At 46.9% G+C, this 144,179-nt stretch overlaps 1 protein-coding gene across 1 annotated transcript; it reads right to left on the minus strand.

The window, feature by feature from the left end:
- Nucleotides 1–117,318: 117,318 nt before the first annotated feature.
- On the minus strand, nucleotides 117,319–121,033 carry LOC110534526 (POU domain, class 4, transcription factor 2). Its single transcript, XM_021619412.3, has 2 exons — nucleotides 120,152–121,033; nucleotides 117,319–119,853 (listed from the first exon to the last, which is right to left on the minus strand). Exons 1-2 carry the CDS (start codon nucleotides 120,362–120,364, stop codon nucleotides 118,924–118,926), a joined length of 1,143 nt encoding a protein of 380 aa, XP_021475087.1. The 5' UTR covers nucleotides 120,365–121,033; the 3' UTR covers nucleotides 117,319–118,923.
- Between the last annotated feature and the right edge of the window lie 23,146 nt (nucleotides 121,034–144,179).

The raw sequence follows: 144,179 nt of genomic DNA on the forward strand, positions 1-144,179 counted from the left end.
TAATGACCCTGGTTCTTCCACATAATTAAAGCTCTGGTGCCCCTCTCCTCTCCTGCGTGAAGGCAAAGGGGGATTCATTCCCCACGTCTGTCTCTGGATCCCATCATAGCTAGAGGAGGTTTGGTTGGAAGAAACTTCTTCTGAACGTCTCCAGTCCATTATATATCATTTCAAAACACATCCCAAGTCGAAAGGAGAAAAAACGTTTCATTTTTAATGACACTTCATGAATTATTCCATTTATTGTATACATGTTCTTTCAAAGGTAGCTGGGAAGCCATGAAAGGTGAGGCTTGAACCGTAAGGAGAGTCTTTTTGCTGCTAAGGAGAACTTAATGGTTGGCAAACCACACCTGTTGAGCACCATGGAAATGAACAGAAAAATGAGTTGAAAACATTAAAGGGTTATTTATGCCTTCAGTGTGAGAGACTACTTTTTTCCCCTTCCCTCTCTTATGTTTTTCTAGTCCTTCTCCCACTTCTCCCACTCCTCCCACTTCTCCCACTCCTACCCAGTGTTGGTCCCAATTTCACTGGTTAACAAGAGGAGACATGAACTCTATACTCATTTACATAGCTACTACCAAAAGCACATAAGCTGACTTTCTTTCAGTTACTTTTTGAACTACGCAATTGGAACGAGTCATAAATAAGAAAGAACACTGCATTGTGGGACATAATTCCTCTTCACCTGTCTGGCTAATTGCCAGAGGAAATCCCACTTCAACCATAAAACAGAATTGGAATATTTCCCCAAAATGTCACACATGGACCAAATGTTGAAATGGTCCATTCACAGGTGCACATTCACTTTAGTCTTGAAATGTAATGCCAAATGTCTTCATCTGTGAATTCAATGCTGCTGTTGGATTTTTTCTGTCATGAATTTGTATAAATATGTCAGAGAACAGACGTTGTTTTAGCAGTATCCACAGAGTTGTTAAACTATGGTTCAACGCACCAATAAATCCGCACAATCTACTTTCTCTGTTTGTTTTTTTTAAATTGCCGACGTCTTGGAGCTAGAATTGAGATATACTGTGCTAATGGCCACACCAGAAAAAGAGCAACACAGAGAAATCTATAACACAGCAAAGTTAACAAAAGAGGCATTTGTGGTAAGCTCATGGAGGCAGCCATCTTTTGGCAAGTCCGCCATTGCAATATTACTCATTGTTGCATATCCTGGGACTTTAATAGTACGCTGGTGGCTTCTTGAAATGCTGCTGTTTATAAACCAATAATGATTATCTTTAATGCATGATTAATTAGTATGTCCTAAGGTACTAATTCCGTATTTTAATGTATTCTTTACACCCTGACTTGATTGCTTGGTTTGTGACCATTTTTTTTTTTGCGTTAAAAGTTTAAGAACTCTAGACCTCATTAAGGGGTTGAATATGAAACACATTTTAATTGCAATTCATTATGTATGACAAAGGTTTTTTTTATTCAACACTAACAAACGCAGCTCATGACATTATAAGGAATGAAGTTGATTGTGGGTCATTCTTACAGTACTATACACTCTGTACAAAAACACTGAGTGAACACCTACTTTTTCCATGGAGTAGACTGACCAGGTGAATCCAGGTGAAAGCTATTGATCCCTTATTGATGTCACTTGTTAAATCCAATTCAATCAGTGTAGATGTTAAAGAAGGATTTAAGTGCCTTTGAACGGGGTATGGTAGTTGGTGCCAGAAGCACCGGTTTGTGTCAAGAACTGCAACGCTGCTGGGTTTTTCAAGCTCAACAGTTTCCCGTCTGTATCAAGAATTCAACGCCACCCACAGTTGTGTTAAGTTGTCTGGAGATCCTTTGGCGGATGGACCATTCTTGGTACACACATATGTTGTCTTGCCCATTCACCCTCTGAATGGCACACATACACAATTAATGTCTCAATTGCCTCAAGGCTTAAAAATCCTTCTTTAACCTGTCTCCTCCCCTTCATCTACACTGATTGAAGTGGATTTAACAAGTGACATCAATAAGGGATCATAGCTTTCACCTGGATTTAACAGGTCAGTATATATCATGAAAAGAGCAGGTGTCCTTAATGTTTTATACACGGTATATATCATGTCTAAACTTTAACTGGAGAGATTGCAGTTTGCATGTCTGACCAATAGGTGTCCCTGCAAACCACATAAATGTTATAAGACAACGTCAGCGGCCAGATTCAATACTGCTGCTGATGCTGCTGTTGCTAACACAACTATCACTGTCACTACTACTACTACCAGTACCACCTCTAGAGATATTAGAAACTACTATGTGTCTCACTAATTAGATGATTACTTTGATAAGATATGCATCTTTATTTCCTGTCTGTTTACGGTCTGTGACGACATTGCAGACATACAAAATGTATACACTAGTAAATTGTTCAGTACAAGCACACATGACCAAAATAGTAAATCATCTCCTTGTTCAATTTGATTTCTTTGTTTGATATTGTTTGATAATGGACAGCGTATACATTACTATAGTTGATTTTATTTTGTTCTTCTCTTTTATGGAAGACTATTTGTTGACATGTTCTCAGACATGTTAAACACTATGCATTCTATGGGCACCCCTTGTGTACTCCAAAATGCAAATGGTGGCGGTGCCTCAAGTCCCACAGGCAAGGGATGCATACATATGTGTTTAATAAACACACACAAATGAGATAACAAGGTAGTACTGAGTAGAAGGCCTTTGCAGGTCTTTGATAGCTAACCAGTAATGCTACAGAGGATTCTAATAGGTTGGCCTTTTTCAGTCTGTTGTTGGTACACCATCTGGCCCGTGTTGCGACCACATCCCTTAGGCTGGCAAATAATGACTCTCTCTCTCTCTCTCTCTCTCTCTCTCTCTCTCTCTCTCTCTCTCTCTTTCTCTCTCTCTCTCTCTCTCTCATATCCTTACTCACCCCAACCTGCTATGGCCTCATGGTGCTTGGGGGGTGGATGTGTGTTATTGTCAACTCCCTTCTCTTCCTTTCTCTTTCACTCAGTCTACCTCTGCAGTTCATCTCTGAGAGAGAGAGAGAGAGACAGAGAGAGTGAGAGGGAGCGAGACAGAGAGAGCGAGACAGAGAGAGAGAGAGAGAGAGAGAGAGGGAGAGAGAGAGAGGGGGGGGACAGAGACAGAGAGAGAGGGCGGGGGAGAGAGAGAGGGGGAGAGAGGGAGGAAGAGAGAGAGAAAGAGAGATCGGGGGGGCGGGAGAGGGAGGGAGGGAGAGAAAGAGAGAGGGACGTAGGGAGGGAGAGAGAGAGACAAAGAGAGTGAGAGAGAGGGGGAGAGAGAGAGAGAGAGAGAGAGAGAGAGAGAGAGAGAGAGGGCGGGGGAGAGAGAGAGGGGGAGAGAGGGAGGAAGAGAGAGAAATAGAGAGAGGGGGGCGGGAGAGAGAGGGAGGGAGGGAGAGAAAGAGAGAGGGACGTAGGGAGGGAGAGAGAGAGACAAAGAGAGAGAGAGGGAGGGGGCAGAGAGAGAGAGCTAGGCTTGTGGGATAAAAGGCAACAGGGGTAGAACCCCCTCCATCATCCTGCCCTCCAGGAGGCCCAGAGAATGAAGGATGAACAGAGGGATGAATGGAGGGATGAACGGAGGGATGCATGGAGGGATGAGAGGCCTGGCAGGGTGATGGAGATGTGAAGCACATTTAGATGTATCTTTTGCTGGTTAAAAAGCTGTTGACATTTTTCCTCCCTGTCTCTCTCTTTCTCTCCCCTTTTGTTGCCTTTGGAGAGAAAATCCATGCAAATATTGGCACACCATGCATTCAAAACAGGGGGAAAGGCATATTCACAATGTCAGGCTGGTTATTATTTTACACTGGGGCTCTTTTGAAACCAAAACAGCTGGAAAGAGCATGTGTCTCCCACAAGGTAATGTATGTTGTGTTGCACACTGTCACCGGTAGGGATTCCAGTAGAGCATCCATCTATGCACCACTGCCAAACTGTGGCATTACCAGGGAGTTCTGTTCTACACCTGGCACAGGAATACAAACCAGGTTTACCACATGACGTCTCCTGTGATATGCTGTGATCGACTGGGAAACGAAGCGTGTTAAAGGGTTGATGCATCCAAATTAACCTCTTCCCATGGTTCCATTTCCCCCTCTCTCCCCCCTTCCTCTCTTCTCTCTTTCTATCCACTATTTCCCCACTTTACGGAATTTGCTGAAACACAACATCTGTGTTGTCACGCTGGGGTAGAGGAGGGGGGATATGGAGAGTCTTAGACTCTTTTTCCTGGAGCGCCAGTTCACGCTCTGATCCAGGCAGAGCTGAGGCACGGCTCGCCCCAGGGAAGGCTCCAGGGCCTGGGTCAGCCATATGGCGGCAGAAGCACCCGGTCCCGGAGGGTCCAGCCCAGCACAGATAAGCTGGTTCAGCATCAGCTGCTTCCTGCATGACCAGGGCCCAGGCCTGGGCTGTAGCAACGAGCAGGTACAGGGGGGCAGCAAGCAGGTGCTCTGAGGGGGAGAAAGAATTGTAAATGGTTTCATCCATGGAATCTTGCAACACTAAGGGAAACAACACATATAGAATCTGCTGAATCCCAGTGATGTACAGTAACACCAACACTGTATGATCGATTGTCGTTCCACTGTAGCTGTTTTTGTGTATTCTTTCTGTGATACTCCTGCACTGCCTGGTGAATTCTCAGGTATCTCCTGGGTTGTGTTCATTAGGGTACAATGTAGCACATTTTTAAAAACAAGTGTTTTTTTTATTCAACAAGTCCCGCTATTACCTTGTTGTTTCACTGCATTTTCTTCCATTTTGTGCCTATTGAACACAACCCTGATTTGCTTTCCATTAATAGCAGAAATGTGGAGAGCACTGAGGTCACATCTGAGGGATGTATTTTGGGAATCATCCTCTTTGTGTCTTATAAGCCTATCTGGGCTGTGGTTAATGTCTACATTACATGGGAAATATGGCAATAGTAGCCTGAACTCTAGCGACATTGGCGAATTGGAAATATATTAAAACGGGCACCAGAGAAGCGTTATTGCAATGTTTCCATGTCAGTTAGTTTCTCTGCTGTGTGACAAATCTAATAAGGCAAGAGACGGTATAGGATCACTATCATAACTGGGCCTTTGACTTATTCTGGTATGGAATGTGCAGTTTTTCAGAAGGAGAACAGTACTCTGTCCTCCATAGTCGTGGGAAGAAAGGGTGCTAAGGGTGCTGCAGCAGCCCCTGAAAAAACGTTTGACATCCCCATTGTTGCACCTGAATATAGTTTTTAAAACAGGCTTGGATTCTGCCACCGGTTTAGGTGTTTAATGCAACAAAAGCCAAGGCCCGCAGGACCTCACCACTGCTGGGCTTCTATTACACAGAAACAGACAGACCATTTATCTGCTCCAAGCCAGGTACACTGGTACACAATTCTCCTCTGACAGAACGGACTGTACCATTCTCCTCTGACAGAACGGACTGTACCATTCTCCTCTGACAGAACGGACTGTACCATTCTCCTCTGACTGAACGGACTGTACCATTCTCCTCTGACAGAACGGACTGTACCATTCTCCCTTATTTATTTCACCTTTATTTGACCAGGTAGGCAAGTTGAGAACAAGTTCTCATTTACAATTGCGACCTGGCCAAGATAAAGCAAAGCAGTTCGACACATACAACAACACAGAGTTACACATGGAGTAAAACAAACATACAGTCAATAATACAGTAGAAACAAGTCTATATACGATGTAAGCAAATTAGGTGAGATAAGAGAGGCAAAAAAAGGCCATGGTGGCAAATTAAATACAATATAGCTAGTAAAACACTGTAATGGTAGATTTGCAGTGGAAGATTGTGCAAAGTAGAAATAAAAATAATGGGGTGCAAAAGGAGCAAAATGAATAAATAAATAAAATAAAATAAATACAGTAGGGAAAGAGGTAGTTGTTTGGGCTAAATTATAGATGGGCTATGTACAGGTGCAGTAATCTGTGAGCTGCTCTGACAGTTGGTGCTTAAAGCTAGTGAGGGGGAGATGTGTTTCCAGTTTCAGAGATTTTTGTAGTTCGTTCCAGTCATTGGCAGCAGAGAACTGGAAGGAGGTGGCCAAAGAAATAATTGGTTTTGGGGGTGACCAGAGAGATATACCTGCTGGAGCACGTGCTACAGGTGGGTGATGCTATGGTGACCAGTGAGCTGAGATAAGGGGGGACTTTACCTAGCAGGGTCTTGTAGATGACATGGAGCCAGTGGGTTTGGCGACGAGTATGAAGCGAGGGCCAGCCAATGAGAGCGTACAGGTCGTAATGGTGGGTAGTATAGGGGGCTTTGGTGACAAAACGGATGGCACTGTGATAGACTGCATCCAATTTGTTGAGTAGGGAAATTGGAGGCTATTTTGTAAATGACATTGCCAAAGTCGAGGATTGGTAGGATGGTCAGTTTTACAAGGGTATGTTTGGCAGCATGAGTGAAGGATGCTTTGTTGCGAAATAGGAAGCCAATTCTAGATTTAACTTTGGATTGGAAATGTTTGATGTGGGTCTGGAAGGAGAGTTTACAGTCTAACCAGACACCTAGGTATTTGTAGTTGTCCACGTATTCAGAGCCGTCCAGAGTAGTAATGTTGGACAGGCGGGCAGGTGCGGGCAGCGATCGGTTGAAGAGCATGCATTTAGTTTTACTTGTATTTAAGAGCAATGGGAGGAGAGTTGTATGGCATTGAAGCTTGTCTGGAGGGCTGTTAACACAGTGTCCAAAGAAGGGCCAGAAGTATACAGAATGGTGTCGTCTGCGTAGAGGTGGATCAGAGACTCACCAGCAGCAAGAGCGACATCATTGATGTATACAGAGAAGAGGTCCAAGAATTGAACCCTGTGGCACCCCCATAGAGACTGCCAGAGACTACCAAGGCTGTCGAGTCTGCCGATGTGGTGATTGACAGAGTCAAAAGCCTTGGCCATCAACGAATACGGCTGCACAGTAATGTTTCTTATCAATGGCTGTTAAGATATCGTTTAGGACCTTGAGCGTGGCTGAGGTGCACCCATGACCAGCTCTGAAACCAGATTGCATAGCAGAGAAGGTATGGTGAGATTCGAAATGGTCGGTAATCTGTTTGTTGACTTGGCTTGACTTGGCAGGGTAGGGGCCTCCCGGGTGGCGCAGTGGTTAAGGGCACTGTACTGCAGCGCCAGCTGCGCCACCAGAGACCCCGGGTTCGCGCCCACGCACCAGCCACTCCTGTGGTGGGCCGGGCTCAGCATTCAAGAAATGTAGAACCAGACACAAAAACACAAAAACATCCTATGGCGTTCTGCATTAGCATCAAACAGCCACTGTGATATGCAACTTTTCAGGGAAGCTAGAAACCAATATCCACAGGCAGTTAGAAAAGCCAAGGCTAGCTTTTTCAAGCAGAAATTTGCTTCCTGCAACACTAACTCAAAAAAGTTCTGGGACACTGTAAAGTCCATGGAGAATAAGAACACCTCCTCCCAGCTGCCCACTGCACTGAAGATAGGAAACACTGTCACCACTGATAAATCCACTATAATTGAGAATTTTTCTACGGTTGGCCACCTGGCTATCCCTATCCCAGTCAACAGCACAGCACAGCAACTCCCCCAAGCCTTCCCCATTTCTCCTTCTCCCAAATCCAGTCAGCTGATGTTCTGAAAGAGCTGCAAAATCTGGACCCCTACAAATCAGCCGGGCTAGACAATCTGGACCCTTTCTTTCTAAAATTATCTGCCAAAATTGGATACCACGAAATTGGGGAGAAAAAGGGGTTAAAGAAAAAAAGAAAAAAATAAGAAAAAAAAAGAAAAGAAAGGCAGATGTTTCTGTAGCAGTTTCTTTTCTTTTTTTCTTTTCCCCCTTTTCTCCCCAATTTCATGGTATCCAATTGTTTTAGTAGCTACTATCTTGTCTCATCGCTACAACTCCCATACGGGCTCGGGAGAGACGAAGGTTGAAAGTCATGCGTCCTCCACACTGCTTCTTAATTAACACAGCGCCATCCAACCCGGAAGCCCAATGTGTCGGAGGAAACACTGTGCACCTATGGTGTCCAGAGCACAGCTGGGGGCAGAGGGTGGTCTATAGCAGGCGGCAACGGTGAGAGACTTGTTTTTAGAGAGGTGGATTTTTAAAAGTAGAAGTTCAAATAGTTTGGGTACAAGATCTGGATAGTAGGACATAACTCTGCAGGCTATCTTTGCAGTAGATTGCAACACCGCCCCCTTTGGCAGTTCTATCTTGTCTGAAAATGTTGTAGTTAGGGATGAACATTTCAGAATTTTTGGTGGTCTTCCTAAGCCAGGATTCAGACACAGCTAGAACATCCGGGTTGGCAGAGTGTGCTAAAGCAGTGAATAAAACAAACTTAGGGAGGAGGCTTCTAAAGTTAACATGCATGAAACCAAGGCTATTACGGTTACAGAAGTCATCAAAAGAGAGCGCCTGTGGAATAGGAGTGGAGCTAGGCACTGCAGGGCCTGGATTCACCTCTTCATCACCAGAGGTACACAATTCTCCTCTGACAGAACGGACCGTACCATTCTCTTCTGACTGAACGGACTGTACCATTCTTCTCTGACAGAATGGACTGTACCATTCTCCTCTGACTGAACAGACCTTACCATTCTCCACTAACTGAACGGACTGTACCATTCTCCTCTGACTGAACATACCTTACCATTCTCCACTAACTGAACGCACTGTAGCATTCTCCTCTGACAGAACAGATTGTACCATTCTCCTCTGACTGACGGACTGTACCATTCTCCTTTGACAGAATGGACCGTACCATTCTCCACTGAGAGAACGGACCGTACCATTCTTATCTGACAGACCGGACCGGACAAATTTTCCTCTGGCTGAACAGACCATACCATTCTCCTCTGACTGAACAGACTGTACCATTCTCCTCTGACTAAACAGGCCATACCATTCTCCTCTGACAGAACAGATTGTACCATTCTCCACTAACTGAACGGACTGTACCATTCTCTTCTGACAGATCGGACTGTACTATTCTCCCTTCACAGAACGTAGCGTAACATTCTCCTCTGACTGAACGCACTGAACCTTTATCCTCTGAGAGAACGGACTGTACCATTCTCATCTGACAGACAGGACCGTACCATTCTCCTCTGACTGAACAGACTGTACCATTCTCCTCTGACTGAACAGACTGTACCATTCTCCTCTGAAAGAATGGACTGTACCATTCTCCTCTGACAGAACGGACTGTACCAGTCTCCCTTGACAGAACATATTGTACCATTCTCCTCTGACAGAACGGACTGTACCATTCTCTTCTGACTGAATGTACTGTACCATTCTCCTCTGACAGAACGGACTGTACTATTCTCCCTTCACAGAACGTATCGTAACATTCTCATCTGACTGAACGGACTGAACCTTTATCCTCTGGCAGAATGGACCGTACCATTCTCCCCTGCTAGAATGGACCGTATCATTCCCCTCTGGCAAAACGGACTGTACCATTCTCCTCTGACAGAACGGACCATACCATTATCTGTGTGTACCAGACACATTGGTGGACTCTCCATAGAGGAGGTGGACACAAATGAGATATGCTCCATTTTGGCTGTGAGTCACACATATACAGTATGGATGAAGGCAATTCTTGGTTTCTGTGTTCACTCAGTAGAGTAGTATTGAGACCGTACACAGTCATACAGACCCTCCTTGACTACATGTAGTAGGGATCAAACAATGATTCATGTACATGTTTCATAGTGAATAAAGTGCTCAATAGACTTAGATTACATTGGTGGTTTAACACCATGGAGGGGGGGGGGGGGGGGGGGGGCTATATTCAAAGCTAAGTGGCCCACATCCCTCCCTCTACAAAATCTGCTTTCTACATATTCAACATTCCCGTGTACAAGGCATTCCTCCTTTTGTTGTTCACGTTGTGTGTGTGTGTGTGTTTGTGTGTGTGTGTGTGTGTGTGTGTGTGTGTGTGTGTGTGTGTGTGTGTGTGTGTGTGTGTGTGTGTGTGTGTGTGTGTGTGTGTGTGTGTGTGTGTGTGTGTGTGTGTGTGTGTGTGTGAGAGAGAGAGAGAGAGTTGCTCCCAGGTTGAATGATTTTGCATTAGAAGCACTAAGTGTACCTTTTCAACACCTCTCATGTCGAACCAGACTGGACAAGGTGAGGTTAAATGCATCAAAGCCCTGTCAACATTACTTCCAGGTAGCCACAGCAGTGCAACATTATGGTCTATTTTTTGTATTAATTTAGTAGGCTATGACTAATATTCAATAGGCCAACTTTTTATTATTTTATACTGAAGGTTATTAACGTTATTAACGTTAAAACGCAATTTGTTCGATTACCTTCGTAACATGATTTTCTTTTAAACAATTCCAGAGCATCCCTACTGTGGTTAAAGTTGTTGGAATCCTTGCAAGTTAGGACAGTTTGACAGTTTAGCTGTGAGCAACAGTTCACAGTTCAGCGTGTGAGCTACAGTTCAGCGCGTGAACAGGACTGTCATCCTTTTACATGTTCATAACTTTATCATGAACATCTCGGTATCAATTTACCCACACAACATTGTTATTTTCTCCACAATTGAAATGGCCAACTACAAATCTGTTTTTGTCTTGGGGACATATTTCCACTTCTGGGGTTTATGCAAACAAACTAATAATTCAACAACTCACTACCAGTCTGACTAGGCTACGGTATTTACCAACAAATGTCTCCCATTTATTGTCAATATTAAACCAAAGGTTGAATAAATAAATATCATACCAAATTTATTGTAAAACTAAAAGGAGGTATATCGATTTATAGACCTAAAATCGAAATGAGCTTGTTACTGTCAATTGTCAAAAAGTCTTCAGCCAGGTGTGTTTCAGCACGAAATTAGTCACACATGACCTGGTTTCTAAATGATTGGGCCTAATGGAACATATTAATAGGCCACTAACAACAATGTCAACATATCCACGAGTACTCATTACTATGCACTCTTAGAAAAAGGGGATCCAAAAGGGTTATTCGGCTGTCGCCATAGGAGAACCCTTTTTGGTTCTTGGTACAACCCTTTTTTGGTTCCAGGTAGAACCCCTTTTGGGTTCCATGTAGAGCCCTCTGTGGAAAGGATTCTACATGGAACCCGAAAGTGTTCTACCTGGAACCAAACAAAGAGTGTGGTGATCTGGGATCAGTTAATCAGTTACCCAACCTCCAATATAAGTTAAATAGAAAAACAGTGTCACTCAGCTTGGAAGGCCTATATCCCTTGCCTCCTATTCAATGCTGTCCCTGACAAAGTAACACAGTTGTCAACTACAGGTCTCTACCACACACTCACCAATGACATTATAAAGTATTCCTGTCTGATGTGTTCCACCTCTCACCAGTTAATTTGCTTCACCACCATGAAACAGTAAGGAAATGCAACCAAATGCAAAACCACTCCGATCTGTGATCTCAATTTATGTACACTAATTATGGTCGGATGTGAATGAAATTATAAAACTGATGTATTAGGAACATATTAAATACCCTCTCCCCAGCGAAGCTTGACTAGAGAGAGAGAGAGAGAGAGAGAGACAGACAGACAGAGAGAGAGAGAGAGAGAGAGAGAACCTCAGTACCTAGAGAGAAAGAGTGAATCAGAGAGTGATTGAAATGTGGAGACAAAAAAAGAATCAGTATATTTCTGCATATCCTGTGTTTCCAGATCATCAGCTTGTCATTTCGGTTTTGTTTGGAGTCTCAGACTTGATTGAGGGATTTGATGGAGATGCTCATATTAACAAACTGACATGTTATTGTGTGTCTCTCTGAGTGACACCATTTTGGTCTTCATCTCTAATAGAAAATGTCTTTCCTTTTGTATTGATAATGTTCTCTTAGAGACCTGCTGCAGGGGCCACTGGGAGACTCCTCCTTTCTTATATCAGTCTCTTTGTTGATAGACTCACACACACACACACACACACACACACACACACACACACACACACACACACACACACACACACACACATGGTTTCTTTCTAGTTGACAATATATGATGATAAATTGAATATATTTCACATTCGCCAATTATGAATTCGATAGAGGCCCATCGAGGCCTTACCCTCTCTCACCTAGTTTGCTAATTCATCTGCTATGTTTATGCTGAACCATTATCACCTTGACAGTTATTTGTCCTTCATCTCTGGAAGGGTCTCTTTCATGCCACATAGCTAGGCTGGATGTGACACCTCTCTCTGAATCCACTGATCAGGCGTGTCGTGCTGGGGACAAAAGCCCAAACGACACTGAGATGACTCTAACTGAGACGTGTCATGATTCTTGAAGATAGATATGAGATATTTTTAAATTAGGGGTTAATGAAGAAGGACTTTGTGATTCTGGAATGTCTAATGTTAATGTTCTCCTTTGGATATAAAAATAATATTTTACTATTTTTTTTCCTGGATCAAAAGTGATGGAGTAGTGTTTCTGTGTGCCTGTGTGAATCAGGTACTCTTTCTGGTGTGACTGACAAGACAATAGGAACGTTAACCCTCATCAGGGGCCATATGTATCAAATGCATCAGAGTAGGCGTGCAGATCTGGGATCAGGTCCCCCATGTCTATGTGATCTTATTTATTATGATTTAAAAGGCTAAACTGATCCTCGATCAGCAATCCTACTCTGAGACACTTGGTACATACAGCCTTTGTTTGTCATACTGATGCCATACTCCTGTGAAAGCACTCAAATGGAATGCAATGGGAGATAAATACAGGACAATTATGTAGATGGGAAGAAAATCTGCTCTAGTTTTAAAGTTTAGAACATATGAATCTAAGCTATAGCCAGCTAGCACATAACGTTCTGAGAACCACATGTTTCTTAGATCTTGGTGAGAGCATGGTTATCATCCTGTGGTTATTTTGCATACAACCTTCCAACAATGTTCTGAGAATGGTACAGGACACCCAGCTAGCACACAATGTTCTGAGAACCATATGGTTCTCAGGGGGAATTTCAGTACTTCAGCATAATGTTTCCTACAGGTTTCCACATGATTCTATTTAAAGTAATATTCTCAAATTGTTCAGAGAACGTTAAGAAACAATGTTCTTCTGTGGGAATTTCAGTACTTCAGCATTACGCTTTTTGCAGGTTTCCTGATGGGTCTATATAAAGCTATGTTCTCAGAACATTTCGAAAACTTTCCATAAAAATCACAAGAAAACATTAGTAACTCTCAAAGAACATTCTAAGAATGTTATTTAAAAAGCATACATTCCGTTCTCAGCATCAACAAAACTCTCTCCATCCTCTATCTTGTTACCTGTCTGGGAACGGGTTCCGCCAACAGCCAATGAAATTGCAGGGTGCCAAATACAAATCAACAGAAATCTCATACATCAAATTTCTAGTATTAGACACCATTTTAAAGATAAAATTCTCGTTAATCCATCCGTCTGATTTCGAAAGCTCCACAGGTGATTATGTTAGGTCACCACCAAGTCACTAAAAATCCAAGCCAGGAGTCACAAGAAGCACAAATAGAGATAAAATTAATCACTAACCTTTGATGATCTTCATCAGATGACACTCATAGGACTTCATGTTACACTATACATGTATGTTTTGTTCGGTAAAGTTCATATTTATATCCAAAAATCTAATTTTACATTGGTGTGTTATGTTCAGTAGTTCCAAAACATACAGTGATTTTGCAGAGAGTCACATCAATTTACAGAAATAGTCATTATAAATGTTGATGAAAATACATGTGTTATACATGGAAATTTAGATAAACTTCTCCTTAATGCAACCGCTGTGTCAGATTTCCAAAAAACTTTAAGGAAAAACATAATCTGAGTACTGAGCTCAGAGCCCAAAACAGCCAAAAGAAATATCCACCATGTTGCGCAGTCAACATTAGTCAGAAATAGCATTATAAATATTAACTTACCTTTGATGATCTTCATCAGAATGCACTCCAAGGAATCCCAGTTAGACAAAATTATTTGATTTGTTCCATAAAGTCCATCATTTATGTCCAAATAGCTTCATTTGTTAGGGCGTTAGGTAAACAAATCCAAACGCGCGTTCAGGTCCAGCCGAACATCGGATGAAAATGTCCAAAAGTTATATTACAGGTCATAGAAACTTGTCAAACTAAGTATAGAATCAATCTTTAGGATGTTTTTATCATAAATGCTCAATAATGTTCCAACCGGAGAATTCCATTGTCTGTAGAAAAGCAATGGAACGAGAGCTACCTCTCATGTGAAATGCTCGTGACTGAGATCGAGGCTGCTGCCAGACCTCTGACTCAATCCCCTCTCATCCGGCCCCCCTTCACAGTAGAAGCCTGAAACAACGTTCTAAAGATGGTTGACATCTCGTGGAAGCCATATGAAGTGCAAAATGACCCATATCCCACTGTGTATTCGATAGGGGCTGAGTTTCAAAAACTACAAACTTCAGATTTCCCACTTCCTGTTTGGATTTTTTCTCAGGTTTTTGCCTGCCATATGAGTTCTGTTATACTCACAGGCATCATTCAAACAGTTTTAGAAACTTCAGAGTGTTTTCTATCCAATACTAATATGAATATGCATATATTAGCATCTGGGACTGAGTAAGAGGCAGTTTACTCGGGGCACGCTATTCATCCAAAAGTGAAAATGCTGCCCCCTATCCCAAAGAAGTTGTAAGGGTGTTCAGGTGTGTTGGTCATGCCCACTAATTGTTTCCTTTAAAATGGGGTCTGTTTCACCTATCTTTGTGCTTGTCTCCAACCTCTCCAGGTTTCCCCCTTTATCCCCAGTGTATTTATACCTGTGTTCTCTGTTTGTCTGTTGCCAGTTTGTCTTGTCATGTCAAGTCAACCAGCGTGACCTTGAGCCTGCCTGCTGCCCTATAACCTTTAGACTCTGACCTGGTTAATGAACTTCTGCATGTCGTCGACCTGCCTCTTGCCTGTCCCTTGCTTTTTAATAAATATCAGAGACTTGAGCCATCGGCCTCCTGTGTCTGCATCTGGGTCTCGCCCTGTGTCATTATAGAATAGACTAAAATGAACAGCTTTGTATGAGTTAAAAAACATATTTGCTCCATTCTGGTGACACGGTGGACTAATTCAATGGATAGAGAACAGAAGATCAATGGTTCAACTCTCACTGATGCCATGCCATAATAAAAAAGACGTGTTTGCATGATTAATGCTGAAGTAAATACTTTTCCTTGTGTCTTATCTGTGCTTGGAGTTTAAGGATAAAACAAACAAAAAAACATTAACATACATTTCTGTTCTCAGAATGTTAATAAAACCTCCCAGGAAAACATTCAGAGAACCATAGTAAAACATTCTCAGAACCTCCCTGCAACTTATGAACATTCCCAGAACAGGTGAAATTTTCACTTCCATTCTCAGAACATTTAAAAAACTCTAGGTATTACCGGTCAGGAAACGTATGGTTTCATTCCCAGATCCAATGGGACACCAACATACGTTCATACAACTTCCAAGAAACCAACTGTGCTAGCTGGGTATGTATTCAGATATTTAATTCACCCTCAGTAATCTGCACAGTTTCATTTGAAGTGACATGTTGGACATTTGAAATCAGATTGATGATAGATGTCTCAGCCATTAGGCTATTAGGCTACCAAGAACCCACGTTCCACTCCACCTTGTACAAATGTAATAATTGTCAGTGGCCCCTCATGTAGGCTAAAACATTACAACCACTATTGCTCTAGCCACTAGCCCTCTCTGACAGACACTAGACTGGAATGTAAGTTATACACAGTTCATTTTGATTTTATCCAGCAGTTAAAAACGTTCTTCACATGTCCAGCGTGAGAACGCAATTACAGCTTAGTCAGGCACATATTCAAGTCTTTCTTTAGTGGCCCCACTCAGACTGAAGCAGAAACAGAATGTCCTTCAATCAAAGGCTGATAATAATCATTCATGCTCTGGGGTGCTCCAGGTATGCCATAAGGTCTCGTCTTCTAGGTCACGTCCAACATCATTGCTCAATATACAGATAAAGGATGTATAATTTAATAAGCAGGCAGAAGCGTTAAATAATTCATATATTCAAGTTCATTATGGCAAGAAACAGCGATATTGTGATATAATGATTTTTACTTTTGACCTTGGTCTCTGTGGATGAGCTTCCTTTTCGAGTTTTAGTTATAGCTTAACACTTCAAAATGATCCGAAAGACGCCTCATTCGGTATTCAAGAAATTGATGCCTTTTATTTTAAATAAAATATGTTGTAAGAAAGGTGGGAGTACCTGGACTCTTTGGTTTGAATTAAATATGGCATAAGAAACGAAAGGTATCGCTAATGACTGGATGAGTTTTCCCCTCATTTATTAATATTTGTCTGATTTCTCTATTCATAAAGACGACTAGCAGTCCTCTGAGATTGAACTAGGAAAGATGGAGGGGATTGTCTGATATGAAAGGTTGACAGGAGAACTAATGCTTCCTGAAAAGTCTCTAATGATGGTATTGTCGTGTCTTTACTATCATTAAATTGAAGACTTATAGTTTTTATCAAAGATTCTCTGTAATTAGTATTACGCGATCAACTGATTAATCATGTAACTGTAATTAACTAGGAAGTCGGGGCACCAAGGAAACATATTCAGATTACAAGGTTATAATTTCCTAATATAACCTTTCAGATATTTTCATATCTGATCCATAGTCTTCTGATTAATGAATTATTTACTTTACCTCACTTTAGTCTCATTCCAAACGTCGTAAATTGTTGGTTATCTACACGAACCCAGTCTTCACTATGAGTCATCCATACATCAATTGTCAGAAAAATCATTTATTTATTACTAACTAAGTAATTCACAGAAATGCATAAACCAACAAACATTAATGACATTAATGACATTAATTTGTTTCGTTATAGAATGGATGTTTCGGCGGTTGTCGTTCTTTGCGTTCAATGATACCGAATTCCTAGCTGCAGGCTAGTAATTAATATCAAAGACTTGTTCTTATTCTGTCGGTATCAATAGAATAAGAGTTGAACCGCGTGGTATGGTTAAAAGATTCAGCAATGGTCTACAACCTTTGTCCTCTCCTAATGGAGAAAAACATGGTCTGGTGATAATTTCTCAAAGTTGGGTTTTATTCGAAATTGCAGAAAAGGAGCTGTCCTAAGATGCCTGACCCTAACTGGGCTCAGGGGAGGTCGTCTGATTTAGTTCAAATCAAAAGGGAATTGTATTTTCTTTCATTAAACAGTCCAAAATCATATTACACAATTTGACAAACAGTATCATACTCACTCATTTATCTTATACAACAATTAGATGCAAACCTCATATCTGAGGATATTATATAAACAGCGTTATGGTAATGTGGCCACACCGTCTCCCATGAGCTTCCCCAAGTTGTGACAAACGGACCAGTTCGTAGCTGGATTCTTCACCGATCTTTTATACTTTCTCCGGAACATGAAATTTGTTCGTACCTCAAGTTCTGTGAGGTGGAAGAAATTCCTTTGTGCTCTATGAAAATGTACTCCCTCTATACTGTGTGTCCATGAGGAGATCCTCAGGAATTTACGACGTCTCTCTGACCACAGCAGCCTAGTTGAAGGAGGAAATGGGGGGGGGGGGGGCAGGGAGAGGGGGATGGGGCTTGCTATACCCAAAGAGGGCAACGTCATGACAGTATACAGCTTTTCATAGAACCTCACAGTGCTTACTTCCTATACCTTAACTCAGTAGTTAGGTCTGATAATGAATGGCCTGCTGCTTACTGGATGTCTCCTCCATAGACATGTCTTTACATTACAGTCATTTAGCAGACACTCTTATCCAGAGCAACTTACAGGAGCAATTAGGGTTAAGTGCATTGTTCATGCTTCACCTAGTCGGCTCAGGGATTTGAACCAGTGACCGTTCGGTGACTGGCCCAATGCTCTTAACCACTAGGCTATCTGCCGCCCAGCGGGGAGTTTTAGATTTAATTTGATTGATTTGACCATATGGCCCACCAGACTGACACAGATTGTCCTTGACACCAAGGGAAGTTTGAAAAGTGTAAATGTCATATCTAATAACTGAATAGCCCTTATTTCAGTAGCAGTTTGTGGTGTACTAGTCACTGTTGTTGTTCTGGACGTGGTACTTTAGCAGTGTAGTAGTTGTACAGTAGTACTGCAGTCATCGTTGAAGGACTAGCCTTGATCCTGTTGCAAATAGTGTTGTCTTTGTATCATGTATAACATGCTGTAACAGTCCATTTGTGTCTAGCAAATCTCATCTCATTAATTTTTCCAATTATTATTCCTTTTCGTTTTCTTTCAACTGGCAGCAAAACTCCACAGACCCGGACAGCCACTGTAAAATAATTAGCTACTCACCCAATATTGCCCCGTGTAGTGCAGGAGCAGGTCATCCTGCGGATTCTGACATTTTGAATTACTTGAACAATACCTGAAGCAATCTTTGGACCTAATTAACTTCCCTGTAAGACTGAATGTACACATCATTTAAGAAGATAGATAGGGAGGAGGGGATATCCCCACGCTAACCAAGGTACAGCCATCTCCTAGCCTCTCCCTTTATGTGGAAACAATACTGATTCTGATTCTACTGGTATGCGGGATATTATGTGTGTGTGTGTGTATGTGTGTGTGTGTGTGTGTGTGTGTGTGTGTGCACGTGAGGGGGGACCTCTCTTCTCTTTTCTTCCATCAAGTAATCAATATGCTGTTTGAATGAGTTCATTTGAATGCACTCAATCATCACCTCCTAATGTTCATGGCTCACGGGTGGAGAGCATCAGTTATGCAGGAGTGTTATATGGCGTCAGTTTGGGCCCATTCTATTAAAAATTCATGGGATCAAAAACATGCATCAAAATAGGAGCGCAGAGAATTACGTTTCTGTTTCTGTTCTGTTCTGAGGAAGCCCATAGCCCTCTTACTGAGCATCGAGCTCAGACCTATCTATAGGAGGATGAGATTAGTTTATTTTTATAACTCATCTGAGGATTTTGTTTTGATTTCACGAGTGGTAAATTATTATCTATCGAGCATGCCACTCCTACTCACTCCAATTCTATTGAGCCTGCCGCTCCTACTCACTCCAACTCTATTGAGCCCGCCGCTCCTCCTCGTTCCAACTCTATTGAGCCTGCAGCTCCTAATCACTCCAACTCTATTGAGCCTGCCGCTCCTCCTCCTCACTACCTCTTTTGAGCCTGCCGCTCCTCCTCACTCAAACTCTATTGAGCCCGACGCACTTCCTCGTTCCAACTCCATTGAGCCCGCCGCTCCTAATCACTCCAACTCTATTGAGCCTGCCGCTCTTCCTCCTCACCAACTACATTGAGCCTGCCAGTCCTCCGCCTCACCAACTCCATTGAGCCTGCCGCTCCTCCTCCTCACCAACTCTATTGAGCCTGCCGGTCCTTCTCACTCCAACTCTATTGAGCCTGCATATCCTCCTCACCAACTCTATTAAGCCTGCCACTCCTCCTTACAACTCAATTGAGCCTGTCGCTCCTCCTCACTCCAACTCTATTGAGCCTGCCAATCCTCCTAACCAACTCTATTGAGCCTACCTCTCCTCCTCACTCCAACTCTATTGAGCCTGCCGCTCCTCTACCTCACCAACACTATTGAGCCTGCCGCTCCTCCTCACCAACTCTATTGAGTCTGACGCTCCTCCTCACTCCAACTCTATTGAGCCTACCGCTCCTCCTCACTCCAACTCTATTGAGCCTGCCGCTCCTCCTCCTCACTACCTCTTTTGAGCCTGCCGCTCCTCCTCACTCAAACTCTATTGAGCCCGACGCACTTCCTCGTTCCAACTCCATTGAGCCCGCCGCTCCTAATCACTCCAACTCTATTGAGCCAGCCGCTCTTCCTCCTCACCAACTACATTGAGCCTGCCAGTCCTCCGCCTCACCAACTCCATTGAGCCTGCCGCTCCTCCTCCTCACCAACTCTATTGAGCCTGCCGCTCCTCCTCACTCCAACTCTATTGAGCCTGCCGGTCCTTCTCACTCCAACTCTATTGAGCCTGCATATCCTCCTCACCAACTCTATTAAGCCTGCCACTCCTCCTTACAACTCAATTGAGCCTGTCGCTCCTCCTCACTCCAACTCTATTGAGCCTGCCAATCCTCCTAACCAACTCTATTGAGCCTACCTCTCCTCCTCACTCCAACTCTATTGAGCCTGCCGCTCCTCTACCTCACCAACACTATTGAGCCTGCCGCTCCTCCTCACCAACTCTATTGAGTCTGACGCTCCTCCTCACTCCAACTCTATTGAGCCTACCGCTCCTCCTCACTCCAACTCTATTGAGCCAGTCGCTCCTCCTTACTCCAACTCTATTGAGCCTGCCAATCCTCCTCACCAACTCTATTGAGCCTGCCACTCCTCCTCACAACTCTATTGAGCCTGCTGCTCCTCCTCCTCACCAACTATATTGAGCCTGCCACTCCTCCTCCTCACCAACTCTATTGAGCCCGCCGCTCCTAATCACTCCAACTCTATTGAGCCTGCCGCTCCTCCTCCTCACCAACTATATTGAGCCTGCCACTCCTCCTCCTCACTCCAACTTTATTGAGCCTGCAGGTCCTCCTCACTCCAACTCTATTGAGTGTGCATATCCTCCTCATTCCAACTCTATTAAGCCTGCCACTCCTCAACCCAACTCAATTGAGCCTGTCGCTCCTCCTCACTCCAACTCTATTGAGCCTGCCAATCCTCCTAACCAACTCTATTGAGCCTGCAACTCCTCCTCACAACTCAATTGAGCCTGTTGCTCCTCCTCAACCCAACTCTATTGAGTCTTCCGCTCCTCCCCACTCAAACTCTACTGAGCCTGCCGCTCCTCCTCACCAACTCAATTTAGCCTTCCGCTCCTCCTCACTCCAACTTTATTGAGCCTGCCACTCCTCCTCCTCACCTACTCTATTGAGCCTGCCACTCCTCCTCACCAACTCTATTGAGCCTAACACTAGTCTTCACAACTCAATTGAGTCTGCCTCTCCTCCTCACTCCAACTCTATGGAGCCTGCCGTTCCTCCTCATTCCAACTCTATTGAGCCTGCCACTCCTCCTCACTCCAACTCTATTGAGCCTGCCGCTCCTCCTCGCTCCAACTCTATTGAGTCTTCTGCTCCTCCTCACTCCAACTCTATTGAGCCTGCCACTCCTCCTCACCAACTCTATTGAGCCTGCCGCTCCTCCTCACCAACACTATTGAGCCCGCAGCTCCTCCTCGCTCCAAATCTATTGAGCCTGCCTCTCCTCCTTGCTCCAACTCTATTGAGTCTTCCGCTCCTCCTCACTCAAACTCTACTGAGCCTGCCGCTCCTCCTCACCAACTCTATTTAGCCTTCCGCTCCTCCTCACTCCAATTTTATTGAGCCTGCCAATCCTCCTCCTCACCAACTCTATTGAGTCTGCCGATCCTCCTCACTCCAACTCTATTGAGCCTGCCACTCCTCCACACCAACTCTATTGAGCCTTCCGCTCCTCCTCACTCAAACTTTATTGAGTCTGCCACTCCTCCTCCTCACAACTCAATTGAGTCTGCCTCTACTCCTCACTCCAACTCTGTTGAGCCTGCCGTTCCTCCTCATTCCAACTCTATTGAGCCTGCCGCTCCTCCTCACACCAACTCTATTGAGCATGCCGCTCCTCCTCACCAACGCTATTGAGCCCGCCGCTCCTCCTCGCTCCAACTTTATTGAGCCTGCCTCTCCTCCTCGCTCCAACTCTATTGAGTCTGCCGCTCCTCCTTGCTCCAACTCTATTGAGCCTGCGGGTCCTCCTCACTCAAACTCTATTGAGCCTTCCGCTCCTCCTCACTCAAACTTTATTGAGTCTGCCACTCCTCCTCCTCACCAACTCTATTGAGCCTTCCGCTCCTCCTCCTCACCAACGCTATTGAGCCTGCCGCTCCTCCTCGCTCCAACTTTATTGAGCCTGCCTCTCCTCCTCGCTTCAACTCTATTGAGTCTGCCGCTCCTCCTTGCTCCAACTCTATTGAGTCTTCCGCTCCTCCCCACTCAAACTCTACTGAGCCTGCCGCTCCTCCTCACCAACTCTATTTTGCCTTCCGCTCCTCCTCACTCCAACTTTATTGAGGCTGCCACTCCTCCTCCTCACCAACTCTATTGAGCCTGCCGCTCCTCCTCACCAACTCTATTTAGCCTTCCGCTCCTCCTCACTCCAACTATATTGAGCCTGCCACTCCTCCTCCTCACCAACTCTATTGAGTCTGCCGATCCTCCTCACTCCAACTCTATTGAGCCTGCCACTCCTCCACACCAACTCTATTGAGCCTTCCGCTCCTCCTCACTCAAACTTTATTGAGTCTGCCACTCCTCCTCCTCACAACTCAATTGAGTCTGCCTCTCCTCCTCACTCCAACTCTGTTGAGCCTGCCGTTCCTCCTCATTCCAACTATATTGAGCCTGCCGCTCCTCCTCACACCAACTCTATTGAGCATGCCGCTCCTCCTCACCAACGCTATTGAGCCCGCCGCTCCTCCTCGCTCCAACTTTATTGAGCCTGCCTCTCCTCCTCGCTCCAACTCTATTGAGTCTGCCGCTCCTCCTTGCTCCAACTCTATTGAGCCTGCCGCTCCTCCTCACTCAAACTCTATTGAGCCTTCCGCTCCTCCTCACTCAAACTTTATTGAGTCTGCCACTCCTCCTCCTCACCAACTCTATTGAGCCTTCCGCTCCTCCTCCTCACCAACGCTATTGAGCCTGCCGCTCCTCCTCACCAACTCTATTGAGCCTGCCGCTCCTCCTCACCAACTCTATTTAGCCTTCCGCTCCTCCTCACTCCAACTTTATTGAGGCTGCCACTCCTCCTCCTCACCAACTCTATTGAGTCTGCCGATCCTCCTCACTCCAACTCTATTGAGCCTGCCACTCCTCCACACCAACTCTATTGAGCCTTCCGCTCCTCCTCACTCAAACTTTATTGAGTCTGCCACTCCTCCTCCTCACAACTCAATTGAGTCTGCCTCTCCTCCTCACTCCAACTCTGTTGAGCCTGCCGTTCCTCCTCATTCCAACTCTATTGAGCCTGCCGCTCCTCCTCACACCAACTCTATTGAGCATGCCGCTCCTCCTCACCAACGCTATATAGCCCGCCGCTCCTCCTCGCTCCAACTTTATTGAGCCTGCCTCTCCTCCTCGCTCCAACTCTATTGAGTCTGCCGCTCCTCCTTGCTCCAACTCTATTGAGCCTGCCGCTCCTCCTCACTCAAACTCTATTGAGCCTTCCGCTCCTCCTCACTCAAACTTTATTGAGTCTGCCACTCCTCCTCCTCACCAACTCTATTGAGCCTTCCGCTCCTCCTCCTCACCAACGCTATTGAGCCTGCCGCTCCTCCTCGCTCCAACTTTATTGAGCCTGCCTCTCCTCCTCGCTTCAACTCTATTGAGTCTGCCGCTCCTCCATGCTCCAACTCTATTGAGTCTTCCGCTCCTCCCCACTCAAACTCTACTGAGCCTGCCGCTCCTCCTCACCAACTCTATTTAGCCTTCCGCTCCTCCTCACTCCAACTTTATTGAGGCTGCCACTCCTCCTCCTCACCAACTCTATTGAGCCTGCCGCTCCTCCTCACCAACTCTATTTAGCCTTCCGCTCCTCCTCACTCCAACTTTATTGAGCCTGCCACTCCTCCTCCTCACCAACTCTATTGAGTCTGCCGATCCTCCTCACTCCAACTCTATTGAGCCTGCCACTCCTCCACACCAACTCTATTGAGCCTTCCGCTCCTCCTCACTCAAACTTTATTGAGTCTGCCACTCCTCCTCCTCACAACTCAATTGAGTCTGCCTCTCCTCCTCACTCCAACTCTGTTGAGCCTGCCGTTCCTCCTCATTCCAACTCTATTGAGCCTGCCGCTCCTCCTCACACCAACTCTATTGAGCATGCCGCTCCTCCTCACCAACGCTATTGAGCCCGCCGCTCCTCCTCGCTCCAACTTTATTGAGCCTGCCTCTCCTCCTCGCTCCAACTCTATTGAGTCTGCCGCTCCTCCTTGCTCCAACTCTATTGAGTCTGCCGCTCCTCCTCACTCAAACTCTATTGAGCCTTCCGCTCCTCCTCACTCAAACTTTATTGAGTCTGCCACTCCTCCTCCTCACCAACTCTATTGAGCCTTCCGCTCCTCCTCACCAACTCTATTGAGTCTGCCGCTCCTCCTCACCAACTCTATTGAACCTGCCACTCCTCCTCACAACTCAATTGAGTCTGCCTCTCCTCCCCACTCCAACTCTATTGAGCCTGCCGTTCCTCCTCATTCCAACTCTATTGAGCCTGCAGCTCCTCCTCACACCAACTCTATTGAGCCTGCTGCTCCTCCTCACCAACGCTGTTGAGCCCGCCGCTCCTCCTCGCTCCAACTTTATTGAGCCTGCCTCTCCTCCTCTCTCCAACTCTATTGAGTCTGCCGCTCCTCCTTGCTCCAACTCTATTGAGTCTTCCGCTCCTCCCCACTCAAACTCTACTGAGCCTGCCGCTCCTCCTCACCAACTCTATTTAGCCTTCCGCTCCTCCTCACTCCAACTTTATTGAGCCTGCCACTCCTCCTCCTCACCAACTCTATTGAGTCTGCCTCTCCTCCTCACTCCAACTCTATGGAGCCTGCCGTTCCTCCTCGCTCTAACTCTATTGAGTCTTCTGCTCCTCCTCACTCCAACTCTATTGAGCCTGCCGCTCCTCCTCACCAACTCTATTTAGCCTTCCGCTCCTCCTCACTCCAACTTTATTGAGCCTGCCACTCCTCCTCCTCACCAACTCTATTGAGTCTGCTGCTCCTCCTCACTCCAACTCTATTGAGCCTGCCACTCCTCCTCACCAACTCTATTGAGCCTGCCGCTCCTCCTCACCAACTCTATTGAGCCTGCTGCTCCTCCTCACCAACACTATTGAGCCCGCCACTCCTCCTCGCTCCAACTCTATTGAGCCTGCCCCTCCTCCTTGCTCCAACTCTATTGAGTCTTCCGTTTCTCCTCACTCAAACTCTACTGAGCCTGCTGCTCCTCCTCACCAACTCTATTTAGCCTTCCGCTCCTCCTCACTCCAACTCTATTGAGCCTGCCACTCCTCCTCACCAACTCTATTGAGCCTGCCACTAGTCTTCACAACTCAATTGAGTCTGCCTCTCCTCCTCACTCCAACTCTATTGAGCCTTCCGCTCCTCCTCACTCAAACTTTATTGAGTTTGCCACTCCTCCTCCTCACCAACTCTATTGAGCCTTCCGCTCCTCCTCCTCACCAACGCTATTGAGCCTGCCGCTCCTCCTCACCAACTCTATTGAGCCTGCCGCTCCTCCTCACCAACTCTATTTAGCCTTCTGCTCCTCCTCACTCCAACTTTATTGAGCCTGCCACTCCTCCTCCTCACCAACTCTATTGAGTCTGCCGATCCTCCTCACTCCAACTCTATTGAGCCTGCCACTCCTCCACACCAACTCTATTGAGCCTTCCGCTCCTCCTCACTCAAACTTTATTGAGTCTGCCACTCCTCCTCCTCACAACTCAATTGAGTCTGCCTCTCCTCCTCGCTCCAACTTTATTGAGCCTGCCTCTCCTCCTCGCTCCAACTCTATTGAGTCTGCCGCTCCTCCTTGCTCCAACTCTATTGAGCCTGCCGCTCCTCCTCACTCAAACTCTATTGAGCCTTCCGCTCCTCCTCACTCAAACTTTATTGAGTCTGCCACTCCTCCTCCTCACCAACTCTATTGAGCCTTCCGCTCCTCCTCCTCACCAACGCTATTGAGCCTGCCGCTCCTCCTCGCTCCAACTTTATTGAGCCTGCCTCTCCTCCTCGCTTCAACTCTATTGAGTCTGCCGCTCCTCCATGCTCCAACTCTATTGAGTCTTCCGCTCCTCCCCACTCAAACTCTACTGAGCCTGCCGCTCCTCCTCACCAACTCTATTTAGCCTTCCGCTCCTCCTCACTCCAACTTTATTGAGGCTGCCACTCCTCCTCCTCACCAACTCTATTGAGCCTGCCGCTCCTCCTCACCAACTCTATTTAGCCTTCCGCTCCTCCTCACTCCAACTTTATTGAGCCTGCCACTCCTCCTCCTCACCAACTCTATTGAGTCTGCCGATCCTCCTCACTCCAACTCTATTGAGCCTGCCACTCCTCCACACCAACTCTATTGAGCCTTCCGCTCCTCCTCACTCAAACTTTATTGAGTCTGCCACTCCTCCTCCTCACAACTCAATTGAGTCTGCCTCTCCTCCTCACTCCAACTCTGTTGAGCCTGCCGTTCCTCCTCATTCCAACTCTATTGAGCCTGCCGCTCCTCCTCACACCAACTCTATTGAGCATGCCGCTCCTCCTCACCAACGCTATTGAGCCCGCCGCTCCTCCTCGCTCCAACTTTATTGAGCCTGCCTCTCCTCCTCGCTCCAACTCTATTGAGTCTGCCGCTCCTCCTTGCTCCAACTCTATTGAGTCTGCCGCTCCTCCTCACTCAAACTCTATTGAGCCTTCCGCTCCTCCTCACTCAAACTTTATTGAGTCTGCCACTCCTCCTCCTCACCAACTCTATTGAGCCTTCCGCTCCTCCTCACCAACTCTATTGAACCTGCCACTCCTCCTCACAACTCAATTGAGTCTGCCTCTCCTCCCCACTCCAACTCTATTGAGCCTGCCGTTCCTCCTCATTCCAACTCTATTGAGCCTGCAGCTCCTCCTCACACCAACTCTATTGAGCCTGCTGCTCCTCCTCACCAACGCTGTTGAGCCCGCCGCTCCTCCTCGCTCCAACTTTATTGAGCCTGCCTCTCCTCCTCTCTCCAACTCTATTGAGTCTGCCGCTCCTCCTTGCTCCAACTCTATTGAGTCTTCCGCTCCTCCCCACTCAAACTCTACTGAGCCTGCCGCTCCTCCTCACCAACTCTATTTAGCCTTCCGCTCCTCCTCACTCCAACTTTATTGAGCCTGCCACTCCTCCTCCTCACCAACTCTATTGAGTCTGCCTCTCCTCCTCACTCCAACTCTATGGAGCCTGCCGTTCCTCCTCGCTCTAACTCTATTGAGTCTTCTGCTCCTCCTCACTCCAACTCTATTGAGCCTGCCGCTCCTCCTCACCAACTCTATTTAGCCTTCCGCTCCTCCTCACTCCAACTTTATTGAGCCTGCCACTCCTCCTCCTCACCAACTCTATTGAGTCTGCTGCTCCTCCTCACTCCAACTCTATTGAGCCTGCCACTCCTCCTCACCAACTCTATTGAGCCTGCCGCTCCTCCTCACCAACTCTATTGAGCCTGCTGCTCCTCCTCACCAACACTATTGAGCCCGCCACTCCTCCTCGCTCCAACTCTATTGAGCCTGCCCCTCCTCCTTGCTCCAACTCTATTGAGTCTTCCGTTTCTCCTCACTCAAACTCTACTGAGCCTGCTGCTCCTCCTCACCAACTCTATTTAGCCTTCCGCTCCTCCTCACTCCAACTCTATTGAGCCTGCCACTCCTCCTCACCAACTCTATTGAGCCTGCCACTAGTCTTCACAACTCAATTGAGTCTGCCTCTCCTCCTCACTCCAACTCTATTGAGCCTTCCGCTCCTCCTCACTCAAACTTTATTGAGTTTGCCACTCCTCCTCCTCACCAACTCTATTGAGCCTTCCGCTCCTCCTCCTCACCAACGCTATTGAGCCTGCCGCTCCTCCTCACCAACTCTATTGAGCCTGCCGCTCCTCCTCACCAACTCTATTTAGCCTTCCGCTCCTCCTCACTCCAACTTTATTGAGCCTGCCACTCCTCCTCCTCACCAACTCTATTGAGTCTGCCGATCCTCCTCACTCCAACTCTATTGAGCCTGCCACTCCTCCACACCAACTCTATTGAGCCTTCCGCTCCTCCTCACTCAAACTTTATTGAGTCTGCCACTCCTCCTCCTCACAACTCAATTGAGTCTGCCTCTCCTCCTCACTCCAACTCTGTTGAGCCTGCCGTTCCTCCTCATTCCAACTCTATTGAGCCTGCCGCTCCTCCTCACACCAACTCTATTGAGCATGCCGCTCCTCCTCACCAACGCTATTGAGCCCGCCGCTCCTCCTCGCTCCAACTTTATTGAGCCTGCCTCTCCTCCTCGCTCCAACTCTATTGAGTCTGCCGCTCCTCCTTGCTCCAACTCTATTGAGCCTGCCGCTCCTCCTCACTCAAACTCTATTGAGCCTTCCGCTCCTCCTCACTCAAACTTTATTGAGTCTGCCACTCCTCCTCCTCACCAACTCTATTGAGCCTTCCGCTCCCCCTCCTCACCAACGCTATTGAGCCTGCCGCTCCTCCTCGCTCCAACTTTATTGAGCCTGCCTCTCCTCCTTGCTCCAACTCTATTGAGTCTTCCGCTCCTCCCCACTCAAACTCTACTGAGCCTGCCGCTCCTCCTCACCAACTCTATTTAGCCTTCCGCTCCTCCTCACTCCAACTTTATTGAGTCTGTCACTCCTCCTCCTCACCAACTCTATTGAGTCTGCCTCTCCCACTCACTCCAACTCTATTGAGCCTGCCGTTCCTCCTCATTCCAACTCTATTGAGCCTGCCACTCCTCCTCACTCCAACGCTATTGAGCCTGCCGCTACTCCTCACCAACGCTATTGAGCCCGCCGCTCCTCCCCACTCAAACTCTACTGAGCCTGCCGCTCCTCCTCACCAACTCAATTTAGCCTTCCGCTCCTCCTCACTCCAACTTTATTGAGCCTGCCACTCCTCCTCCTCACCTACTCTATTGAGTCTGCCGCTCCTCCTCACTCCAACTCTATTGAGCCTGCCACTCCTCCTCACCAACTCTATTGAGCCTAACACTAGTCTTCACAACTCAATTGAGTCTGCCTCTCCTCCTCACTCCAACTCTATGGAGCCTGCCGTTCCTCCTCATTCCAACTCTATTGAGCCTGCCACTCCTCCTCACTCCTTCTCTATTGAGCCTGCCGCTCCTCCTCGCTCCAACTCTATTGAGTCTTCCGCTCCTCCTCACTCAAACTCTACTGAGCCTGCCGCTCCTCCTCACCAACTCAATTTAGCCTTCCGCTCCTCCTCACTCCAATTTTATTGAGCCTGCCACTCCTCCTCCTCACCAACTCTATTGAGTCTGCCGATCCTCCTCACTCCAACTCTATTGAGCCTGCCACTCCTCCACACCAACTCTATTGAGCCTTCCGCTCCTCCTCACTCAAACTTTATTGAGTCTGCCACTCCTCCTCCTCACAACTCAATTGAGTCTGCCTCTCCTCCTCACTCCAACTCTGTTGAGCCTGCCGTTCCTCCTCATTCCAACTCTATTGAGCCTGCCGCTCCTCCTCACACCAACTCTATTGAGCATGCCGCTCCTCCTCACCAACGCTATTGAGCCCGCCGCTCCTCCTCGCTCCAACTTTATTGAGCCTGCCTCTCCTCCTCGCTCCAACTCTATTGAGTCTGCCGCTCCTCCTTGCTCCAACTCTATTGAGTCTTCCGCTCCTCCTCACTCAAACTCTATTGAGCCTTCCGCTCCTCCTCACTCAAACTTTATTGAGTCTGCCACTCCTCCTCCTCACCAACTCTATTGAGCCTTCCGCTCTTCCTCACCAACTCTATTTAGTCTGCCGCTCCTCCTCACCAACTCTATTGAACCTGCCACTCCTCCTCACAACTCAATTGAGTCTGCCTCTCCTCCCCACTCCAACTCTATTGAGCCTGCCGTTCCTCCTCATTCCAACTCTATTGAGCCTGCAGCTCCTCCTCACACCAACTCTATTGAGCCTGCTGCTCCTCCTCACCAACGCTGTTGAGCCCGCCGCTCCTCCTCGCTCCAACTTTATTGAGCCTGCCTCTCCTCCTCTCTCCAACTCTATTGAGTCTGCCGCTCCTCCTTGCTCCAACTCTATTGAGTCTTCCGCTCCTCCCCACTCAAACTCTACTGAGCCTGCCGCTCCTCCTCACCAACTCTATTTAGCCTTCCGCTCCTCCTCACTCCAACTTTATTGAGCCTGCCACTCCTCCTCCTCACCAACTCTATTGAGTCTGCCTCTCCTCCTCACTCCAACTCTATGGAGCCTGCCGTTCCTCCTCGCTCTAACTCTATTGAGTCTTCTGCTCCTCCTCACTCCAACTCTATTGAGCCTGCCGCTCCTCCTCACCAACTCTATTTAGCCTTCCGCTCCTCCTCACTCCAACTTTATTGAGCCTGCCACTCCTCCTCCTCACCAACTCTATTGAGTCTGCTGCTCCTCCTCACTCCAACTCTATTGAGCCTGCCACTCCTCCTCACCAACTCTATTGAGCCTGCCGCTCCTCCTCACCAACTCTATTGAGCCTGCTGCTCCTCCTCACCAACACTATTGAGCCCGCCACTCCTCCTCGCTCCAACTCTATTGAGCCTGCCCCTCCTCCTTGCTCCAACTCTATTGAGTCTTCCGTTTCTCCTCACTCAAACTCTACTGAGCCTGCTGCTCCTCCTCACCAACTCTATTTAGCCTTCCGCTCCTCCTCACTCCAACTCTATTGAGCCTGCCACTCCTCCTCACCAACTCTATTGAGCCTGCCACTAGTCTTCACAACTCAATTGAGTCTGCCTCTCCTCCTCACTCCAACTCTATTGAGCCTGCCGTTCCTCCTCATTCCAACTCTATTGAGCCCGCCGCTCCTCCTCGCTCCAACTCTATTGAGCCTGCCGCTCCTCCTTGCTCCAACTCTATTGAGCCTGCCGCTCCTCCTTGCTCCAACTCTATTGAGTCTTCAGTTTCTCCTCACTCAAACTCTACTGAGCCTGCCGCTCCTCCTCACCAACTCTATTTAGCCTTCCGCTCCTCCTCACTCCAACTCTATTGAGCCTGCCAGTAGTCCTCACAACTCAATTGAGTCTGCCTCTCCTCATCACTCCAACTCTATTGAGCCTGCCACTCCTCCTCCTCACCAACGCTATTGAGCCTGCCGCTCCTCCTCGCTCCAACTTTATTGAGCCTGCCTCTCCTCCTCGCTTCAACTCTATTGAGTCTGCCGCTCCTCCTTGCTCCAACTCCATTGAGTCTTCCGCTCCTCCCCACTCAAACTCTACTGAGCCTGCCGCTCCTCCTCACCAACTCTATTTAGCCTTCCGCTCCTCCTCACTCCAACTTTATTGAGTCTGTCACTCCTCCTCCTCACCAACTCTATTGAGTCTGCCGCTCCTCCTCACTCCAACTATATTGAGCCTGCCACTCCTCCTCCTCACCAACTCTATTGAGTCTGCCGATCCTCCTCACTCCAACTCTATTGAGCCTGCCACTCCTCCACACCAACTCTATTGAGCCTTCCGCTCCTCCTCACTCAAACTTTATTGAGTCTGCCACTCCTCCTCCTCACAACTCAATTGAGTCTGCCTCTCCTCCTCACTCCAACTCTGTTGAGCCTGCCGTTCCTCCTCATTCCAACTATATTGAGCCTGCCGCTCCTCCTCACACCAACTCTATTGAGCATGCCGCTCCTCCTCACCAACGCTATTGAGCCCGCCGCTCCTCCTCGCTCCAACTTTATTGAGCCTGCCTCTCCTCCTCGCTCCAACTCTATTGAGTCTGCCGCTCCTCCTTGCTCCAACTCTATTGAGCCTGCCGCTCCTCCTCACTCAAACTCTATTGAGCCTTCCGCTCCTCCTCACTCAAACTTTATTGAGTCTGCCACTCCTCCTCCTCACCAACTCTATTGAGCCTTCCGCTCCTCCTCCTCACCAACGCTATTGAGCCTGCCGCTCCTCCTCACCAACTCTATTGAGCCTGCCGCTCCTCCTCACCAACTCTATTTAGCCTTCCGCTCCTCCTCACTCCAACTTTATTGAGGCTGCCACTCCTCCTCCTCACCAACTCTATTGAGTCTGCCGATCCTCCTCACTCCAACTCTATTGAGCCTGCCACTCCTCCACACCAACTCTATTGAGCCTTCCGCTCCTCCTCACTCAAACTTTATTGAGTCTGCCACTCCTCCTCCTCACAACTCAATTGAGTCTGCCTCTCCTCCTCACTCCAACTCTGTTGAGCCTGCCGTTCCTCCTCATTCCAACTCTATTGAGCCTGCCGCTCCTCCTCACACCAACTCTATTGAGCATGCCGCTCCTCCTCACCAACGCTATTGAGCCCGCCGCTCCTCCTCGCTCCAACTTTATTGAGCCTGCCTCTCCTCCTCGCTCCAACTCTATTGAGTCTGCCGCTCCTCCTTGCTCCAACTCTATTGAGCCTGCCGCTCCTCCTCACTCAAACTCTATTGAGCCTTCCGCTCCTCCTCACTCAAACTTTATTGAGTCTGCCACTCCTCCTCCTCACCAACTCTATTGAGCCTTCCGCTCCTCCTCCTCACCAACGCTATTGAGCCTGCCGCTCCTCCTCGCTCCAACTTTATTGAGCCTGCCTCTCCTCCTCGCTTCAACTCTATTGAGTCTGCCGCTCCTCCATGCTCCAACTCTATTGAGTCTTCCGCTCCTCCCCACTCAAACTCTACTGAGCCTGCCGCTCCTCCTCACCAACTCTATTTAGCCTTCCGCTCCTCCTCACTCCAACTTTATTGAGGCTGCCACTCCTCCTCCTCACCAACTCTATTGAGCCTGCCGCTCCTCCTCACCAACTCTATTTAGCCTTCCGCTCCTCCTCACTCCAACTTTATTGAGCCTGCCACTCCTCCTCCTCACCAACTCTATTGAGTCTGCCGATCCTCCTCACTCCAACTCTATTGAGCCTGCCACTCCTCCACACCAACTCTATTGAGCCTTCCGCTCCTCCTCACTCAAACTTTATTGAGTCTGCCACTCCTCCTCCTCACAACTCAATTGAGTCTGCCTCTCCTCCTCACTCCAACTCTGTTGAGCCTGCCGTTCCTCCTCATTCCAACTCTATTGAGCCTGCCGCTCCTCCTCACACCAACTCTATTGAGCATGCCGCTCCTCCTCACCAACGCTATTGAGCCCGCCGCTCCTCCTCGCTCCAACTTTATTGAGCCTGCCTCTCCTCCTCGCTCCAACTCTATTGAGTCTGCCGCTCCTCCTTGCTCCAACTCTATTGAGTCTGCCGCTCCTCCTCACTCAAACTCTATTGAGCCTTCCGCTCCTCCTCACTCAAACTTTATTGAGTCTGCCACTCCTCCTCCTCACCAACTCTATTGAGCCTTCCGCTCCTCCTCACCAACTCTATTGAGTCTGCCGCTCCTCCTCACCAACTCTATTGAACCTGCCACTCCTCCTCACAACTCAATTGAGTCTGCCTCTCCTCCCCACTCCAACTCTATTGAGCCTGCCGTTCCTCCTCATTCCAACTCTATTGAGCCTGCAGCTCCTCCTCACACCAACTCTATTGAGCCTGCTGCTCCTCCTCACCAACGCTGTTGAGCCCGCCGCTCCTCCTCGCTCCAACTTTATTGAGCCTGCCTCTCCTCCTCTCTCCAACTCTATTGAGTCTGCCGCTCCTCCTTGCTCCAACTCTATTGAGTCTTCCGCTCCTCCCCACTCAAACTCTACTGAGCCTGCCGCTCCTCCTCACCAACTCTATTTAGCCTTCCGCTCCTCCTCACTCCAACTTTATTGAGCCTGCCACTCCTCCTCCTCACCAACTCTATTGAGTCTGCCTCTCCTCCTCACTCCAACTCTATGGAGCCTGCCGTTCCTCCTCGCTCTAACTCTATTGAGTCTTCTGCTCCTCCTCACTCCAACTCTATTGAGCCTGCCGCTCCTCCTCACCAACTCTATTTAGCCTTCCGCTCCTCCTCACTCCAACTTTATTGAGCCTGCCACTCCTCCTCCTCACCAACTCTATTGAGTCTGCTGCTCCTCCTCACTCCAACTCTATTGAGCCTGCCACTCCTCCTCACCAACTCTATTGAGCCTGCCGCTCCTCCTCACCAACTCTATTGAGCCTGCTGCTCCTCCTCACCAACACTATTGAGCCCGCCACTCCTCCTCGCTCCAACTCTATTGAGCCTGCCCCTCCTCCTTGCTCCAACTCTATTGAGTCTTCCGTTTCTCCTCACTCAAACTCTACTGAGCCTGCTGCTCCTCCTCACCAACTCTATTTAGCCTTCCGCTCCTCCTCACTCCAACTCTATTGAGCCTGCCACTCCTCCTCACCAACTCTATTGAGCCTGCCACTAGTCTTCACAACTCAATTGAGTCTGCCTCTCCTCCTCACTCCAACTCTATTGAGCCTTCCGCTCCTCCTCACTCAAACTTTATTGAGTTTGCCACTCCTCCTCCTCACCAACTCTATTGAGCCTTCCGCTCCTCCTCCTCACCAACGCTATTGAGCCTGCCGCTCCTCCTCACCAACTCTATTGAGCCTGCCGCTCCTCCTCACCAACTCTATTTAGCCTTCCGCTCCTCCTCACTCCAACTTTATTGAGCCTGCCACTCCTCCTCCTCACCAACTCTATTGAGTCTGCCGATCCTCCTCACTCCAACTCTATTGAGCCTGCCACTCCTCCACACCAACTCTATTGAGCCTTCCGCTCCTCCTCACTCAAACTTTATTGAGTCTGCCACTCCTCCTCCTCACAACTCAATTGAGTCTGCCTCTCCTCCTCACTCCAACTCTGTTGAGCCTGCCGTTCCTCCTCATTCCAACTCTATTGAGCCTGCCGCTCCTCCTCACACCAACTCTATTGAGCATGCCGCTCCTCCTCACCAACGCTATTGAGCCCGCCGCTCCTCCTCGCTCCAACTTTATTGAGTCTGTCACTCCTCCTCCTCACCAACTCTATTGAGTCTGCCGCTCCTCCTCACTCCAACTCTATTGAGCCTGCCACTAATCCTCCCCAACTCTACTGAGCCTGCCACTAGTCCTCACAACTCAATTGAGTCTGCCTCTCCCACTCACTCCAACTCTATTGAGCCTGCCGTTCCTCCTCATTCCAACTCTATTGAGCCTGCCACTCCTCCTCACTCCAACGCTATTGAGCCTGCCGCTACTCCTCACCAACGCTATTGAGCCCGCCGCTCCTCCCCACTCAAACTCTACTGAGCCTGCCGCTCCTCCTCACCAACTCAATTTAGCCTTCCGCTCCTCCTCACTCCAACTTTATTGAGCCTGCCACTCCTCCTCCTCACCTACTCTATTGAGTCTGCCGCTCCTCCTCACTCCAACTCTATTGAGCCTGCCACTCCTCCTCACCAACTCTATTGAGCCTAACACTAGTCTTCACAACTCAATTGAGTCTGCCTCTCCTCCTCACTCCAACTCTATGGAGCCTGCCGTTCCTCCTCATTCCAACTCTATTGAGCCTGCCACTCCTCCTCACTCCTTCTCTATTGAGCCTGCCGCTCCTCCTCGCTCCAACTCTATTGAGTCTTCTGCTCCTCCTCACTCCAACTCTATTGAGCCTGCCACTCCTCCTCACCAACTCTATTGAGCCTGCCGCTCCTCCTCACCAACACTATTGAGCCCGCAGCTCCTCCTCGCTCCAAATCTATTGAGCCTGCCGCTCCTCCTTGCTCCAACTCTATTGAGTCTTCCGCTCCTCCTCACTCAAACTCTACTGAGCCTGCCGCTCCTCCTCACCAACTCAATTTAGCCTTCCGCTCCTCCTCACTCCAATTTTATTGAGCCTGCCACTCCTCCTCCTCACCAACTCTATTGAGTCTGCCGATCCTCCTCACTCCAACTCTATTGAGCCTGCCACTCCTCCACACCAACTCTATTGAGCCTTCCGCTCCTCCTCACTCAAACTTTATTGAGTCTGCCACTCCTCCTCCTCACAACTCAATTGAGTCTGCCTCTCCTCCTCACTCCAACTCTGTTGAGCCTGCCGTTCCTCCTCATTCCAACTCTATTGAGCCTGCCGCTCCTCCTCACACCAACTCTATTGAGCATGCCGCTCCTCCTCACCAACGCTATTGAGCCCGCCGCTCCTCCTCGCTCCAACTTTATTGAGCCTGCCTCTCCTCCTCGCTCCAACTCTATTGAGTCTGCCGCTCCTCCTTGCTCCAACTCTATTGAGTCTTCCGCTCCTCCTCACTCAAACTCTATTGAGCCTTCCGCTCCTCCTCACTCAAACTTTATTGAGTCTGCCACTCCTCCTCCTCACCAACTCTATTGAGCCTTCCGCTCTTCCTCACCAACTCTATTTAGTCTGCCGCTCCTCCTCACCAACTCTATTGAACCTGCCACTCCTCCTCACAACTCAATTGAGTCTGCCTCTCCTCCCCACTCCAACTCTATTGAGCCTGCCGTTCCTCCTCATTCCAACTCTATTGAGCCTGCAGCTCCTCCTCACACCAACTCTATTGAGCCTGCTGCTCCTCCTCACCAACGCTGTTGAGCCCGCCGCTCCTCCTCGCTCCAACTTTATTGAGCCTGCCTCTCCTCCTCTCTCCAACTCTATTGAGTCTGCCGCTCCTCCTTGCTCCAACTCTATTGAGTCTTCCGCTCCTCCCCACTCAAACTCTACTGAGCCTGCCGCTCCTCCTCACCAACTCTATTTAGCCTTCCGCTCCTCCTCACTCCAACTTTATTGAGCCTGCCACTCCTCCTCCTCACCAACTCTATTGAGTCTGCCTCTCCTCCTCACTCCAACTCTATGGAGCCTGCCGTTCCTCCTCGCTCTAACTCTATTGAGTCTTCTGCTCCTCCTCACTCCAACTCTATTGAGCCTGCCGCTCCTCCTCACCAACTCTATTTAGCCTTCCGCTCCTCCTCACTCCAACTTTATTGAGCCTGCCACTCCTCCTCCTCACCAACTCTATTGAGTCTGCTGCTCCTCCTCACTCCAACTCTATTGAGCCTGCCACTCCTCCTCACCAACTCTATTGAGCCTGCCGCTCCTCCTCACCAACTCTATTGAGCCTGCTGCTCCTCCTCACCAACACTATTGAGCCCGCCACTCCTCCTCGCTCCAACTCTATTGAGCCTGCCCCTCCTCCTTGCTCCAACTCTATTGAGTCTTCCGTTTCTCCTCACTCAAACTCTACTGAGCCTGCTGCTCCTCCTCACCAACTCTATTTAGCCTTCCGCTCCTCCTCACTCCAACTCTATTGAGCCTGCCACTCCTCCTCACTCCAACTCTATTGAGCCTTCCGCTCCTCCTCACTCCAATTTTATTGAGCCTGCCACTCCTCCTCTTCACCAACTCTATTGAGTCTGCCTCTCCTCCTCACTCCAACTCTATGGAGCCTGCCGTTCCTCCTCGCTCCAACTCTATTGAGTCTTCTGCTCCTCTTCACTCCAACTCTATTGAGCCTGCCACTCCTCCTCACCAACTCTATTGAGCCTGCCGCTCCTCCTCACCAACGCTATTGAGCCCGCCGCTCCTCCTCGCTCCAATTTTATTGATCCTGCCTCTCCTCCTCGCTCCAACTCTATTGAGTCTGCCGCCCCCCCTTGCTCCAACTCTATTGAGTCTTCCGCTCCTCCTCACTCCAACTCTATTGAGCCTGCCACTCCTCCTCACCAACTCTATTGAGCCTGCCACTAGTCTTCACAACTCAATTGAGTCTGCCTCTCCTCCTCACTCCAACTCTATGGAGCCTGCCGTTCCTCCTCATTCCAACTCTATTGAGCCTGCCACTCCTCCTCGCTCCAACTTTATTGAGCCTGCCTCTCCTCCTTGCTCCAACTCTATTGAGTCTTCCGCTCCTCCCCACTCAAACTCTACTGAGCCTGCCGCTCCTCCTCACCAACTCTATTTAGCCTTCCGCTCCTCCTCACTCCAACTTTATTGAGGCTGCCACTCCTCCTCCTCACCAACTCTATTGAGTCTGCCTCTCCTCCTCACTCCAACTCTATTGAGCCTGCCACTAATCCTCCCCAACTCTACTGAGCCTGCCACTAGTCCTCACAACTCAATTGAGTCTGCCTCTCCCACTCACTCCAACTCTATTGAGCCTGCCGTTCCTCCTCATTCCAACTCTATTGAGCCTGCCACTCCTCCTCACTCCAACGCTATTGAGCCTGCCGCTACTCCTCACCAACGCTATTGAGCCCGCCGCTCCTCCCCACTCAAACTCTACTGAGCCTGCCGCTCCTCCTCACCAACTCAATTTAGCCTTCCGCTCCTCCTCACTCCAACTTTATTGAGCCTGCCACTCCTCCTCCTCACCTACTCTATTGAGTCTGCCGCTCCTCCTCACTCCAACTCTATTGAGCCTGCCACTCCTCCTCACCAACTCTATTGAGCCTAACACTAGTCTTCACAACTCAATTGAGTCTGCCTCTCCTCCTCGCTCCAACTCTATTGAGTCTGCCGCCCCCCCTTGCTCCAACTCTATTGAGTCTTCCGCTCCTCCTCACTCCAACTCTATTGAGCCTGCCACTCCTCCTCACCAACTCTATTGAGCCTGCCACTAGTCTTCACAACTCAATTGAGTCTGCCTCTCCTCCTCACTCCAACTCTATGGAGCCTGCCGTTCCTCCTCATTCCAACTCTATTGAGCCTGCCACTCCTCCTCGCTCCAACTTTATTGAGCCTGCCTCTCCTCCTTGCTCCAACTCTATTGAGTCTTCCGCTCCTCCCCACTCAAACTCTACTGAGCCTGCCGCTCCTCCTCACCAACTCTATTTAGCCTTCCGCTCCTCCTCACTCCAACTTTATTGAGGCTGCCACTCCTCCTCCTCACCAACTCTATTGAGTCTGCCTCTCCTCCTCACTCCAACTCTATTGAGCCTGCCACTAATCCTCCCCAACTCTACTGAGCCTGCCACTAGTCCTCACAACTCAATTGAGTCTGCCTCTCCCCCTCACTCCAACTCTATTGAGCCTGCCGTTCCTCCTCATTCCAACTCTATTGAGCCTGCCACTCCTCCTCACTCCAACTCTATTGAGCCTGCCACTCCTCCTCACCAACGCTATTGAGCCCGCCGCTCCTCCCCACTCAAACTCTACTGAGCCTGCCGCTCCTCCTCACCAACTCAATTTAGCCTTCCGCTCCTCCTCACTCCAACTTTATTGAGCCTGCCACTCCTCCTCCTCACCTACTCTATTGAGTCTGCCGCTCCTCCTCACTCCAACTCTATTGAGCCTGCCACTCCTCCTCACCAACTCTATTGAGCCTAACACTAGTCTTCACAACTCAATTGAGTCTGCCTCTCCTCCTCACTCCAACTCTATGGAGCCTGCCGTTCCTCCTCATTCCAACTCTATTGAGCCTGCCACTCCTCCTCACTCCTTCTCTATTGAGCCTGCCGCTCCTCCTCGCTCCAACTCTATTGAGTCTTCTGCTCCTCCTCACTCCAACTCTATTGAGCCTGCCACTCCTCCTCACCAACTCTATTGAGCCTGCCGCTCCTCCTCACCAACACTATTGAGCCCGCAGCTCCTCCTCGCTCCAAATCTATTGAGCCTGCCGCTCCTCCTTGCTCCAACTCTATTGAGTCTTCCGCTCCTCCTCACTCAAACTCTACTGAGCCTGCCGCTCCTCCTCACCAACTCAATTTAGCCTTCCGCTCCTCCTCACTCCAATTTTATTGAGCCTGCCACTCCTCCTCCTCACCAACTCTATTGAGTCTGCCGATCCTCCTCACTCCAACTCTATTGAGCCTGCCACTCCTCCACACCAACTCTATTGAGCCTTCCGCTCCTCCTCACTCAAACTTTATTGAGTCTGCCACTCCTCCTCCTCACAACTCAATTGAGTCTGCCTCTCCTCCTCACTCCAACTCTGTTGAGCCTGCCGTTCCTCCTCATTCCAACTCTATTGAGCCTGCCGCTCCTCCTCACACCAACTCTATTGAGCATGCCGCTCCTCCTCACCAACGCTATTGAGCCCGCCGCTCCTCCTCGCTCCAACTTTATTGAGCCTGCCTCTCCTCCTCGCTCCAACTCTATTGAGTCTGCCGCTCCTCCTTGCTCCAACTCTATTGAGTCTGCCGCTCCTCCTCACTCAAACTCTATTGAGCCTTCCGCTCCTCCTCACTCAAACTTTATTGAGTCTGCCACTCCTCCTCCTCACCAACTCTATTGAGCCTTCCGCTCCTCCTCACCAACTCTATTGAGTCTGCCGCTCCTCCTCACCAACTCTATTGAACCTGCCACTCCTCCTCACAACTCAATTGAGTCTGCCTCTCCTCCCCACTCCAACTCTATTGAGCCTGCCGTTCCTCCTCATTCCAACTCTATTGAGCCTGCAGCTCCTCCTCACACCAACTCTATTGAGCCTGCTGCTCCTCCCCACCAACGCTGTTGAGCCCGCCGCTCCTCCTCGCTCCAACTTTATTGAGCCTGCCTCTCCTCCTCTCTCCAACTCTATTGAGTCTGCCGCTCCTCCTTGCTCCAACTCTATTGAGTCTTCCGCTCCTCCCCACTCAAACTCTACTGAGCCTGCCGCTCCTCCTCACCAACTCTATTTAGCCTTCCGCTCCTCCTCACTCCAACTTTATTGAGCCTGCCACTCCTCCTCCTCACCAACTCTATTGAGTCTGCCTCTCCTCCTCACTCCAACTCTATGGAGCCTGCCGCTCCTCCTCGCTCTAACTCTATTGAGTCTTCTGCTCCTCCTCACTCCAACTCTATTGAGCCTGCCGCTCCTCCTCACCAACTCTATTTAGCCTTCCGCTCCTCCTCACTCCAACTTTATTGAGCCTGCCACTCCTCCTCCTCACCAACTCTATTGAGTCTGCTGCTCCTCCTCACTCCAACTCTATTGAGCCTGCCACTCCTCCTCACCAACTCTATTGAGCCTGCCGCTCCTCCTCACCAACTCTATTGAGCCTGCTGCTCCTCCTCACCAACACTATTGAGCCCGCCACTCCTCCTCGCTCCAACTCTATTGAGCCTGCCCCTCCTCCTTGCTCCAACTCTATTGAGTCTTCCGTTTCTCCTCACTCAAACTCTACTGAGCCTGCTGCTCCTCCTCACCAACTCTATTTAGCCTTCCGCTCCTCCTCACTACAACTCTATTGAGCCTGCCACTCCTCCTCACCAACTCTATTGAGCCTGCCACTAGTCTTCACAACTCAATTGAGTCTGCCTCTCCTCCTCACTCCAACTCTATTGAGCCTGCCTCTCCTCCTCGCTCCAACTCTATTGAGCCTGCCGCTCCTCCTTGCTCCAACTCTATTGAGCCTGCCGCTCCTCCTTGCTCCAACTCTATTGAGTCTTCAGTTTCTCCTCACTCAAACTCTACTGAGCCTGCCGCTCCTCCTCACCAACTCTATTTAGCCTTCCGCTCCTCCTCACTCCAACTCTATTGAGCCTGCCAGTAGTCCTCACAACTCAATTGAGTCTGCCTCTCCTCATCACTCCAACTCTATTGAGCCTGCCACTCCTCCTCCTCACCAACACTATTGAGCCTGCCGCTCCTCCTCGCTCCAACTTTATTGAGCCTGCCTCTCCTCCTCGCTTCAACTCTATTGAGTCTGCCGCTCCTCCTTGCTCCAACTCTATTGAGTCTTCCGCTCCTCCCCACTCAAACTCTACTGAGCCTGCCGCTCCTCCTCACCAACTCTATTTAGCCTTACGCTCCTCCTCACTCCAACTTTATTGAGTCTGTCACTCCTCCTCCTCACCAACTCTATTGAGTCTGCCGCTCCTCCTCACTCCAACTCTATTGAGCCTGCCACTCCTCCTCACCAACTCTATTGAGCCTGCCACTAGTCTTCACAACTCAATTGAGTCTTCCTCTCCTCCTCACTCCAACTCTATGGAGCCTGCTGTTCCTCCTCATTCCAACTCTATTGAGCCTGCCACTCCTCCTCACTCCAACTCTATTGAGCCTTCCGCTCCTCCTCACTCCAATTTTATTGAGCCTGCCACTCCTCCTCTTCACCAACTCTATTGAGTCTGCCTCTCCTCCTCACTCCAACTCTATGGAGCCTGCCATTCCTCCTCGCTCCAACTCTATTGAGTCTTCTGCTCCTCTTCACTCCAACTCTATTGAGCCTGCCACTCCTCCTCACCAACTCTATTGAGCCTGCCGCTCCTCCTCACCAACGCTATTGAGCCCGCCGCTCCTCCTCGCTCCAATTTTATTGATCCTGCCTCTCCTCCTCGCTCCAACTCTATTGAGTCTGCCGCCCCCCCTTGCTCCAACTCTATTGAGTCTTCCGCTCCTCCTCACTCCAACTCTATTGAGCCTGCCACTCCTCCTCACCAACTCTATTGAGCCTGCCACTAGTCTTCACAACTCATTTGAGTCTGCCTCTCCTCCTCACTCCAACTCTATGGAGCCTGCCGTTCCTCCTCATTCCAACTCTATTGAGCCTGCCACTCCTCCTCACTCCAACTCTATTGAGCCTGCCGCTCCTCCTCGCTCCAACTCTATTGAGTCTTCTGCTCCTCCTCACTCCAACTCTATTGAGCCTGCCACTCCTCCTCACCAACTCTATTGAGCCTGCCGCTCCTCCTCACCAACACTATTGAGCCCGCCGCTCCTCCTCGCTCCAACTCTATTGAGCCTGCCTCTCCTCCTTGCTCCAACTCTATTGAGTCTTCCGCTCCTCCTCACTCAAACTCTACTGAGGCTGCCGCTCCTCCTCACCAACTCTATTTAGCCTTCCGCTCCTCCTCACTCCAATTTTATTGAGCCTGCCACTCCTCCTCCTCACCAACTCTATTTAGCCATCCGCTCCTCCTCACTCCAATTTTATTGAGCATGCCGCTCCTCCTCACCAACGCTATTGAGCCCGCCGCTCCTCCTCGCTCCAACTTTATTGAGCCTGCCTCTCCTCCTCGCTCCAACTCTATTGAGTCTGCCGCTCCTCCTTGCTCCAACTCTATTGAGCCTTCCGCTCCTCCTCACTCAAACTTTATTGAGTCTGCCACTCCTCCTCCTCACAACTCAATTGAGCCTGCCTCTCCTCCTCGCTCCAACTCTATTGAGTCTGCCGCTCCTCCTTGCTCCAACTCTATTGAGCCTGCCTCTCCTCCTCACTAAAACTCTATTGAGCCTTCCGCTCCTCCTCACTCAAACTTTATTGAGTCTGCCACTCCTCCTCCTCACCAACTCTATTGAGCCTTCCGCTCCTCCTCCTCACCAACGCTATTGAGCCTGCCGCTCCTCCTCGCTCCAACTTTATTGAGCCTGCCTCTCCTCCTCGCTTCAACTCTATTGAGTCTGCCGCTCCTCCTTGCTCCAACTCTATTGAGTCTTCCGCTCCTCCCCACTCAAACTCTACTGAGCCTGCCGCTCCTCCTCACCAACTCTATTTAGCCTTCCGCTCCTCCTCACTCCAACTTTATTGAGGCTGCCACTCCTCCTCCTCACCAACTCTATTGAGCCTGCCGCTCCTCCTCACCAACTCTATTTAGCCTTCCGCTCCTCCTCACTCCAACTTTATTGAGCCTGCCACTCCTCCTCCTCACCAACTCTATTGAGTCTGCCGATCCTCCTCACTCCAACTCTATTGAGCCTGCCACTCCTCCACACCAACTCTATTGAGCCTTCCGCTCCTCCTCACTCAAACTTTATTGAGTCTGCCACTCCTCCTCCTCACAACTCAATTGAGTCTGCCTCTCGTCCTCACTCCAACTCTATTGAGCCTGCCACTCCTCCTCACTCCAACTCTATTGAGCCTTCCGCTCCTCCTCACTCCAATTTTATTGTGCCTGCCACTCCTCCTCTTCACCAACTCTATTGAGTCTGCCTCTCCTCCTCACTCCTCCTCACTCCAACTCTATGGAGCCTGCCATTCCTCCTCGCTCCAACTCTATTGAGTCTTCTGCTCCTCTTCACTCCAACTCTATTGAGCCTGCCACTCCTCCTCACCAACTCTATTGAGCCTGCCGCTCCTCCTCACCAACGCTATTGAGCCCGCCGCTCCTCCTCGCTCCAATTTTATTGATCCTGCCTCTCCTCCTCGCTCCAACTCTATTGAGTCTGCCGCCCGCCCTTGCTCCAACTCTATTGAGTCTTCCGCTCCTCCTCACTCCAACTCTATTGAGCCTGCCACTCCTCCTCACCAACTCTATTGAGCCTGCCACTAGTCTTCACAACTCAATTGAGTCTGCCTCTCCTCCTCACTCCAACTCTATGGAGCCTGCCGTTCCTCCTCATTCCAACTCTATTGAGCCTGCCACTCCTCCTCACTCCAACTCTATTGAGCCTGCCGCTCCTCCTCGCTCCAACTCTATTGAGTCTTCTGCTCCTCCTCACTCCAACTCTATTGAGCCTGCCACTCCTCCTCACCAACTCTATTGAGCCTGCCGCTCCTCCTCACCAACTCTATTGAGCCTGCCTCTCCTCCTTGCTCCAACTCTATTGAGTCTTCCGCTCCTCCTCACTCAAACTCTACTGAGGCTGCCGCTCCTCCTCACCAACTCTATTTAGCCTTCCGCTCCTCCTCACTCCAATTTTATTGAGCCTGCCACTCCTCCTCCTCACCAACTCTATTTAGCCATCCGCTCCTCCTCACTCCAATTTTATTGAGCATGCCGCTCCTCCTCACCAACGCTATTGAGCCCGCCGCTCCTCCTCGCTCCAACTTTGTTGAGCCTGCCTCTCCTCCTCGCTCCAACTCTATTGAGTCTGCCGCTCCTCCTTGCTCCAACTCTATTGAGCCTTCCGCTCCTCCTCACTCAAACTTTATTGAGTCTGCCACTCCTCCTCCTCACAACTCAATTGAGCCTGCCTCTCCTCCTCGCTCCAACTCTATTGAGTCTGCCGCTCCTCCTTGCTCCAACTCTATTGAGCCTGCCGCTCCTCCTCACTAAAACTCTATTGAGCCTTCCGCTCCTCCTCACTCAAACTTTATTGAGTCTGCCACTCCTCCTCCTCACCAACTCTATTGAGCCTTCCGCTCCTCCTCCTCACCAACGCTATTGAGCCTGCCGCTCCTCCTCGCTCCAACTTTATTGAGCCTGCCTCTCCTCCTCGCTTCAACTCTATTGAGTCTGCCGCTCCTCCTTGCTCCAACTCTATTGAGTCTTCCGCTCCTCCCCACTCAAACTCTACTGAGCCTGCCGCTCCTCCTCACCAACTCTATTTAGCCTTCCGCTCCTCCTCACTCCAACTTTATTGAGGCTGCCACTCCTCCTCCTCACCAACTCTATTGAGCCTGCCGCTCCTCCTCACCAACTCTATTTAGCCTTCCGCTCCTCCTCACTCCAACTTTATTGAGCCTGCCACTCCTCCTCCTCACCAACTCTATTGAGTCTGCCGATCCTCCTCACTCCAACTCTATTGAGCCTGCCACTCCTCCACACCAACTCTATTGAGCCTTCCGCTCCTCCTCACTCAAACTTTATTGAGTCTGCCACTCCTCCTCCTCACAACTCAATTGAGTCTGCCTCTCCTCCTCACTCCAACTCTGTTGAGCCTGCCGTTCCTCCTCATTCCAACTCTATTGAGCCTGCTGCTCCTCCTCACACCAACTCTATTGAGCATGCCGCTCCTCCTCACCAACGCTATTGAGCCCGCCGCTCCTCTTCGCTCCAACTTTATTGAGCCTGCCTCTCCTCCTCGCTCCAACTCTATTGAGTCTGCCGCTCCTCCTTGCTCCAACTCTATTGAGCCTGCCGCTCCTCCTCACTCAAACTCTATTGAGCCTTCCGCTCCTCTTCACTCAAACTTTATTGAGTCTGCCACTCCTCCTCCTCACCAACTCTATTGAGCCTTCCGCTCCTCCTCCTCACCAACTCTATTGAGCCTGCCGCTCCTCCTCACCAACTCTATTTAGCCTTCCGCTCCTCCTCACTCCAACTTTATTGAGCCTGCCACTCCTCCTCCTCACCAACTCTACTGAGTCTGCCGATCCTCCTCACTCCAACTCTATTGAGCCTGCCACTCCTCCACACCAACTCTATTGAGCCTTCCGCTCCTCCTCACTCAAACTTTATTGAGTCTGCCACTCCTCCTCCTCACAACTCAATTGAGTCTGCCTCTCCTCCTCACTCCAACTCTGTTGAGCCTGCCGTTCCTCCTCATTCCAACTCTATTGAGCCTGCTGCTCCTCCTCACACCAACTCTATTGAGCATGCCGCTCCTCCTCACCAACGCTATTGAGCCCGCCGCTCCTCTTCGCTCCAACTTTATTGAGCCTGCCTCTCCTCCTCGCTCCAACTCTATTGAGTCTGCCGCTCCTCCTTGCTCCAACTCTATTGAGCCTGCCGCTCCTCCTCACTCAAACTCTATTGAGCCTTCCGCTCCTCCTCACTCAAACTTTATTGAGTCTGCCACTCCTCCTCCTCACCAACTCTATTGAGCCTTCCGCTCCTCCTCCTCACCAACTCTATTGAGCCTGCCGCTCCTCCTCACCAACTCTATTTAGCCTTCCGCTCCTCCTCACTCCAACTTTATTGAGCCTGCCACTCCTCCTCCTCACCAACTCTACTGAGTCTGCCGATCCTCCTCACTCCAACTCTATTGAGCCTGCCACTCCTCCACACCAACTCTATTGAGCCTTCCGCTCCTCCTCACTCAAACTTTATTGAGTCTGCCACTCCTCCTCCTCACAACTCAATTGAGTCTGCCTCTCCTCCTCACTCCAACTCTGTTGAGCCTGCCGTTCCTCCTCATTCCAACTCTATTGAGCCTGCCGCTCCTCCTCACACCAACTCTATTGAGCATGCCGCTCCTCCTCACCAACGCTATTGAGCCCGCCGCTCCTCCTCGCTCCAACTTTATTGAGCCTGCCTCTCCTCCTCGCTCCAACTCTATTGAGTCTGCCGCTCCTCCTTGCTCCAACTCTATTGAGCCTGCCGCTCCTCCTCACTCAAACTCTATTGAGCCTTCCGCTCCTCCTCACTCAAACTTTATTGAGTCTGCCACTCCTCCTCCTCACCAACTCTATTGAGCCTTCCGCTCCCCCTCCTCACCAACGCTATTGAGCCTGCCGCTCCTCCTCGCTCCAACGTTATTGAGCCTGCCTCTCCTCCTTGCTCCAACTCTATTGAGTCTTCCGCTCCTCCCCACTCAAACTCTACTGAGCCTGCCGCTCCTCCTCACCAACTCTATTTAGCCTTCCGCTCCTCCTCACTCCAACTTTATTGAGGCTGCCACTCCTCCTCCTCACCAACTCTATTGAGTCTGCCGCTCCTCCTCACTCCAACTCTATTGAGCCTGCCACTAATCCTCCCCAACTCTACTGAGCCTGCCACTAGTCCTCACAACTCAATTGAGTCTGCCTCTCCCACTCACTCCAACTCTATTGAGCCTGCCGTTCCTCCTCATTCCAACTCTATTGACTCTGCCACTCCTCCTCACTCCAACGCTATTGAGCCTGCCGCTACTCCTCACCAACGCTATTGAGCCCGCCGCTCCTCCCCACTCAAACTCTACTGAGCCTGCCGCTCCTCCTCACCAACTCAATTTAGCCTTCCGCTCCTCCTCACTCCAACTTTATTGAGCCTGCCACTCCTCCTCCTCACCTACTCTATTGAGTCTGCCGCTCCTCCTCACTCCAACTCTATTGAGCCTGCCACTCCTCCTCACCAACTCTATTGAGCCTAACACTAGTCTTCACAACTCAATTGAGTCTGCCTCTCCTCCTCACTCCAACTCTATGGAGCCTGCCGTTCCTCCTCATTCCAACTCTATTGAGCCTGCCACTCCTCCTCACTCCTTCTCTATTGAGCCTGCCGCTCCTCCTCGCTCCAACTCTATTGAGTCTTCTGCTCCTACTCACTCCAACTCTATTGAGCCTGCCACTCCTCCTCACCAACTCTATTGAGCCTGCCGCTCCTCCTCACCAACACTATTGAGCCCGCAGCTCCTCCTCGCTCCAAATCTATTGAGCCTGCCGCTCCTCCTTGCTCCAACTCTATTGAGTCTTCCGCTCCTCCTCACTCAAACTCTACTGAGCCTGCCGCTCCTCCTCACCAACTCTATTTAGCCTTCCGCTCCTCCTCACTCCAATTTTATTGAGCCTGCCACTCATCCTCCTCACCAACTCTATTGAGTCTGCCGATCCTCCTCACTCCAACTCTATTGAGCCTGCCACTCCTCCACACCAACTCTATTGAGCCTTCCGCTCCTCCTCACTCAAACTTTATTGAGTCTGCCACTCCTCCTCCTCACAACTCAATTGAGTCTGCCTCTCCTCCTCCCTCCAACTCTGTTGAGCCTGCCGTTCCTCCTCATTCCAACTCTATTGAGCCTGCCGCTCCTCCTCACACCAACTCTATTGAGTATGCCGCTACTCCTCACCAACGCTATTGAGCCCGCCGCTCCTCCCCACTCAAACTCTACTGAGCCTGCCGCTCCTCCTCACCAACTCAATTTAGCCTTCCGCTCCTCCTCACTCCAATTTTATTGAGCCTGCCACTCCTCCTCCTCACCAACTCTATTGAGTCTGCCGATCCTCCTCACTCCAACTCTATTGAGCCTGCCACTCCTCCACACCAACTCTATTGAGCCTTCCGCTCCTCCTCACTCAAACTTTATTGAGTCTGCCACTCCTCCTCCTCACAACTCAATTGAGTCTGCCTCTCCTCCTCACTCCAACTCTGTTGAGCCTGCCGTTCCTCCTCATTCCAACTCTATTGTGCCTGCCGCTCCTCCTCACACCAACTCTATTGAGCATGCCGCTCCTCCTCACCAACGCTATTGAGCCCGCCGCTCCTCCTCGCTCCAACTTTATTGAGCCTGCCTCTCCTCCTCGCTCCAACTCTATTGAGTCTGCCGCTCCTCCTTGCTCCAACTCTATTGAGTCTGCCGCTCCTCCCCACTCCAACTCTATTGAGCCTGCCGTTCCTCCTCATTCCAACTCTATTGAGCCTGCAGCTCCTCCTCACACCAACTCTATTGAGCCTGCTGCTCCTCCTCACCAACGCTGTTGAGCCCGCCGCTCCTCCTCGCTCCAACTTTATTGAGCCTGCCTCTCCTCCTCTCTCCAACTCTATTGAGTCTGCCGCTCCTCCTTGCTCCAACTCTATTGAGTCTTCCGCTCCTCCCCACTCAAACTCTACTGAGCCTGCCGCTCCTCCTCACCAACTCTATTTAGCCTTCCGCTCCTCCTCACTCCAACTTTATTGAGCCTGCCACTCCTCCTCCTCACCAACTCTATTGAGTCTGCCTCTCCTCCTCACTCCAACTCTATGGAGCCTGCCGTTCCTCCTCGCTCTAACTCTATTGAGTCTTCTGCTCCTCCTCACTCCAACTCTATTGAGCCTGCCGCTCCTCCTCACCAACTCTATTTAGCCTTCCGCTCCTCCTCACTCCAACTTTATTGAGCCTGCCACTCCTCCTCCTCACCAACTCTATTGAGTCTGCTGCTCCTCCTCACTCCAACTCTATTGAGCCTGCCACTCCTCCTCACCAACTCTATTGAGCCTGCCGCTCCTCCTCACCAACTCTATTGAGCCTGCTGCTCCTCCTCACCAACACTATTGAGCCCGCCACTCCTCCTCGCTCCAACTCTATTGAGCCTGCCCCTCCTCCTTGCTCCAACTCTATTGAGTCTTCCGTTTCTCCTCACTCAAACTCTACTGAGCCTGCTGCTCCTCCTCACCAACTCTATTTAGCCTTCCGCTCCTCCTCACTCCAACTCTATTGAGCCTGCCACTCCTCCTCACCAACTCTATTGAGCCTGCCACTAGTCTTCACAACTCAATTGAGTCTGCCTCTCCTCCTCACTCCAACTCTATTGAGCCTGCCGTTCCTCCTCATTCCAACTCTATTGAGCCCGCCGCTCCTCCTCGCTCCAACTCTATTGAGCCTGCCGCTCCTCCTTGCTCCAACTCTATTGAGCCTGCCGCTCCTCCTTGCTCCAACTCTATTGAGTCTTCAGTTTCTCCTCACTCAAACTCTACTGAGCCTGCCGCTCCTCCTCACCAACTCTATTTAGCCTTCCGCTCCCCCTCACTCCAACTCTATTGAGCCTGCCAGTAGTCCTCACAACTCAATTGAGTCTGCCTCTCCTCATCACTCCAACTCTATTGAGCCTGCCACTCCTCCTCCTCACCAACGCTATTGAGCCTGCCACTCCTCCTCCTCACCAACGCTATTGAGCCTGCCGCTCCTCCTCGCTCCAACTTTATTGAGCCTGCCTCTCCTCCTCGCTTCAACTCTATTGAGTCTTCTGCTCCTCCCCACTCAAACTCTACTGAGCCTGCCGCTCCTCCTCACCAACTCTATTTAGCCTTCCGCTCCTCCTCACTCCAACTTTATTGAGTCTGTCACTCCTCCTCCTCACCAACTCTATTGAGTCTGCCGCTCCTCCTCACTCCAACTCTATTGAGCCTGCCACTCCTCCTCACCAACTCTATTGAGCCTGCCACTAGTCTTCACAACTCAATTGAGTCTTCCTCTCCTCCTCACTCCAACTCTATGGAGCCTGCTGTTCCTCCTCATTCCAACTCTATTGAGTCTGCCACTCCTCCTCACTCCAACTCTATTGAGCCTTCCGCTCCTCCTCACTCCAATTTTATTGAGCCTGCCACTCCTCCTCTTCACCAACTCTATTGAGTCTGCCTCTCCTCCTCACTCCAACTCTATGGAGCCTGCCGTTCCTCCTCGCTCCAACTCTATTGAGTCTTCTGCTCCTCTTCACTCCAACTCTATTGAGCCTGCCACTCCTCCTCACCAACTCTATTGAGCCTGCCGCTCCTCCTCACCAACGCTATTGAGCCCGCCGCTCCTCCTCTTTCCAATTTTATTGATCCTGCCTCTCCTCCTCGCTCCAACTCTATTGAGTCTGCCGCCCCCCCTTGCTCCAACTCTATTGAGTCTTCCGCTCCTCCTCACTCCAACTCTATTGAGCCTGCCACTCCTCCTCATCAACTCTATTGAGCCTGCCACTAGTCTTCACAACTCAATTGAGTCTGCCTCTCCTCCTCACTCCAACTCTATGGAGCCTGCCGTTCCTCCTCATTCCAACTCTATTGAGCCTGCCACTCCTCCTCACTCCAACTCTATTGAGCCTGCCGCTCCTCCTCGCTCCAACTCTATTGAGTCTTCTGCTCCTCCTCACTCCAACTCTATTGAGCCTGCCACTCCTCCTCACCAACTCTATTGAGCCTGCCGCTCCTCCTCACCAACACTATTGAGACCGCCGCTCCTCTTCGCTCCAACTCTATTGAGCCTGCCTCTCCTCCTTGCTCCAACTCTATTGAGTCTTCCGCTCCTCCTCACTCAAACTCTACTGAGCCTGCCGCTCCTCCTCACCAACTCTATTTAGCCTTCCGCTCCTCCTCACTCCAATTTTATTGAGCCTGCCACTCCTCCTCCTCACCAACTCTATTGAGTCTGCCGATCCTCCTCACTCCAACTCTATTGAGCCTGCCACTCCTCCTCACCAACTCTACTTAGCCTTCCGCTCCTCCTCACTCAAACTTTATTGAGCCTGCCACTCCTCCTCACCAACTCTATTGAAGCTGCCACTCCTCCTCACAACTCAATTGAGTCTGCCTCTCCTCCTCACTCTAACTCTGTTGAGCCTGCCGTTCCTCTTCATTCCAGCTCTATTGAGCCTGCCTCTCCTCCTCGCTCCAACTCTATTGAGTCTGCCGCTCCTCCTTGCTCCAACTCTATTGAGTCTTCCGCTCCTCCTCACTCCAACTCTATTGAGCCTGCCACTCCTCCTCACCAACTCTATTGAGCCTGCCACTAGTCTTCACAACTCAATTGAGTCTCCCTCTCCTCCTCACTCCAACTCTATGGAGCCTGCCGTTCCTCCTCATTCCAACTCTATTGAGCCTGCCACTCCTCCTCCTCACCAACTCTATTGAGTCTGCCGATCCTCCTCACTCCAACTCTATTGAGCCTGCCACTCCTCCTCACCAACTCTATTGAGCCTTCCGCTCCTCCTCACTCAAACTTTATTGAGTCTGCCACTCCTCCTCCTCACCAACTCTATTGAGCCTTCCGCTCCTCCTCACCAACTCTATTGAACCTGCCACTCCTCCTCACAACTCAATTGAGTCTGCCTCTCCTCCTCACTCCAACTCTATTGAGCCTGCCGTTCCTCCTCATTCCAACTCTATTGAGCCTGCCGTTCCTCCTCATTCCAACTCTATTGAGCCTGCCGCTCCTCCTCACACCAACTCTATTGAGCCTGCCGCTCCTCCTCACCAACGCTGTTGAGCCCGCCGCTCCTCCTCGCTCCAACTTTATTGAGCCTGCCTCTCCTCCTCGCTCCAACTCTGTTGAGTCTGCCGCTCCTCCTTGCTCCAACTCTATTGAGTCTTCCGCTCCTCCCCACTCAAACTCTACTGAGCCTGCCGCTCCTCCTCACCAACTCTATTTAGATTTCCGCTCCTCCTCACTCCAACTTTATTGAGCCTGCCACTCCTCCTCTTCACCAACTCTATTGAGTCTGCCTCTCCTCCTCACTCCAACTCTATGGAGCCTGCCGTTCCTCCTCGCTCCAACTCTATTGAGTCTTCTGCTCCTCTTCACTCCAACTCTATTGAGCCTGCCACTCCTCCTCACCAACTCTATTGAGCCTGCCGCTCCTCCTCACCAACGCTATTGAGCCCGCCGCTCCTCCTCGCTCCAATTTTATTGATCCTGCCTCTCCACCTCGCTCCAACTCTATTGAGTCTGCCGCCCCCCCTTGCTCCAACTCTATTGAGTCTTCCGCTCCTCCTCACTCCAACTCTATTGAGCCTGCCACTCCTCCTCACCAACTCTATTGAGCCTGCCACTAGTCTTCACAACTCAATTGAGTCTGCCTCTCCTCCTCACTCCAACTCTATGGAGCCTGCCGTTCCTCCTCATTCCAACTCTATTGAGCCTGCCACTCCTCTTCACTCCAACTCTATTGAGCCTGCCGCTCCTCCTCGCTCCAACTCTATTGAGTCTTCTGCTCCTCCTCACTCCAACTCTATTGAGCCTGCCACTCCTCCTCACCAACTCTATTGAGCCTGCCGCTCCTCCTCACCAACACTATTGAGCCCGCCGCTCCTCCTCGCTCCAACTCTATTGAGCCTGCCTCTCCTCCTTGCTCCAACTCTATTGAGTCTTCCGCTCCTCCTCACTCAAACTCTACTGAGCCTGCCGCTCCTCCTCACCAACTCTATTTAGCCTTCCGCTCCTCCTCACTCCAATTTTATTGAGCCTGCCACTCCTCCTCCTCACCATCTCTATTGAGTCTGCCGCTCCTCCTCACTCCAACTCTATTGAGCCTGCCACTCCTTCCTCACCAACTCTATTGAAGCTGCCACTCCTCCTCACAACTCAATTGAGTCTGCCTCTCCTCCTAACTCCAACTCTGTTGAGCCTGCCGTTCCTCTTCATTCCAGCTCTATTGAGCCTGCCTCTCCTCCTCGCTCCAACTCTATTGAGTCTGCCGCTCCTCCTTGCTCCAACTCTATTGAGTCTTCCGCTCCTCCTCACTCCAACTCTATTGAGCCTGCCACTCCTCCTCACCAACTCTATTGAGCCTGCCACTAGTCTTCACAACTCAATTGAGTCTCCCTCTCCTCCTCACTCCAACTCTATGGAGCCTGCCGTTCCTCCTCATTCCAACTCTATTGAGCCTGCCACTCCTCCTCCTCACCAACTCTATTGAGTCTGCCGATCCTCCTCACTCCAACTCTATTGAGCCTGCCACTCCTCCTCACCAACTCTATTGAGCCTTCCGCTCCTCCTCACTCAAACTTTATTGAGTCTTCCACTACTCCTCCTCGCCAACTCTATTGAGCCTTCCGCTCCTCCTCACCAACTCTATTGAGTCTGCCGCTCCTCCTCACCAACTCTATTGAACCTGCCACTCCTCCTCACAACTCAATTGAGTCTGCCTCTCCTCCTCACTTCAACTCTATTGAGCCTGCCGTTCCTCCTCATTCCAACTCTATTGAGCCTGCCGTTCCTCCTCATTCCAACTCTATTGAGCCTGCTGCTCCTCCTCACACCAACTCTATTGAGCCTGCCACTCCTCCTCACCAACGCTGTTGAGCCCGCCGCTCCTCCTCGCTCCAACTTTATTGAGCCTGCCTCTCCTCCTCGCTCCAACTCTGTTGAGTCTGCCGCTCCTCCTTGCTCCAACTCTATTGAGTCTTCCGCTCCTCCCCAATCAAACTCTACTGAGCTTGCCGCTCCTCCTCACCAACTCTATTTAGCCTTCCGCTCCTCCTCACTCCAACTTTATTGAGCCTGCCACTCCTCCTCTTCACCAACTCTATTGAGTCTGCCTCTCCTCCTCACTCCAACTCTATGGAGCCTGCCGTTCCTCCTCGCTCCAACTCTATTGAGTCTTCTGCTCCTCTTCACTCCAACTCTATTGAGCCTGCCACTCCTCCTCACCAACTCTATTGAGCCTGCCGCTCCTCCTCACCAACGCTATTGAGCCCGCCGCTCCTCCTCGCTCCAATTTTATTGATCCTGCCTCTCCTCCTCGCTCCAACTCTATTGAGTCTGCCGCCCCCCCTTGCTCCAACTCTATTGAGTCTTCCGCTCCTCCTCACTCCAACTCTATTGAGCCTGCCACTCCTCCTCACCAACTCTATTGAGCCTGCCACTAGTCTTCACAACTCAATTGAGTCTGCCTCTCCTCCTCACTCCAACTCTATGGAGCCTGCCGTTCCTCCTCATGGCAACTCTATTGAGCCTGCCACTCCTCCTCACTCCAACTCTATTGAGCCTGCCGCTCCTCCTCGCTCCAACTCTATTGAGTCTTCTGCTCCTCCTCACTCCAACTCTATTGAGCCTGCCACTCCTCCTCACCAACTCTATTGAGCCTGCCTCTCCTCATCACTCCAACTCTATTGCGCCTGCCGCTCCTCCTCACCAAAGCTATTGAGCCCGCCGCTCCTCCTCGCTCCAACTTTATTGAGCCTGCCTCTCCTCCTCGCTCCAACTCTATTGAGTCTGCCTCTCCTCCTCACTCCAACTCTATTGAGCCTGCCGTTCCTCCTCACTCCAACTCTATTGAGCCTGCCACTACTCCTCACCAACTCTATTGAGCCTGCCGCTCCTCCTCACCAACACTATTGAGCCCGGCGCTCCTCCTCGCTCCAACTCTATTGAGCCTTCCGGCTCCTCCTTGCTCCAACTCTATTGAGTCTTCCGCTCCTCCTCACTCAAACTCTACTGAGCCTGCCGCTCCTCCTCACCAACTCTATTTAGCCTTCCGCTCCTCCTCACTCCAATTTTATTGATCCTGCCTCTCCTCCTCGCTCCAACTCTATTGAGTCTGCCGCTCCCCCTTGCTCCAACTCTATTGAGTCTTCTGCTCCTCCTCACTCCAACTCTATTGAGCCTGCCACTCCTCCTCACCAACTCTATTGAGCCTGCCGCTCCACCTCACCAAAACTATTGAGCCCGCCGCTCCTCCTCGCTCCAACTTTATTGAGCCTGCCTCTCCTCCTCGCTCCAACTCTATTGAGTCTGCCACTCCTCCTTGCTCCAACTCTATTGAGTCTTCCGCTCCTCCTCACTCCAACTCTATTGAGCCTGCCGCTCCTCCTCGCTCCAACTCTATTGAGCCTGCCACTAGTCTTCACAACTCAATTGAGCCTGCCTCTCCTCCTCGCTCCAACTCTGTTGAGTCTGCCGCTCCTCCTTGCTCCAACTCTATTGAGTCTTCCGCTCCTCCCCACTCAAACTCTACTGAGCCTGCCGCTCCTCCTCACCAACTCTATTTAGCCTTCCGCTCCTCCTCACTCCAACTTTATTGAGCCTGCCACTCCTCCTCTTCACCAACTCTATTGAGTCTGCCTCTCCTCCTCACTCCAACTCTATGGAGCCTGCCGTTCCTCCTCGCTCCAACTCTATTGAGTCTTCTGCTCCTCTTCACTCCAACTCTATTGAGCCTGCCACTCCTCCTCACCAACTCTATTGAGCCTGCCGCTCCTCCTCACCAACGCTATTGAGCCCGCCGCTCCTCCTCGCTCCAATTTTATTGATCCTGCCTCTCCTCCTCGCTCCAACTCTATTGAGTCTGCCGCCCCCCCTTGCTCCAACTCTATTGAGTCTTCCGCTCCTCCTCACTCCAACTCTATTGAGCCTGCCACTCCTCCTCACCAACTCTATTGAGCCTGCCACTAGTCTTCACAACTCAATTGAGTCTGCCTCTCCTCCTCACTCCAACTCTATGGAGCCTGCCGTTCCTCCTCATTCCAACTCTATTGAGTCTGCCTCTCCTCATCACTCCAACTCTATTGCGCCTGCCGCTCCTCCTCACCAAAGCTATTGAGCCCGCCGCTCCTCCTCGCTCCAACTTTATTGAGTCTGCCTCTCCTCCTCACTCCAACTCTATTGAGCCTGCCGTTCCTCCTCACTCCAACTCTATTGAGCCTGCCACTCCTCCTCGCTTCAACTCTATTGAGTCTGCCGCTCCTCCTTGCTCCAACTCTATTGAGTCTTCCGCTCCTCCCCACTCAAACTCTACTGAGCCTGCCGCTCCTCCTCACCAACTCTATTTAGCCTTCCGCTCCTCCTCACTCCAACTTTATTGAGTCTGTCACTCCTCCTCCTCACCAACTCTATTGAGTCTGCCGCTCCTCCTCACTCCAACTCTATTGAGCCTGCCACTAGTCTTCACAACTCAATTGAGTCTTCCTCTCCTCCTCACTCCAACTCTATGGAGCCTGCTGTTCCTCCTCATTCCAACTCTATTGAGCCTGCCACTCCTCCTCACTCCAACTCTATTGAGCCTTCCGCTCCTCCTCACTCCAATTTTATTGAGCCTGCCACTCCTCCTCTTCACCAACTCTATTGAGTCTGCCTCTCCTCCTCACTCCAACTCTATGGAGCCTGCCGTTCCTCCTCGCTCCAACTCTATTGAGTCTTCTGCTCCTCTTCACTCCAACTCTATTGAGCCTGCCAATCCTCCTCACCAACTCTATTGAGCCTGCCGCTCCTCCTCACCAACGCTATTGAGCCCGCCGCTCCTCCTCGCTCCAATTTTATTGATCCTGCGTCTCCTCCTCGCTCCAACTCTATTGAGTCTGCCGCCCACCCTTGCTCCAACTCTATTGAGTCTTCCGCTCCTCCTCACTCCAACTCTATTGAGCCTGCCACTCCTCCTCACCAACTCTATTGAGCCTGCCACTAGTCTTCACAACTCAATTGAGTCTGCCTCTCCTCCTCACTCCAACTCTATGGAGCCTGCCGTTCCTCCTCATTCCAACTCTATTGAGCCTGCCACTCCTCCTCACTCCAACTCTATTGAGCCTGCCGCTCCAACTCTATTGAGTCTTCTGCTCCTCCTCACTCCAACTCTATTGAGCCTGCCACTCCTCCTCACCAACTCTATTGAGCCTGCCGCTCCTCCTCACCAACACTATTGAGCCCGCCGCTCCTCCTCGCTCCAACTCTATTGAGTCTTCCGCTCCTCCTCACTCAAACTCTACTGAGGCTGCCGCTCCTCCTCACCAACTCTATTTAGCCTTCCGCTCCTCCTCACTCCAATTTTATTGAGCCTGCCACTCCTCCTCCTCACCAACTCTATTTAGCCTTCCGCTCCTCCTCACTCCAATTTTATTGAGCATGCCGCTCCTCCTCACCAACGCTATTGAGTCTGCCGCTCCTCCTTGCTCCAACTCTATTGAGCCTTCCGCTCCTCCTCACTCAAACTTTATTGAGTCTGCCACTCCTCCTCCTCACAACTCAATTGAGTCTGCCTCTCCTCCTCACTCCAACTCTGTTGAGCCTGCCGTTCCTCCTCATTCCAACTCTATTGAGCCTGCCGCTCCTCCTCACACCAACTCTATTGAGCATGCCGCTCCTCCTCACCAACGCTATTGAGCCCGCCGCTCCTCCTCGCTCCAACTTTATTGAGCCTGCCTCTCCTCCTCGCTCCAACTCTATTGAGTCTGCCGCTCCTCCTTGCTCCAACTCTATTGAGCCTGCCGCTCCTCCTCACTCAAACTCTATTGAGCCTTCCGCTCCTCCTCACTCAAACTTTATTGAGTCTGCCACTCCTCCTCCTCACCAACTCTATTGAGCCTTCCGCTCCCCCTCCTCACCAACGCTATTGAGCCTGCCGCTCCTCCTCACCAACTCTATTGAGCCTGCCGCTCCTCCTCACCAACTCTATTTAGCCTTCCGCTCCTCCTCACTCCAACTTTATTGAGGCTGCCACTCCTCCTCCTCACCAACTCTATTGAGTCTGCCGATCCTCCTCACTCCAATTCTATTGAGCCTGCCACTCCTCCACACCAACTCTATTGAGCCTTCCGCTCCTCCTCACTCAAACTTTATTGAGTCTGCCACTCCTCCTCCTCACAACTCAATTGAGTCTGCCTCTCCTCCTCACTCCAACTCTGTTGAGCCTGCCGTTCCTCCTCATTCCAACTCTATTGAGCCTGCCGCTCCTCCTCACACCAACTCTATTGAGCATGCCGCTCCTCCTCACCAACGCTATTGAGCCCGCCGCTCCTCCTCGCTCCAACTTTATTGAGCCTGCCTCTCCTCCTCGCTCCAACTCTATTGAGTCTGCCGCTCCTCCTTGCTCCAACTCTATTGAGCCTGCCGCTCCTCCTCACTCAAACTCTATTGAGCCTTCCGCTCCTCCTCACTCAAAGTTTATTGAGTCTGCCACTCCTCCTCATCACTCCAACGCTATTGAGCCTGCCACTCCTCCTCACCAACTCTATTGAGCCTGCCACTAGTCTTCACAACTCAATTGAGTCTTCCTCTCCTCCTCACTCCAACTCTATGGAGCCTGCTGTTCCTCCTCATTCCAACTCTATTGAGCCTGCCACTCCTCCTCACTCCAACTCTATTGAGCCTTCCGCTCCTCCTCACTCCAATTTTATTGAGCCTGCCACTCCTCCTCTTCACCAACTCTATTGAGTCTGCCTCTCCTCCTCACTCCAACTCTATGGAGCCTGCCGTTCCTCCTCGCTCCAACTCTATTGAGTCTTCTGCTCCTCTTCACTCCAACTCTATTGAGCCTGCCACTCCTCCTCACCAACTCTATTGAGCCTGCCGCTCCTCCTCACCAACGCTATTGAGCCCGCCGCTCCTCCTCGCTCCAATTTTATTGATCCTGCCTCTCCTCCTCGCTCCAACTCTATTGAGTCTGCCGCCCCCCCTTGCTCCAACTCTATTGAGTCTTCCGCTCCTCCTCACTCCAACTCTATTGAGCATGCCACTCCTCCTCACCAACTCTATTGAGCCTGCCACTAGTCTTCACAACTCAATTGAGTCTGCCTCTCCTCCTCACTCCAACTCTATGGAGCCTGCCGTTCCTCCTCATTCCAACTCTATTGAGCCTGCCACTCCTCCTCACTCCAACTCTATTGAGCCTGCCGCTCCAACTCTATTGAGTCTTCTGCTCCTCCTCACTCCAACTCTATTGAGCCTGCCACTCCTCTTCACCAACTCTATTGAGCCTGCCGCTCCTCCTCACCAACACTATTGAGCCCGCCGCTCCTCCTCGCTCCAACTCTATTGAGCCTGCCTCTCCTCCTTGCTCCAACTCTATTGAGTCTTCCGCTCCTCCTCACTCAAACTCTACTGAGGCTGCCGCTCCTCCTCACCAACTCTATTTAGCCTTCCGCTCCTCCTCACTCCAATTTTATTGAGCCTGCCACTCCTCCTCCTCACCAACTCTATTTAGCCTTCCGCTCCTCCTCACTCCAATTTTATTGAGCATGCCGCTCCTCCTCACCAACGCTATTGAGTCTGCCGCTCCTCCTTGCTCCAACTCTATTGAGCCTTCCGCTCCTCCTCACTCAAACTTTATTGAGTCTGCCACTCCTCCTCCTCACAACTCAATTGAGTCTGCCTCTCCTCCTCACTCCAACTCTGTTGAGCCTGCCGTTCCTCCTCATTCCAACTCTATTGAGCCTGCCGCTCCTCCTCACACCAACTCTATTGAGCATGCCGCTCCTCCTCACCAACGCTATTGAGCCCGCCGCTCCTCCTCGCTCCAACTTTATTGAGCCTGCCTCTCCTCCTCGCTCCAACTCTATTGAGTCTGCCGCTCCTCCTTGCTCCAACTCTATTGAGCCTGCCGCTCCTCCTCACTCAAACTTTATTGAGTCTGCCACTCCTCCTCCTCACCAACTCTATTGAGCCTTCCGCTCCCCCTCCTCACCAACGCTATTGAGCCTGCCGCTCCTCCTCACCAACTCTATTGAGCCTGCCGCTCCTCCTCACCAACTCTATTTAGCCTTCCGCTCCTCCTCACTCCAACTTTATTGAGGCTGCCACTCCTCCTCCTCACCAACTCTATTGAGTCTGCCGATCCTCCTCACTCCAATTCTATTGAGCCTGCCACTCCTCCACACCAACTCTATTGAGCCTTCCGCTCCTCCTCACTCAAACTTTATTGAGTCTGCCACTCCTCCTCCTCACAACTCAATTGAGTCTGCCTCTCCTCCTCACTCCAACTCTGTTGAGCCTGCCGTTCCTCCTCATTCCAACTCTATTGAGCCTGCCGCTCCTCCTCACACCAACTCTATTGAGCATGCCGCTCCTCCTCACCAACGCTATTGAGCCCGCCGCTCCTCCTCGCTCCAACTTTATTGAGCCTGCCTCTCCTCCTCGCTCCAACTCTATTGAGTCTGCCGCTCCTCCTTGCTCCAACTCTATTGAGCCTGCCGCTCTTCCTCACTCAAACTCTATTGAGCCTTCCGCTCCTCCTCACTCAAACTTTATTGAGTCTGCCACTCCTCCTCATCACTCCAACGCTATTGAGCCTGCCGCTCCTCCTCACCAACGCTATTGAGCCCGCCGCTCCTCCTCGCTCCAACTTTATTGAGCCTGCCTCTCCTCCTCGCTCCAACTCTATTGAGTCTGCCGCTCCTCCTTGCTCCAACTCTATTGAGTCTTCCGTTCCTCCTCACTCAAACTCTACTGAGCCTGCCGCTCCTCCTCACCAACTCTATTTAGCTTTCCGCTCCTCCTCACTCCAACTTCATTGAGCCTGCCACTCCTCCTCCTCACCAACTCTATTGAGCCTGCCGCTCCTCCTCACTCCAACTCTATTGAGCCTGCCACTCCTCCTCACCAACTCTATTGAAGCTGCAACTCCTCCTCACAACTCAATTGAGTCTGCCTCTCCTCCTCACTCCAACTCTATTGAGCCTGCCGTTCCTCCTCATTCCAACTCTATTGAGCCTGCCGATCCTCCTCACTCCAACTCTATTGAGCCTGCCACTCCTCCTCACCAACTCTATTGAGCCTGCCACTAGTCCTCACAACTCTATTGAGTCTGCCTCTCCTCATCACTCCAACGCTATTGAGCCTGCCGCTCCTCCTCACCAACGCTATTGAGCCCGCCGCTCCTCCTCGCTCCAACTTTATTGAGCCTGCCTCTCCTCCTCGCTCCAACTCTATTGAGTCTGCCGCTCCTCCTTGCTCAAACTCTATTGAGTCTTCCGTTCCTCCTCACTCAAACTCTACTGAGCCTGCCGCTCCTCCTCACCAACTCTATTTAGCTTTCAGCTCCTCCTCACTCCAACTTCATTGAGCCTGCCACTCCTCATCCTCACCAACTCTATTGAGCCTGCCGCTCCTCCTCACTCCAACTCTATTGAGCCTGCCACTCCTCCTCAACAACTCTATTGAAGCTGCCACTCCTCCTCACAACTCAATTGAGTCTGCCTCTCCTCCTCACTCCAACTCTATTGAGCCTGCCGTTCCTCCTCATTCCAACTCTATTGAGCCTGCCGATCCTCCTTACACCAACTCTATTGAGCCTGCCGCTCCTCGTCACCGATGTTATTGAGCCTGCCTCTCCTCCTCGCTCCAACTCTATTGAGTCTGCCGCTCCTCCTTGCTCCAACTCTATTGAGTCTTCCGCTCCTCCTCACTCAAACTCTACTGAGCCTGCCGCTCCTCCTCACCAACTCTAATTAGCCTTCCGCTTTTCCTCACTCCAATTTTATTGAGGCTGCCGCTCCTCCTCACCAACTCTAATTAGCCTTCCGCTCCGCCTCACTCAAACTCTACTGAGCCTGCCGCTCCTCCTCACCAACTTTAATTAGCCTTCCGCTCTTCCTCACTCCAACATTATTGAGTCTTCCGCTCATCCTCACTCAAACTCAACTGAGCCTGCCGCTCCTCCTCACTCCAACTTTATTGAGCCTGCCACTCCTCCCCCTCACCAACTCTATTGAGTCTGCCGCTCCTACTCACTCCAACTCTATTGCGCCTGCCGCTCCTCCTCACCAACGCTATGGAGCCCGCCGCTCCTCCTCGCACCAACTTTGTTGAGCCTGCCTCTCCTCCTCGCTCCAACTCTATTGAGTCTGCCGCTCCTCCTTGCTCCAACTCTATTGAGTCATCCGTTCCTCCTCACTCAAACTACTGAGCCTGCCGCTCCTCCTCAAAACTCAATTGAGTCTGCCTCTCCTCATCACTCCAACGCTATTGAGCCTGCCGCTCCTCCTCACCAACGCTATTGAGCCCGCCGCTCCTCCTCGCTCCAACTTTATTGAGCCTGCCTCTCCTCCTCGCTCCAACTCTATTGAGTCTGCCGCTCCTCCTTGCTCCAACTCTATTGAGTCTTCCGTTCCTCCTCACTCAAACTACTAAGCCTGCCACTCCTCCTCACCAACTCTATTTAGCCTTCCACTCCTCCTCACTCCAACTTTATTGAGCCTGCCACTCCTCCTCCTCACCAACTCTATTGAGTCTGCCGCTCCTCCTCACTCCAACTCTATTGAGCCTGCCACTCCTCCTCACCAACTCTATTGAGCCTGCCACTAGTCCTCACAACTCAATTGAGTCTGCCTCTCCTCATCACTCCAACGCTATTGAGCCTGCCGCTCCTCCTCACCAACGCTATTGAGCCCGCCGCTCCTCCTCGCTCCAACTTTATTGAGCCTGCCTCTCCTCCCCGCTCCAACTCTATTGAGTCTGCCGCTCCTCCTTGCTCCAACTCTATTGAGTCTTCCGTTCCTCCTCACTCAAACTCTACTGAGCCTGCCGCTCCTCCTCACCAACTCTATTTAGCTTTCCGCTCCTCCTCACTCCAACTTAATTGAGCCTGCCACTCCTCCTCCTCATCAACTCTATTGAGCCTGCCGCTCCTCCTCACTCCAACTCTATTGAGCCTGCCACTCCTCCTCACCAACTCTATTGAAGCTGCAACTCCTCCTCACAACTCAATTGAGTCTGCCTCTCCTCCTCACTCCAACTCTATTGAGCCTGCCGTTCCTCCTCATTCCAACTCTATTGAGCCTGCCGATCCTCCTCACACAAACTCTATTGAGCCTGCCGCTCCTCCTCACCGACGTTATTGAGCCTGCCTCTCCTCCTCGCTCCAACTCTATTGAGTCTGCCGCTCCTCCTTGCTCCAACTCTATTGAGTCTTCCGTTCCTCCTCACTCAAACTCTACTGAGCCTGCCGCTCCTCCTCACCAACTCTATTTAGCTTTCCGCTCCTCCTCACTCCAACTTCATTGAGCCTGCCACTCCTCCTCCTCACCAACTCTATTGAGCCTGCCGCTCCTCCTCACTCAAACTCTATTGAGCCTGCCACTCCTCCTCACCAACTCTATTGAAGCTGCAACTCCTCCTCACAACTCAATTGAGTCTGCCTCTCCTCCTCCTCACCAACTCTATTGAGCCTGCCGCTCCTCCTCACTCCAACTCTATTGAGCCTGCCACTCCTCCTCACCAACTCTATTGAAGCTGCCACTCCTCCTCACAACTCAATTGAGTCTTCCTCTCCTACTCACTCCAATTCTGTTGAGCCTGCCGTTCATCCACATTCCAACTCTATTGAGCCTGCCGCTCCTCCTCACACCAACTATATTGAGCCTTCTGCTCCTCCTCACCAACGCTATTTAGCCCGCTTCTCCTCCTCGCTCCAACTTTATTGAGCCTGCCTCTCCTCCTCGCTCCAACTCTATTGAGTCTGCCGCTCCTCCTTGCTCCAACTCTATTTAGCCTTCCGCTCCTCCTCACTCCAACTTTATTGAGCCTGCCACTCCTCCTCCTCACCAACTCTATTGAGTCTGCCGCTCCTCCTCACTCCAACTCTATTGAGCCTGCCACTCCTCCTCACCAACTCTATTGAGCCTGCCACTAGTCTTCACAACTCAATTGAGTCTGCCTCTCTTCCTCACTCCAACTCTATGGAGCCTGCCGTTCCTCCTCATTCCAACTCTATTGAGCCTGCCACTCCTCCTCATTCCAACTCTATTGAGCCTGCCGCTCCTCCTCGCTCCAACTCTATTGAGTCTTCTGCTCCTCCTCACTCCAACTCTATTGAGCCTGCCATTCCTCCTCACCAACTCTATTGAGCCTGCCGCTCCTCCTCACCAACACTATTGAGCCCGCCGCTCCTCCTCGCTCCAACTTTATTGAGCCTGCCTCTACTCCTCGCTCCAACTCTATTGAGTCTGCCGCTCCTCCTTGCTCCAACTCTATTGAGTCTTCCGCTCCTCCTCACTCAAACTCAGCTGAGCCTGCCGCTCCTCCTCACTCCAACTTTATTGAGCCTGCCACGCCTCCCCCTCACCAACTCTATTGAGTCTGCCGCTCCTACTCACTCCAACTCTATTGAGCCTGCCACTCCTCCTCACCAACTCTATTGAGCCTGCCTCTCCTCATCACTCCAACTCTATTGCGCCTGCCGCTCCTCCTCACCAACGCTATTGAGCCCGCCGCTCCTCCTCGCTCCAACTTTATTGAGTCTGCCGCTCCTCCTTGCTCCAACTCTATTGAGTCTTCCGTTCCTCCTCACTCAAACTACTGAGCCTGCCGCTCCTCCTCACCAACTCTATTTAGCCTTCCGCTCCTCCTTGCTCCAACTTTATTGAGCCTGCCACTCCTCCTCCTCACCAACTCTATTGAGTCTGCCGCTCCTCCTCACTCCAACTCTATTGAGCCTGCCACTCCTCCTCACCAACTATATTGAGCCTGCCACTAGTCCTCACAACTCAATTGAGTCTGCCTCTCCTCATCACTCCAACGCTATTGAGCCTGCCGCTCCTCCTCACCAACGCTATTGAGCCCGCCGCTCTTCCTCGCTCCAACTTTATTGAGCCTGCCTCTCCTCCTCACCAACGCTATTGAGCCCGCCGCTCCTCCTCGCTCCAACTTTATTGAGCCTGCCTCTCCTCCTCGCTCCAACTCTATTGAGTCTTCCGTTCCTCCTCACTCAAAATCTACTGAGCCTGCCACTCCTCCTCCTTACCAACTCTATTGAGCCTGCCTCTCCTCCTCACTCCAACTCTATTGAGCCTGCCGTTCCTCCTCACTCCAACTCTATTGAGCCTGCCACTCCTCCTCACTCCAACTCTATTGAGCCTGCCGCTCCTCCTCACCAACGCTATTGAGCCCGCCGCTCCTCCTTGCTCCAACTTTATTGAGCCTGCCTCTCCGTCTCGCTCCAACTCTATTGAGGCTGCCGCTCCTTCTCGCTCCAACTCTATTGAGTCTGCCTCTCCTCCTCCTCACCAACTCTATTGAGCCTGCCGCTCCTCCTCACTCCAACTCTATTGAGCCTGCCACTCCTCCTCACCAACTCTATTGAAGCTGCAACTCCTCCTCACAACTCAATTGAGTCTGCCTCTCCTCCTCACTCCAACTCTATTGAGCCTGCCGTTCCTCCTCATTCCAACTCTATTGAGCCTGCCGATCCTCCTCACACAAACTCTATTGAGCCTGCCGCTCCTCCTCACCGACGTTATTGAGCCTGCCTCTCCTCCTCGCTCCAACTCTATTGAGTCTGCCGCTCCTCCTTGCTCCAACTCTATTGAGTCTTCCGTTCCTCCTCACTCAAACTCTACTGAGCCTGCCGCTCCTCCTCACCAACTCTATTTAGCTTTCCGCTCCTCCTCACTCCAACTTCATTGAGCCTGCCACTCCTCCTCCTCACCAACTCTATTGAGCCTGCCGCTCCTCCTCACTCAAACTCTATTGAGCCTGCCACTCCTCCTCACCAACTCTATTGAAGCTGCAACTCCTCCTCACAACTCAATTGAGTCTGCCTCTCCTCCTCCTCACCAACTCTATTGAGCCTGCCGCTCCTCCTCACTCCAACTCTATTGAGCCTGCCACTCCTCCTCACCAACTCTATTGAAGCTGCAACTCCTCCTCACAACTCAATTGAGTCTGCCTCTCCTCCTCACTCCAACTCTATTGAGCCTGCCGTTCCTCCTCATTCCAACTCTATTGAGCCTGCCGATCCTCCTCACACCAACTCTATTGAGCCTGCCGCTCCTCCTCACCGACGTTATTGAGCCTGCCTCTCCTCCTCGCTCCAACTCTATTGAGTCTTCCGCTCCTCCTCACTCAAACTCTACTGAGCCTGCCGCTCCTCCTCACCAACTCTAATTAGCCTTCCGCTCTTCCTCACTCCAACTTTATTGAGGCTGCCGCTCCTCCTCACCAACTCTAATTAGCCTTCCGCTCCTCCTCACTCCAACTTTATTGAGGCTGCCGTTCCTCCTCCTCACCAACTCTATTGAGTCTGCCGCTCCTCCTCACTCCAACTCTATTGAGCCTGCCACTCCTCCTCACCAACTCTATTGAGCCTGCCACTAGTCCTCACAACTCAATTGAGTCTGCCACTCCTCCTCACCAACTCTATTGAAGCTGCCACTCCTCCTCACAACTCATTTGAGTCTGCCTCTTCTCCTCTCTCCAACTCTGTTGAGCCTGCCGTTCCTCCTCATTCCAACTCTATTGAGCCTGCCGCTCCTCCTCACACCAACTCTATTGAGCATTCCGCTCCTCCTCACCAACGCTATTGAGCCCGCCGCTCCTCCTCGCTCCAACTTTATTGAGTCTGCCACTCCTCCTCCTCACCATCTCTATTGAGTCTGCCGCTCCTCCTCACTCCAACTCTATTGAGCCTTCCGCTCCTCCTCACTCCAACTTTATTGAGGCTGCCACTCCTCCTCCTCACCAACTCTATTGAGTCTGCCGCTCCTCCTCACCAACTCTATTGAACCTGCCACTCCTCCTCACAACTCAATTGAGTCTGCCTCTCCTCCTCACTCCAACTCTGTTGATTCTGCCGTTCCTCCTCATTCCAACTCTATTGAGCCTGCCGCTCCACCTCAACAACGCTATTGAGCCCGCCGCTCCTCCTCACTCCAACTTTATTGAGCCTGCCTCTCCTCCTCGCTCCAACTCTATTGAGTCTGCCACTCCTCCTCCTCACCAACTCTATTGAGTCTGCCGCTCCTCCTCACTCCACCTCTATTGAGCCTGCCACTCCTCCTCACCAACTCTATTGAAGCTGCCACTCCTCCTCACAACTCAATTGAGTCTTCCTCTCCTACTCACTCCAATTCTGTTGAGCCTGCCGTTCATCCACATTCCAACTCTATTGAGCCTGCCGCTCCTCCTCACACCAACTATATTGAGCCTTCTGCTCCTCCTCACCAACGCTATTTAGCCCGCTTCTCCTCCTCGCTCCAACTTTATTGAGCCTGCCTCTCCTCCTCGCTCCAACTCTATTGAGTCTGCCGCTCCTCCTCACTCCAACTTTATTGAGCCTGCCACTCCTCCTCCTCACCAACTCTATTGAGTCTGCCGCTCCTCCTCACTCCAACTCTATTGAGCCTGCCACTCCTCCTCACCAACTCTATTGAGCCTGCCACTAGTCTTCACAACTCAATTGAGTCTGCCTCTCTTCCTCACTCCAACTCTATGGAGCCTGCCGTTCCTCCTCATTCCAACTCTATTGAGCCTGCCGCTCCTCCTCACTCCAACTCTATTGAGCCTGCCGCTCCTCCTCGCTCCAACTCTATTGAGTCTTCTGCTCCTCCTCACTCCAACTCTATTGAGCCTGCCATTCCTCCTCACCAACTCTATTGAGCCTGCCGCTCCTCCTCACCAACACTATTGAGCCCGCCGCTCCTCCTCGCTCCAACTTTATTGAGCCTGCCTCTCCTCCTCGCTCCAACTCTATTGAGTCTGCCGCTCCTCCTTGCTCCAACTCTATTGAGTCTTCCGCTCCTCCTCACTCAAACTCAGCTGAGCCTGCCGCTCCTCCTCACTCCAACTTTATTGAGCCTGCCACGCCTCCCCCTCACCAACTCTATTGAGTCTGCCGCTCCTACTCACTCCAACTCTATTGAGCCTGCCACTCCTCCTCACCCACTCTATTGAGCCTGCCTCTCCTCATCACTCCAACTCTATTGCGCCTGCCGCTCCTCCTCACCAACGCTATTGAGCCCGCCGCTCCTCCTCGCTCCAACTTTATTGAGCCTGCCTCTCCTCCTCGCTCCAACTCTATTGAGTCTGCCGCTCCTCCTTGCTCCAACTCTATTGAGTCTTCCGTTCCTCCTCACTCAAACTACTGAGCCTGCCGCTCCTCCTCACCAACTCTATTTAGCCTTCCGCTCCTCCTTGCTCCAACTTTATTGAGCCTGCCACTCCTCCTCCTCACCAACTCTATTGAGTCTGCCGCTCCTCCTCACTCCAACTCTATTGAGCCTGCCACTCCTCCTCACCAACTATATTGAGCCTGCCACTAGTCCTCACAACTCAATTGAGTCTGCCTCTCCTCATCACTCCAACGCTATTGAGCCTGCCGCTCCTCCTCACCAACGCTATTGAGCCCGCCGCTCTTCCTCGCTCCAACTTTATTGAGCCTGCCTCTCCTCCTCACCAACGCTATTGAGCCCGCCGCTCCTCCTCGCTCCAACTTTATTGAGCCTGCCTCTCCTCCTCGCTCCAACTCTATTGAGTCTTCCGTTCCTCCTCACTCAAAATCTACTGAGCCTGCCACTCCTCCTCCTTACCAACTCTATTGAGCCTGCCTCTCCTCCTCACTCCAACTCTATTGAGCCTGCCGTTCCTCCTCACTCCAACTCTATTGAGCCTGCCACTCCTCCTCACTCCAACTCTATTGAGCCTGCCGCTCCTCCTCACCAACGCTATTGAGCCCGCCGCTCCTCCTTGCTCCAACTTTATTGAGCCTGCCTCTCCGTCTCGCTCCAACTCTATTGAGGCTGCCGCTCCTTCTCGCTCCAACTCTATTGAGTCTGCCGCTCCTCTTCACTCCAGCACTACTGAGCCTGCCGCTCCTCCTCACCAACTCTATTGAGCCTGCCGCTCCTCCTCACTCAAACTCTATTGAGCCTGCCGCTCCTCCTCACTCCAACTCTATTGAGCCTGCCACTCCTCCTCCTCACCAACTCTGTTCAGCCTGCCGCTCCTCCTCCTCACCAACTCTATTGAGCCTGCCACTCCTCCTCACCAACTCTATTGAGCCTGCCGCTCCTCTTCACTCCAACTCTATTGAGCCTGCCGCTCCTCCTCACCAACTCTATTGAGCCTGCCACTCCTCCTCACCAACTCTATTGAGCCTGCCGCTCCTCCTCACTACAACACTATTGAGCCTGCTGCTCTTCCACCCTCTCCATCCCCCCATCTGCCTTGCCACTCCTCTCTCTCAGAGTGAGCTTGTTTACCTTGTAGTTGTGAGTCTGTAGTATTCTCTCAGTCTCAGGCAGTTCCTTTGTGTGAACAGCCGCCGTTGTTACTGATGGTATTTCTGATTGTATGTCTTCACTGCCGTCTGCCGTCTGCCCCCCCCGTCACTCTTTTTGTTATATAAAATATGTGTTTTAGACATAGAGAGTGTGTCAATTCTTAAAGATGCCCTTGGCTTTTATGAGACAGTTTTAAGAAAGCCTTTTCTCATAGAGGATGGATACAGTAGATCTGGATAGTGGTGGTTGTGGTCCATTCTGCTTGCGTAAACTGCATATGAAATGTTAAAGATTGTAGGCTTATCCAATCTGACTTGAAACAGTCCCAATGAAGCTTAAGAGCTTGCTCTTTTCGGTTTGAGAGCATTTTCTCAGAGCTTTTCCCATAAGATTAATATTCCTTTTCTTGCCTCTCGTTGACAACATGTATTAGAAGTAGATTAATGAAGGGGTTGGCAATTGTTCTATTGAAAAACAACATATTTTGAATGCCATTGCAATAATTGTGCCTTTCTATACCATTTCAAAACGTCGTCCTCTTTCTCAGGCCGCCTGTAGGAACCAAGGCCCAGGATTCTTAGCCTCATTCACCTCGCGTTCTGTTGGCCATCACCTGGAGGGACGGGGGATATTGCCGACGGCACAATTATCAGTGATTTGGGCTCTGACTAGTGATTCACTGTTATGAGAAGGGGCATGGCGTGGATATGAGCTGATACTCTAAAAGCCTAGATGGGAGACATTGGGAGCTCAGCTGAGCCAATGGGAGGTTGTGTGTGTGTGCATGCCTGTATGTGTGTGTGTGTGTCTGAAGCACTGGTATCAGTGAAGTGAGTGATAGTGTCCTGCTGTGTGCTCAGCGCTCACACACACATCAGAGATCAGAGATACATGCTACTAGCCCCACTCCAGAGACTTCAGCCTGGGCCTTCTACAATATTTACCCACTACATGGTGCTTGTATCTGTCATACACCCGGGCCTGGGAAATGGCTTTAAGTTGCATATCACCCCTATGAGCTAATGTATGTATGTGGTCTTTGAACTTCTGTCCTCCAGTCCAAACAGAATTAAATGAATGAGCAATTGACAGTTAGCCTGTTGAGTGGTATAGGGGAGATCTGTGAGACTGATGATTAAATTGTAGCCTTCAGTTTGGACCTGGTTTTGTCTGTTGCAATTGTTTCAATCTCTAAGGACCTCATTCATAAGATATTCTAATTGTGTGTGTGTGTGTGTGTGTGTGTGTGTGTGTGTGTGTGTGTGTGTGTGTGTGTGTGTGTGTGTGTGTGTGTGTGTGTGTGTGTGTGTGTGTGTGTGTGTGTGTGTGTGTGTGTGTGTGTGTGTGTGTCAGCTGGAAGCAGCCTGGGGATGTTATGAGGCGTTCCATCATCGGGCCCACCGGGTCATTTGGGACGAGGAGGGATGAGGCTGGGACCACCGCCATCACCCCATCCCCCGTTAGCCTGCCTGCCGTCATCCCCTGGAGGATCGGCATATTACCTCCAGACCAGACACAGAGAGCGGTCTGAAATAAAGAGCCACGGCTGGGCCAGAGGAACCACTAGCAGCTCCAATAAAAGCTCCATCCATGGCTGCCATGGCCATAAAAGCGGGGAAACTCGATGGTGGATTTCACTTTAAGATCCCTCAGTTTGAATGAAAGTAATTATCTTTTTTGTTTTACTCTGAGGGACAGGGGCAGAGTCTGAAATGGCACCCTACTTCCTATATAGTGCACTACTTTTGACCAGGGTCCATAGGGCACTGCATAGGAACCAGGGTAATATTTGGCGCACACAGGCCCTCTGATACAGCTCTGTGCTTGGAATATGGTTCAGACAGGGTGGAGGGAGTGGTGCTTGGTATACTGTAGCGCTGGGCTGTATGTATTCAGCATCTCAGAGTAGGAGAGCTCATCTAGGATCAGGTCCATCTAATCTTACTCATTGTGATCTAAAAGCCTAAGCTGATCCTAAATTAGCACACCTACTCTGAGACACTTGATACAAATGGGCCTGAACACTGTTTTTCATCCGTTCTTTCTAATCAGGGACTGATTCAGACGTGGGACACCAGCAGAACTCACACGGACACATACTTCTGAGTCTGGCTATTAAGCAGCTGCCTCTGTTTCTCCATAATGGCTGTCTTGCAAGCACTGCATACAGCTAGTGACATTGATTCCCGGTCAACTTTGGCATCAGAGTTCATCTGAATATCCTATAGCCTAATACCCTGGCCTGGTCTTGACCTCTGACATTGATCTGTATAGTCTCTACTGGCTAGATGAGACAGGGACAGCAAGACGATGAATTCTCCAGATGGTGTCTTAAGGTGGATTCCAAAAGCTCATTATTCCCAATCCTTACATAGACCTGATTCATTATCCCAGTCAAAGATAATCACTAAACTACCTTATCGCCAGCTACCAAAATCCCACTAACTAGGTCTAACAATGCACTTGTCAAAATGACATTACCTTTCTTGTCCATAACATGAGTTAGAGTCTGTTACACTGATGTATTTTGGCCCTGGAATATACTAGTCCTACAACTACAGATGTAGGATCTTCATTTGAGCCACTAGGAAAATAATCCTGCAGCAAATGTGGATTTTAATTTATGGACATTTTTGTAAGGTTTTATACATTTTTCTTAAGGGAAAATCAATCTGAAATTTCAAAGTGGAAATAATAAATGTCAAATACACTACATAAATACACTGCATTGCAGGAAAGTTATTTAGCAGGGTGATCAAATTAAGATACTACATCTGTATACTCTAGTGACTGATTTAAGGTTTGGGGATGGGGATAGATGGCCCGGGGCAAATTATTCTAAGAGCCCCCTGATGTCAGTGGGACTGCCTGGCGAAATAAAAGGCGGGGCAATAAACCAGGAGCAAAAGAAAGAAAGTAGCATGCATAGCGCATAGAACAGGGGGGCCACCCTGAGGCAATGGCCCAACTGCCCCGTGGTTAAATCCCTCCACTGAAAGTGGAATAATCACACCAGAGCCTTTGGAGAGAGGGAGGGGAAGAGAGAGAGAGAGAGAGAGAGAGAGAGAGAGAGAGAGAGAGAGAGAGAGAGAGAGGGAGAGAGAGAGAGAGAGAGAGAGAGAGAGAGAGAGAGAGAGAGCGAGAGAGAGAGAGAGAGAGAGAGAGAGACGACTGATGCCCACAGCGTTGGTACCCAAACCAAAGCAGCCGCCCGTCTCAGTCGTCTCTCTTTGTCTCAAAATCTGAGAAAAGCCCCTGTGATAAAGAGGGAATTAGAAGCTCTGTGATAAAGAGGGAGGGAGTTGGAGGGAGATCTAAGAAAGATCACGAGGGTTTAGTAGCCGTGTCGTTGTTTCAGATGTGTCGGGAGATATAAGCATTAAGATCGTACGTTTAATCCTATTCATAGGCTATCTCGTCGTGCGGTTGTTCCAAAATGGATGTTGATACTTTGAGCTCTTACATGCTCCTTAGAAAATAGGTCTGAACTAGTATTCATTCATGTCAAAGTAAATCAGTGTAAATAAAATCATCTGTAAAAAAAAAAAAAACATTTGATCATGAATTAGATAAATATTTATCAGTGATGACAGAGTTTTAGTATTCAAAAGCAATGAAAGGTTAGCTAAGCAGGTTCACCCCTCCTCTTCACGCCTCTCAATGCTCACTTTCCCTTTAAGAGGACTCCACTATAAATCATATTTAGTACCTCTGGCATATTGGGAGAACTAATACAGGTGACAATGTTGTAATTGCCTTGTCATGGTCACCTACTAATTGTCCTCCTGTCTGACATTTCGGAGGACATTTTGTATTCTACCACAGCTTCGAAGAATTCTTGCTTCCTAGATGTGGTTGTTTTAAAAAATGGAAATAGTACTAAACAGTGAAATGTGTTCCAAGAAAGGGATTTAGTTTTCTTTACGGAATGTATTGTGTCTGGATATTGGATAACATCAATTAAGAGAACATCGTTCTATTCAATAATTCATCATGAACGTGACCTTCTTGATACTAAGTTGTTGGCGGTTTGGTTGAGTGGTCGTGTTACATGCTAATTATGACAGGAAAGGTCAAACTAATTAGCTCTCTCTTTGTACCTGCTGTTAGAGTCATTTCCTGGTTGTGATCACTGAGTCAGACAGGGTTCAATTAACTCACTAATGTGAATTTCATGCAACACAATTAAAAAATATGGAGACCTATGCCATGTTCCAAAACTTTTCCATTTCTATAACAAGGTCTTACTTTCTTTGATAGGCACTTCAGACAGGGCTCAAAAACATCAAGTGCTTTGTGTACCTCAATTAGCAACTTTGCCATTTCATTAAAAAAGGTGTGTTGTTCTATAGCCTGGGAATCCTACCTGGCATGTTTCGTTAAAGTGAAACAGCAGAGCATATCAGTTTGGATTCCAGGCTGGTTGCTCAGTCTACCAGACGCTGAACCTGCATTCATTCAGACCACAGCCCTTGTATTTGAAAGAGGGTCTCGAAAACACACCCATTAACATGTTTAAATGGGCCTCTCTATCAAGTGAAGAGTGCACCAACACTTTGCAGACCATTAAATCCGCACAGTGGCATAATTATCTTTGTTTAGCTATGTTAAATAAAGTATATCATTACGCTCTACTGGGCCACTAAGTAGTTTAAAGGGGGCCATCAATTTCATTAGACTATGTTGAATCCTTGAGCCCTTTGGATGATGTTCTTACTCAGTGACATGTGATAGAGGCTAATAAGCCATTTTTAAGAATGATTATCCAGGATTTACATGTATATGGTTGTTTTAATGCCCTCCAACCCCCTCCTTTAACCAATAGGACCTCAGATGCTTCTATCCAGTGCTCCAATCACAGCCCCCCCTCCCACATGACTTCCTTCTGTTTGTCATAGGAAAAAAAGAGAGAGAGAAACCTCTCCTCCATCTCAGCCTTCCCCATTAGAGGTCCCGTTAGCTTAGTGGTGCTTGGTGCTAATGCGCAAGTTTAGCAGTTCAGCCTCAGAGAATGCTAAAGAGGTCCTGACACTCGACAGGGGCTCCTGGGGCTCTGGAGTAGGGGTGGGGGGGGTTTAGGAGTGGGTGTAAAGGGGTTATGGAGAGGGGTCCCAGCGGTTGTTTGCCTGTTTTCCATCAAGAGTCCTCATCTCCCTTCATCCCTTTGTGCCGAGGCTCTCCTCAGGCCGTCCCCTCAGAGGGGTATCTCAAAAGAGCAGCTGCTGTGTATGAGTGCCATTTCCTCCTGCTGTCACCAGCACACTCACCCCTCTATCCCCCCCCCCCCTTCACCGATGCTCCCTATCCAACCCCCCCTCTAACCCTCCATCCACACTCACTGGCAGTCCCATCCAGCCACACACCCCCCCTCCCAGTCCAACCCCTCCCCCTCCCAGTCCAACCCTCCCTGTATTAACATGCATATGAACTTGTTTCTCTTAGTTCTAAACTCCAATGACAAAGTGGGAAAGCATGAGCTTGAAATATTCATGATCTTATGCGGTAATTAAGTGTTACAGAGAGCAGAGAGCGGGGACTTGCTGTCCTTGGTACTAGTCACTCACTGACTACCCTACTGTGTGGGGGGGATATTATTTTATTCTGTTTTCAAGACAGGACAAAAAAGGCCCTCTTCTCTTTCCAGGAATTCTTCGAAGCATGCATAGCCACCCATTCCTTGGAGTGTTTTGTCATTGCGCAACAAATGGTCCTATTTACTAGTTAATGAGGCTTGAGAGAAGTACAGCAGCTAAATGTGAATACATTTTCACTCACGCTACTGCAGTAAGTATGCACTATATAGTGTTGCTTGTATAGTGACACTGAATCTCTACAATCAGTAGGCTGATATTAGAATACACACGAATCTGATCTGTTGTCCTCTTGTCATTACAGGGTATCAGTTGTCCTCTTGTCATTACAGGGTATCAGTTGTCCACTTGTCATTACAGGGTATCAGTTGTCTACTTGTCATTACAGGGTATCAGTTGTCCACTTGTCATTACAGTTTATCAGTTGTCCACTTGTCATTACAGGGTATCAGTTGTCCACTTGTCATTACAGGGTAACAGTTGTCCACTTGTCATTACGGGGTATCAGTTGTCCACTTGTCATTACAGGGTATCAGTTGTCCACTTGTCATTACAGGGTATCAGTTGTCCACTTGTCATTACAGGGTAACAGTTGTCCACTTGTCATTACAGGGTATCAGTTGCCCACTTGTCATTACAGGGTATCAGTTGTCCACTTGTCATTACAGGGTATCAGTTGTCCACTTGTCATTACAGGGTATCAGTTGTCCACTTGTCATTACAGGGTATCAGTTGTCCACTTGTCATTACAGGGTAACAGTTGTCCACTTGTCATTACAGGGTATCAGTTGTCCACTTGTCATTACGGGGTATCAGTTGTCCACTTGTCATTACAGGGTATCAGTTGTCCACTTGTCATTACAGGGTATCAGTTGTCCACTTGTCATTACGGGGTATCAGTTGCCCACTTGTCATTACAGGGCATCAGTTGTCCACTTGTCATTACAGGGTATCAGTTGTCCACTTGTCATTACAGGGTATCAGTTGTCCACTTGTCATTACGGGGTATCAGTTGTCCACTTGTCATTACAGGGTATCAGTTGTCCACTTGTCATTACAGGGTATCAGTTGTCCACTTGTCATTACAGGGTATCAGTTGTCCACTTGTCATTACGGGGTATCAGTTGTCCACTTGTCATTACAGGGTATCAATTGTCCACTTGTCATTACGGGGTATCAGTTGTCCACTTGTCATTACAGGGTATGCCTAAACCCATTTGTACACAGAGGGAGAGTAGACTAATGCAGTTCTGCTTAGAGCAACAACCATGTGTTTCATAGTCCACAGGTAGGCTATTTAAACTGTGGTGGAGGAGGGCTGTTAACATGTTAATGAATCAGATAGGATGTCCTCATCTTCACTCATTATTAACCAATCTCTCAATAATACAGTAGTCAGTGTGTGTATAATTTCGTAACCATACGTTATGGAAATGACTCATTAACTATGGCTTGAATATTCTAGTGATAGACAGGTTGTAGCAGATTAGATAGCAAATGTATCAATTAACAGCATTTCAGCAATTAGTTGGCAATGTGTTTGTTTTGTGTTGTTCAGTGTACAGTTTTCCCAGTCCAGTACAAGGTCCTCTGTAGCTCATTTCGCTCTTCGCTTCCTATGTTATTTACCTCAGTTTACCTCAGTTACCTCAGTTTACCTCAGTTACCTCAGTTTACCTCAGTTTACCTCTGTTTACCTCAGTTTACCTCAGTTACCTCAGTTTACCTCAGTTACCTCAGTTTACCTCAGTTTACCTCAGTTACCTCAGTTACCTCAGTTTACCTCAGTTACCTCAGTTTACCTCAGTTACCTCAGTTATCTCAGTTTACCTCAGTTACCTCAGTTTACCTCAGTTACCTCAGTTACCTCAGTTTACCTCAGTTACCTCAGTTACCTCAGTTTCAATACTACACATACACTTTTCTGGAGTAAAAATAAAAGGCAAAAGCTTTGATGTTGAAGAATAAAGGTGTGATAGATGGACCATGTGGCAGGCAGACCATTCACAGAGATTTAACCAGTAAGAGCCAGAGGACAGAAGTATACTGCTACATATACTGATGCATTCACCAGACAGAGATGGGGGGGGAGAGAGAGAGAGAGAGAGAGAGAGAGAGAGAGAGAGAGAGCTAGGCTTGTGGGATAAAAGGCAATAGGGGTAGAACCCCCCCATCATCCTGCCCAAGTGTACTCCTACATGATGCATCCACCAGACAGAGATTGTATTTATTATTTTTTATTTTTTTCACCTTTATTTAACCAGGTAGGCTAGTTGAGAGCACGTTCTCATTTGCAACTGCGACCTGGCCAAGATAAAGCAAAGCAGTGTGACACAGACAACAACACCGAGTTACACATGGAGTAAACAATAAACAAGCCAGTAACACAATAAACAAATCAATGACAAAGTAGAAAAAATAAAGTATATATACAGTGTGTGCAAAAGGCATGAGGAGGTAGGCAATAAATAGGCCAGAGGAGCGAAAAATAAAAATTTAGCAGATTAACACTGGAGTGATAAATGAGCAGATGATGATGTGCAAGTAGAGATACTGGTGTGCAAAAGAGCAGAAGAGTAAATAAATAAAAACAGTATGGGGATGAGGTAGGTAGATTGGGTGGGCTTTTTACTGATGGACTATGTACAGCTGCAGCGATCGGTTAGCTGCTCAGATAGTTGATGTTTAAAGTTGGTGAGGGAAATAAATAAAAGTCTCCAACTTCAGCATTGGAGAGGTAGAGAGAGAGAGAGAGAGAGAGAGAGAGAGAGAGAGAGAGAGAGAGAGAGAGAGAGAGAGATAGAGAGAGAGAGAGAGAGAGAGAGAGAAAGAAAGAAAGAAAGAAAGAAAGAAAGAAAGAAAGAAAGAAAGAAAGAAAGAAAGAAAGAACAGAAGTATACTCCTACATGATGCATCCACCAGACAGAGATAGAAAGAGAGAGTTGGAGAGAGAGAGAGAGAGAGAGAGAGAGAGAAAGAGAGGGAAAGAGAGAGAGGGAGAGAGAGAGAGAGAGAGAGAGAGAGAGAGAGAGAGATAGAGAGAGCGAGAGAGAGAAAAAGGGGAAGAGAGAGAGATAAAGAGAGGGAAAGAGAGAGAGGGAGAGCGAGAGGGAAAGAGAGAGAAAGGGGAAAAGAGTGCGAGAGGGAGAGAGGGAGAGAGGGAGGGAGAGAGAGAGAGACAGAAGGAAAGAGAGAGAGAGTGACAGAGGGGAAGAGAGCGATAGATAGGTATGGGGGTCTCTGTCTGTGAGGAGGCTGTTTTATGGGGCTTGACAGCCAGGTAGATTGCATCTGACATAAATCCCAGAGATGAAAGCGGAGCGGACAGCTGGCCCGCTGAACTCACACTACACAAACTCCATGCTGTTGCACTCACCTCGCCTGCCGCTCACTCCTCTTCATCCCCCCTCTTTTTACTCTACATCTTTCTCTTCACCCCCCCAGAGGGATATCTCCTGAGGGATCCAGAGAGGTCTCTCCTCTCCTCTCTCCACTCCTCTCTTCTCTCCACTCCTGGCTGTCCTACTCTGGGATTTACGGTACTCTGTCCCGGGGCCCACCGCGTCGGCTCTCTCACTCTGAGAAGAGTGGACTGGGCTGCTCGCCACTCCTCCGTCTCTCTTCTCCTTCTCTTCTCTTCTCTCCTCTCTTCTCCTCTCTGCTTCGTGCCTAGCTGTGCCTGGGAGTCGTCTCCCTCTCCAACCCGTCACTCTGCTCCTCTCCTCCGTCTCTCCTCTCTTCTCCTCTCTGCTTCGTGCCTAGCTGTGCCTGGGAGTCGTCTCCCTCTCCAACCCGCCACTCTGCTCCTCTCCTCCGTCTCTCTTCTCCTTCTCTTCTCTCCTCTCTTCTCCTCTCTGCTTCGTGCCTAGCTGTGCCTGGGAGTCATCTCCCTCTCCAACCCGCCACTCTGCTCCTCTCCTCAGCGCAACACTGGCTTGTTTTGTCAATAACCATTTATTTGTTGCCTGGGACGGCGGTAGGCAGCCATTACATCTGACCTCCCTGTTTCATCAATTATGGATAGATTATTGGATGTGAACATCTGCAAGAGGGAGCCTTGCTGTTGGACTAACCTCCTGGCTGCATGGGATTAGATCAAGTATTAAACTGTTGTTTATTGTCAGGCCAAAACTCTACTGGGCTGCCTGGGAAGCCAGAGGGAATTCCCTGTTCCATTCATTCCTCTATTCGTCTCCAAGCAAGACAAATCCCCATCACCAAGGCACCTTAAAGTGTGTGTGTGTGTGTGTGTGTGTGTGTGTGTGTGTGTGTGTGTGTGTGTGTGTGTGTGTGTGTGTGTGTGTGTGTGTGTGTCTGTGTGTGTGTGTGTGTGTGTCAGTCTCCCTCTCATAGCTGCTAACAGGAACAGATGGAAGAGTCTGACTTCTTTGCACAAAAGCCGCCTACTACAGGGAAATGACCACCACTGAGCTAGCTTATTAATGATCCAGGACACCCACACACACATGTAGACACACACACACAACCACACACATTGGCAGGGAGCAGCGAGATCTTTTTTAAAACACTTTAAGGTTATTTATTTTTAAAACTTGCCAGACATGATGTTTAAAAACTGAATTATAGATCATAAATGGATTTCTCTTGGTAAATATATGGCACTGGCAACATGTTAAGGGCTAGACGTGAACGTGGAATGGGCAGTATGTGGCTGGTGCTGGATTAAGGACAGTGTAGTGGTTAGTTGGCTTCTGGATGATTCTTTATTTACATATTCATGATCCATTTGACTGTTCCATATGACAGATTATTGTCACACTTTATGTTAGTCTGCTTCGATATTTAATAATTGTGCCATTTATGAAAACCATGAAAGCAGTCGGCGGAAGGTTTGTGGTCGATCTATTGTCGGCGAATCGTGTGTTTGCACCAGAACTCTCTTTGAAAGTGAGACTACAATAAGGAGAGAATCTCCATGGTGTCCGTATATTATGTTGAACATGAAGCTTTTTTCCCCCCATTGTATTTTAGGGCTTTTGAACGCACAGTGTATCGTAGTCTCTTGAACGCAACCCGGTCTTGGTAATTAGAATGTAATGGGGTAATCTATGCAACACGGTTCAACACTAAACATAGCTGAATACAGAGAGTGTATTACCCCCCCGGTACGTTGTGCATTATTTAACAGAATTAATCAGCATGAAACTAAAGCCCCCTCTACATCACTCCATTTTTAGATAATAAGAAACAAAAATCACATTATCATAATTTCCAGGCAGTTTGTAGCTTCGCCCACACAGCACAGTGGAAGGCAATGCTCCAGCGACTTGCTTGCCTGACTGCTCGGATTTGGGGAGATGAGATGATAATTAGGATTTGATTGAGTGTTGTGTAGTGTGATTTTGTCAGTTCGTTCCCCACCTTGACATTTTGGGATATTTGAGGAGAAAAAAAAACTTGACAAATTGTTTTGGTTCAAATCAAATGTTATACGTCACATGTTTAGTAAACAACAGGTCTAGACTAACAGTGGAATGTTATATGTTTAGTAAACAACAGGTGTAGACTAACAGTGGAATGTTATATGTTTAGTAAACAACAGGTGTAGACTAACAGTGGAATGTTATATGTTTAGTAAACAACAGGTCTAGACTAACAGTGGAATGTTATATGTTTAGTAAACAACAGGTGTAGACTAACAGTGGAATGTTATATGTTTAGTAAACAACAGGTCTAGACTAACAGTGGAATGTTATATGTTTAGTAAACAACAGGTGTAGACTAACAGTGGAATGTTATATGTTTAGTAAACAACAGGTCTAGACTAACAGTGGAATGTTATGTTTAGTAAACAACAGGTCTAGACTAACAGTGGAATGTTATATGTTTAGTAAACAACAGGTCTAGACTAACAGTGGATTGTTATATGTTTAGTAAACAACAGGTGTAGACTAACAGTGGAATGTTATATGTTTAGTAAACAACAGGTGTAGACTAACAGTGGAATGTTATATGTTTAGTAAACAACAGGTCTAGACTAACAGTGGAATGTTATATGTTTAGTAAACAACAGGTCTAGACTAACAGTGGAATGTTATATGTTTAGTAAACAACAGGTGTAGACTAACAGTGGAATGTTATATGTTTAGTAAACAACAGGTGTAGACTAACAGTGGAATGTTATATGTTTAGTAAACAACAGGTGTAGACTAACAGTGGAATGTTATATGTTTAGTAAACAACAGGTCTAGACTAACAGTGGAATGTTATATGTTTAGTAAACAACAGGTGTAGACTAACAGTGGAATGTTATATGTTTAGTAAACAACAGGTGTAGACTAACAGTGGAATGTTATATGTTTAGTAAACAACAGGTCTAGACTAACAGTGGAATGTTATATGTTTAGTAAACAACAGGTCTAGACTAACAGTGGAATGTTATATGTTTAGTAAACAACAGGTGTAGACTAACAGTGGAATGTTATATGTTTAGTAAACAACAGGTGTAGACTAACAGTGGAATGTTATATGTTTAGTAAACAACAGGTCTAGACTAACAGTGGAATGTTATATGTTTAGTAAACAACAGGTCTAGACTAATAGTGGAATGTTATATGTTTAGTAAACAACAGGTGTAGACTAACAGTGGAATGTTATATGTTTAGTAAACAACAGGTCTAGACTAACAGTGGAATGTTATATGTTTAGTAAACAACAGGTGTAGACTAACAGTGGAATGTTATATGTTTAGTAAACAACAGGTGTAGACTAACAGTGGAATGTTATATGTTTAGTAAACAACAGGTGTAGACTAACAGTGGAATGTTATATGTTTAGTAAACAACAGGTCTGGACTAACAGTGGAATGTTATATGTTTAGTAAACAACAGGTCTGGACTAACAGTGGAATGTTATATGTTTAGTAAACAACAGGTGTAGACTAACAGTGGAATGTTATATGTTTAGTAAACAACAGGTGTAGACTAACAGTGGAATGTTATATGTTTAGTAAACAACAGGTCTAGACTAACAGTGGAATGTTATATGTTTAGTAAACAACAGGTGTAGACTAACAGTGGAATGTTATATGTTTAGTAAACAACAGGTCTAGACTAACAGTGGAATGTTATATGTTTAGTAAACAACAGGTGTAGACTAACAGTGGAATGTTATATGTTTAGTAAACAACAGGTGTAGACTAACAGTGGAATGTTATATGTTTAGTAAACAACAGGTCTAGACTAACAGTGGAATGTTATATGTTTAGTAAACAACAGGTGTAGACTAACAGTGGAATGTTATATGTTTAGTAAACAACAGGTGTAGACTAACAGTGGAATGTTATATGTTTAGTAAACAACAGGTGTAGACTAACAGTGGAATGTTTAGAAATAAAACAGAGAAATAATAGAAAAGTAAAACCCGTAATAATAAAAGTAACAATAAATACACAATGAGTAACAATAACCTGGCTAAATACACTGGGTACCAGTACAGGTCGATGTGGAGGGCTACTTGGGGTAGATATGTAAATAAATAAAATAAAGTGAGTAGACAACAGAATAGATCATAAACAGTAGCAGCAGCGTATGTGATGAGATAAAGGAGTTACTGTTAAAAGGGTCAATGCAGATAGTCCAGGAAGCTATTTGGTTAACTATTTAACTAACTATTTAGCAGTCTTATGGCTTGGCGGTACACACTGTTCATGGTCCTGTTGGTTCCAGACTTGGGAGTGATGTGTAACTATGTTGACGACAGTTTAACACATACATTTTCCCTTAGGAGCACAACAGTACTAGCTAGTGGTTCTGGCTACTAGCAGAACCACACACCTGATTAGTAATGAAGGGATTGGTGATTAGTGGACCAGTTGAATCAGGTGTGCTAGCACTGGACTACATCAAACAAGTGGATATGGCTGCAAAGGTACTCGAGGAGATGTTTGTGAAACACTGACTTACAGGTACCTGAAGTAACATATCCAAACATCTTTAAAACATACAGTACATTTCATATCTAGTTTTGCATTATATATAGAGGGCCATTGTTTTGCTCTATGCCTCTCAGTTTTCCTCTGTTGTCAAAACCCCTCGAAGTTCACCTTCAAGGCACCTGCTCAGCTGTCAACTCCACTTCTCAAACCGACACTCAGCATTTGAAGCCTCCTCCCACCCCCAAAATAAAGATATGATATTTCATACATCCAACAGTGTATCCAAACCTGTCCTATAACCTGAAACCATTTTCATTAATGTCTTCGGATAGGTTTAGTAGCCCAGTCAGTGATGTAACCTCTGTCAAACTAACAGGAACTGTTTTTTCCCCTACATTTTTTTATTTCCAGGCTTTGAACAAAGAGGGATGAGAGGATGAAACCCTCCCTGTGTGCTGAGAGAGTCAGCGGGGCACCGTGCATCAAAATACCAGCGCAGGTTGAAAGGAAAGGCGGCAAAATAAGGTCAGTGTCACCACACTGCATTATTAAACAGCCCCACTGTTTATCTGCTCGTCCGTTGAATCTGTTTGCAATGAAGAAGATGCTACCGAACCGCTACCCCTGCTATCAAATATTAATGCAGTTTTGCAGCTACACGTGGCAAAGCAGAGAGTAAAACCAGGTTGTTCACACACTGGCCTAAGGAGAGGATGGTATGTTTTGTTGTCTGGTTCTTCTGTAAAACAGGCGGTAAACACTAGTAGTGGAAACAGGCAATAAGCACTGGTAGTTGAAACAGGTGGTAAACAGTTGTAGTGGAAACAGGCAGTAAGTACTAGTAGTGGAAACAAGCGATAAACACTAATAGTGGAAACACGTCTCTACTTTAAAACAGGCAGTAAAAACTAGTAATGGAAACAGATGGTAAACACTAGTAGTGGAAACAGGCCTTAAGCACTAGTAGTGGAAACAGGTGGTAAACACTAGTAGTGGAAACAGATGGTAAACACTAGTAGTGGAAACAGGTGGTAAACACTAGTAGTGGAAACAGGCCTTAAGCACTAGTAGTGGAAACAGGCAGTAAAAACTGGTAGTGGAAACAGATGGTAAACACTAGTAGTGGAAACAGGCCTTAAGCACTAGTAGTGGAAACAGGTGGTAAACACTAGTAGTGGAAACAGGCTGTCATGACTTTCACCACAGTCGTTTCCTCTCCTTGTTTGGGCGGTGTTCGGCGGTCGGCGTCACTGGTCTTCTAGCCATCGTCGATCCACTTTTCATTTTCAAATTTCCATCTGTTTTGTCTTGTATTCCTACGCACCTGGTTTCCATTTCCCTCATTAATTGTTGTGTATTTAACCCTCTGTTCCCCCCGTGTATTTAAAACCTCTGTTCCCCCCATGTCTTTGTGTGGAATTGTTTGTTGTAAGTGCTGGTGCACATGTTTACTGGTGCGCGTTGGGTTTTTGTACCCATATTCTGTTGTATTTTTTTGCTGTTGAGTTTTGGATTACACTGCTCCGGCTACTACCTAGCTCTGCTCTACTGCGTCTGACTTCCCTGCCACCAGTTACACACCCCTTTACACAGGCAATAAAACACTAGTAGTGGAAACAGGCGGTAAAATTAGCAGTGGAAACGTGGTAAAACTAGTAGTAGAAACAGGCGGTAAAACTAGTAGTGGATCGCCACTGGAAAACATCCTGATCCTCCTTGCCAGTCTAGTTGTCACGTGATTAATGACTTGTTGATTTGCCAGAATCATTTGATTATATTCATCTTCGTATAAATCCACAGCATTCTAATATGTTATGATCTGTTTTGGCCAAAGGCCAGCTAAACAGTAAAGCAAAGGCAGTAGTGATGAACAAAAAGTTTCCAAAGATTTCAATCTCTGGTGGTAATAAGCCCCTACTTATTCCAAACATGTTTCTTTCTTTTGGATTCTTGTGGATTCAACAGAAATTAAGTGTTGTTAATGCTGCTTGCATTACAGATTTAAAATGTAATCCTGTCAAAAACTCTGGATCGATAGATTCACGATAAATGTTACAACAGGTGTATTTATGGATTGTATTTATGTTAGCTAGTCTCTCATTGCTTGGGCCTCTCATTATCATTTGATTTGATTTATTCTGTTGAGAGCACGTCATTTTAATACTTAAACTATTTCACATATTTAAGTACCCTGTCTTTACTTGATATTTTATGAGACTTCTCCCTAACCTGCAAACAACAAACACACTTTAAAATCATGATGAAAGCAACTGGTTGAAAGAACAGGTAAGTGGGACTATATTACTAAACTGCCCTTCATGGTCTCGACACAAAGGCAGTTTTGGTATATCCATATCTCAGCAGCTTTTCATAGACAGTCAAAGCACTTCCAATTGTGCGTCGGGCATCTTTTACACTGTATCTATGATGTAAAACCTAAATCTGTCCTTATATCCTTTACGCCTTTCAAGTTAATCTAAGCATCTTAATGAAGCCAAATGCCTTCGCATGATACAAATCAAAAACACATCCCTCCTGCCACCCCTCTCATCACCAATATGGCCCTGTGTCTTATTAGGCACAGCAAGCTGCGGTGTCAGTTTCCTCCTCTATAGGGCAATGCGCTGTTCAGTCAGGCGCATTGTAAATCATCCCGGTGGTAATGCCCTCAGATTACCATACTATCAAAAAGCTTTCTTCATGCACCATATGGCAACGTCTCATAACGTCTCAGCCAGGACCTCTAAGTGCTTTATTGGAGAGTGTCTCGGTCTCTCCTGCTGCCATTAGCGATAGCATTATAGCTAGCTACAGGCAGGCTATAGCAGTACCGGTTACTGCTGTTAGCAGTAGCATTAGAGCTAGCTACAGGCAGGCTATACCAGTACAGGCTGCTGCTAGTGTTAGCATTAACAGATGCGTGCGGGTAGAGCAGAGCAGGGACAGGGTTTGGGACGGCGTCCCATTACTGCGCTAGTTACCCTGTCAGGAGGCATTAGGCAACGCTTGATTAATGCTCCTAAGTGATTGTGTGAATAGCACTCAGGGACCTGGAGGAGGGAGAGAGAGGGAGAGGAATAGAGAGGTAAGGGAGAGAGCGAGAATGAGAGAAAGAGGAAGGGAGGGAGGGAGGGAGGGAGGGAGGGAGTGAGAGAGAGAGAGAGATTATCACCTCACAGAGGAATGCCTGAACAGTAAACAGCAGCTTCTGAATGTCAGCCTGATAATGACTATGAGACCTCCTTGTTTTCCTAAAGCATGTGCTGTGTGTGTGTGTTCCTAAAATGGCTGTGTGTGTGTGTGTGTGTGTGTGTGGTGGCTCATACTGTAGGTGTGTTTCTCTGATTTCCTATCTGTGTGTGAGGAATACACCTACACTGTTCAGGAGGAGGCTAGAGATCTCAGGGCTGCCCAATGCTGGGACAATAAAGCTTTTCTGAATTAGAATCTGATCTCAGGTCTGCCTGCCTGCTCTCTCACTGACAGCTAACTCAGTTATTGTGACCCATGAATTATTGATTGACTTTGATAATAGAAAATGTATTACTATATGGCAGATCACATCACATCCTCCCCCTCTCACCTCACCCAAAGAGATATGCATAGGTTATGAATATCTCAGTTCTTGGTTCTCACCACCCCCCACTTGTTGTATTGCGATCATCCTTGGTCCTTAGACGTAACATTACATTGAAATATGATATTTCTGTATTGTGGGTTTGATTAAATTCCAACTCAAGTCTCGGTGACTGAGTGATCAGATTGAGTCAATGAGATCGTCGAAGCAGGCTGTTGATCTCAACACAGCAATGGAAATATTAGGTAACATTTTATTTGGATGGTCCATCTGTAGACGCTCTACAGACTATTAGTAACATTTAAACTAACTATCTACTAAGCCTAACCTTAACATTACCCTAAACTTAACCCATGCCCTAACCCTAACCTTAACCCTTATCCTAACCCTAACCTTAACATTACCCTAAACTTAACCCATACCCTAACCTTAACCCTTATCCTAACCCTAAACTTAACCCTAACTCTAACCTTAACCTTAACCCTTATCATTACCCTAAACTTAACCCTTATCCTAACCCTAAACTTAACCCTAACCCTAACCATAACCTTAACCATTATCCTAACCCTAACCCCTACCCTACCCTAACCTTAAACTTAACCCTTACCCTAACCTTAAACTTAACCCTTATCCTAACCATAACTCTTATCCTAACCCTAACCAGTAAGCAGTTACTTATCAGCAGATAGTTTGTTGACAGTGTGACTCTGTAGATGATCTATATGGGACTATCTAAATAAAGTGGGACCCTATACTGCCACTACTGAACCTCACAGCATTATTTTCAGGAAATTATCACACCATTATATCCATTTCAATCGTTTCATCCTTTGCTTTATAACAGGGTTTCTCACGTTCAAATGAATCCATCTGCTTCGCTTGTGTTCTTGGTAACAGTCCCCCCTCTGCATCGGATCAATAAACCAAATGCTCTGTTTAAACTGAATCAAATTTTCCACTTGTAGGCCTTGCTGCTATGCTTTCATCCACAACCCGCCTCTCGCCTCGCGTTCCTCCTCCACACTTAGCTTTACCGTATATACAATTAAACGCCCCAGTAACCAGGGCGTTTTCATTAGATTGGACCTGCAGGGTCTAACCACGGGAGCATCACCCCCAAAAAATGACCAGCGCTGTAGTAATTGCATGGGGCTGTGTTTACATTAATTCAAGAAACGGAGGACCGCCTCGCACGCGTTTCCCCATCGCCACTTCCACCTGTCACCCATTCCATTTGCCGCGCCAGGAGAGGAAAGGGGGAGCCCCCCCCCCCCCCCAAACTTGGGAGCCACAATCAACGATGAGCCACACACAAACACACACACACACCGCTTCCCCCGAAAGAGAAATCTTTGCCTCCGCAATGCAATGCATTCCCTATTTGCTTCGCCTCCACCCTGAGCGAATGATTAAGTTTTCATGCATTTGGTTCAACCAAAATGTGTTCACTCAACCACGTCCTGTATTGATTAATTCTAGTGCAAACAGTAGGCCAAGTGTGATATACGTAATTGGACAGTTGTCAGGGGAGAGGAGGCGTTATCCGTCCTGTCTTTCCCTCCAGATGGAAATATATCAGATACACCTGGAAACACAAATATTCAGTCTGGCCTGCCATCCTGGCAGAGAAATGTACATACATGCTAGCTAGCAGGATATCCACTCCATTCATCCAAATCCCAGTATCCAGTAAATATATTAGTAAATGTGGATATTAAAGTTATGACATTATGGATATTAAGATAATGTTTGAATATGGAATGATGGAATATCAACAAGGTATTTAATAGGTCCCTCGGTCTCTGCCAGTAGTAAGACAGGACAGAGGAGGCCTGGCCATGGGCATTAAGAAGTGAGCATCACTAATATGTTCCGTGACCAATGACTTCTGACTTCCAGTCTCCACTTGGATCACTGAACATGTCCTTTCCACTCTGTTTCCGTGCCAACGGGCTGCTGTGTGTATCGACATGTCCGGCCCCGTCTGTGTTTGTGTGTGTGTGTGTGTGTGTGTGTGTGTGACCGTTCCTCTCTGCTCTGTGCTGTGACCGTCACCATCAGCGTCAGCTATCTATCTGTCAGGCCTCGGCCACCGCATCACAGGTGGAGGCTCATCTCCCATGATCCAAAGCGATCAGGAAAAGTGCAGCTCACTCTCCAAGTAGCAGCCTCTCTTTAGCCTTTTCTCATATTGACCTGGGTTGAGAGGGAATCCAAGTGGAAATCTCGCATTAAGTATGGATTTTGTGTTGGGTTGGTCACACCACTGCCACCCATCTCCAGTCCACTCTTCACCCCACTCTTCGTCAATGGCACTAGCCAGTGGTGTGTGTGTTATTGCGCAACAGGGGTGGTCTGGGTGTAAGTGGATGTTTTTGTTATGCCAAAGCCCTTGAGTGAATAAGGGGTTACCCTTGGAGATGCTGTTTGATTACTCAGCTAACAAAACAGTGGTATAACCTGGAGTGGGCTCAGGATTCTTGGGATTAAATGGGTAAAGGAGAGAAGAGAGAGAGAGAGATGGAAAGAGAGACAAAGAGAGAGATGGAGAGAGCGAGAGAGAGACAAACAGAGACGGAGAGAGACAGAGAGTGAGAGACGGAGAGAGAAGAGACAAAGAGAGACAGAGAGAGACAGACAGAGAGAGAGAGACGGAGAGCTGGTGGGGGGGGGGGGGTGAAATGTGATATTCTGGATCATGTCTGTCTGTTTACCTGGTGGTGTGTCAACACAGAGACGTGAGTTTGATAGAGTTATTACCTTTCTGGTGCCAGGGCCAGTGGTTCTTGTCCTCCATTTGTGAGGCTGAATCTATTAACCAGGGAGGGATGGGCGCTAAGCAGAGATTCTGGTGGAACATCTCATCAGCGCCCTGTCATAGGTCAGGCAATATCCCCCACATTTGTTTGCTTTTGATTACTAAAACTAACTTTAAGGGGCTTTTTTTAGTTTGTCTTATTAGCTGAACTATGTTTACTCTAAGGATGATTAGTGTGTCATTATTTCTAGCTCTCTCCGGGTCTCAGAGACGTCCTTTCACAGACTGGGAGAGAGGGTACTGTGGGGTCTATGTGACCACTATGTGACAGAACACACACCGCTAGACAACATGGACCCTTTTGAATCTTGAGTTCCAGTTTGTGTTATCATCTTTGTACTCATTCTGTAAGAGTAACGTTTCACTGCTCCACTTACTCTGTAGCTGTCTGCCGCGTGTCATTGATGTTATCTGTCATGTCCGTTTTAAGTGTGTGGTTGAGTGGAATGTCCAATACCCATCTTTCTGGTCCTCTCTGCCTGTCAAATACTGACCGAAAGCAATACAATATTTTGCCAACCATTATTGGGCTGGAATGTAGACTGTCTTAGCATTTCCATGACCTGCTCCGTATCCTATTCGATGCATCTGCTTATCCCCATCCTCAAAGCCGGCTGCTGCACATGCCAATCAGACAAAGGAGGGTTAATGCACACTTTGTCTGAAGCCAGCAGTACCCTGAACATCACAGCATGTCTTTGACTAATGACTTGTAGCAAACAAATTCTTGAGCCTCTCAGGTGGCTTCCTCCAACCGGGATCAGTGCCATGATGAAAAGCCAGAGATAAAATCAACTGACAGTTGCAACTCATTGCTTAGGAGCAAGAGACTACCCAGCAGACCCCGGGAGCACAGCACTCTCCTATAATTTATCCCTCCTCTTTTCTGCTTACCCCTTCTCGTCTGTCTGTCGGTCTGTCTGTCTGTCTGTCTGTCTGTCTGTCTGTCTGTCTGTCTGTCTGTCCGCATTGTGTCTTTCCATGGGTTAGTAGTAGGAGGGAAACGGAGCTACCCTGCCACTGTTCTCTAATTAAAGGCATTCCCACCTCTTTTATTTCAGTCCATTAAGCAGAAAACAGTGGCCACCCCTCCCTCCCGCCCTCTCGCTCTCTTTCTCTTTCTCGCTTTCGCACATGACACACTCCAATCAATACACTCCCACTGGCTGCCTCTGTTTGTGCTCTAATGAATAGATTGCAATGCAAAACTATTACTAATTGAATTTAGTAGCAACACTAGGGCCACACAGATTGTTACCTATTAAAACAAACTACACTGATTCAGCTGTCCCCATAGGAGAACCCTTTTTGGTTTCAGGTAGAACCCTTTTGAGTTCCATGTAGAACCTTATGTGGAAAGGGTTCTACATGGAACCCAAAAGAGTTCTTCTATCTGGAACCAAAATGGGTTCTTCGAAGGGTTCTCATTTGTAGCACCTTTTATCTAAGAGTGTTCTGATATACAGTAATATGAGTTGTTAGGGAATTATAAACTAGATTCACCTCATTTCAGGTGTTATCAAAAACTGAATGAACAGGGTGTAAGATTTTAACATTTTGCTGATAGGCTTCAGTTGTGTATATTCATGTGTAGACTTACTGTGATTACATAATAAGATGTGACCTATTCCTCTCTACAACCACATGATTATTTATAAAGGAGGTGGTTGATAGTGAAAATGTACCACAATACATCCTTATCCTCGGTGTAGTGGTCGCCTACCCACTTACCTCGTCACAGTGGTCCACATAATCACTCTTGCCCTGGGGCAGGGAGGGAGTGATGCTCCCCTTGGCTGGTGGCTGGTGGCCCGAGGTGGAGGAGGTGGGGGTGTGACAGAGGGGTGTAACCAAGCAGGCGGGGCGGGCTGGCTGGCAGATGGTTCAGTCTGAATGACTGACTGACTGATGGGGCTGACTCAGACACACACACACACACACACACACACACACACACACATACACACACACACACACACACACACACACACACACACACACACACACACAGGGAGGGTACCACATCAGGGGTTACTGCCTCTCCAGTGAGTTAACTCGTCACCTCGTTTGACATTTACTCACAGTGCCATTTACTCCTCCTGCTCTCTCCTCTCATCTGTCCTCTCTCCTCTCAGCTGTCCTCTCTCCTCTCAGCTGTCCTCTCTCCTCTCAGGTGTCCTCTCTCCTCTCAGGTGTCCTCTCTCCTCTCAGGTGTCCTCTCTCCTCTCAGGTGTCCTCTCTCCTCTCAGCTGTCCTCTCTCCTCTCAGCTGTCTTCTCTCCTCTCAGCTGTCCTCTCTCCCCTCAGCTGTCCTCTCTCTTAGCTGTCCTCTCTCCTCTCAGCTGTCCTCTCTCCCCTCAGCTGTCCTCTCCCTCAGCTGTCCTCTCTCCTCTCTCTCCTCAGCTGTCCTCTCCTCTCAGGTGTCCTCTCTCCTCTCAGCTGTCCTCTCTCCTCTCAGCTGTCCTCTCTCCTCTCAGCTGTTCTCTCCCCTCAGCTGTCCTCTCTCCCCTCAGCTGTCCTCTCTCCTCTCAGCTGTCCTCTCTCCTCTCAGCTGTCCTCTCTCCCCTCAGCTGTCCTCTCTCCCCTCAGCTGACCTCTCTCCTCTCAGTGGTCTTATCTCCCCTCAGCTGTCCTCTCTCCTCTCTCTCCTCAGCTGTTCTCTCTCCTGTCAGGTGTCCTCTCTCCTTTTAGCTGTCCTCTCTCTGTTCAGCTGTCCTCTCTCCTCTCAGCTGTCCTCTCTCCTCTCAGCTGTCCTCTCCTCTCAGCTGTCCTCTCCTCTCAGCTGTCCTCTCTCCTCTCAGGTGTCCTAGCCTTTCGGCTGTCCTCTCCTTGCAGCGAGGTGGACACAGTGGACACAGCGCTTCAATTCCTGCTCCTGGCTTTCAGTCATAGACTACTCAAGCTCACAGTACTCCATAGAATATGTAATGGACAGCAAAGCTGACATTGATAAAGCTGATGTTTTATATCATAAGAAAGCTTTACTACAGTGGGGCAAAAAAGTCTGTCTATCAAGTCAACAACAAAAGTTTATCTCAATACTTTGTTATATACCCTTTGTTGGCAATGACATAGCTCAAACGTTTTCTGTAAGTCTTCACAAGGTTTTCACACACTGTTGCTGGTATTTTGGCCCATTCCTCCATGCAGATCTCCTCTAGAGCAGTGATGTTTTGGGGCTGTTGCTGCGCAACACGGACTTTCAACTCCCTCCAAAGATTTTCTATGGGGTTGAGATCTGGAGACTGGCTAGGCCACTCCAGGACCTTGAAATGCTTCTTACGAAGCCACTCCTTCGTTGCCCGGGCGGTGTGTTTGGGATCATTGTCATGCTGAAAGACCAAGCCACGTTTTATCTTCAATGCCCTTGCTGATGGAAGGAGGTTTTCACTCAAAATCTCACAATACATGGCCCCATTTATTCTTTCCTTTACACGGATCAGTCATCCTGGTCCCTTTGCAGAAAAACAGCCCCAAAGCATGATGTTTCCACCCCCATGCTTCACAGTAGTTATGGTGTTCTTTGGATGCAACTCAGCATTCTTTGTCCTGCAAACTCGACGAGTTGAGTTTTTACCAAAAAGTTATATTTTGGTTTCATCTGACCATATGACATTCTCCCAATCTTCTTCTGGATCATCCAAATGCTCTCTAGCAAACTTCAGACGGGCCTGGACATGTACTGGCTTAAGCAGGGGGACACGTCTGGCACTGCAGGATTTGAGTCCCTGGCACCGTAGTGTGTTACTGATGGTAGGCTTTGTTACTTTGGTCCCAGCTCTCTGCAGGTCATTCACTAGGTCCCCCCGTGTGGTTCTGGGATTTTTGCTCACTGTTCTTGTGATCATTTTGACCCCACGGGGTGAGATCTTGCGTGGAGCCCCAGATCGAGGGAGATTATCAGTGGTCTTGTATGTCTTCCATTTTTTTTAAATAATTGCTCCCACAGTTGATTTCTTCAAACCATGCTGCTTACCTATTGCAGATTCAGTCTTCGCAGCCTGGTGCAGGTCTACAATTTTGTTTCTGGTGTCCTTTGACAGCTCTTTGGTCTTGGCCATAGTGGAGTTTGGAGTGTGACTGTTTGAGGTTGTGGACAGGTGTCTTGTAAACTGATAACAAGTTCAAACAGGTGCCATTAATACAGGTAACGAGTGGAGGACAGAGGAGCCTCTCAAAGAAGAAGTTACAGGTCTGTGAGAGCCAGCAATCTTGCTTGTTTGTAGATGACCAAATACTTATTTTCCACCATAATTTGCAAATAAATTCATTAAAAATCCTACAATGTGATTTTCTCATTTTGTCTGTCATAGTTGAAGTGTACCTATGATGAAAATTACAGGCCTCTCTCATCTTTTTAAGTGGGAGAACTTGCGCAATTGGTGGCTGACTAAAAATGTTTGTGCCCAACTGTATATACTTAATAAGAGTAATTAATCATATTTCTCACCATGTTGAAAATAGCATTGTCTCAGTGTCTTTAGCTAACTGACTATACCAGGTAGTAACCGTGTATATCTCAACCCCCTCTTAATTGAATGTTCTCCTCCTGTCACAGTCTTTCTGTGAGGAACACCACAGCAGCTGCTCCCTGGCCAATTAGCACTGTATAAGGTGACAAGGCAAATATTTAGCTAATTATCAATATTTAATAGCCTTTTTTTAAGCCAGCTCCTTTCCTAAGGTCCAGCAGATGCTATTAAATCTCACCCCATAGATACACAGTTATGATATGTAATAACTAATGGAATATAAAAGAGATGAATAATTTACAGCGGGCTAACAAATTAAGGCCTTCATTAAAAAAAAAGAGAGAGAAAAAACTAGCCAGGGCTTGAAACCATTCTGAATAAAAACCCGGTCCAAGGTAATGCTCAGGCTCTCCCTGATAAAGAATTACAGCATTAATTCAGCCAAAGTGAACTTATTGCTCCTATTCCTTTCACAGCGATCCCTGGAGCATTCAACGTGGGGATGGAGGACTGGAATGATAACTGCCTTTCTCTGAGAACAACTCTCTCCTCTCTTATTTCTATTCTTCCATCAAATTCATTATTGTGTGTGTGTGTGTGTGTGTGTGTGTGTGTGTGTGTGTGTGTGTGTGTGTGTGTGTGTGTGTGTGTGTGTGTGTGTGTGTGTGTGTGTGTGTGTGTGTGTGTGTGTGTGTGTGTGTGTGTGTGTGTGTGTGTGTGTGTGTGCGCGTGTGTGCGTGTGCATCTGCGTCTGTTTCTGTGTCTGTGAGGAGTACACTGTGTATGTGTGTCTGTGTGCGCATGTTTGGTAAATGTGTTGAGGTTGAGTGGGGGTTGTGCCTTTTTCCATTTGCCACAATTGTTGAGGTTAGCCTATGAATACTGTGATGTTTACTCTGGGTTTTCTCCCTACAGGGACTCGCTAGGAACCACTTCCCTGCCAGAGCGCCATTGTGTGTACACACACAGACACACACACACACACACACACACACACACACACACACACACACACACACACACACACACACACACACACACACACACACACACACACACACAGTGACCTCTCAGGGTCCTCTGTGGAATCATATGGACATAGATAAGATACCTTTGATGTGGGGATCTGCGCTGGCATCTTAGTTATATTTCAATACCAGTAAGAGCCATTCAGTCAAGTGATGTCCTTTATAAAATCAAAATAAAAGGCTGACTGGTGTGTTTTGATGATGTCATGTGTTTTGATGATGTCATGTGTTTTGATGTAGCCTGCGACATAATCCAAACTCTTTCAGCATGACAGGTATAAGATGATATGGTTGCTCTCGTGTACATCGTAGACTGGAGAACACAGTCAGACAGGATGTCTTTAAGCCTTTAACATTAAAGCGGGTTAAATTCCCCTCAGAGTAAACAGAGCTCCGGTTGTGTAAACTAGAGAGCTGAGGCACCTTGTGAGGAAAGACCTCTGTTAAAGGAGTGTATCGCTGGAGGCATCTTCACACAACACTGAGATATGGCTGCTGTTTCTTGCTGTTTTGAATTTTATTTGAATTGTGATGAAAAGATTAGGGAAGGTGGCACTTATCTCCGGCATATCACCCAGTCACAGCTTAACCCAGGTTTTTATTCTTGACGACATTCTAATTTGAGATGTGCCAGGTAACTTGACATAGTATTTCCTGAGTTCCCCACGAGGCCTTTAGGGACTTAACCTGTAGTCGGGTAAAGGAGGGGAAAAAGCAATTCAATTTCCCCAAGGATACGCATGCAGAGGGTAGGAAAACATCAAGAGGCCAGCTTTGATCGTTTACATCCTGGCTCTTTATAGATTTGACAGGCACTCGTCACGAATGTTTTGGGATGGAACAGCAGGTTAATTCTACCGTACGGAGATCATGTCCAACCGCTTATCTCAAAAACATAAACGGAACGTTCTAATACCTTGAAAAGCTTACTCTGTTGGAACTGTGCTGGATTAAACCAATTTGACTCATTTTCATGTGTTGACTGAGATGTTTTGGGGGCGCAAATCTCCCATTCACATCAATGCGTGATTTACGTGAGAATCCTAGCTAAGCGCACAGATCTTCAGTCAGGATTTGGCCCTTAGTGGTTCAATATGCTGTGAATGTGATGCCATGGGACATGGTTAGGGTGCAAGCCCTTCAGGCCTAATCCACTCCAATCATCAGGACCTGGCTCTCCTGGCTACAATAAAAGGGAATGTAGCTGGTAAACTTGTGGGGGTAGATCTTATAGGAACACATCTCTACAGATGATATGTCAGCCTTCTCAGAGACAACAAAGGGACTTGTGGAGGTTGCCCCGGGATGTTACCGTCTTGTTTGAACAGAATATGCACAGTGGTACAAGTTCTTTGCTTCACCAACGTGTCTCAGAGCCTCGCTGCTTTCTGAGGGGAAAAGAAGGACGTCTAGATGAAGTGTCTGGGTTGGCCGTTATTATCACGTTAGCACAGTTTGATCTCTCGGCGATACAAAGCCAAAAGTGTGGCGCGAAGCGTAGAGTGGACGGTTTCTTCACCGAAATACATTTGATTCAGTAGTAAGAGCCACAGTGGTTTTCTCATTGTCAATTTGTTAATACGGATGATTTGTCCTCCACCCAAATACACATATTTCTCAATCTGTACCATTGGATCTTTATGATTATTAACCTCTTATGGATAGGATTAATCTACACGTGTCTGAGGCAGTGAGGAATTCTTACATCATCATTGACCTTATACTTTAAAGATGGTTGCCACTACTACGACTTAAACACACTGTTTTAGTATCCAGATGTGGTAAAGTGATTGGTGTCCCGTGCTTATCGTTATGAACGGTATTTAGATGTGACAAGTGTATATATCATATATATGTCAGAAGAAACCCTAAAGGCACCGTAAACCATGATGACAAGTGACCAGGCGATCATAAAACACAAGATCTGATTGCCGTCTAAAGCCGAAACCCTGACAGGGAACCGTGTGGGTGTCTTGGATTGCTAATCGCGGCCGATTTGAAATCCAATCGCTGATTAATATTGTGTGCTTGTAATATGACCATATTAAAACCTTCTTGTCCCAAGGACACATTTCCATCCAACAGGCAAAAAAAAAGACATACATTTTGAATGTGAGATGTATTTATTTTACTCAAATTTAGGTAGGAAAACTCATCCACGTGGGAGGTGCTAATGAGACAGAGTAAACCGCACAAGGTCGTCCTCGGCAAGAGCAGAAATTCCATCGCTGTGGGGCACAGAAGACAGAACTTTTTGTTTTAGCAGACTGCCCATCAAATAAGCATAATTACCGTCAGGTTTCATACAGATTTCTGCAGTCGTCCTGAAGGCGTAGCGGCGGCTCCCACTCCAATGAGTTACTCCGATAAATCACCATTAATTAGCTAATAAAAGCCAGCAGGTGGTTCGGAGCCCAAAGACATTCTCTGGTTGTTTGAATTATGTATATTACACTGGCGCACTGATAAAGTAAATGACGGTGGGGAGGGACAACAGACAGGAGAACGTCTGGGCTGGGAGGACCCTTGTGTAAGGGTAATGCCCCGTTCAAATCTCCTGCAATCCCCCAATCCCACCCACAGGAATACAAGCAGCTCTGACCCCTGCTCAAATAACAGAATGCACAGTGTTCCAGTGCTGCGTCCCGGGCATATTACAACATTGATTATGCATGCAGAATACAAAGTTTACCTAGCTCCGTCCCTCCTTCCCCCCACAAGAGCTGATTGGATGTGTTTACTCTGGTTAAGAGAGAGGAAGACAATTATTACAACAGGGAGACAGGGCATAATACACTGACCTTTGACCTTGGGATGTGGTTGTTAATGAAAAATGTCTGAAACTACACAACAATGTTCAAACTCTTTAGGGAATTTGTTGTGTTGAGAGGGTTTACTGCTATTGATGTCATGTACACTTATAATGATGCTACGCTAATGTACTACGCTAATGCATTGACACTGGTACTGTATAGTGAGTGATGCTAATATGGTAGAGATGCTAAGGCTGTGGTAATGCCCCACCCCTCTGTGGATTCCAGACAGTTTCACTGTTGTCTCAGCCCCTAGAGGTCCCCTCTCCTTATACTTGGAGGGGTTTTATCTCCCCAGCCTACCAGTGATCTCTTTATTGCTGCGTTCACACAGACAGCCCAATTCTGATCTTTTTCCATTAATTGGTCTTTTAACCAATCACATCAGATATTTTTCAGAGCAGATCTAATTGGTCAAAAGATCAATTAGTGAAAAAAAAATATCAGAATTGGGCTAACCGTCTAAACGCAGCCAAGTCTTGCCCCAGTACTGGACAGGATGGGAATGAAAGGCCATGTTAACACAGCTTGTGTTTGTCATAGTATGGGGTATATTCGGTTTGCTATTAACATCATATGATATTGTATTGTCTTGATGCTTTTCCAGTATTTATGTGCAGCGATTTTTAAAACCCTTTTTCCCTGAACAGGCATATCACTATCTATATAACCTTTGCATTACATTATACCATTTTGGTGTCATAATATAGCATACCAAAGCTAATTCTTATCGTGACCCATCTTGTCTAACTTAACTCAACCCTGCCATTACCAAGTTTCACAGCCAAGTGGCACACACACACACACGAACTAGAACTTTGCTTCTTTCCTACTTGGTAAATGAGCTTTTTTCTCTGGGCTAGATGTCCTGAGGCAGGGACTTGGCAGCGGGTAAAAGAAATAGCAAAAATGTATCCACACCAAGTGGGACAGGGAAACAGATGGGACACTGATTACAGTGTTGTTTACAGCTGTTTGGGTCCTTCACTGCTACCATATAGAGGTCAGAGAACTGTGTGTGTCTGTGGCGTTTTGCTCTAAGTCTCATCACCAACATCTACTCAGCATAGACACACAGACAGAACATTATGATAGTAATGCATTGGGATGTATGCTACCACAGAGGTCAGAAACAGCATGTCTATTCAATTTCACTGTAAGGCACATCCAACATCTCAGTGTAGACACATAGACAGAACATGATGATAAAAATAGATTTTAGGTGGGACAGTATATAGGTTTTCATGACAGAGATATCTCAGTGCTATATACTCCCCTACAATGGCAAAACTCAGTAACCATGAATTTGGTCTAGAATTTTTGTGTCACGATTTCCGCCGAAGTTGGTGCCTCTCTTTGTTCGGTCGGTGTTTGGCGGTCGACATCACCGGCTTTCTAGCCACCACCGATCTACATTTCTTTTTCCATTTGTTTTGTCTGTATTGTACACAACTGGTTCCCATTACGTTTGAATTATTTCCCTACTTAACCCTCTGGAGACATCATGGTTTTCTGTGTGGTTATTGTTATCAGTTGTCTCATTTATGTAATTATGGATTTTCGTTTTCCTTGTTGGAAGATTCTTTTTGAGTAAAGTTACTATTATTACTCATCTCTGTGTCCTGCGCCTGACTCCGCCTTACCCACATCACCTAGACTCTGACAGAAACATGCACCTTCAATGGAGTCAGCAGGTGCACACAGCCCTCCTCTACCTATGGAGGTAGCAGGCAACTATGTTGCAAAGTCTCAGCACAGCCACGGATTGCGTGCTGCAAACCATTGAGCGGTGGGAGAGAGGGGTTTTTCCAGCAACCCCATCATCATCACCCCAGCTCCCACAACAACCCACACCGCTGTCTATCCCTCCTTCACCTGGATCCAGTGGGATTCGGCTCGCGCTCCCGAGGGTATACGATGGAGAGGGTATACGTCCCGAAGGAGCTGGGTGAACGGTTGCTAGGTAGAGCCCCAGCTGGAGTAGGAACCCCTGGCACCCGGCAGCCGTTCACCCAGCTCCTTCGGGACGCGAGAGTGTAAACACCCTCATCTACTGTCTGACTGGTAGTGCACTCGAATGGGCCAACGCAGTCTGAGGAAGAGAAGGACCGACGTTGGACAATTACCCACCACTTCCGGGCGGTTTTCGATCAACCATCTGAAGGGAGAGCGGTGGGGGAACGCTTGTATCATCTCAGACAGGAGATAAGGAGCGCACAAGTATTCGCTCTGGACTTTCGAACTCTAGCCGCCGGTGCGGGATGGAATGAGCGGGCCCTGATCGACCACTACAGGTGTGGTCAACGCGAGGACGTTCGTAGGGAGCTAGCCTGCAGGGACACCACCCTTACCTTTGACCAGCTGGTGGACCTATCAATCATGCTGGATAACCTGTTGGCCTCCCGCGGACGTCCGGATCGAGGTCCGTCAGTTCCATCCCCCAGCACCTCAGATCCGACGCCGATGGAGCTAGGCGGGTGCTGCTATGAGGGGGACGTGCATTCCCTGCACCACCTGTGGCCGCAGAGGGCACAATGCTGGTCGGTGCTGTGGGGTTCAGCAGGGCACTGGTGGATCATCCCAGGTGAGTAGGCACCCGACTCACCCAGAGCTTCCTGTTTCGCACCTGTGTGTATGTATAGAATTTCCTGAGTTTTCCCCGCATTCCCAGCATAATGCGCTAGTAGATTCAGGTGCAGCTGGGAACATTATTGATCGTTAATTTGCAATTAGATTAGGGATCCCTATTGTTCCTGTTGATGTGCCCTTCCCTGTACATGCCTTAGATAGTTGTCCTTTAGGGTCGGGACTGATCAGGGAGGTCACAGCTCCACTATGTATGATAACACAGGAGGATCATAAGGAGAGAATTAGACTCACCTGCGTTTCCTGTGGTGTTGGGGCGTCCCTGGTTGGCCGATCATGACCCCACTATTTCGTGTAAACGGGGCTCTCAAGGGATGGTCACGTCAGTGCTCAGGGAGGTGTGTAGGTGTTTCCATAGGTGCAACTACGGTGGAGAGTCCAAACCAGGTCTCCACCATGCACATCCCCCCTGAATATGCCGATTTGGCTCTCGCCTTCTGTAAAAAGAAGGCGACTCAATTACCACCCCATTGAAGGGGTGATTGTGCGATAAATCTCATGGTAGACGCAGCACTTCCCAGGAGTCACGTGTATGCTTTGTCACAGGAGGAGACGGCGGCTATGGAAACATATGTCTCCGAATCTCTGGGACAGGGATACATTCGGCCTTCCACTTCACCTGCCTCCTTGAGTTTATTTTTTGTTAAGAAGAAGGATGGAGGTTTACGCCCGTGTATTGACTATCGAGGTATAAATCAGATCACAGTGAAGTATGGTTACCCGCTGCCTCTCATAGCCAGTGTGACAGAGTCTTTGCATGGTGCGCGCTTCTTCACAAAATTGGATCTCAGGAGCGCTTACAACCTGGTGCATATCCGGGAGGGGGATGAGTGGAAGACGGCATTTAGTACCACCTCTGGGCACTATGAGTACCTTGTCATGCCGTACGGGTTGATGAATGCTCCATCAGTCTTTCAAACCTTTGTAGACAAGATTTTCAGGGACCTGCACGGGCAGGGTGTAGTGGTGTATACAGATGACATTCTAATATACTCCGCTTCACACGCCGAGCATGTGTCCCTGGTACGCAAGGTGCTTGGTCAACTGTTGGAGCATGACCTGTACGTCAAGGCTGAGAAATGTCTGTCCGCGACAGGGGTGGAGATGGAGAGCGACCACATTTCAGCCGTGAGCAATTGGCCGACTCCAACCACGGTAAAGGAGGTGCAGAGGTTTTTAGGGTTTGCCAACTACTACCAGAAGTTTATTCGGGGCTTTGGTCAGGTAGCTCCCATTACCTCTTTGCTAAAGGAGGGACAGGTGCGACTGCAGTGGTCAGCTGGGGCGGACAGGGCTTTTGGTCACCTGAAAGCTCTGTTTACCTTGGCTCCCATGCTGACTCATCCTGATCCCTCTTTGGCATTTATAGCAGAGGTGGACATGTCCGAGGCTGGGATAGGAGCTGTGCTGTCTCAACGCTCGGGTACGCCACCAAAGCTCCGCCCCTGTGCTTTTTTTCCGAAGAAGCTCAGCCCAGTGGAGCGAAACTATGATGTGGGTGATTGGGAGCTGTTGGCTGTTGTCAAGGCTCTGAAGGCGTGGAGGCATTGGCTTGAGGGGGCTAAACACCCTTTCCTCATTTGGACTGACTACCGCAATCTGGAGTACATCCGGGCGGAGAGGAGACTGAACCCTCGTCAGGCAAGGTGGGCCATGTTTTTCACCCATTTTGTTTTCACCCTTTCCTACAGACCAGGTTCCCAGAACGCTAAGGCAGACGCACTGTCCCGGATGTATGACACAGAGGAGCGGTCCATGGGTCCCACTCTCATACTTCCGGCTTCTTGCCTGGTAGCACCGGTGGTATGGGAGGTGGACGCGGACATCGAGCGGGTGTTACGTACAGAGCCCACTCCCACCCAGTGTCCAGTTGGGCGTCTGTACGTTCCGTCTGATGTCCGCGATTGTTTGATCTGTTGGGCCCATACGTCACCCTCCTCTGGTCATCCTGGCATCGGTCGGAATGTGCGCTGTCTTAGTGGGAAGTACTGGTGGCCCACTTAAGCTAAGGACTAACCTATCTCCTTTTCAATGTGTACTAGCCAGCAGCATACCCCCCTGCATTCCACTGCTGGCTTGCTTCTGAAGCTAAGCAGGGTTGGTCCTGGTCAGTTCCTGGATGGGAGACCAGATGCTGTTGGAATTGGTGTTGGAGGGCCAGTAGGAGGCACTCTTTCCTCTGGTCTAAAAAAATATCCCAATTCCCCAGGGCAGTGATTGGGGACACTGCCCTGTGTAGGGTGCCGTCTCTCGGATGGGACGTTAAACGGGTATCCTGACTCTCTGAGGTCATTAAAGATCCCATGGCACTTATCGTAAGAGTAGGGGTGTTAACCCCGGTGTCCTGGCTAAATTCCCAATCTGGCCCTCAAACCATCACGGTCACCTAATAATCCCCAGTTTACAATTGGCTCATTCATCCCTCTCCTCTCCCCTGTAACTATTCCCCAGGTCGTTGCTGCAAATGAGAACGTGTTCTCAGTCAACTTCCCTGGTAAAATAACGGATAAATAAAACTAGGTTATCAGCCGGTCCTGGCACCGTTCCATCAGAGCCCGAATGAAGCACCTGCGGTGGACGAATGGTTTCGGCGCTTGGAAGAAACATGGGACGCTGCCCATGTGCGCCTGCAACGGGCCATCAGGTGGCAGAAGGCAAGAGCCGACCTCCACCCAGTGTATACACCGGGGGATCGGCTCTGGCTTACTGCAGGAATTTTACCGTCTCCACCCGGAACGTCCTCCGGGTCGTCCCCGAGGCCGGTGTCGGCGCACTGCCGGAACCGCGTTTCAAGGGGGGGAGGGTACTGTCACAACTTCCGTCGAAGTTGGTGCCTCTCCTTTCTAGCCTCCACCGATCTACATTTCTTTTTCCATTTGTTTTGTCTGTATTGTACACACCTGGTTCCCATTACGTTTGAATTATTTCCCTGTTTAACAGACCAGTTTATCACTTGGTTGGCCTATGCACAGTTATAACCCTACACACTGATATACAGTGTCTTGCGAAAGTATTCGGCCCCCTTGAACTTTGCGACCTTTTGACACATTGCAGGCTTCAAACATAAAGATATAAAACTGTATTTTTTTGTGTAGAATCAACAACAAGTGGGACACAATCATGAAGTGGAACGACATTTATTGGATATTTCAAACTTTTTTAACAAATCAAAAACTGAAAAATTGGGCGTGCAAAATTATTCAGCCCCCTTAAGTTAATACTTTGTAGCGCCACCTTTTGCTGCGATTACAGCTGTAAGTCGCTTGGGGTATGTCTCTATCAGTTTTGCACATCGAGAGACTGAACATTTTTCCCATTCCTCCTTGCAAAACAGCTCGAACTCAGTGAGGTTGGATGGAGAGCATTTGTGAACAGAAGTTTTCAGTTCTTTCCACAGATTCTCGATTGGATTCAGGTCTGGACTTTGACTTGGCCATTCTAACACCTGGATATGTTTATTTTTGAACCATTCCATTGTAGATTTTGCTTTATGTTTTGGATCATTGTCTTGTTGGAAGACAAATCTCCATCCCAGTCTCAGGTCTTTTGTAGACCATCAGGTTTTCTTCCAGAATGGTCCTGTGTTTGGCTCCATCCATCTTCCCATCAATTTTAACCATCTTCCCTGTCCCTGCTGAAGAAAAGCAGGCCCAAACCATGATGCTGCCACCACCATGTTTGACAGTGGGGATGGTGTGTTCAGGGTGATGAGCTGTGTTGCTTTTACGCCAAACATAACGTTTTGCATTGTTGCCAAAAAGTTCAATTTTGGTTTCATCTGACCAGAGCACCTTCTTCCACATGTTTGGTGTGTCTCCCAGGTGGCTTGTGGCAAACTTTAAACGACACTTTTTATGGATATCTTTAAGAAATGGCTTTCTTCTTGCCACTCTTCCATAAAGGCCAGATTTGTGCAATATACGACTGATTGTTGTCCTATGGACAGAGTCTCCCACCTCAGCTGTAGATCTCTGCAGTTCATCCAGAGTGATCATGGGCCTCTTGGCTGCATCTCTGATCAGTCTTCTCCTTGTATGAGCTGAAAGTTTAGAGGGACGGCCAGGTCTTGGTAGATTTGCAGTGGTCTGATACTCCTTCCATTTCAATATTATCGCTTGCACAGTGCTCCTTGGGATGTTTAAAGCTTGTGAAATCTTTTTGTATCCAAATCCGGCTTTAAACTTCTTCACAACAGTATCTCGGACCTGCCTGGTGTGTTCCTTGTTCTTCATGATGCTCTCTGCGCTTTTAACGGACCTCTGAGACTATCCCAGTGCAGGTGCATTTATACGGAGACTTGATTACACACAGGTGGATTGTATTTATCATCATTAGTCATTTAGGTCAACATTGGATCATTCAGAGATCCTCACTGAACTTCTGGAGAGAGTTTGCTGCACTGAAAGTAAAGGGGCTGAATAATTTTGCACGCCCAATTTTTCAGTTTTTGATTTGTTAAAAAAGTTTGAAATATCCAATAATTGTCGTTCCACTTCATGATTGTGTCCCACTTGTTGTTGATTCTTCACAAAAAAATACAGTTTTATATCTTTATGTTTGAAGCCTGAAATGTGGCAAAAGGTCGCAAAGTTCAAGGGGGCTGAATACTTTCGCAAGGCACTGTATCGCTTGTCATTTTGAATTATCATAATGACACATTTTCAGACTATTTTGATTGTAAATACAACATGTACTATTATGATAATGATAGTAGCTATACTGCCCTACAAAGGCAAAATGCAATAACTACCAATTGTATTTTACTGCAAAATCTGACTTCAAAATATTTTTCTGTCTGGACAGACAGCAATTTCTGATACTACATTATAATGATCGACTGGCTTGTTCTTGTGTCAGGAAACTAAATACCACATTAATCAGATAACTTACCTGGCCATTACAACAGATCAATGTGTCAGAGTCTAGGTGATGTGGGTAAGGCGGAGTCAGGTGCAGGACACAGAGATGAGGAATAATAGTAACTTTACTCAAAAATAATCTTCCAACAAGGAGAACGAAAATCCAGAATCATATAAACGAGACAACTGACAACAATAACCACACAGAAAACCATGATGGCTCCAGAGGGTTAATAGAGTGATAACCTGGTGTGTTAACAGAGTGATAACCTGATGTGTTATCAGAGTGATAACCTGGTGTGTTAGCAAAGTGATAACCTGGTCTGTTAACAGAGTGATAACCTGGTCTGTTAACAGGGCGATAACCTGGTCTGTTAACAGAGTGATAACCTGGTCTGATAACAGGGTGATAACCTGGTCTGTTAACAGAGTTATAACCTGGTCTGTTAACAGAGTGATAACCTGGTCTGTTAACAGAGTGATAACCTGATGTGTTATCAGAGTGATAACCTGGTGTGTTAGCAGAGTGATAACCTGGTCTGTTAACAGAGTTATAACCTGGTCTGTTAACAGAGCAATAACCTGGTCTATTAACTTAGCGATAACCTGTTTTTTTAACAGAGTGATAACCTGGTCTGTTAACTGAGCGATAACCTGGTCTGTTAACAGGGTGATAACCTGGTCTGTTAACAGAGCGGTAACCTGGTCTGTTAACAGAGCAATAACCTGGTCTATTAACTTAGCGATAACCTGGTCTGTTAACAGAGTGATAACCTGGACTTTTAACAGAGTTATAACCTGGTCTGTTAACAGAGCGGTAACCTGGTCTGTTAACAGAGCAATAACCTGGTCTATTAACTTAGCGATAACCTGTTTTTTTAACAGAGTGATAACCTGTTTTTTTAACAGAGTGATAACCTGTTTTTTTAACAGAGTGATAACCTGGTCTTTTAACAGAGTGATAACCTGGTCTGTTAACTGAGCGATAACCTGGTCTGTTAACAGGGTGATAACCTGGTCTGTTAACAGAGTGATAACCTGGTCTGTTAACAGGGCGATAACCTGGTCTGTTAATAGGTTCTTCTGACCCTTTAGAGACTCAACAGTGTCTTTGCTGCTGTGCTGTGGATGAACAGTCAATTCTTCATGACAAATTCAGATTTGTTCACTGCCACCTCCCTTCTCAGTACTTCTACTGAAGATGAGGATGTGAGACAAGGGGCAGCAGCTGCCAGCCTGACTGTGTCAGTGTCTGTGACAAAAGCCATCCAACACAAAGGTCGTTTGCGATCGTTAACATTTCTTTATGTCCACATGAATCACTTCCCATGGTTTAGATGAAACCTCGGCCCATTCACTATCATTCCATCAGGCTCTGTGACTGTAGTCTGCATCCAGAGCAATAATAGCCCTCGGCGGTCGACTGGCAGAATATATCCAATAGTAATCAACCTTTTCCAAAGACACCTCGGAAGCAGAAGGTTTCAGTAGTGAAGTGTAATCCAATAAGGAGGTGGAAATACTGCATCAACACGTTTTTGCTGAGACGATACTTTTGGCATATTGAGTATTTGCACGGCGGGATCACTTAAAGTTTTGTCATCTGTATGCAATGAAAATATGACATTATCTACATATACGTACGGTATGGTGGATTGTGGGACATTGATGTAATATTGGAAATGTCTGTTTTCGACCACACTCTGGACTCTGGCACTTGTGCGTATTGCTTGCTGCTACCAATAGGAGCACTGATGGTAGCAAGGTTGGAAATGCTGATGAAGAGAACAGTAGAAGCTGCAGAGATGGCTTCATTTTATATCTGACTGCCTTCCTTTGTGTTGGTGACGCACATTCTGTTTACTAATACATTATGAAGAAACATCTCGGAGGATTCTGATAAAAAATGTCTAGCATCAATCATAGTATTCCTCAGGAAATCAATGCTCCCGTGTCCTGTGTCATGTGACCCTCTGATCTGGATGGGGGATTCCATTGCTCTCCTTCCGCGGTTTTCACATATAAAACTGCAAATTAGATTTGTACATGTGATTGTTTTTCACATGTGAACTTGTAAAGAAACTCCACATTTGCTCCATATTCATAAACAAAATAAATGTAAACAAACACTGTATAGCCTAAAAACATGGTTGAAACTATAATTCTGATATCATGGATGGTCAATCCATGCATCCATAACATAGTGTCTCTCCAGCCACATTCCTCTGCTTTTTACCAAAACTTTGGCGAGAGACAATTTGTGAAAGGAAAAATCCACTCAAAAACTATACTTCGGTATTTTTTCATTAGTCCACTGTTGATACAGTCCCAAAATGTTCTGCATGTCAAGTTAAGATACATGACTTTCAAAAAGCAAATTGTCACTTGCCACATCATCATGATGATGTGTTTCGTGTCATATGAAAAGAATTTCACATAAGGGAAAAACATGTAAAAATGGCACGTGATTTTTTTCCCTCATGTGATTTGTTCATGGTTGTTATTGTTATTTTTTTTTTTTTTTGTAAGGGGATCTCTATGGCAGTGTTAGCCTGCATGACTGGCAGTTAGTCGGATCAATCAGAGCCATGGCTCTGGGATCAATAATCTAGGTAACCTGTATGTGTGTACAAACCTGTATGAGTGTCCAAAACATTATGAACACCTGCTCTTTCCATGACATAGACTGATCAGGTGAATCCAGGTGAAAAATATAATCCCTTATTGAGGTCACTTGTTAAATCCACTTCAAGGGGAGGAGACGGGTTAAAGAATGATTTTTAAGCCTTGACACAATTGAGACATGGATTGTATATGTGTGCCATTCAGAGTGTGAATGGGCAAGACATAAGATTCAATTGAACGGGTATGGTAGTAGCTGCCAGGCACACGCTGCTGGCTGACCATTCGTGTGTATCAAGAAAGGTCCACCCCCCAAAGGACATCCAGCCAACCTGGCACAACTCAAGGTGTTCATAATGTTTTGTACACTCAGTGTAGTTGTTCCAGTCAGACGTATGCACAGCCTCAACTAGTGCTTACTTGTCATGCCAGCTTCAACAAATCCATTGGCTTCATCATAACTATTGAATTGTTTTGTATAATTATAACAATAACAATACTGTTAAAAGTATGAATAATGAATAAAACAATTTTTTAATGATATAGATATTTATTTCATTTGTAAGTAATACAGACAATCATTTTCCTAACTCGGGTCATTGTCTCATGTCAGATGGTATCATTCCTACGTGACTTTCGTCCCTCAACCGACAGTTCAGGCCGAATATCTGCTATCGCTATCGCGCTCGCTATTGTGCTATCTGACACGCTATCGCTATCACGCTCGCTATTGTGCTATCTGACGCGCTATCGCTATCGCGCTCGCTATCGTGCTATCTGACACGCTATCGCTATCGCGCTCGCTATCGTGCTAGCTGACGTTAAACAAAAAGAACTCTGGCTACATAGCTGCATAGTGATACAATGGCTTTTTCACTGCCCTCTGTTATGGAGTCAGCACAGTTCCAGTGCTGTGATTTGGCTTTCCCACCGATTTGAGGAGAGCAGATAAAGGGGGGTGTAGAGGAGGTGAGAGATAGAAGCACTGTGTGCAGGAAACCAGGCAAACCTCCAGTGAGTGTCTCATTAACATCCAGAGATCAGAGAGAACCCAGCAAAGCACTTTAATGGCCTACTGTACTTGTTACGTGTGTGTGTGTGTGTGTGTGTGTGTGTGTGTGTGTGTGTGTGTGTGTGTGTGTGTGTGTGTGTGTGTGTGTGTGTGTGTGTGTGTGTGTGTGTGTGTGTGTGTGTGTGTGTGTGTGTGTGCATGCGCATGCGTGTGGTAGTCTTCACTTTCCAATAGCATCCTATCTGCAGTAGCCTCCATTGAGTTCAATTCTCGTTACATGGTGCTTTTCCTTCTGTTTGAAATACACTGCGTCTTGATCAGTTGTAGTCCCATAGGTCGTGCTGCTGCCTTTCTGGGCAGGCTCCAATCACATGAGAGGATGAAGGTGGCGGGGGTTAACTATGCACCCTTAACCCTTGCATTGTGTGGATTTATTGAATGGTGTAGGCTGCATAACTGTCTGGTTTGTATAATTCTTCATAATGTTATTGGAATGGGATTTTATTCCTCCTCACTTTGATCATTTCACTGGTCTAATCTAGGCTAGACGATTCCATTTAAATGGAATCAATTCTGGGGGAAAGAATGTAATGCAAGGATTTTTTGAATTCCTGAATTGAATGTCAAAATGAATTTGACCTCATCCCTGTCAAAATGAATTTGACCTCATCCCTGTCAAAATGAATTTCACCTCATCCCTGTCAAAATGAATTTCACCTCATCCTTGTCAAAATGAATTTCACCTCATCCCTGTCGAAAGGAATTTGACCTCATCCCTGTCAAAAGGAATTTGACCTCATCCCTGTCAAAAGGAATTTGACCTCATCCCTGTCAAAAGGAATTTGACCTCATCCCTGTCAAAAGGAATTTGACTTCATCCCTGTCAAAAGGAATTTGACCTCATCCCTGTCAAAAGGAATTTGACCTCATCCCTGTCAAAAGGAATTTGACTTCATCCCTGTCAAAAGGAATTTGACTTCATCCCTGTCAAAAGGAATTTGACCTCATCCCTGTCAAAAGGAATTTGACCTCGTTCCCTGTCAAAAGGAATTTGACCTCATCCCTGTCAAAAGGAATTTGACCTCATCCCTGTCAAAAGGAATTTGACCTCATCCCTGTCAAAAGGAATTTGACCTTGTTCCCTGTCAAAAGGAATTTGACCTCATCCCTGTCAAAAGGAATTTGACCTCATCCCTGTCAAAAGGAATTTGACCTCGTTCCCTGTCAAAAGGAATTTGACATTGTTCCCTGTCAAAAGGAATTTGACCTCATCCCTGTCAAAAGGAATTTGACCTCGTTCCCTGTCAAAAGGAATTTGACCTCATCCCTGTCAAAAGGAATTTGACCTCATCCCTGTCAAAAGGAATTTGACCTCGTTCCCTGTCAAAAGGAATTTGACCTCATCCCTGTCAAAAGGAATTTGACCTCATCCCTGTCAAAAGGAATTTGACCTCATCCCTGTCAAAAGGAATTTGACCTCATCCCTGTCAAAAGGAATTTGACCTCATCCCTGTCAAAAGGAATTTGACCTTGTTCCCTGTCAAAAGGAATTTGACCTCATCCCTGTCAAAAGGAATTTGACCTCATCCCTGTCAAAAGGAATTTGACCTCGTTCCCTGTCAAAAGCGACCTCTTTGTAGTCGTCGTTCAAATGAGCTCTTTAAATTTGAAAATGGATTTACAGCCTGGTATATATTTTTTATTATAGGGAGGCATATTTGAGTCTCCTAAACCTTTATAGTATCCCCTTCAATATAATATATATAGCCTATTGAATGATTCATTTCAGCACCAAAAAAGTTCACTAACAATTTTGTAATGGTTCATGTGCTCGTTAAATATGATGACATTCCTGTAGTTAATGTATTTTTAATAATGCAAATATTGTAATTAGCCAGACCCCCTCCTCTCCTCTCCATGCCTGTAATCTCAAGTGTGTCGTGTTTTATGTTCAAATCTAACTTTATTACCTGTCCTTAGTTTCTTGTGCTGAGCCAATCTGATCTGATATCAAATCACTCTTGTTTAGCCTGCTATTCAATCAACAGCCTTTGAAAGGCCTCTTTTGTGGTATCAAACGATTAATTGGCCGTGGGGATGAGGCGAAGTGAAATATCACTTGCCAAGAGACTCAAACATGACCCTCTATACACCTCAAATGGATGTGGGACGAATAAGGTGGGTATCAATTCAAATGGATTCCATGGATGTGATTTCTGCCACATCGTTTAAAGGCCTAATGACAGCACATGCTATCAAATACAGTCTCTATAACATGTACATGCATAATACATTGTGTTAGGTTTAACCCACGTATACTGTACGTATGTGTGTTTATCCTCATTGGTGGTGGTTGTTTGAGATGCATCGCCATTGAGCTACTCTAATTTAGTCCGTGGAGCCTGTGGTTTGGCAGCCGTAGCCTCGGGCCTCTGGCACCGCACACCGCTCGGTGTCATTTCCTACCAACTGGGTTTTTGATGAGTGCCTGACCTAGACGCCTCATCCTTCACCACTGTCCCATTCCCTTTATTTACATCTGTGTTACGTCCCGAATGGCATCCTATTCCCTCTATAGTGCACTACTTTTAACCAGGGCCCTGTGAGCACTAGTAAAAAGTAGTGCACTGTGTAGGGAATAGGGTGCAATTTGGGACATACACCTTTGCATTCTAATTACTCTCTTTATTGCTTTAGCCTGGAGGAATCCGTTCAGGGAGGGAGGGAGAGGGAGAGAGAGGGGGGGGGGCACCTGGAGTTTCGGACCAATAATAAAACGCCATAACTCGCGAAGTGGCGCCCACAGGCGATGGAGAAAGATGTGCGTCCCTAATTATGATTCTGAGTCCTACAGAGCGTGACCAGTAGAAAACACTGACCTCTTTCTTACTCATGTCATACCACAGTAGCAGTGTTTGTCTCACTCCATGTGCCATTTCTTTATCAATTGATTTTTACCAACAGAGACCACACCATTTTTATGAATAGGAAGAAGTTCTTCTGCTGAATAATTAGATTTTTATTCGCAGCCAAGTTGCATTTGACTGACTATTATCATCATGTGAGCTGTTGGCATAGGCCTAGATTTATTCATCTAGAATGTGATATTAGTTAGTGGCTAGAAATTCGAAAATAGAAAATCAATGGGACACAGGCGTGTTGGCCCATACATCTCCATGTCCCATTCATGCGTAAAAACATAATGTAGCCATCTGGATTTTTAGCAAATACATTTGTGACAACACTACTAAAGAATACCTTTAAAATTGTAGTCCCAGCTCTCTGTGCAGCGTTGTATAAAACAGTATCAATAGCACAGTAGTGCCACAGTCTTTAATGAGCTCGATCTCTCAACTTTAAAGACTTGAAGGATATTAACAAGCTACTTGACAAATGGTGCTTAGAAGCACATTAAAGACATGGCTAATGGCGCGCATAATGACGGCTAATTTTCGATCAGATATAAATTAGAGCCCCCAACAGTTATTTGCCTTAAGGACTTTATGTAAATGATTCTGCTCTGTATAAACTGAAAGCTGGGGTGAAAGAGAGAGAGCGAGAGAGAGGAGGGGAGGGAGTTGGGGAAAGAGAAAGAGAGAGGGAGAGATGGGGGAGAGAAAGAGCTGGCTGGCACTCCTTGTGGATATGATTAATAGATCTGCAACAGAGCACGCGGCTGTCAGAGCTCAATGAACACACATCCAGCAGACAGCTATACCACCTTCTCATTAGACCCGATGCCCAATCTTTACAACAACTTACTCATTCGGAACGGTGCAACAGCCTCTGAAAATGAGCGAATCTCTCTATGCGTTAAATGGCTTTTGCAATGTAGATAGAAGGAGAGGGTTGTGAGAGAGGGAGGGGGGGGGGTGGAGGGAGATGCACGAAAGACACTTAACTGTTCATAAACGTGCATGCCCATCCTAGGTTGTTTAATATTTAATGGCATTGGGCCCATTTTGACGCCATCCGTTAGAAAAATGGGGCATAATCTGTTGGGGAGAGCACTCGATGAATTTGGAAATAGGGGCATTGGAAAACATATATTGGAAAATACCTGATAGGGTCATCATACATGTCCTCAATGGAACTTATTCATACCTAAAACATGTGCCATAGGCCTAAGCCTCATCTGAAATGAGATGAAAATGGTGGTTTATTATTTTTTACATTCTCAAAAATATGTTATTGTTTTGTGTGTCGGACGATTTAAAAAAATCATGTTTCGAACCTTGGGACTAATGTCTTCATTGCATTACGTAGTCTTGCATAAGCCTACTGGTAGGCCCAGGCGCCTGGCGGTTTTGATAACGACCACTGCACATCGTTTAAAGGGTTGCAATCGGAGACATTTAAATTATATTGATAATAAAGCATTTACACCCATTAAGAGTTCATTAAGAGTAAACGCGAGCCTTAATTACAGATTACACTCAACACTGTTCAACTCGTTAAGGTCCATGTATCTCTATCGTCATATAGGCTTTAGAGATTATTTGGAAATAATTACCGAAATTTCATTGTAACGTGTTAATTGTATAATAACGCTGGTGTTTTTAGCCGTGCTGTAGATGCTTAACTTAAAACATGTACTGTAACAACTCTTACAGAAATCAAGCGAAGATAGCACCATTTATTGAAATAAAATCAATCGGATAAATATTTAATGACGAAATGAAGCTGCGCATGTGTGTGCAACATCCCATCCTTTCAGACGGTTTGACCATTTGAATTGAATAAGCAGTTGACAACTTAATTGGCATATTTCAAATCAAATCGAATTGTATTTGTCACTTGCTTCGTAAACCACGTGTGTAGACTAACGGCGAAGCGCTTACTTACAATGCAGCGAGAAAGAAAATAGAGAAATAATAGAAAAATAGAAAATGAATAACACGAGGAATAAATACACAATGAGTAACGATGATAACTTGACTATATTTGATTAGCAATTTACAGAGATCGACAGCAACATTTAATAAGACAGGAACTCTTGGACAAGGAAACATGTTTAGCTTTTCCCACTGCCCCACCGCTGACGTTCACTTACTAGTATTTAAATCATTCAAATGTAAATATGTGAATGAAAACCACATAAGAACATATAAGATAGCGAATTATTCACATTATTCTCATGTCAACATATGCATGTCCCCCGCTGCAGGTTAGCCTATTCCATCCATACCTCTCCATTCTGTTAGCTTTACACAATAGGTGGAAAATATTTCATTTAGATCATGCATACATTTAACATTGAGATAATGCATTCACATTTTAAATGGAGATAATGCATACAAAGTAGTCAATGTTATAATTATGGCGATGGCCCTATTCACGTCTCATGTTTCATGACGGATACAAGCCATAATTGAGTTGTCCCTGTCCAAAACATTAAATGGCCCTTCGTCACCTGCCATGGGAAAATGAGTAGGGCATTAAATAGCTGTGGTATAGCATTGAATAAGAAGTAATTAAGCCCTCTTGGGAGGCCTACGTGTTCAAATATAGCCCGTAAAATGCAAGAGTGAAATATGTTTACATAATAACACTGAAATACTTAGAAGTTTGGCCACGCCTATCATTTTGTTGCCTATAAGATTTTAACGAAATCTGCAGAATTCAACGAATTGTCGTCGGAGAGTACACTTCTGAGTTAATGAGAGTGCATGGCGCGTGCATGAGGTGAGGAGTGAGAGAGGTGCCTGAGAGGTCGAGAGGTGTGTGTGTGTGCGTGTGTGTGTGTGTGAGAGAGAGAGAGGGGAGGGGGGGGGGGGGGGGGTATTTTCAATCACACCAAATAACTTGTCCTGCACTTTCAAAACAACACGCCCATTCTATCAGCTGACAGTATAGTCTATACTCACCCGTTTATACGTGTGAAAGGAGTAATGGCCACCCATGTATTTTCTCCTTCTTAATGCAACTCCATTGATTCGCCTCTGTAAAACACTTCAAACTAATCACCAGTGATAATTCATTAATATTGTATCAACAACTACAAATCTAGAATCACACGGAGATTGGCGACCATATTAGTGTTATTCAAAGAGCCATGGCGCGATGACAGTACAGGGACAATGTGCGATATGTTGGCGAAACGCAGTGTAGTTGAGCGCCACCAATGCTAAATAAAGGGTTACAGTGTCTCGCGTTCGATTTCTGACCTTGTGTTTTCTCTAATTCCAGATCTCAGTCGCGTCTTTGAAGGAAGACACTTGGTGTAAATGTACAGTTAAAATATTCTATTCGCAGCTCCCCAGGCGGAGCTCAGACAGTCCCCGGCTTCATTAAAATTTCATCAGCATCCCTGTGAAAGGGGGAAATGTTCCGAGGAAAGGAGAAAAATAAAACAGAAGGCCTAATTATAACAAAGGGAAACACTGCTGCCCTTTCCTTTTTGAATGTAGCGACCACAGTGTATTGGTGCCATGTCTTAATGTATGGAGCAGAAGCAACATAGAAGCAATACAGCCCCTTATAGGCTATGTAAACTGCTTGGCTTGGTTGATATGTGTGTGTGTGTGTGTGTGTGTGTGTGTGTGTGTGTGTGTGTGTGTGTGTGTGTGTGTGTGTGTGTGTGTGTGTGTGTGTGTGGCAAATAATCCCAATAGACTTGTTCGCACCTATATATCGGAAAGTTAAATAGGGGGATAGTCTGTCTAGCTGTGGAGGGAGCTGCCGTATTTCCAGGGTGCAGTCAGTGCACTAAACACACGCTGGGCTGGTGTCAAGCAACGAGACTCACTGCATTAAGTTAATTTCAATTCCCGATGAGACTTTCTCTCTGCAGCCCTCCCTGACCAACGCTGAGTAATTAACAGCGATAGCTAATGACTACTTAGCTCTATACTTCTCGCTCGCGCCTCATAATTATCTGCTTTTCATAATTCGATGTGTAATTTAATAATTCGCTCTTATTAGCGTATTAAGTGAATGGCTCATTTAGGGGAAATTAGAATCGATCACCAGGAGCATCTTTTAATTGATGAAACATCAAGACTGTCTCGTTAATAACAGCTCGTTTTTGATATTATTAATCAATTGCCCTAATCGTGGTGTTTTAAGCCGCTTTGATTTTGTTTAAGCCTTTTATACATTTAAGAGATAAGTGGGAGAAGTGTATGCTTTTATCTTGGAGCAAATGGTTATATTACGGAATACAATAAAATAACGGTTCATTTATTGTCATAGCCGGTAACACATAATTGTGTCACTAATTGATATATCCGGTGAAAGTTCTTATATTTGGTAGAAATAAACCAAGTATTCTTGTAAATCTCTATTTAGAAATAAATAAATATATTCTGCCATGGCCATTCGGGCCATTCCAAAGATGACCGAAACACAGCCATAGGCCTGGTTAGAAATCTGACGTCATCATGTGGTCATTTCAGGGAGGTAGGCTGGCAAGGGGTTAAATTGGTTTTTAGAAATTATGAGATGCCAAAGTTAGACACAAAGTAGCCTAATAAAGAGGTGTACCAATCATACTTTCACCAACTAGATTATACACCAACTTCGGTGTGTAGCCCAATGTTGTTGCCAGATAATGCACTTCCGGTTTCACAGCAAGCAAAAGGTGGAACTTTGCATATCAATAGGCTACTGAATCCCTTTCCTAATTAATTGATTGAATGCACCAATAAGAAATGTTTCATTTGCAGCATTATTTGTATTATAATATTTATTTGTATAGCCTACCCTACACTGCATTCCCCCTCACTGTTTCAATTACAATTTATAATCAAATTAGATTTATCAGAAATAATCACATGCAAATACATTCTGCTGCTATAAATACTCTCTTTAAAATGTGGAGGACAGATTTCAGAAGTGCAAATAGGATGCGGCTGGCTCCGGTTTCCTCTCCTCTCTCCCTCAGATAGAATGGGAGCTATCCGTGGTGCTGAAAGCTGCAGAACTGAAAACCGCTCAAACGTTCCAAGCAGACAGTCAGCAAGCCATGCAGGTCATGTCTACATTAGGTAAAGCTTATGTCAAATTGACGTCAACATTTGTTTGTATTTTAGGCTAGTCCTAAACCTCATCCCTTTCCTCATCCTTTTCCTAACCTTAACCTAATTATCCTAACCTGCCCCGTAAATTCTCCTAACCTGCTATACGAAAAGTCAATTTTGACATAAGCATTAGCAGCCCCCATCGGCCTGACATGAACGGTGCTTTAGAAATGACACTCTATTCAAAATGTTGATTTAAAAATAAAAAAAAATCCAGGCTGAACCTTGCGCACAAACCAAGGTGTAGCCTAACCTGCTTCAAAGCCATATCATGCCTCGCACCGGAGCAGTGTTTGACTGTGTATTTAAATAGAGACGGGCACATTGGCAGGCGAGGCTGTTTTTCTGGCGGGCTGACATCTGGCAGGGCTGCGCTCGAGGGACCTATCCAGTTCTCTATAGACTCCATGATTAGACTCTAATAGAATATTAGCATTTGTTCTCAGGTAGGCTACCGCGAGCTGCAAGAGCGAGCTGGCAGCCATTCAGTAGAAAAAAAGACACGTGTTTTTTTTTACAGTGCATGGTGGGACAGTAATGGGATTTTTCTGGAATTTGTAGAGAAATTGGATATGTAAAAATAGGATCTATTGATGCTTGGTGGTCCATCTTTGCACCTTTCAGCATAAAAGACCGATTTAGCTCCAACATAAATCCTTTAATGACATAGGCCTACATCCAAGGATGATCATTGCATTGATGCTTTGAAGGAATATATTTCTCAATTCAATTTGAGTCTTTAAATTAGATTGACCATGCATTGCAATACGCAGATGCAGTATCCAAGCATTTCGCTCTATCCAAGAATTGGGCCTACACAAAAACACTCATTCAAAACGTCCAATAAAATGTTAAAATTTGTTCTTTAATGAAACACATATTGCAATTCAATTATTAAATAACTTAAAGATACATTAATGTAGTAAATAAATACAAAAATAATTCGACCAGGAATCCAAAAGCAACAGACATTACAGAAAGAAGGTACCTCAGCTAAAACAGCAATACAGCAAAACCTGTACGGATATAATTATGTGCAACTGGTTCCAATGAAATATTTACATTTTACACGTATACTTCCATGAAACGGTTATTTTCTCAATAAGAAAACGTTACGAAACAAGGTGAATTTAACAAGCAACGACTTCATAATGACGCGCATATTTATACAAATAAATAACCAGAAAAAAACATACATAAAAATAATTTAAAAGAGAATACTATCGCATATATCTCTCGATTGTACCATCTCGAACGTTTAGCAGAAACGAAATTAAATTCGTGACTATAGGTCTAGATTTAGCTGTCATTTCCCTATACGAAAACACGTTTCACTTGCTGTCAGAATTAGCTTTTCTCAAGCAAAACGAGGGAGGAGGAAGAGGAGGGGGAATCCCAATAAATATATAATGATGTAAACACGGCCTCATCTAATAAATAGTTCATAAGAAACAGACCCACGTTGGCTGGCAAAAACAAACGTAGCCCTATTGCAAACGGTAGTAAAACAATCATATTTGGCAATTGTAAACCCCAATCAAATGCATACATTTGATCCACTATTTCTATAGGCCCATCTACAGCCAGATAGATGTTTATGCAATAAAATAAAATAAAAACCTACACCAGCTATATTGTATAAACAGTGTTGCTCGATTAGGGCCTAAACTCTGGGTCTTTGCTTTATATCTTACCACGTTTCTTCATCTTTTAGCTTTTCATCACACTTTATAACAAAATAGGTGGAATTAATTACATGGGACACAAAATGAAGGTCATGTGACCACTAAATTAATCATTTACACGGCGTTGTTTGGCAGTACTCTAATAATAGCTTCCAAGGCCCGGCAAGCGCTTACTGTACTGTCCTATTTCCCCTTATGGACCCAGACTTAATGCCAGACTGCATCGTCATAATAGTAAACTCAGAGGGAAAATGTAGCCTTGCGACAAAAATATTAACACACCAATACTATGCCAATAGGCACCGACCAAGTGCTGTGTCAAAATACTGTAGGCCTATCTTCCCATGGTAAACAACTGTTCTTTTCAGTACGTTCAATATTGTAGGCTATGATAAATTAACCAATATCATAAACCAAAAAAATACGTGTGATTAAAGCCTATAATACTTAACTGACATAAAAGGGTGAAGAATAGTAGGTCTAAGTGGAGAAAAAACAGAGGTCTTACTTGCTCTGTTCAAATGCTCCTGTACATGACTCCACATCCCTTCTGGTGCGAATAAGACGTGACCGCAGTAGTGGTTTGAGCTTTCAGTCATTTTGAATGTATATTAATTATTCGGGTTGTTCAAAGCACAAGTCATTGATGATTGAAAAAGTGTGTGATAAGAAATATAATACAAATCGTCTCTAAACAGTGTTCAGTCTCTCAACGTAGGTTGATAGTTTTTTTTTATTATTATTTTTAGAGCGAGTGTTCAGAGTCAGACGCATGCAGAATATTTCATTCGTTTCTGTTTCTGCCGTTGGTTGCAAAACCAGACCCGCACCACGTTCTTTTTGAGGTCCAGTTTCTCTGCTATAGCAGCGATTTTTTCTGAGGAAGGACGCGGCTGAATGGCGAAGTAAGCTTCCAGTGATCGCTTTTCCGGTGCTGCTATCGACGTGCGCTTCCGCTTCTTCTCTCCGCCGTTATATAGCTCGGGTTTGTTGAGTTTCTCCCGGTGTGATTTCTCGGCTTCTTCCAGCCAGGCCTGTAGAATCGGCTTCAAAGCTATCATGTTGTTGTGGGAGAGGGTGAGGGACTCGAATCGGCAGATGGTACTCTGGCTGAGGGAGCCCACGCCAGGAATCTTCAGGTTGGCCAAGGCTCCCCCTACATCCGCCTGGGTCACGCCGAGTTTGATCCGTCTCTGTTTAAACCTCTCAGCGAAGGCTTCTAAGTCCCTGGGATCGGCGTCCACGTCGCTCATGCAGCCCATGTGGGATGGTAGCCCGTGGGCATGAGCCATATTGAGGGCTGCCTGGTGCATGTGGTTCATGCCCGCCATGTGAGCAGGGTGCGCAGTTGCGGAGCCGTCTGGCCCTGCCATGGACCCGAGAGCCAGTCCTGGGGTGATGTGGTCCAGCAGGTCGCCCTCCAGCGCCTGGTGGGGTTGGTGGTGGTGGTGATGGTGATGATGGTGGTGGTGACCGTGGCCGGAAAGGGCTGAAGGGTGAGAAATAGGCACCGAGGAAGAAGACGATGAGGAGGTGCAGGGGAGAGTGTTCATGGTGTGGTAGGTCGCGTCCGGCTTGAAGGGACTGTGGTGTGGAGGATGGTGGTGGCTCTTGGTCTGCGAGACAATATCCACCGCCGCCAGAGCTTCAGCGCGGGCCAACAAACTCTCATCCAAGCCTCCGAATATATTGCTCTGCAATTGCAAATAGAATGCACACATAACTGTCAGCAGGGAATTCTCACTCCACTCCGCGGTTTAAAACATTTCCTGAATGAGATGAGAAAAAAAATCCTAAAAAAGAACACACATGCAACATCCCAGGTCATCAAAATTAATACGTAAGGCAAACCCGACTGAATACATAAGTTGGGGAGAGGAAGGGAAAAAATGGAGGTGCTGGGTGATTTGCTGTGCAGACATGAAAAAAACATCACAAAAAAAGGGGGCTGTCAAAATGTGCCTTTAAGCGGTAATTATGCAGAATACGTACCGGTGGGGTTGGGAGACATCCTCGGCGCATCGCCTCCGAGTTGCCTCCGCCGCTGCTGATGATGGTGCTACTGTGTCGGGAAGACGAGCACGAGGAGGGCGCATTCGAAGTCAAAGTGGAGGACGAGGAGGAATGCAAGGAATACTTGGGCTCGGGCAAGCTGGCGTGGGCCATGGCGAATGCCTGCTTGCTGTTCAGAGACATCATCATCATGTTTGCAGGCGTCCGAGTCTCGGCAAGTTCCTTTTAATAAGTTAAGACTCCGCCTCTTCGATTGGAGTTGAAGCCCAGTGTTGCTTCTCCGGGAATCTGAAGACACTGTCTTATATACTGTAACTGTAGCTGCTACAATATGGAAAGATGAACATCCAATTCTCTGGTTGTTGGCGCATATATTATTACCTAGCCCTGTGTATGGAGGTATGGCCGCGCGCCGTAGTTTTGTTGGAGAGGAGATGTCGCCTGCGCACTCGTTTACCTCGCTATGGGCTGTGGCGCGATGACCAAAAAATAATGTTAATATTACTCGTTCTTTCTTTCTCTAAATTTCGTCCTCCAAGAGTCTTATTTTGGTCGTCGTGGATGTGCCGTTGTTTTTGGGAGCTCCTCCAAGATTATGCAACGAAAAACTAATAGTAGAAAAAAAGTTGTTTTCTCTCCTCCTGGTACGGATTTCCAAAACACAACCGCGCGTAAAAAGATTGTCTCATTCGTTTACCTTTTTTTCTGCAAAGTTTCCGTTTCACAATTGACTGTAATTAAGAGATAACGGTGACAGTCTCGATACCTCGACTACGTTCAATGCTGCTGGGACTCGATCTGCCTCTGCTCTGAGGCGAAGGGCAGGCTGTGTGTCTCTCTCTCTCTCTGCGCCTCTCTTTCACACACTCTCTCTCGCTCGCTCTTTCGTTCTCTCTCTCCCCCCTCTCTCTCTCCCTCGCCCCCTCTCCTCTTACACTCTCTCGGCTGTACCTGAAAAACCTTTCATGATTTATTATTCTTCATTAGCCACACCGCCGCTGGGGACTCTGCGCATGGGCAGTCTGCGACAAGGCATTCATTTCAAACAGCTCTCCAGCCAGCACTGTGTCTAATTTATTTTGGATCCACATGGAAAGAGGAAAAATAACCAAATATAACAGAGCCATTTCCATTATCATATCTTATATTGTGCCGTTTCATTCTAAAAAATATCAAAGTGGAGTTCAGTTTAAAGATACGAATTTGGCAATAGAGGAAATAGGAAAGTCTTTCTAGGGATGGATATGAGGAAAGTACCTTGGACAGCTCCATGAAGCGACATCCCTGTTGGGGCAAGATAAATCAAAGTTAAATGCTTGACTATCATTTCATTATGGCAGCATAGGCAAATTGAAGACAGTAGGAACATCTTTAAACAAATTAGGGGTCGGGGAAAAGATAAGATTACTAGATTTTAAATTAATTTAGGGCTATGTGAAACAGCTTTTCAATAAGTGACCTGCTCCCGCGTTATCTTGTTTATGTGCGTAATTCACCTTGACGAATTTATTAGTTTGGAGATTAGCTATGGAAATAATCAATAGACGAGCTATATGGGTTAACTCAACAGTCATATTGTGAAGTTTTATGTCACTGGTGCATGGACGAGCGTCGTGTGTGAAATATTTGATCAATGACAGTGGAAAGTGGGTTTTTTAAAAGTCTTTAGGATTTAATTGCAAACCCAATACAATTATATACTTGTCGCAGCGGGCTATTATCATATCTTTATACTAATTAGGCTACTTCATCAGTGATATAATTACAAACCTTTAATCATATTGTAATTAACAAGGCTTGTCTAATTTGTTTAATATGTTGAAGTCCATTGGATGGGCTAATTGATATAAGATGGTGATTGAATACTCACATGGAAAATATAACGGTAAGGCCTATACCTAAAAAAAACAATCACAGAATCTGGAATCTGTCTGCAGATATAGCATTTCGTCTCTGGTTACAAAGTCACCCCTCTGAGTGTATTTTGGTTATAGTAGTGTGATGATCATTGAGCTTGAAAATAAGAATTCCATTTAAGTTGGGAGGGAAAGAGATTGTGTTGAACGGTAGTTGTGGGCTAAATAGTTGGCACTCTTGTTTTTAAATTTTCTTCTTCACATTTTTAAATGCTATTTGTTAAATACCGATTTCTGCAGCCTATCTATCAGTATCTGTGAATAAACCGATACTCCGTTCATAAAAACAACTACAGTACTATAGTATAGTCAAAGCTACTATGGTTATTTTTCAAACAACTATGCTATTGTATTGTAAAGAATCATATTATATGCAGACAATGTGTTTTTACTGTAAGGGAATGCCTGCACATTGGAAAAACTGGAGACCCAGAACCTCAACAAGCTCTCAAATTATCCTCGCAAAACCTCCAAAATATAATAACTAAGATTCCTATCTCTGATAATATGCTGTGATCAATTTTAGTGCACCGCCTATGCTGAAGTCAATAAAGCAATTTAACGCTGAGAGGACAGATGTTGGGCCATGAATATAGCATGCAAAAACCCTGCTGCACGCTCTGCTTCAGACGATGACGCGAAGCTGCACTTGTCTCGAGCACACACGATGGCTCTCTTTGTTAGCGCGCTAGTTGTCAGTGCCTTTTCGGTAAGATTTTGATGCACATAGACATTTAATATGTCCCCACGGCTGCAACAAAGCTGTTGGTGATAGTGCACAAGCACTTTACATCGCGAGAGCCACCCGGCAGGCGGTAAGCCTCTCAAGTGGGACGACAGACGCGCTGAAGCCAACCCTCGCGCCCGCGCCCCTGAGACATCAAGGGGCAATCAGTGTCTCCTCACATATAGCGACGGACTGATTTATGATGAAACTTTAACGAAATCATTTATATTTCACCACCTATAAATCGGCGTATGAAATTTTCATCCACAATGAAACACAACAAAGTAAGCTAGTATAACTTAGGTCAAATAAATCAATTGGGCTGTACTCGCAAGCAATTGACTTTGAAGTGCGTTTTCTCCTTTGACAGTGTTCAATAGGCTACAATATTAATCGAAGTTATGTAGGCCTAGTTCTAATGCGCTCGTTCACGTGCCTGTAGGCCTATAGGCTGCTCATGTTTGATGAAGGATATCTCCAATCTTACAAACCTAACTACTACAAAGCATGAATAGTTAGTGGAATTATGAAGTTAAATGAAATGTAACTAATAACATTGGATTTTAAATGTTGCAATTTCTCCTGGAAAATGGAACGTTGCCTCATTGCATTGATTGCATGGTGGAATACAATTAGTTATTTAGTCATTAGGGAAAGTACTAGCAGATATCTCACTGTAGGCCTGTCTACCTTGCTGTTCCAATAGGTGCTCTAAATTACACTCCATTGCATTATAAAAACAGAGTAAGCACTACAGGATATATTACTGAACATTTGGCAGAAGCAACAAAATCCAGTCAAGTTAGTCAATGATTTGACTACAAATGAATGAATTGCTAATTACGACTCATTAATAATTAATTCATGTAAGAGGACTAACCATCCATATGACTTGCTGACTTCAACATACAATATTACACCTCGATGCGCCGATTATGTCGAAGGTGTTGTGCCTCAATTTGTATGATGATACAGCGACTCAGTGGAAAAACACAGCAGAATGCTCCTTCCTCATCAAAAGATATGCCTGAATACTAGCACGTTCCTTTTCTCTTAAAAACACAAGCTCTCTGAGGAATTCTGAATCCAAACCGGGCTTCACTGTAGCTTTACAACATGGAAATAAAAAAGCACCTAAATAAAATAAAAATAAAACAAAGAATAAAAGCATAATAGTAGCAGCTAGGGTTTGATATAGCTCAGGTGACTTGTTTGCTCTTTTTTTCTTTTAGCTCTGACTACTGTACTTATTCGGAATCAAGGAACGCTGCAGAGAGAGGAGCAGAGCATGTGTGTTTTACTTTACACAAAGACAGACACACTCCTCTCCTCCACTCAGTCTCCCCCAGGAGCTCTCCACGTTAACAATCCCAATTACACCCGGATCACCAGAGACCGCTGTTTTTATTACACTACCGCTCCTTTGTGGCTTCCTCCGCCAACAAGGTATAACTGCTGCTAGCGCAGAACAGAGACACTCCGTGAGAGAAAGGAGAAGAGGACGAGAAGGGCGGAGAGGAAGAGAGAATAGAACACATAGACAATGCTCTGACTGCACCCACCACGAGCAGAGAGGAGAGAGGATGAAGTCTCTTGGCTGCTGGTGGTGGTGATGACTTTATTCACACACACAGCTTCCCCCTCCTTCTTCTCCTTCTCCTGTTCTGATCTCGGGAGTTCTTTACATGTAGGTGCAGAAGGTCAACGCTTGTTAGGAGAGCATCTATGGAGAAATCTGGCTTTAAAAAAAACACACACACACACACACACACACACACACACACACACAGACAGACAGACAGAGGTGTGTTTCTACATTCTCCACCATCACGTCAGTTCTTTATTTCTTCATGTGTTTTTACCTGGGAGACGTGACAGGTTCCGGCAGCAGCAACACCTTTCTTTAATATAATACCTTGTTTAATGCACAGACCGAAAATAAAAGCTAGGATGAAGCTTGCAGGAATTGCTTAAGTGTCACTTAGCTCTTTTCAACAACAGTGAATCCCCAACCCTGAGATAATGCAACTTGTGATTTAAGAAAGAATGTTGCTTGAATTACGGCTCAACTGCAACACAAAACTCCTGGATCCTTTTCCATTTGATCTTGTATCAAGGATTAAAAATAGCATTTACAGTGAATGTAGGGACGTATTATCTTGCGCTGTGTTGGATAGTTCTTAAACTATTGTTTTGTCTGTAGCAATTCACTTTAGGTGAGGTGTTCCACCAAAATACCTACATAACAATATCATGTCACTACGAAGACTGAAATAAAGCATAAGGAGTCATACATAAACTGTGATCCGGGTCACATGCACCAATGTAACTGAGCTGTTATCCAACCCCAGTCATCTGCATGAGCTAACTAAAGATCACATTAGTCCACTATTGGGCTTCCTGGTAGCTAATATGGTCATTTGTATGCTTCATCACCCTGAAGGAAAATCTCTCAAATATCTCAACATCAGATCTCCTTCCAAATGTCTATATCCATTGTTTATAACTATAACCGTGCACCTCCACAGGAAAGCAACCAGGCTTTGCCTACAACACCATGCAACCTGTTCTAAGAGGGGGCAGAACCCTGAGCCCCGACTGATTAGAGCCAGAGAAAGTGAGGTGAGCCGTGAGGTCAGCAAAACAAATAACACCACCACCAATTTTCCCATGACAGACTGGAGGCCATGGCACGCAGTCCGGTCCTTCGGGGGTAAGGCATTAGACTGGGGCCGGGATCCTGAGCAGTAGCAACCACACACACACACACACACACACAAAGGGGGCTGCAGGGCAGCGGAGGATAAGGTCAGGCCTCATAATGATGTCACATACCTCTAGGTCCTCCAGATCAATATTGAGAGCTCCCCACTGCACCTGTCAACCAGCCAGTCAAATAATGCACGGGCCCAAAGAAATCACAGTCCCTTTGAAATGGTCTCTTTTGATAATATGAGATTGAGAAACTTCCCCGGCACCACCAACCCCCCTTTTGGCACTGTTAATGTAGGTGGTAGATTGAAAGCCTGTTTTGCCACTTTGAAATACGGTCAATACACTACCAGGTCACCCGGGATACAAGTCAGTATTCGACGTCCATCCATGTCTGAGGACGTCGGGAGGTTATGTGAACATCAGCCACTAGGGGCAACAGTGAGCGTTACCTTCAAATAGGTTTCGGTTTTGACAGGGCGTTGTGGACGGGGATGGTGGATGGGCTTTAAGCATATGCCTCTGATTCCAAATGTTATAAGTTTGAATCAAGTGATAGAAAGTTGTTTTTGAGATTTTTGTTTTAAGCCCATGCCAAACCTTAACCCTGACCATTCTGAGTTAATGCCTAACCTTAAGATTTCAGAGTTAATGCCAAACCTTAACCCCGACCTTAAACATTCTGAGTTAATGCCAAACCTTAACCCTGACCTTAAACATTCTGAGTTAATGCCAAACCCTAACCCTGACCATAAACATTCAGAGTTAATGTCTAAACTTAACCCTGACCTTAAACATGCTGAGTTAATGCCAAACCTTAACCCTGACCTTAAACATTCTGAGTTAATGCCAAACCTTAACCCTGACCTTAAACATTTTGAGTTAATGTCTAAACTTAACCTTAAACACTTCGAAATTTGATGTTTGCAACAACTTCGAAAACATGGATGAACGTCTAATTCTGACGTGAGACTTTGTGAGAGCTGGTCACAATATAGTAGAGCACAGTTGGATTAGTTATACAGCTCGTCACTTGGCAACAATGTAGGATGGACAGGAGCTCACATATTAGATGTTGTAGTGAAAAGGGAATCAAATACAAAATACACACTTGTCACATGCCCAAATTCAACATACTAGAGTAACAACAATCTCACAATACAATGGGCTTGAGCACGAGAGTCCTCGTCCTCATAAAAGTTGTTGCTTCAAGGGCATCTACATAGCCTCACATCATATGACAACATACATGACGATAAAGAAGGCATCTCTTGAGCGAAACGTCTCCTCAGCGGCTGTGACTGTAAAGAATGTGTAGGGTGTCAGATGTTTTACTTGTGATGAGTGTCAGAGCCGGAAGAAATCAGGATGACTGCAGAATCTCTGTCCAACCTGGATCAACATCTTTACCTCTCTCATTAGTTTGACTGTCCCGTGCTGCACTGGGTAATACAGGGCTTGTCACGCGGTTGTCTAATGGTTGATGCTAATTGACCCTCCTTTCCTCCTTTCTTCTGCACAAATGAAAAGATTTTCCCCGTCCTCTGATGGAGCATGTCACGATCTGATCCGACAAATTAAAAAGCTCTCTGCTGGTACACTGTCACACAGCGCTGCCTCTGCTCGCAGCCGCGCGCCTCATCAGCTATAATTATATTTTTTACCTCATCCAATCCGCCGTGCTACGCTACAGATGCCAAACACCATGTTTAAAGGGTACACACTGCTGCAACGAGCCGTGCACCTGTCTGTGTGCGTGTGACACAGTTAATTGAGCGCCTAACACGGGGGAAACTCCCAATAGAGTTTGACTGTTTTGTTTTCCATCACAGTGAGCATCCTTCTCATATATTAAAACGTATCTTCATCTGTATGAAAGAGTGAAATATAATTAGATCAGGGTGTCGGTCAGGATGAGGAAACAGAAGCATTTCTGTTCTCAGATCTGCGGAATAGGGCCTGTATTCACAAAGGCTACATTACACAGGCAGCCCAATTCTGATATTTTTCCACTAATTGGTCTCGTGACCAATTGGATTAGAACTTTAGTGAGACCAATTAGTGGAAATACACGTAAATACAACCAAAGAGTCTCAGAGTAGAAGTGCAGGTATAGGATCAGTTTTGTATTTTAGATCATAACGAAGAAGATTATATGGACACAAGTAGGACCTGATCCTAGATCAGCATTTGTACTCTGAGACACTGTTGTTATGATAATAATGTTCATTTTACAGTGACATCATTCGCTACCTCTAATAGAGGTATATACACAGCTTAAACTTCAACACTCCAAGATTAACCACGTTAAAGCACGCTGACACCATTTAGACATCGACTCCCTCCCATTTCATGCTTCAGTCAATGAAAAGTGTATCCTCTCCTCTTAGCAGCTAGAGGAGAAGGACTCGGGAGACAAACAAATGTTGTGGAGCTCGTAGAGTTGATACTGCTCAGATACTTGATGTGATCTGTGTTTTTATCTGTTTAGAACATGTGATCGGTCTGCATAACCCCAGAGAAGACATGGTTTTTGTCTGAACTGAGAATCAAGCTATACTGTGGTATTGAATGAATACTTGTTTCTGATTGGCTGGAAGGGAGTTCTAGAATGGATATTAAAACCAAATAACTGAACAGTTGGAAAAGATATTGGGACACCTTGAAATCGTGATGCAGTAAGCGCCTACACATGCAGACTGTACTGTCTTGTTTTGCACACTTTGTACAAAATAATAAAATGCAGTACTACAGGATATTTCTTAAGGTAGCTCTTTATTAGCTAGCTATAACTGGCATGTTCACGTATCGCCAACCAGGATCAAACTGCCCATGACCTAACCATTTGGGTGGTCTTAACCAATCATAGCACAGTATGATATGGCGGTAAAATGCATCCAATTACAATTCAGTATGTTTACACATATGAATATTACATCCCCCTTCTTTTAAAACAAAAGAAACATGTTTACATGTTCTAAGTGTTTCTTTTCGATACATACTCTGTAGGTTGAACTCACGGTATGTAACCGTTTATATTGCCTACTACACCAACTGAATCAACATAAACTCTGAAACAATAATCCAACATTCTGTTACTTTTCAAACAAGGGATTCTCAGCAACTAAGCTTTCACTGTAGAAATAACATCTTAACATTTCAAACAAATACAAGTGAACTTTCAGTAACAAGTTTACAGTCTGGAACTCTTTTAGGGCAGCGATCCGCCTACACCCTTTGACATTTCACAGGTCTAGGACAGCTCTGGGCTTGACCTCTCTTCCTGACCTTGTGTGATATGATGCCGAGCATGCTTCTGTGTCAGTCAACAGTTCTTGTGGTGTTGCAGGTAAGTATGGTGTATGTTGTGCTGTGTGTGTGTTTAGTCTATCACGTTCTCTTTCGGGGGAACAGTTCATCTCATCAGTGTGTTGTTCTTTTGTGTTCAGTAGGTGACGATGATTGCAGCGGTACACTGCTCCTTCTGCGGTGCGGACGTGATATGAACGTTCAGTGTCAGCTGGCTGGATGACGACTGCTGGCTTCCAGAGGCCATGCTCCTGGATTCTAACTGACTCTCCGTCCATCAGTGGTGGCAGTGGTCTAGCTGACCTGTCGTAGTATCGTTGTTGTTGTCTCTGTGCACGTTTTTCATGCATTTCCTTGAAGCTGACGACCTCAGGTTGCAGCTGCTGGTTGGTGCTGGGAAGGATTGAGCGAAGCCGGCGGCTCATCAACAGCTGGGCTGGTGATTTGAAGTTGTCAACTGGAGTGTTGCGGTATTCAAGGAGACTGAGGTAGGGGTCTCTCTAGTCTGCTTTTGCTTTGTCCATGAGTGATTTAGCAATCTGCACTGATTTTTCAGCAAGGCCATTACTTTGAGGGTAATGTGGGCTTGTGGTGACATGTGTAAACTCCCATGCTTTTGTGAAGGATTCAAACTCAGTTGATTTGTAACAGGGCCCATTGTCAGATATTAAAGTCTCTACAATGCCATGCCTGGCAAAGCTGTATCACAGCTGCAGATGTGGCGCTGTGAAGCTTGTCTAGTTCGAAGTATCTGCTGTAGTAGTCCACTGTTACTATATAGTCCTCGTTGTTCCAGGTGAACAGATCGGTTGCCACGACCTGCCAGGGTGTAACGACGTTCGTCTGTAGAAGGAGAAGCGGACCAAAAAGCAGCGTGGTGGTTACTCATGTTTCTTTAATGGAAAATGAACGATACATGAAATAACTTAAATCTACAAAACAACAAACGGAACGTGAAAAACCTATACAGCCTATCCTGTGACAACAAACACAGGGACAGGAACAATCACCCACAAACACACAGTGAAACCCAGGCTACCTAAGTATGATTCTCAATCAGAGACAACCAATGACACCTGCCTCTGATTGAGAACCATACTAGGCCGAAACATAGAAAAGCCCCAAAACATAGAAAAACAAATATAGACTGCCCACCCAACTCACACCCTGACCATACTAAATAAATACAAAACAATGGAAATCAAGGTCAGAACGTGACACAGGGTCAGTCTGGGATACAGTGAGGTAACATTGGCTCTTTGGTGTTTGAGGGGTGTAGTTCAAGACATATGGCGCATTTAACAACAATGTCCTCTATTTGTTTGCACATTCCGGGCCAACACAAAATGTCCCCTGCTCTTTGTTTGCACTTTTCCATGCCCATGTGTCCAGCATGGATCTCTGAGACTGGTAGGAATAATGATTTTCTCTCCTTTGAAAATTATTCTGTTGATCTGTGATAGTTCATCACGATGGTTCAGGAATTCTGAGACATGCATGCCCATGCCTTCACTGAGACTGCTGTCCTTATTGGTAAGAAACTTCCTGGAGAGTGTGTCTGCGACAGGGATGTCTTTGCCTGGACGGTGAGTGATTGTGAAGTCGTATTTTTGTAGTTGAAGGATCATTCTCTGTAGCCTTGGCGGGGCAGCGACTAGTGGTTTCCTCATGATTGACTCAAGGGGCTTGTGGTCGGAATCCACAATGACTTGTCGTCCATATATGTACTGATGGAAACATCTACATTCGAACAGAATGGCGTAGAGCTCCTTTTCGATTTGAGCATAGTTGATTTCACAGTCTGTGAGAGATTTAGAAGCGTAGCCGATGGGCTTTCCTTCTTGCAGTAGCACTGCACCTAGTCCATACTTCGACGTGTCCTCTTGGAGTCTGAGCTCTTTGTTGGGGTCGTAGTAGGCAAGGATTGGTCCTGGTTCTCTTGTGATCAAGTCTTTCACATTCTGGAAAGCAATGTCGTGTTGCTTGTCCCAGAGAAACTCACTGGACTGCTTTAGCAGTTGACGCAGGGGTGCATTAGCATTGGAGAGGCTGGGTGCGAACTTGGCTAAGTAGTTGACCATGCCAAGCACTGTTTCCAGCTCTGCACGGTTCTTTGGTGGCTCCATTTCTTTTATGGCTGAGATATTCTGTGGATCTGGCTTGATTCCATTTGCTGTGAGAAGATGTCCGAAGTAGCTGACTTCTGTAGCTCCGACTGTGCTCTTCTCGGGGTTGAGCCGGACTCCTCTCGCAGCATCGTGCGGAGGTTTCGGTCGTGCTCCTCTTTGGTTCGACCATAAACAAGGATGTCGTCCACAATTGCCACAACTCCGTCAAGGCCTTCGTACACTTTGTCGATCTTTCGCTGAAACTCGTCTTGGGTTGAGATAATCCCAAAAGGCCAAACGGTGTGTTGAATGTTGTGAGCTTAGATGACTCTTCTGTGAGCTTGATAGCCCAGTAGCCTGATCTAGCGTCCATGACACTGAAGTATTGTGCTCCCGCTAGCTTGTGTGTGATGCCATCTAGCATCGGTAAAGGGTAATGGGGGCGTTTGATAGCCTTGTTCAAGTCTCTTGGGTCGAGGCACACTCGGAGCTTGCCTGTGCGTGGTTTCCCTACCACCACTAACGCGTTTCCCCAGTCAGTCGGTTCTGTAACCTTGGTGACTATGTCAGATTGCTCCATGCTCTCCAACTCTTTCTTCAGACGGCACGGAGAGCAAGGGGAATCTTTCCCGGTGGGCAGACCACAGGGGTTGCGTCTGGGTCAAGGTGAATGGTACATTCTCCTGGGAATAATCCTATTCCTGTAAAAACATCAGCAAACTCCTCCAGTACATTGCCTGTCTCTACTGGTGCTGTCACTGATAAAACTAGCTTGATGAGGTCCATGTCTAAGCATGCTTTAAGACCTAGCACTGCAGGTGCTCTGGTGTCAACAACATAAAAGTCCAACATCATGTCACTTTCCTTGTATTTGCATTTGAAAGTGCATGTGCCTTTTACTGGGAGCTGTTCACCACCATAACTAGTCAGTCTGCACGTGGTGGGCTGTAGCTCACATTCAGATGTCAAGCTGCGGTACTTATTCAGAGGAATAATGTTTACTTGTGCACCAGTGTCTAGTTTGAACTTTAGCTTTGTGCCTTGTGTTCCTATCTCAATGTCAGCAAAGGCTTGCTCCATCTCTGATATTTGACATTTCTGTGTCACTGAATCAATAAACAGTTCATCAGCGTTTAACTCTTTGATTGACATTTCATCTTCACTCACTGTGTGTACTGTTTTTCAACGGTAAGCTCTGCAAAGTGATTCCATTTTCCACATTTAGTACACTGTTGTTAGCTGGGCAATTTCCTTGTTCGCCATGTACTTTGTATCCACAATATCCACATGTTTTGGGGCGTTTTGTTTTGAGTCTGTGTAGCTCTGTTTCTAAAATGCGCTCTCTGTGCACCAGAGGTGTGCTTTGATGTCTGCCTGACTGCGTGAGCTGCTTGTTCACGTGATGCGCTCGTGCTACCGAGCTCGTGAGATCTGGCTATGTTGATAGCTTTGTCCAGCGTTACCTCAGACTGTGAGGATTGAAAATATGCTTGGACTATCATGAGGGTGTCTGTGTATGTTAAAAGCAACATTTTGCAACATATGATGTGACTAGCGGAAAGGCTGTGGCTGGCCTTGAGGTATAGGCAGCTATCATGAGTTGTGGGAGACACGTAGGCAGTTAAACAGACTGTCTTTTGTTAGAACTCAAACTTAGCAGTAACAAGAACCAGCAACAACTACACCTGCCAATGGGAGCGCCCGGGGGCTGGGACCAGTTGGGGTGCCAACAATCAACATAGATTGAGTAAGTTTAAACCACACTTGATCTCTACTCTGACAGGCCAGCTCGGAAGCAGGAACTACTACTGTCAGAGTATTTAAAGAAGATATCTTTAGGGTGTTGGCCAGTTCTCTGTTTGCCCTGCGAGGTGTGACAGAGAGTCCGTATATACGAAAATTGCATTTACCACTTATTTCTTAGCTAATAAAAAATACATAGCATAAAATCGGGGACTCAGTGTCATACTTACAAGACCCAACATTCAAAAGTTTCTCTCTCACTCGCGGTGAGTGTATTCCAAATACAATACAGTCCCTGACCATCTCATCATTGTTTGCATAATCACAGTCTTTCACAAGCAGACGCAGCTCTGTCACAAACTGTTCAAAAGACTCGCTAGCTCCCTGTACTTTCTCATGGAATTTGTACCTAGCGAAAATCGTATTGGTCTTCGGCGCAACATATACTTCAAAACGATCGTAGTATGTTTTCAGTGCCTTTGATTCAGCCTCGGTAAGTGTCCATGTGTTGTAAATATCTTTACCCATTTCACCGATCCAGAGGAGCAAGTAGCTGCATTTTCCTCTTCTCCTCTGTCCTTCAGAGGACCCGTGAACATTAGCTCCACATGCTGTTTGTACTTACGCCATGCATCGGGTAAGTTTGTAGACTCCCAGTCCATTCGAGGTGAAGGAACTCCAGTAAGATTCATCTTGTAAGACCTTTTACTCTGACACCATGTCTTGTTTTGCACACTTTGTACAAAATAATAAAATGCAGCACTACAGGATATTTCTTAACGTAGCTCTTTATTAGCTAGCTATAACTGGCATGTTCACGTATCGCCAACCAGGATCAAACTGCCCATGACCTAACCATTTGGGTGGTCTTAACCAATCATAGCACAGTATGAAATGGCGGTAAAATGCATCCAATTACAATTCAGTATGTTTACACATATGAATATTACATGTACTTGCTGCAAAGTTGCAGAAAGCCAAACCAACAACCACACAAACCGACATTGGATACATGAATATAATATATCCTTTGTAATCCTGATTATAACCAACCTCAATCATGTTGTTTGATTCATGGTCTTCCTCTTTCTGAAGGTCCTCATCATCCGACTCATCAATGATCAGCTCATTAGACAACAGAAGACCGGGCAACACAATGATAGCCAAGTTGCTTTAAAAATTGTCCTCGTTAAGTGCTTATATAACTCTTAAAATGCAATAGATATCTACACAACAGGTCTGCAATGATAGTCCAAATATTTCTAATGGTAGTCTCTCTCTTTTCAGTGGGGATTATCTTTGTTCTTTGAAATGGTAATTTCAGCCAGGGCCAGTAGCTAATTAGCAAGCCCTTGAACCTGGACATTCATTGTATGATGGCGTATGGATTTGCCCTCTTTTGACAGAGCCATGCCATATGGAGTAGGTATTGTTAACCGGTAATTAGCTTAAACCGTTTTTGAAGATTGTTCAAAAGGAAAGGCCCTTTTTAAGAAAGAGAAAAAAGATTCATGATATATTTGAATCACCTGAGTAGAAATCCTGGAATTTCACTCACATGTAATGTAAACGGTCAAAGAAAATATCCGTGGTTATATAAGGGAACTCTGTTTTCAACATTTTAACGAGATGTATTTACCTTAATTTAATTGAAGCAGTACCCAAGAAAGATTTCATCCAAACTACCCTGCATGCACCATTTGTTTCTTCAATGCGGAAATCTTGAAAATGTTCTTCTTCAGGATCCTTTCTCGTTTTTTATGTTTGATCATGTGACTGCCGAGTAGGCTGCCTTCATTGGCCTGAGCATGGTAACGCCATACTAGTTTGTCCGCCGCCCATCGGTGCCCGTCTTCGACCACGGCGTTCATTAGAGGCAATCAGCGGCCCTGTCACCGAGCACACCGATTATCGAGCGAAGCACTTTACCTGCTGACTTTGTGTGTATAACTTTATAATTTATTCGGTGTGCCCCGCGCTATTGACACAAAACGTGGCAGGCTGATCAAAGGGAGCCGTTCAGCAGGTTGGACAGGGCCACGAAGACAGGGTCTGTAGCGCTAATCATCTTCAAACGCTTTCCCCAATTTCACTGGGAGCGATGCAGCAACTCCCCAGCAAGTCCCCCCTATCGTTCCTCCCCCCACGGAGGTAATTGTGCCTGGCTAGTTGGCTGACAGGTGTCAAGTGCCCCCTCCTCATCTCATTCATCACGCTAAGCAGAGAGGAAAATCCTCTTCACCTGCAAGCCCCTTCCAACTGACTTACTCAGAGTTAGACTTGTTACCTTTGGTGGTGTTTGAGCAGAGTGGTACCGTGTGTGTGTGTGTGTGCGCGCCATATGCTTCCATGCTATAGCACTGTGTGAAATCCCTGTTTGAAATCAATGTTCAGCCTTTCAGTTGCTCTCTGAATGAGGTCAGTTCAACCATGTCAATCCCCTGATGAAATAGGGAAATATGGTGGAGAGCCTGCATTGACCTAGCGGAGATATACAGGAAGCTCCCAAATGCTGTGCTACAGTTAGTGAAGCTTTGAAGCTCCAGCCCTGTATATGCTGAGTTAATCACAGCTGGCGAGAGGTTGATGGGTGACTGGGTGAACACCCAGATTGATGTACAATGGGGGGTTACCACAGTGCCACTGGCATGCAGGCCAATCAGGGCTTGGCACAGTGGCCAAGTAACCTCTGACCCCTAAGAGGATGCTAGGAGACATGGAAGGGAAGCTCAGCCAGAGAGAGAAAGAGACAACGTTGGAGAGAGAGAGAGAGGGAGGGAGAGAGAGCGAGCGAGACCACACCCTTCTCACAGTGAGTGCCTGCCTAAGCAGAACCACATAGGGACCTGCCATAGACACGGCTCTCACACACACCCCAGTCATTAATTCCTGCTCTGCATCTCCACACCATGTAATATTTATAGGTCACCGCAGCTTTGTATTCACAAATGGAAAAGTGGAGAGGGGGAAAATGAGAAAGACACCATACCTCAATCAATGCTGTGAAAAGGGTTCAGCTTGTCGTAAACTGTTGTTTTTTTTGTCTAAGCCAGTGCTCAGGCAGCAATCTTTCCCTTTGGCTTCTTAAAAGCAAGTGTTTTGTGGGGAAGATTCAAGAGTTACAGACAAGGCTGGTAGCTAATTTAACCCCTCTAGTGTGGCATAGGCTAACTATGCCAGGATATATTATGACTGTGGTGCAGTCAGAATTTGCACAGTTGACAAAATTGTATTGAGAAATGAGAATCCCCCAAAATTGCATTAGGCAACGTTGTAAAATGGCATATTGAAAAATCAAATTTTGTGATTGAATTACGTTGGATTCGGAGCGTGTGCTCACATTCAAAACACCTCACTCTATGCTAATTCATTCACATCTATACTCTAAACACCCTCAGAAGATTCAGAATAATGAACTCGAGGGGCAGATCCCTCAGAGCACCTGCCCCTTTGCCCTCCTATGAAAAAGTGCCCTCGTAGCTCGTGGATTTAAAAAATAAGTTTTACATTTTATTTGAGTCTCTTTTCAGTCGTTATTTTAAATGTAACATTCCGAATTGCACATCAAACTAGCTAATTTCATCAGCTCTTCAATCTCTGAAAAACTTACCTCCCCTGCCCTACCGCCCCAAAAGTGCACTTGTCTGATTTGCGTGCCGTGGCTACGGGGATGCCGGGCAGGGAGATTGAAATACTGGTAGGAGGCTACTTTTGAGTTGGATTTGTCATGTGTGTCTCTCACTGCTTGTTGATAAGAGGCAGATGTCAGCAACTGAACAAACTCAAATCAAGTCAAACAAGTTTATTTCGACAGCATAGCTAACTAGCTAGCTAGCAGATGTACATCATCATTCGCTATGATCAGCTGATGTCAATAATCTCTCATCGTCTCTAGGCCTAGGATTCACTGGCAATACCTCCCTAAAATGTGTGATGAGTGATTGCTTCAAATTTTATTGTCAAGTACAGTGAAATGCCTGAGCGTGTTGACATTGCAGAAAATAAATAGGCCAGTAAATGTTGACATTTTGGCTACAGAGGCAGTTGTTATGAATTTTGAGTTATGAATTATGAAATTCAATGTTTTTTTCCCTATTATTTACTTTTTTTTGTGCACGGCCCTGTATAAGACCCATGATGCAATGGGTGTGAGCCAATCTCCAAACGCTAAGCCCCCTGTTTTAGATCTGCAGCGGCCCCAGCACCAAGCCCTGAGGAACCCCTGATGGATCGCGGTACACCAGCCCCCCTGTAGAGATTTGAGGACCACTTTGGAACTCTAATCCACTCAAAATGTGCTGATAATTTTCCTTGCCAGGACACTCTGTGCCTGGTGTCACAAGAGTGGCCTCCCGGGAGCAGATCAGCCAATGATAACAAAGTAGCCAGATGTCTGGCGCTGGCAGGGTCCCAGAAGCTCAGACAGCGGTACGCAGCATCATCCGCTGTGGGCCGCAGATCAAAGATACCTGAGAATTACTTATGGGCACAAAATATGTGTTGCTTACTCCACAGTTCCCATTAATAACAATCTGGGTAGAATTTGTATATCTAATTAACTATTTTCTTTCGGCGTAGTGTAAAAAGTGCTGTAGGATTTATCCTCGGTTGCAGCAGATTTTTTTTCCTGCACGCGAACGTGTGTCGACAACAGGAAGTCGGATATAGGGAGCAGCTCCCCCACCTCGTCAGAAGGAGCCAGATCAGCTTTTAATGCCGATCTGAGGCTCCGGAGCCAACACCTCCTTACTCCCCGCCACAAACAAACAAACAGAGTAAGAGTCAGCAGATTGAGCTCATACCATGGTGCGTTACATGGCCTACCTTTGAGATGGAGCATTGTTAGATGTAGCAGAAAAGAGAGGCCTCGCCTTGAAAACTGAACGTGTTGAAGGGCGCAGGCCTGTAGGAACTTCAAGAGTAGCTCATCACACAGAAGCTTAGTCTGAGGTCATACAGTATATGCATGTATTATGTCTTCTGTATTAACGTCAGTGATATTTCTACTTTCCAAATGAAGGCAGTATTAGCCCGGTGTTTTCCTGAATGTGGAAGGTAGACATGAAGGAGTAATACAGTTAATTATGAATAGCGGCCAACTGAATATTCCTAAGTTATGAGCCTGACGTATGTGTTCTTTTTTTACTCTCTTTAGAATTTAGTTTTGAAGTCTTGGACTATTTTTCCAGCGCGGTTGTTTGTGTTATTCAGACTGACGTTGAGAACTATCGCTGCCGTTCCATGTTGTTGTGGCTGTTTTCTCCTGGAGGGCCTTGCACTTCTTTTAAGGAGTTATTCCATTTATTCCATCTTGTGTGTTGTGTTTAATACACAAATGTTTAGAATAGACCCTCGGCTTTAAACGGAGAAAATAAGAAGAGTTAAGAAAGCTGGCTGCCTTGGGAAAGCATTTGTTGCTCCTCTCTGCTTGCTTCACGGATCGGAAAATAAGACTGTTTCATCTTGGCCCGTATGCTCATGCATATTCCGACAGCCTTATGTTCCAGTGCACTTAAAAGTCATTGTTCAATGGCGTTCAACCTATAGATGCTATGCATTTCTATGACGTTTGCCAGTATATCATATTATTCATGATTAAGTATAGAAAGTTGTGCTTTGATGGAAAGGAACCCCCCCCTAAACCAACCTCGTTATGAAAAGGTGTCAGAATAGATGAGTGCCGTTGCAGGGTGATCCTCGTTCCATGTTCCTGGTTCATACAAATTCACATATACATGGTGCCTCTGAACGGGCTGTCTGTGCTGGTTGGGTGTTGGGAGGCCTCAAATAAAGCCTTGAGTAAGGGTTACTCCTTCTACTTCCTGCTAGTGACCTTTTGTTTTACTCCTTCCATCTAACTTCCCATCATTCTTCTCACTGTACCATTCTTTTCAGTACAGAGATGCACCACACACATCTCAGAGCCCCCATAACAAGTACTTTCTATTGATTCAGTTGCCTTTACCTTGACATGTATATTTGATAATCCTACATTTATCATGTATGTGGTAACCAACCGGTGTATACTGTGTGCTTGTTAGTTTTAGGTGGGGGGATTGTTTGAATTGAATACAGGGTAAAGTGTTGATATATTGTGAATATTGCTCTGTTGAAGCTCAATCTGCAGTATTATCTGATTCATTCTTCCTATTTTGGATTGTATAATCATGTTGGATTGACAAGATACTGTAGTTTGTAAACTATCCACACAAATCTGCGTTCACTTTTCACCTTTCAAAGCAACAGAAGTTAGTCCACCTGAAAGGAACTATGAAAGCTTTTCCGTGGGCTTTCCGACTCTACACCCACACACGCTGTACTGAACAGCCCAGTACCTTTCAGACAGAGACTAGGTTACCATAAAATAGGTCATTTCTTCATGTCTTTAAAACAGGAAGAAAGAACTGCCATGGTGAGATCCTGACTCTGAACCTCGGCAGTTGGGCAGCTCATCACTCCTCCTGAAACGTCTCTCTTTCTCTCTCTCTCTCTCTCTCTCTCTCTCTCTCTCTCTCTCTCTCTCTCTCTCTCTCTCTCTCTCTATACTGTCGTCTGCCTGGGCCTGGACCATTATTAATGTGCACTGAATAATTTATCAGCGTAAAATTACCATGCTCTTCTGAAAAGATTTTTGCAGACACAATTAAATAGCATTATAGTGATTTTAGTCCAACTAGAAGAATTATGGCTGTTTCTTCTTCTTCTTGACGTGCTCTTTTTGGTTTTCCTTGTTCTGTAAGCTTTAGTCAAGCTGTGGGTGAGCTAGTGCTAGTTCCCTCTCTCTTTCTCTCTCTCTTTCTCTCTCTCTCTCTCTCTCTTCCTTCTTTCTCTCTCTCTCTTCCTTCTTTCTCTCTCTCTCTCTCTCTCTCTCTCTCTCTCTCTCGCCCTCTCTCTCTCTCTCTCTCGCTCTCTCTCTCTCTCTCTCTCTCTCTCTTTCTCTCATATATATCATAATATAATCTCCCTCCCCCTCTCTCCTAGACTGTGAGGAAAGGTTGTGGTCTAGCCCTGACCCTAACCGTGATGAACAGCTAATGGATAATGGATGAACTGGTATATGTTCAGTTTCCGCTGAGCAGTCCCATAATGGTCTGCTGCTCACTCTATACATAGGCTGATCTTGGAGCATCTGAAAGTACAGGTTTTCTCAGTTAGCGTCACTTAGTGTTAGTCAGGCCCTAGCTTGAAATAACTGATCCAAAGCCTGGCAATTGTACAGAAAAAACATGACCTTTTCTCAGTCTTTCGATTCTATTGATAATTTAAGCAGTTTTGTCTTATAAAATGATGACCTCTCTTATATCTTCTAGAATATACTTCTAGAAGATTTGGTTGTTGGTCTGACGTATTCAGAGAACACCTTTAGACAGGTGGAATATTCTCTGACTGGCCAGGCCCCCACCTCCACTCATATCCCACGTGGACAACTGTCCACATCTCAACCACCGGGCCCAACAATTGGCAGTAATTGGCGTGTTGCCAGGTCCTGGGAGAGATCTGAGAGCGCACGGCGAACGGCACGCGGGCACGGACAGGTTGCCCTCTCCACCAATTAGAGAGTCTCTCCCGTGGGGGCGGGAGCTGTTGGGCTAGAGGGAGGTCTACCGCTACCTTGCTCTCCCCTTGATCAGGATGTTGTAGAGAATGGAGAAACCTCTCTCTCTCTCTCTCTCTCTCTCTCTGTCTCTCTCTCTCTCTGTCTGTCTGTCTGTCTGTCTCTGTCTCTGTCTCTCTCTTTCTCCCTATCAATTCAATTTAAGGGATTTATTGGGATGGGAAACGTATGTTTACGTTGCCAAAGCAAGTGAAATAGATAATAAACAAAATTGAAATAAACAATAAAAGATAAACAATACACATAACACTTCCAAAAGTTCCAAAAGAATAAAAACATTTAAAATGTCATATGATGTATATATACAGTGTTGTAATGATGTGCAAATAGTTAAAGTACAAAAGGGAAAATAATCTAAACAGAAATATGGGTTGTATTTACAATGGTGTTTGTTCTTCACTAGTCGCCCTTTTCTTTTGGCAACAGGTCATAAATCGTGTTGCTGTGATGACACACTGTGGTATTTCAACCAGTAGATATGGGAGTTTATCAAAATTGGATTTGTTTTCAAATTCTTTCTGGGTCTGTGTAATCTGAAGGAAATATGTGTCTCTAATATGGTCATACATTTGGCAGGAGGTTAGGAAATGCATCTCAGTTTCCACCTCATTTTGTGGGCAGTGTGCACATAGCCTGTCTTCTCTTGAGAGCCAGGTCTGCCTATGGCAGCCTTTCTCAATAGCAAGGCTATGCTCACTGAGTCTGTACATAGTCAAAGCTTTCCTTAAGTTTGGGTCAGTCACAGTGCTCAGGTATTCTGCCACTGTGTACTCTCTGTTTAGGGCCAAATAGCATTCTAGTTTGCTCTGTTTTTTTTGTTAATTCTTTCCAATGTGTCAAGTAATTATATTGTTGTTTTCTCATGATTTGGTTGGGTCTAATTGTGCTGCTGTCCTGGGGCTCTGTGGGGTGTGTTTGTGAACAGAGCCCCAGGACAAGCTTGCTTAGGAGGCTCTTCTCCAGGTTTATCTCTCTGTAGGTGATGGCTTTGTTATGGAAGGTTTGGGAATTGCTTCCTTTTAGGAGGTTGTAGAATTTAACGTCTCTTTTCTGGATTTTGATAATTAGCGGGTATCGGCCTAGTTCTGCTCTGCATGCATTATTTGGTGTTTTACGTTGTACAAAGTGGATATTTTTGCAGAATTATGCATGCAGAGGGTCAATTTAGTGTTTGTCCAATTTTGTGAATTCTTGGTTGGTAAGCGGACCCCAGACCTCACAACCATAAAGGGCAATGAGTTCTATGACTGATTCAAGTATTTTTAGCCAGATCCTAATTGGTTTGTCGAATTTTATGTTCCTTTTGATGGCATAGAATGCCCTTCTTGCCTTGTCTCTCAGATCCCTTCACAGCTTTGTGGAAGTTACCTGTGGCGCTGATGTTTAGGCCAAGGTATGTATAGTTTTTTTGTGTGCTCTAGGGCAACAGTGTCTAGATGGAATTTGTATTCCATTATTTTTGTCTTACTGAGATTTACTGTCAAGGCCCAGGTCTGGCAGAATCTGTGCAGAAGATCTAGGTGCTGCTGTAGGCCCTTCTCTCTCTCTCTCTCTCTCTCTCTCTCTCTCTCTCTCTCTCTCTCTCTCCACCTCCTACCCTCCTTCCTATAGTGAATTCAATAGGCTCAGCCTGCTACTGACAGCCTTCTGTTCTATACTGTCTGACAGTCTGGGCCACAGTTTGAGGTGTTCTCAACTAACTGACTGTTAGGACATACTGTACCTCCTACGGAAAACCCTACTACATTGAGTTCTCTGCTGCTATTTCCCAGACCTAGTAATAGCTGTCTCTTTCCCATGTGTGCCTGTGGACCCACATACAACACAATCAGGATTTACAGACACAACAAAGTTCCTATTACTGTGATTGGTTGATGCTAGGTTGATGCTAGGTTGATGCTGGGTTGATGTTGGGTTGATACCCTTTTCTCTCTCTGAGTTTCTAGTTTGTGTCTCCAGGCATTGTGCTCCTTCTTTATTTGGGGAATAGAAGGCTTTGACACGAGGATCGCTAGCTAGCGAGTCTCGGGTGTGAATAAAGACGTGGTGCGGCATGCGGCCATACAAGGTGGCAGGGGACCAACCAGAGCAAAGGATCATAGGCCCAGTGCAGGCTGGGTAATGCGGGGGGGAGCACCAATGCCACTGGGAGGCCTGGGGAAACCCTCCTTGTGATCCCCCTTCTCTCTGTCCTCCTAGAAGGCCTCTGTTTCTCTGCATTTCACTTTTGAAGTCATGAGGAGGTTAGGAGATTATTCCTATGCTCAGAAATACAGTATGTGTCAGGCTTCTACTGTGTTGTATTGTGTGTCAAGCTACAGGTAACTGACAAAATAAAGGAAATGCCAACAAATATCTAGAACTCTATTGGAGGGATGCGACACCATTCTGCCACGAGAAATTCCATAACTTGGTGTTTTGTTGATGTTGGTATAAAACGCTGTCTCAGGCGCTGCTCCAGAATCTCCCATAAGTGTTCAGTTGGGTTGAGATCTGGTGACTGAGACACACACACACACACACACACACACACACACACACACACACACACACACACACACACACACACACACACACACACACACACACACACACACTTTAAATCCTCTATGCTCCTTTGAGGCCCCTCTTTCAAAGTCACTGAGATCTCTTCTTCTAGCCATGGTAGCTAAGATAACAGGCGACTGGGCATTTTTACTCAAAGCCTGATGGGATGTCAAATGCTTAATTAACTCTGGAACCACACTTGTTGCTTTCATTGTACTTTGCATCCCTCTTTCTCTCAAGTGTTTCCTTTATTTTGTCAGTTACCTGTATATGTGTTGAGTTGGGATGCACAATGCTAGTAGATATTGTATAGTGCAGGGAGCAATCTGGCCACCTGATACCTGAGAATAGGCCATATGACACATTTCATAATGTACAGAAGTTAGGAACATGAAGCCGAGAAATATATTTAGTTGCATTTAGATAAGCAACAGCCCTCCCTTCAATAAGAACCCCTCAGACATCATCGCTCCACTGTACCATCTCTGTTTTCCGAGACGACAACCCCTCTACCTAGTATCACAGAGTGACACAGTCGCCACAGGTTGACAGGCACGCCGTCTACCAAAGCTGCTTCTTCTTCTTCTCCTTCTTCCACGACGACCACCTTCACAAGGAGGGGCCCTCCTACCTACTACATAATGTGCTGTCTGGCCCCGGGGCCTGTGGGGAATGCGGTTGGATTATTATGTTAATGCGTGTGCCTCCTGCCCTCTCTCAGTCCCAGCTGGCCCCCGGCTGTCGTTAGGAAGTGCTTTGCCCTGACAGAGGAGTAATATGCTTTGTGATTGAGGGGCCAAAAGATCGCGGCTCGAAAAAGAGGAGAAAGACGAGACGGAGAGAGAGAGAGAGGGGCCTCGCCTGATAAGCATATGATCCCCCCAAAAATGGTCCCATTGTACGTGAATGCCTCAGAGACTAAAGGAGAAAAGACTAGGCAATTCCTATGGATTTTGAGGGTGGAGGGAGTGAATATGTAGCAGGGGTTGGGTGGTCTCTTCTGTGCGGGTTGATTTTAATTGCCCATAGCATTATTGCACTGTGTTTCATTACAGTCTTATTATTGCATAGACTCTTTTATTATGTGCTTGTGACGCAAACATGTACCTTGTCAGTTAGATGGCTGAAGGGACAGCAGAGGTGTGACAGTTTTAATCATACTGTAAGAACCAATATAGGATTGAGAAGGGATTTGATTTAGTTCATTTGGTTCATTTCATACCATGTGTAACATGTTCAATTGATTGTCTCTTACTTAAAATCATATCAGTGAAACGATCAGTACTGCAATCTCAAGGTTCAGGATTCAATATTATAGATAGTACAATAA

This window comes from Oncorhynchus mykiss, chromosome 10 (assembly GCF_057628025.1).
Source record: "Oncorhynchus mykiss isolate SJ-2025 chromosome 10, ASM5762802v1, whole genome shotgun sequence".
Lineage (NCBI taxonomy): Eukaryota > Metazoa > Chordata > Actinopteri > Salmoniformes > Salmonidae > Oncorhynchus > Oncorhynchus mykiss.

Coding starts and splice junctions, on each gene's coding strand:
- LOC110534526 (XM_021619412.3), bottom strand. CDS start 120,364: ATGATGATGATGTCTCTGAACAGCAAGCAGGCATTCGCCATGGCCCAC. Junction 119,854..120,151: donor GATGTCTCCCAACCCCACCG/GTACGTATTCTG, acceptor TTGCAATTGCAG/AGCAATATATTCGGAGGCTT.